Source organism: Phialemonium atrogriseum, assembly GCF_030411735.1.
Source record: "Phialemonium atrogriseum strain 8032-3 unplaced genomic scaffold QBC33scaffold_23, whole genome shotgun sequence".
NCBI lineage: Eukaryota > Fungi > Ascomycota > Sordariomycetes > Cephalothecales > Cephalothecaceae > Phialemonium > Phialemonium atrogriseum.
In genome coordinates this window covers 328123-456103 of record NW_026848160.1, presented here as the reverse complement: position 1 = coordinate 456103, position 127981 = coordinate 328123, and the positions used below count along the sequence as shown (strand labels likewise).

Here is a 127981-nt window from a genome sequence, read left to right as displayed (position 1 = left end):
GTCTACCTTCTCCTCCGACATTCCTGCCCCTCTTCCCCCTCCTCCCTCCCGCGCCTTAGGCCCGTTTTTGGCGCCTTTTCGGACTTCCCGCTGCTGCACACCATCCTTCGCCGAAACGAGCAGTTGGTTTATTTGTTGTACTGCTGCTCGGCCTCGTTCATGTCATCCATTCCCAACTTCCCCCCTGTGCGTCCTTCCTTGTTTGGGTTGCCATTCTTGGAATGTACATCCATCTTTGTCCTTAGCTTTTTGTCTTAAGCCAGACCGCCTAGTTTATCTAAAACTCGGGAAGACACGGTGCTAACCTGCAAATAGATCGAGAACTTCCATATACCATTTCCCAGTCGGTGAGCAACCTTCGGGGAGAATAGACCGCAAGAGGGTTGTGGAACGGTGCGTACGTCAACTTTCGTTGCTTTTTTTTTTTTTTGCCCGTCCAAACGTGCTATTCCGTCTCTCCACCCAGGCCGAGCGGCGCTATCCTGACCCCTCTTTGCTGCCCGGTTGCAGTGGTCTCTCCCCCTCTATCACTCTTTCGCACCACACTACCTACACCTTTCTAAGCTACTCCCCCTTCCCTTACCATTCCCTACCCTGCCATGTCAGCAGTAAGGTTGGGACGGATTACCCGCCGGAGGCAAGTGCCGCATCCTGCGACCGCTTCCTCTGCAAGCTGCACCAGGTGAGGCGCGCGCCTCAGATTGCAGCCTACTGCGCCCTTGACATCGCGACGGAAGATTGCCTAGAAGTTACCTTCCCGTTTGCCTTGTGGGCAGCAGCCCGCCTACGTTGGTTCGAGATGCCTAGCTTTGCTTGACCCGGCTCAATTCCTCTCACTTTGCGCAGCCACCCACCCCACCTAGGCACTTGGCTGGTTCAGGGTGGGCCTGGCTCGTGCATGTTCCGTCATGCATGCCAACACATCACCAGGTGCTCCAAGGCGCGGGAACCAAAGAAAAAGAGCTGATGAGGAAGCTTCCCACCACCCACCGCCCCCCTCGCAAAAACATCCAGGCGCCTTACATGTTTCCCCCATGCAAAGCTAATGTCTATGGATAGATCTGAAAGCACAGAATAAATATCAACTGCAGACTCTCCGGGAAGCCATTCCTCGAGCTGTTTCGCCAGAAAAAAAAGGTACCCGCTCTCGGCAGCCGTAGTCTACCGTACCTCGGACTCGGCCAAATAGTAGCCCTATTTCCAGAGCATCTGGGTATCCCCGCAGCCCCCCCTCACGTGGTTTCTCTCGTCCCGCGTCTCTCTCTCACTGGGACTGAGCCACCCAACTTTTTCGCCCCGCGACTACATCAGCTTGCATATGCTGTGGTGCGACCAATTGCGCAGCTCCCTCGCCATCTACGCGACTTCTGCCAGCGCATCGACGCATATCCAATAGATTGGGTGTACATCCAGCCCAACCCACGGATAACTAAAGTGACGACACTCGTCCCAACGCGCCGAGCCCAACTCCGGTCCAGGTCCAGAGTCTTTATCAGTACCGAAAGCTCAGATTTGGTGGGTTTCGAATTGTTTCCCGCATCGACGCCGATCGATATCAACCATTACACCCCACTCAACTTGTGGTTCGCCAGCAGCGACCCTGCTTTACCCGGCAGCCGCGCGATCAGACTTCCCAACCACGCGCTCGACGCGATTCGTGACGATTTCTCGTCATCGTAGCCTCGACCATGATGGAGTACGCGCAATATCAACAACAACCACAGGCGGCACATTCGCAACCTCACATACAGGCGGGATATCCCAGCTCGGCCGGTGGCAATAACATCACCTCACCCTCAAACCCGCACATCCCGCAACACGGCGTCCAGACCTCGCCAATCATTTCCTCACAGCAACACCAGTCCGCAGGAGGTCAAGGCCACAACATGTATCAACCTCAATATGGCGTACCCCAACAAAGCATGCACTATGGCATGCCCCAGATCCAGGCAGCGGCCATGGCTGCGACGGCAGCGGCGTCTGGCTCAGGCTACCAGTACATGTCCTCAGATCCAAGCTTGACCCAAGGCTCGCCGAGGATGTCTGGCGTGAATGCGAAGAAGGATGCTAGGGGCCCTCGCTCACCACAACAGATGAACAGTCTACCCCAGCGACGCCTCAGCCAAGTCGCCAGCCCCGGCGTGCCGAACCCGCAATCCATGCTGAGCCATGGCCGGCCCGCCGTTGCGCCGCCCCCGATGCCACCCTCTCAGGGGATGCCGCACCCACAATCTCCCGAGATGCAGACTAGCGCGGTTGAGGAATCGCCCCTCTACGTCAATGCCAAACAGTTTCACCGCATCTTGAAAAGAAGGGTGGCGCGACAGCGGCTAGAGGAAGCGCTGCGGCTAACGTCTAAGGGCCGGAAGCCTTATCTCCACGAGTCGCGACACAACCACGCTATGCGCCGGCCACGCGGCCCCGGAGGTCGATTCTTGACTGCCGACGAGGTTGCCCAGATTGAGCGACAGAAGGGCGTCCAGACCGGTGACACAAAAGAGGAAGCTACGGAAGGAGTTAGCTCCAAGACGGCATCAGGCGGCACCAAACGGAAGTCGGAGGGTTCCTCAAACGCACCGAACAAGAAGGTGAAGACTGACACGTCAAGCCCGGAAGAGGATGACGAGGAAGATGCGGAGGACGACGGGTGAGAGGGTCGATATACCGTACGAGAAGGCTGCATCAACCTGATACCCCAATTTCCTTTGTCCAATAAACGACACGAATTTACGACAAAGCAAAGATTCGGCGACCCCAGCATTCTCCTCACACCTTGTGCACTGGTCTGTTTCTGAGTGGCTGGGACAAGCTTAAGTTAGGAGGGGTTCCTTGTGGCTGGCCACTAAAGCCCACCATCATGGACCTCTCTGCTTAGGTCGGACATTTCGTGCATACGTCAACTTCTACTCGGAAGTTAGATTTGCGCAGAATATATCGTTCTTCCACGGTGGCATTGGAGAATGCCACTCTTCACTCACTTTGCTCGATTTGCTTAGCCAGGGCTTATCACATTGTTTCCTATGTCGATACTCTCTACCTCACGACAAATATGCATCAACATTGCGACGGAGGAAGACCCCGACAGGCTGGATGGACGAGCGGGTCGTTGTTGGACTGGGACGTTGGGTTTTAAGGCGAGGGCACACTTCTCCTCTGTCTATATGATCAGGAAAGGAAAGACTGTGCATCATGGATGAATCGACACGAAGGATACCCCCAATATCATACCGGTTATTAGTTCTGTTTATTTTCTTATCATTTTCCGCGTTGCTTTTGCGTCTGCTCGATTCCGATGTAAACAACTATCAGGCCAGCCCCCCTCCCCCTTTTTATTTCAACCGTTCTTTGTTTTTTTTCTCTCTTGCGGTTTGGCGAAGTAGGAATGGGTCTGGCTACCTACCTCTGACAGCAGAAGCACACGTTGCAGATTGGCAGAAGAGAGCAGGAAAAGATGCGAAAGAATCAACAACAGATATGACCTTGTCTTTGTGGGGTTGGAAAAGATGGGTTTGTTTGTTTTCAGCGATAAGACGGACTTCGTTTCTCGGTAATCGGGGGCATTACATCACTGCTCCATACCGTTATGGTTTTTTATTGCTTGGGATTTGGAATGGGACGGAAGGATGATGATAGACTCGCAATGGGTAATCCGTCGCCGGATAGTCAAATGGAGATGATTCTCGTTACTCTACCTCTTACCTACCTACCGTATTTAGTGCAATAAACCACCTCATGACTTACGGCTTATGACTTTGCATGTCGGATGGTTGTCTCCTTCGAAGTGAGATGAGCAGCCAGGAAGAAGCGCACAGATTTGATACTCAATCCTCGAAAACGTGTGGAGGTGTCTGGTGCGGTGCTATTGGATGACATGTATATAAAGTTGATTGACACCAGAGGAATGATCGTTCTGTTGGGCCCTGTCGTGGTGGACGTCTTTCTCTCCGAGTCACACCGCAAAAGCTGTTAGCGCCTAAAATTTAAGGCATCAACATTTTATGTGGTGACCTGCCTCGTGACAGCGACTCCCGACCAGGAAGGCAGAACCGCTTCGTGATTCGACCACTATCCCAGTCGAATTAAATATTGCGGATGATACCACGGACCTCGGTCACTCCTTTATCAATTTCGTGTCGGTAGTCCTTCAAAATGCTGTTCTTCAGGTACGTCTCGGGGTTCTAAAATTCTGCGCGCCGTTTCCTTCGTCATGGGCTCGATTTGTGGGGGGCAGTTGGCATTGCGACGGGAGTTGCCGTGATGAGACGACATTCTCGGAGCAACGAGGGCTACGATGATAGCACGCTGTCTGGTGGTTCTCAATGGCCGGAAGGCTGGGTCACTGGTTTATCGACCGGGGCACAGGCAGGGCGTCGTGTGGGCGGAGACCCAGGCCATTGCCATCGCAAGCGCGACTATCAGGCATCGAGTCAACTCCAGCACCTGGCCCGGGGGGAGCGAAACGGACTTTTGTCGTCTGAATGCGGCCGCGCCTCTTGCCATGAAACTGACCCGTCCCCGACCCATAGCTTCTTCAAGACGCTCATCGACCACGAGGTCACGGTCGAGCTCAAGAACGACATCCAGATCCGCGGCACCCTCAAGAGCGTCGACCAGTACCTCAACATCAAGCTCGACGACATCAGCGTCGTCGACGATCTCAATTATCCCCACCTGGTACGAGACTCCCCCTCCATCTCAATCCCTACCCCAGCCCCAACCAACATCCCTCCCTCTCCTTCCCAGCTCTTTGCGGCAGGAATGCCTTGCTGACATCATCTTTCCCCCCTCGGTTTGCACAGAGCGCCGTCAAGAACGTCTTCATCCGCGGATCCGTCGTGCGGTACGTCCACCTGCCGGCCGGCGCGGTCGACATCCCACTACTGGAAGATGCGACGAGGAGAGGTAGGGTTTTCCATTCCTTTCCCTTTTCCTTCCTTCTCTCTCCTCTCTCTCCATCCCCTAGGCCGAACCAGGCTCCTTTTACCTCCTGTCGGGGAAATACAGCCGTGGGGGCCGTTTGATTCCGGCCTATTCGGTCTTTGCTGGCTGGCTCTTTTCTCTTTTGTCCGCCGATGGATCCTCCCGAGCCCGGTGCCCGTTGCTAACCGCGTTTGTGTGCAGAGGCGGCAAACCAGGCTGGGAAGGCTAAGTGATTCGCATGGCTGGGGTAGCTGCTGCCGGGGTTGATCGGTGAGAGTGGATGCTGGACATGTGTATGCGTGCGCGCGCGTGCGTGTGTGTATGGATGACATGACCGAGCTGGAGGTATCGGTGGCGGGGCATTTTGGTGGCGAACCACTACAACGAGCTCCTCATAACTTGGGGGAAGGCACTCGACCTAGGCGAGGCAAGAAGTAAACTGGCGCCGGGGAGCGGACGATTAATCGGAACCAGTCATTGCCCCTTATTGGGGAGGCGGCTTTGAGCGATGAGGGATACCCTCGAAAACAGACAATAGGACGATTGGAGGATGAAAGGTCATGGTCAGCCGGAGTTCGAGGCATACCTGGCTACCCGACTATCTTTATGTGAACCGCTAGTCAATCTAATTTAGACCCAGGTTACAGACAAGTGTTAGCCCTTCCAAATCACCGTCATATCATCATGGCCTCTATCTATCCGATGCCCGGAATCCCCCCTTTTCCGAGAGGAACATGTCAGCAGGGCATCACCCCCGTCCGAATCACCAATACACACCACCACCCCTCCCGTCCTTTCCCTCCCAAAGCGCAACCCCGGCACCGTCCCCCTTCTCATCCCCCTCCCCCAGCACACTCACCAACCCCCCCTTCCTCCTCTCGGCCAGCCACCGGTCGATCCACCCCTTCATCCTCCTCCGGCTCTGCTCGCTGCCCACGTTGACCGTCGGCACCACCCTCTCGACCCGCAGCGCCATCAGGAACAGCGCCAGCTCCCGGAAGCTGCTGTGCTCGCTATACGGCACCCCGAAGCACGCCGCCTCCCGCGTGCTCCCGCGCTGCGGCACTAGGTCCCGCGCCACCAGCCTCGCCCGCCACCCGGCCCCGTGGAGCAGCTGCGCCGTGGGGAGGCTTGCGGGCGCCAGGTTCGCGTTCGCGCCGGTCGAGTTCGCGGGCCGGTAGTTCCAGCCCGAGGGCCGGAGGCCGACGACGCGGGCGAAGTGCGGCCGGTGCAAGGCGAGGTACTCGGCCAGCGTCTCGGCGCGGATCTCGGCCAGCATCTGCATGTGCACCTGCGCCTCGGCCGGGTCGGTCGTCAGCAGCGCCGCCAGCTCCGGGTCGTCCAGCTGGGCCACCACGCGGGCCTTGGAAGGCGGCGCGAAGATCTTGGTCCCCAGCGACTGGGCGATGGCCTTGCAGATGCGCTCCTTGCCGATGCTGTAGGTGCCGCAGACGACGAGGAGGCGCGGCCGGCTGGGGAGGCTGGGCTGGCGGATCAGGGCGGTGAAGGCGTTGAGGGGGGTGGCGGTGGTGGCGGCTCGGGAGGGGGGGCTATCGGAGTTGGGGTTGTTGCGATCTCCAGTCACGGTAGCTGAGGCGTTGTCGGCATGTAGTTTCTTGTCCGAGGTGAAAAACTTGCTGACGCTGTCCATCCCGGTTGCTGCGCCTCCGCGACGACGGAGGATGCCGTCCCACGCACTGTCGTCGCCGGATTCGAGGGCTTGGTCGAGAGACACACAGAGGTCGGCACAGGCTTGGATGACATCGTCCTGCGGCGGGAAAGAGTACCTGGAGTTTAGATACGTCGTGTCGAGGTAGCATACGTCAATCTTCTGCTGCAACGTCTTCCCAGTAATGGCATCTATCCTGTGGGGTCGAAGTTGGTCGTGCTTGACGTGGGCCGGACAAGCACGAAAGTCGCCGCAGTGGAGGATGCGCTGCGTTCTGCCGCCCGTGGCCTTCTCGAATAGGAATAACGAACTGCCGGGGCAATGGTTGGCCGGAATCATGGTGACGAAAACTCCCTCCGTGCCAGGTACCGGAGTCTTCTCCTCAAATTCCAGCTCCACGACATACTTGGCCGTCGTCCGTAGCTGTGACTTGACCAGAGACCCCGTGACCTTGCTGCAGTAGATGGGTCCATGGGTCCAGCTGGCTGTTAAGCCCACATAGTGGTCGCTGTGGAAGTGGCTGAGGAAATATGCCCTGCATCCTTCTACAGCTCCGTACCGGAATGCGTCAACGCAGATGAAGAAGCCCGGCATGATCTTGTAGAAAGGACATGTCCGCTGATACGCAGGCCTGCCGCGAGATGCATGTTCCGCCGCCGCCGCCGCAGTCCACGCTGCATCTTCTGCATGCCCGGCCATTAGTTTGGTGAATGCGGAACCCGACGGCCCTTTCCCAGACCCTTTATCGTCCCCAAGACTGATAGGATTCGGCTGCCCCCGGCGAGGAATGGCAGCTCGAGCAAACCGTTTGCCAATCTGCGGGGCGTCGACTTCATTATCTGGCTCGACCTTGTCCTGTCTAGATGGCGTAGGTAGAGGGGTTGGGTTGCCGTCAAGACAGGCGTTGACATGAGCTGTTGCTTGATCTGGTGTTACTCCGGCCAGACTTCCATTGCAAATCGGACAGCTCTCCGCCACGGCATCTTCCATCGCTGGCTGGGGAAATCCGTCATCGCAACTGTAGCTCCGCACCTCTTCGGCCTCTAGTCTCGCCTGCTCTTCCATGTACTGCATTTCTCGAAACTCTTCGCCATCAGGGTCATATTCAGCAAACTCGTCCATATCTAGGTCTGCAAACTCCCCAAAATCTCCATTTTTTGAAGGTGTATCCCCGACTTTCGCCGTGTTTTTAATGAGGTCGCTATTTGCAGAACTCTCTTTCTGTAGGAAAGGCTGTCGAGCAGTCCCGTTCTCATCCGCGGCTATTGAGCGCCCGAGGCCGAGGTCAGGTCTCGAGCCAAGGAGAACGATGCCTTCCCCATCTTTTACACCATTATCACCCGAATACTGCACACATGTTCCTGGTGTCGAAGGTTCTTCCTCGTCAGATGAATCGTCGAGAAACGGGTTATTCGAGACTCTCGTTGGTTGCTTTCGCGCCAATAGCGGTGTAACTTTCGGCTCTGGGCTGATGATGCTGGGCTCTTCCGGAGGTGGACTTGATCTCCAACTTAACCTCCTCTTCTTTACCGATGCCTCAATCTCGTTGTATCTTGGTTCCTCTGACGCTAACGGCTCGTCGAGACCATATATATCCTCCTCTTCCTCCCCTACTTCCGAGCTGTCCTGTCCCTCGCAAATAAACATATGTTCATCGGAGGGTTTCTTGAAATAGTTGAGGATGCTGGCATTGGGTTGTGATTTCTTCTTCGAAGGTGGGAGTCTCGTTACGACGCTCTTCGTCGAGGCACGCGGGGTTCTGCTCAGTTTCGAGGTCCTCATGTTTCACTGCTCCGCTTAGGGTTAGGGTGCCCTGATGAAGCTGTTCCCTATAAATAAGAGTCTGAAGCACGAGAAAGCGCACACCTTAGAGACCACGTGGCCTTGCAACAGTGGATCAAGTACTTGCGGTTTTGGGCATGGAAATCTCGAGATGTCGGGTTTAGGTCACAAGCAAACGCGCTATGGGCACATCTCTTGCAGCGCGTTGTCACGTGCCCTTCATTATAGAGATGGCCGGTCTTGAAAGATGGCCTCAGTGAAATTTCTGGGTAACACACAATCATACATACCCTAGGAATCAATTCCGAAGAAGAATACTCCTTCCCCGACTTAAATTTATGTACTTAGCGGAGCTCTTGGTGAACATTTTGTAGGTTTTGGTGGCTGTAACCCAGAACCCAGCGTTGGTGAATCCTGGAGGGATGATTAGCTAAGCCAAACAGGGTGCCAGAATTTTTCAGCCTCATGCTTAATCGGGTAACTTCAGTCGAGCATCGCCGTGACGGCAAAAGTTCATTCCATCACAAAACTAAATCGCGTCGGCGGCTCAGCAGCACGCAAAACCATCGAAAAAGCATGCGCGTATCTCCATGATAAATGGAATGACATTTGCACTGGCAAAGTAACATCTAGCACAATGTCGGACGCCGATTTCGAGCAGATCAAGAAGCTGCAGCAGGAGCGCAATGCGGCTGTGGCTGCGAAGAAAGGATCACGAACCTTTGATCCGGCCAACCTGCGTACTGACACGTCAACCAAGGCCAAGCTGATAGATGCCTGGGACACCACGGTTTACGACCGCGACAATGGCGATAAGTTTGCTGGGTACCACACCACCCTACCGGATGCAGGTGGTGACGATGATGTGGACATGGCCGACGGCGACAACACCCGCCGCCTGGTCGGTCAGTACACAGCTACTCGATCACAGATTGATGAGTTCTCCCGAGGCAGCGGGGTTGAGGAAGAGGACATCTTGGCTGGCCGAGGCGAGCGGAGCAACAGGATCACCGACAGAGAGACCGACTACCAGAAGCGCCGATTCGACCGGGGATTGGCTCCTACTCGCGCCGACCCTTTTGCCGCTTCCGAATCTAAAGATGGAGAGAATTACCGGGATATAATGGAACGGAGAGAGCTGGAGCGCGAGGAAGAGCGAATCCGACACGCAATCGAGCAAAAAAGCAAGGAGCAGGCTCTCAACGGCGATGAGGTCGAACATCAGCCCACTCTCAAGATTGAGGCCGATAGGGCAACTCCCGAAGCCCCATCTGCTGAAGACGCCGGCGCTGGCCGAAAGCGGAAGAAGAGGTGGGATGTGAGCTCAACGACGGCGGAAGAAGAAGCCACTCCCGCTCCCGAGGCCAAGAAGCGATCAAGATGGGACCAGGCTCCGACTGTCGCGGCTCCGGGAGCCGCAGAAGCACCCAAGAAGCGCTCGCGCTGGGACCAAGCCCCTGCTGCAACTCCCATGGGAAACCAAGGCCTCGCCACACCAGCCCACCCAAGCCAGGGTGCCGCGATGGCCCCCGCCTTCGGTACGGATACGGGAGGCCGATACACGGTCTTAAGTGATGAGGAGCTCGACGCCATGCTCCCCGGCCCCGACGACGGCTACAAGATCCTTGACTTCCCTCCCGGATATGCTCCGGTGCGGGCACCGGCTCACAAGTTGATGCAGACACCCGTACAGGCCACCGGATTTACGATGCAGGATCCCGAGAGTGGAAGGATCACCAGCCAGCAGATGCCCAAGGAGATTCCTGGTGTTGGCGATCTTCAGTTTTTCAAGCCTGAAGACATGGCATACTTTGGCAAACTCACCGACGGCTCGGACGAAGATAGCCTCTCCGTCGACGAGCTCAAGGAGAGGAAAATCATGAGATTGCTGCTGAAAGTCAAGAACGGCACTCCTCCCATGCGGAAGACGGCGCTCAGACAGCTTACCGACAATGCGCGGAACTTTGGTGCTGGCCCGCTCTTCAACCAGATTCTCCCGCTTCTCATGGAAAAGACTCTCGAGGATCAGGAGCGCCACTTGCTCGTCAAGGTCATTGATCGTATCCTCTACAAACTCGATGACATGGTCCGCCCCTACGTTCACAAGATCTTGGTCGTCATAGAGCCATTGCTTATTGATCAAGACTACTATGCACGAGTCGAAGGTCGCGAGATCATCTCGAACCTCAGCAAGGCTGCCGGCCTCGCAACAATGATCAGCACCATGAGACCGGATATTGACCACACAGACGAGTATGTACGAAACACAACAGCCAGGGCCTTTGCGGTCGTCGCGTCTGCCCTTGGCATCCCCGCCCTTCTGCCGTTCCTCCAAGCAGTCTGTCGAAGCAAGAAATCGTGGCAGGCTCGCCACACGGGCGTTAAGATCGTTCAGCAGATTCCCATCCTCATGGGCTGCGCAGTCCTGCCGCATCTGAAGCGCTTGGTGGATTGCATTGGACCCAACTTGAATGACGAGCAGACCAAGGTTCGCACCGTTACTAGCTTGGCCATTGCGGCTCTTGCTGAAGCCTCCAACCCCTACGGTATCGAGAGCTTCGACGACATCCTCAATCCTCTGTGGACCGGCGCTCGCAAGCAGCGCGGAAAGAGTCTCGCAGGCTATCTCAAAGCTGTTGGATATATCATTCCACTGATGGACGAGGACTACGCCAACTACTACACCACCCAGATCATGGAGATTCTTCTCCGGGAGTTCGCTTCTCCGGATGAGGAGATGAAGAAGGTCGTGTTGAAGGTCATCTCCCAATGTTCGGGCACGGACGGTGTTACTGCCGGTTATCTTAAGCAAAACGTCCTCGACGACTTCTTCAAGAACTTCTGGGTCCGGCGGATGGCTTTGGACAAGCGGAACTATCGCCAGGTCGTCGAGACGACGGTTGACATCGGTCAGAAGGTTGGCGTGAGTGAGATCGTCGAGAGGATTGTCGCAAATCTCAAGGACGAGAGCGAGGCGTACCGCAAGATGACGGTGGAAACGATCGAGAAGATTGTGGCCTCGCTGGGGGCGGCAGATATTGGCGAGCGGCTCGAAGAACGGCTCATCGACGGCATCCTACATTCGTTCCAGGAGCAGAGCGTCGAAGACATCATCATGCTCAATGGGTTCGGCTCCGTCGTCAATGCTCTCGGCACTCGTTGCAAGCCTTATCTTCCCCAGATCGTCAGCACCATCCTCTGGCGCTTGAACAACAAGTCGCCCACGGTCCGACAACAAGCTGCGGATCTCATCTCGCGAATTGCCATGGTAATGAAGCAATGCGGTGAGGACGGGCTCATGGGCAAGCTTGGTGTCGTCCTTTACGAATATCTCGGCGAGGAGTACCCCGAAGTCCTCGGCTCCATTCTCGGTGCACTACGCTCCATCGTGACGGTCGTCGGCATCAGTCAGATGCAGCCTCCGATCCGAGATCTCCTCCCCCGCCTCACACCCATTCTCCGCAATCGTCACGAGAAGGTTCAGGAGAACACCATCGACCTCGTCGGCAGAATCGCGGATCGTGGCCCCGAGAGTGTCAACGCCCGGGAATGGATGCGTATCTGTTTCGAGCTGCTCGACATGCTCAAGGCTCACAAGAAGGGCATTCGCCGCGCCGCCAACAATACCTTTGGCTTCATCGCCAAGGCCATCGGCCCCCAGGATGTGCTTGCGACACTCCTCAACAATCTGCGGGTGCAGGAGCGTCAGTCTCGAGTCAACACTGCCGTCGCCATCGGCATTGTCGCCGAGACTTGCGCACCGTTCACAGTGCTGCCGGCGCTGATGAACGAGTACCGTGTACCCGAGCTCAACGTCCAGAACGGCGTCCTCAAGTCCCTCAGTTTCCTGTTTGAGTACATCGGCGAGATGGCCAAGGACTACGTCTACGCGGTGACGCCTCTCCTGGAAGACGCCCTTATCGACCGCGACCAGGTTCATCGCCAAACGGCCGCGTCGGTAGTCAAGCACATCGCCCTGGGCGTAGTCGGTCTCGGCTGCGAGGACGCCATGATCCATCTCCTCAATCTCATCTACCCGAACCTCTTCGAGACCAGCCCCCACGTCATCGACCGCATCGTCGAGGCCGTCGAGGCCATCCGCGTGGCCGTCGGCCCAGGCCTGGTGCTCAACTACGTCTGGGCGGGGCTATTCCACCCCGCCAGGAAGGTCCGCACGCCCTACTGGCGGCTCTTCAACGATGCGTACGTGCAGGCTGCCGATGCCATGGTGCCGTACTATCCCAACCTGGAGGAGGACATCATTGACAGGGGCGAGTTGGCAATCGTGCTTTAAGGGGCGCATCGTGCGAGGGTAGGGTAAGGTTGTTGAAGTTGTCTTATAATCGTTCTTTCTCAGGCGGGCTAGATGAAGATCCCGCAAGACACCCTCATATCATGTTGCGATTGTTTTTAATGGCCGGTCCGTGGGCGTTGCCCTCACAGCAGACCACGGCTCCTTCATCATGGGAAGGGAAAAATCTGCGGTAGCTCAGATCACAGGTGTCATGCCATGTATGTACTGTACAAGTATTCAGGGTCTGGCTGTAGACGGCAATCAAGGAGTTTAGCAAGCAAGGCATCAATCATTTTTGCCGCCGGGCAGCAACGAGAGGTGAATATGTTTGTTCCCTTGCATAACGTTTGAGGCGATTCACTTGCCCAACCTCTTTGACTTTCACGAGCCGAAGCAAATGCACCCCTTTTTTGGACTGGATGTTTTTTTTCTAAAGTCAGATTTAATATTTACTTACCCCTGACGATTGTGTCGAGCTGATTCGTCCGCAACGACATGACAAGAGAAGCAAGTAGGTCGCGTGGCCCCTGACCAGGCAACACCATGAACTCGGCCGGGTAGGGACAAGCAACGATTATCACATGCGTACCACGACAGCCTTTGCCTCTCCCGTTATCCAAATGCCGACCGAGCGATGATGGCATCACTTCACCAGGATCAGGGTCACGGACGAGCTCCTCTTACCCCTCCAGGTTTCCAATACCAAGTTTCTTACTTACCCCCTCCTCATACGGTCGGGGCCACCGGTTGGCTCCCCCGGGGGCGCGCTATCGAGGACAGGAAGGACATTGGGGGTTGTTCGTTCGCCCCGCCTCTTAACCATCGCGGGGATATTGGGCACCTTCCGAAGTGAGGCATCTCGCCCGCGCGGCCGCTGGCGGAGGTTGCCGTTCTGCTCTACTTCGGGGTCGCTAACGACCAAGGGGAAGGGAATCCAGTCCCCGCCCCTTCCTTTCATCGATATGCCGCGGCCTCGTGGATGGATGGATGGGATGGATGGGAGGACCAGGTGGCGAACTACCTACTCTATCTGCGTCCTGTGGTGGTTGTCCCTCGTTTGACTTGCTTTGGGCGAGTCATGTTTGACGGGTGACGAACAGGGACGTAACTAAAGATGTGGGTATAGTTACAAGCCCTTGATGTTTCTGCAAGGAAGCACCTTACCTAGGTATAAGCCGCCTCGTGTAGATTAATCTGGATACGAACAGGGGGCGTTGCCAAGCCGAGGCCTAATAAACAGGGTCCAGTCCAAAACCACCAGAAGCAAAGGGTCATCATGCTGTCTTCCCCCACGTATGCAAGATGAGGGCGGGCCTCTCCTTGGCAAGCTCGAGGAAGAAACAGGGAACTTCCCTGCCGCATTCTTTCCCAGCATCAGGCATCTGCCGCTGTGGGGTGGGGCGGGCGGCCGCAGAGGGGGAGGGTTGAAGAGGCGGTGAAAAGCGTGTGGTGCTCTGTGTTCGAACCTGTACGCAGTACAACGTAGTGTTGCGAGTTCGCAGGGCAGAGCAGATTTAGTGGGGTGGTGTGGTGCGGGAGCGGGGTTCGTCAAATGGCGGTTGCAGTTCGCAAGGAGGCTCGGTGTCTAATTTGAGTTTAGTGGAGGATTCTTCTTTCTGTCCACAGACGGAGGGAAGGCGATGGACCCGGGAAACAACGAGTTGGGCGGTGATTCTGGGGGTCTTTCCATGTGACACAATGACGTGATAGGGCAAAGGACTCAAAGCGATGCGTTCTTTTATTTGGGCTTCTGATTAGTTGTCTACAATTTTCATCACGTCGGAAGTGGAAGAAACGGGATGACGACCATTTGCGGAATGCCATGCATACGGAAGGGACATGGAAGTTTCCAAGCCAAGTACCAAGTATCTCACCTCACCACAGGGCGAAAGTAGGTACCCCACCTCAGTCATGGGTTAGATCTGAAACATGTATATGACATCATCTTGCATGAACCTGGCCTAGCAAATTGACGGTGCAATCCTCCATACGAAGAAAGGCAAGAAGCCCGCAGCGGAAGGGGAAGAAACGGAAGGGAGGGATTCAAAGCGGAGCGACCAATTGATTGAACACAAGAAGATTGAAACCACAGATGGTGGGGTTGACACCACTTTGGTAGAAGCTTTACTGTGGGGCAGGTCCCGGATTGGGAGGAGGGGTGGCTCGATCAAACGAGAGTAGATTTGCAAGGGTCCTCTCGGAAACGGGCGAAACCACCGACGCCACGTACGTCAGCACACATGGGCACTATTTTGACGACACCGACAACAGCGTTGGAGAGGGGATAAGCAGATGTCATATCTCTTGCTGGTCGCCACTACCGCAAGCCCTCTTCTGATTTCCTCTAGGTATCCCTCGCTGGCGGGAGTAGGAACGAGAGCAAGGGGGAGAGGAGGAGCCTCGCCTCGAAGTCAAGGCTGGCTCATTGCAGTACTGCAGTGCTGCAGTGCTTACAGGTTATGCCGACTCAATTTGAGCAAAACGTGGTAATGGCAGCTCGGCTGTAATTAAAGGTTGAATTGCCTCACTTTAACTTCAGCTCCGCATTCCTCTCTTCCCTTTTGACTTTGGCATCGTCACATCGACTTCAAATCTCAACTTTGGGTGCAACAGCCCCGCACGGACCTGATTAGGGACCCTGAAGATCAAGGGCCCAGCCACCTGCGTAGCGCAACGAGACTCGTTCGTGGCCATCTCCAAAGATCGTCGGCCAGCACCTGCATCACATCTCGCCGCCCAATCAGCCGACATTCTACCACCTCGAGGAAGGCGGCAAGTTACTCTACACGTGTGCCCATGGAACCCCCCATCAACGCAACCAAGCTTTTCACCACGGCCAAGGCAGATGCAGAATTCCCACCCTACCCATGTTTCCACATCGACGGCTCAAATAGGTTTCATAGGACAATCTCGGTAATATCGACGTCATTGAACGCCCGCTAAACGTCATTGCCAACGGGAGGATGTGTGACCGTCTCTACAACCTACCACATCGTTGGTTTGATGACCACACGATCACAGATCACATCGCCATGCCCTCGCTTGCCCGTAGTGCGCTCCGTTTCTGGAAAGGAAGGAAGGAGGAAGGAAAGAGGCAACTGTCATCGAACCTGCTCCCACAAGCGAACCAACCGCCCGCCCTGTTTGTGAGTCAGTTCGGGCCTCTCGACCTTGGAAATTCGACGACTTAGCCTCATCCATCCAAGTCAGCCAGGATAGAGAACCGAACCAGGAAACATGGAACGAACGAGGTCATCTTGTTGCCAAAAGCCCGGCCAATAAGCTCCCGAGACTCCTTTACGAAGACACCAGCCTTCCCCGGTGCGCCCAAATGATCATATAGTACGTTGCAGTGGCATATACTAGGTAGCCCCTAATATCCAAACCCCCATATTAAGTTGCAGGTGGGTGGCCCTAGGTTGTTTCCTCCCCCCCCCCCCCACCCCAAAGGTATATCCACCGACGTCCCCACGGCGCCGTCGCCGATCAGCAACAGAAAAAACTGCGCCCCGGGAGACACGCATTCTCATTCTCTACCGAGCCCGTTCCATGCCTCACAAGGCAATGATCGGTGCCTTGCAGGACTTGAAACACAAAGCCATCTCGACTAAGCTATGTTGCCAAGCGCACACACTTTTTTAAGCTTCAAGATAAGTGGGCGGTTAGTTATCAGAAATCCGGTCCCCCTTTTTGTCACCTCTCTCGCAAGCCCTTGCTAAGCCACCCACGTTTGCCATGCCGTGCATGACTTCCGGTCTGGAAATCTGCAATGCCTGCTTTGTCCATAACGCTGTAGTTCAGTACCCACCAACCCTCCCCCTGACGTCCCCTTTTTTCCCCCCTTTCCCGCCATTCCGTCTTGACTAGGTGCGAAGCATGTGTACTGTATGTACGAGGATGTGGACCTCCCTCCTGTCAATCCCACCCCAGACGCCACCAGAGAGAACAGACACTGCCCACCCATCTGATCCAAAACCCTTGATCGCCAAGAGGAAGGGCCGATCGAGTTGGTAGGTCCAAAAGATTGGTTCCTATCCGAACACCCTCATGATGCATGCCTGTCCCGCATCCCGCATCCGCATGCTGGAAGGGGAGGATGGATGGAGGGCGTGGTTTTTTTCCTCGTCTGCCGCCGGCTCTTGATGGGAGGAGGCCCCCTCCCCCTTTCTCCACCCCCGTCGTCCTAGCCCATTCACATGCCCACTGCCCAAGTATGTGCAGCGAAAACTAGGCAACCATCCCCCAGTCCAACCCGTCCGCACCCCCGGGCCCCTCGCCGATCTCATGCCAGAGCTGTCCACGGAGGCCAGTTCCTACCGCTGTAGTCCAGGGTAGGCGAAGGGGCGGGGAGGGGGGACCGGCTCTTTCGTCACAATGCAATTGGGCCGGGGGCGGGAGAACCGCTCACTGATGGGGTGGCGCTGCTTGTTTCGATTAGAAGGGCGGCCTGGGCGGGCCGCCGGGCGGGTGACAAGGAGAGGCAAGAGAGAGAGAGAGAGAGAGAGAGAGAGAGTCACGTATGTCGTTGGGTGGTTGCGTTCCCGTTCAGTTGCCCGATGCTACTGTTGTTACTTTACACGGCGGCTTTTTCTTTGTCTAAGGGAAAAAACGCGGTGGAGTTATTGCGAGACATTCTGGGGTTGTTTATTCGCTTCTGAAACTTGACAGCTGATCAGTGATGAGGGCTTTTTTTGCATGGTTAGTTCCTTGAAGAGCGAGGCGGGTCTAGAGATTCCGATGATGGGCTACGTTTGGGGTAGGGTTTGGGGGAGGAGGCCCTTGAGGGCGTTCTCATCATAGATAACTCGCAGGCACGATGCTTTGGGTTTGATAGACCGTAGGAAGCCCGCAGGTGGCTGTAGTAACGATGGCTATGCAGCAATTGCTGGTTGTGACTATACTCAGGGGTATATGCTAGATGGTGAGAGAGCTAATAATAATACAGTTCGACTTTACTCCATTTTGCCTTGTCTTCTCTTCATCTCCAATTAATCCATTCAAAATAGGATAGGTTCGGGAAGTGACTGGTGTTAACCTTAGTGGCCTGGCCCCCTTCGATTCATCATCAACTTGATCAATACCTACTATGCCGCCGTGGGGCCCGTCCTCATTTGCACCAGATCATATCCCACTCATCAGGAAGAGCCCATGAGAAAGATGTTTCTTTTGCAAGAGGTGATAAGGATTTGAGATCAACAACCGACAGTAAGAGACAGAAACCCAAATCTCGTGAGCCCGTGATCAGACCCATCCGTGGGAACTGCAGGGCCCTTGAGATGGAAAAGCCAACCATGAAAACGCCAGTTCGTGAGGGTATCGTCCCAGCGAGGTCCTCCCCTTTCCCACGACCCATGTGGAGGATAATCACCCCCCCTTCGCTTCCTCTCAGAGTAATCGTCCAAAAACAATGTAAAAAAACAAAGGTTCCCCGGGAGTATTATGTATATGGCGGATGGGTAGTTGTGGGGAAGCCCAATGGAGAGAGTGATCGACGAGAAAAGGAACCAAACCGGTCGAACCGTCAAATCCAACCCAATTCTATTAGAAACACGCTCCGACGCTCAGAGCGTAACAGAGGCATAGGAATAAGCCAATAGACCGACACACGGGGCCAGCAATATCAAACCCCTTCACCCCAAAAATAGTGAGGGTGCCTTAAATGTGGGGGTTGAGATGACGCCGTCTCGCCCCTTCCCACCCCGACCCAGTGAGGGCAGTCTATGCTGTCCGGACACCTATCCTTCAGAATAAGGAAGGCATCGGGGTGGTATGGTTGGTGGGGACGCCACATGACGGTATATCAGACGGGGGGGCGGAGGTAGACAGGGTACCGATGACGAGGCACATGTAGCGAAAGATGAGAATTATAAAGGTCGTAAGTCTATCCGGGTTTCGTGAAACGTCAAGGAGATGCGTCTCTGCTTCGGTGTCGTCTGAGGCCGGGCATGTTCATTCGGATTGGTGGTCTTCAGAGCCTGTTTCTGAGGGTGTCTCGCCCTGGCCCTGGTTCTTGTGCACCTTGCGGTGTCGACGAAGGTTGGAGACTACCGAGAAATTGCGGCCACAGCCTTCAACTTCGCAGGCAAAGGCTAGATACGTGTCAGTTAGTTCGTCTGCTCATGTCCTCCAATATGCGACCAGGGAATTCCGTGTGAAAACTACTCACGTTTCTCTCCGGTGTGGCTGTACATGTGAGTCTGCAACGAGCTGGGCCGAGTGAACCGCTTATCACACACTTTGCACTTGTGCTTCTTCTGCGTGCTGGACGAGATCTTGGAGCTGAATTGGCTCATCATCGACTGAGGTGCCGGTGGTGCCTGGCTCGACATTAATCCCTGCGGCCGAGGCAACGTCCGTCCAGACAGGGACTCGATATCAGACCCTGCTGTCGAGTAGTCACTGACCGATGAGTCGACGGAGCCGCCATAGTAGCCGTTCATGCCGGCCGATGATATGCTCGAGTTCGTCGAATGGGCCGAAGGGAACCCGTACGAGTCGGCTGATCCCCGGCTGCGGTTCCGGACGTCGTAAATGTTGCGCGGCGTGTCCTGGCTCATTGAGAGCATGCCATGGCTCGCCTCCAGCGCGTCTTGGAAGCTTCTACGCTCCTCCTGTTGGCTGTAAACGGGGTCAGTCAGGTTACAGCCTTTCGCGGACCGACTCTCGGAGGGGGTTCACTGACTGGTGCGAGAACCTTCTCGCGTGCTCTGCGTCTGGTGCCAGGGCGAAGGCCCCTCGCAGGGGCGCAGGCGCATACCCTAGGTGATCGTAGGGCGTTGGCGAAGCTACATATGGCGCATTGACGGGGGAGGCAGAGGTTGTGTAGGCCGGGTCTCCATAGGCTGCCGACGATGTCGGGTGCTGGTGTTGGTGCTGCAGCCTGTTCAAGCTGGAGGGATCTTGGGGGATACTAGGTAAGTTTTGTTGTCCATAGATGTCCGCCATGAGAGGGCTACCTGCTGACGCAGAGGTCACGGGCATTGAACCATAGGATGCCAGAGAGGCACTGCTGCTGGTACTTGCCCGGGAGCCAGGCTGCGGGTGCTTTGCCAAGCCATTGAGGTTGAGATGGGGGAGGACACCAGGCGTCGGGTTGCCGTCGTGGCCGCCCACGTACATGCCCTGACTCCCGCCCTGAGATGCTGCGCCGCCCTGAGATGACGGTGCCCACGGGTTCGTGAACTGGGGATGGTTCGAGTAGGAAGACATGTGGTCTAGGTTTAATGGTGCGAAGCGTTGTTGGTTTGCGTCTATCGTCATCGTCATGATGAGATTAAGGTAGGGAGTGGTTTGGTAAGAAGGACCGTTCCTTCCCGTCGTAAAAAGTAAAAATCCCCTCTCTTGGGCACCAGTTGGTATGGAAAGATGTTCAGGAGCAAGCTCGCTGATCAGATGCGGGACCCCGATAGAGTAAAGTTTTAAGGTCTCGCGCCACCTCTGCGGGGACGGTGACTCTCAGTTTAGGTTCAAACTGAAAGGGACCAGAGTACGAGTCGAGATGGAGGGATCAGCGACCTTAAGTGTCTTCGAGGGGACACAAAATGTCTGACAAGATGGCTTGCGGGACTGTGCCCTGTGCTTGGGGGGGGGGGGTAGGATTGCTCTAGGGCCAATCGGTACTGGGGCCAGTGTGAACGGTATTGCCGTTTGGTCAGCGGGACAGGTGGAGCCGTCCTGAGCAACTTGTGACGCCTCCGGGCAGGGGTGATCGACGGTGGAATATGCTTCTTGAGGAGACAGACCCTAATGTAAAAGGGCGGCCGGGGTTTGCAGGGTTGGCACAGGACGACTGCAGACGGAGGGAGTCTTATCCAGCAGCACGAAGATGGGGCTGGACCAAGATGCTGCTCTTCTGCCTCTTTAGCTCGACGGAAGATGGGAAGAGATGGTTGAGCGGTGAGTTCTGAGAGGCCCAATCGACCGGGGAAATGCCTGGGGGTCTGATTTTGGTAGAAGAGCCGGAGAAGTGGAGGGCGACAGAGATGTCTGACTGGCACCGAGACAATGGCACCCAGTGCGAGGGATTGGGCGTGGCCGGAGAACGTAGAGAGGGACGTTGGTCTCAAGATCCTTGTGGTGGAGGGAAGATGCTGGTGGTGAACTGTTGGGATCTGATGTTCTGGCTTGTTGATATCCAGGTAAACGGAGGGAGGTTGTGTGTGTCTTGAACTTGACAGGGCAATGGAAGAGCAGGTCAAGGGGTTAGGTTTACTTAACATGCGAAATAAGATATGCCCGTGGCAACTACGCATACATACGATAGATATAAGCCGCCGATGGGAACAGGGACCGGGGAGGTGAAGTGGCCAAGAGACGACATCTGGGGTGGAGGGAATGGGGGCGTATGTTGAAATGAGGCAAGGCGTCTTTTTGAGCCGGTGGTGCGGGTTGTGGCACCGCGCTGCCTCGATAGGGCTGCTACATGACTTACGCAGTGGAGGTAAGTACTTTTCCTACGTATGGGTACCCTTCAGCATTGGAGTGGGTGGGCCAAGACGGGGTGGATTTTGCCAGTCCAGATTCCCTGCCTGCCCGTCAGGGATGTTGTCGAGGGTTCACATCCCAAGGAGAAATACATTTACATGTGTATTGCTCAGGTACCTTGCTAGGTACATACCGATTGCAGCGGCGCCACTTTACGCATTCAAGCTACCGCAATTGAGCAAGGCATGGACGGTTGGAGATACTCGGCTCGCAGGTACACTAGGTAGGTACCTACTTGGCTGCGGTCGCCAGGCCCACCTAATCGCGGCAATGGCTTTTCCAAGTTCTTGACCGGGACTTACTGGTAGCGTCCCCCACTAGGTGTCCGGGGTCCTCGCCCAGCTACGTCTTCACACACGTCCACCCTCGACCATGAATGAACACCACAGAAATGATTCTCGGCCCAACTCGGCCATGGCTTGAGGTGTAATTTCTCAATGGATCATGAGGCTGGGACCCTTGGAAGCCAGAAGCAAGGGCGCCCACTTGGGCCAATTTCACCTTCTTTGTTCGCCTACATAGTACTAGTCTGTTACGTCTTTCTCCCTATTCAGGCACCGAGTAAGAGGCCCAGAGGCGTGCGTAGGATTTGACGGATGGATCTGCTACAGAAGGCTTCCATCCTGGCATGCAATGAGATCCACCCATACCTATCGCCAGCCAACCCGTCATGACCTGGCTCACCTCCTCCACCATTCATGCTCCATGAAGCACACCTTGTGAGTGTGTACATATGTACGTGTACCTTTACGGAAATACGCAACTCTACCAGGGGGGCCAACCTAGCCTGCCCAATCCCGATGCGTCCCGATGAGGGGGAGGGGTGTGCATATTGCCCGTAGGGAGTCTACCTAAAAGGCAGCTTTGAGACTTGGCGTTCCTGGTCTGTCACCGAAAACCGGCGTCCAGTGAGGAGCACGTAAGGACCCACCAAGACCTCCTCCGTTCTAGGTATGTAACAGTCATCGGTCGTCATTGCACTTGCCCTGTGGCGAAAGCCAGGCGGGATGGATGTTAAAGCGTGCCCCTCTGACATCAAATGTCAAAACTGCTTACCGAGGAGTTGAGGGATAAGGCAAGTACATCGTCCTTGCATCTCCATTTTGTATTTTCAGAACATGGCCCGTATAACGTTCCCCCCGATTCAAGCGAACTCGGAGCGCGTTTTCCTAGTGCCGCGGGGAGTGAAGCGGAGGTGGAGCCGTGTTCAGTACCGAAACTGGACGTATACTGACTTTGAAACGCGGCGTTTTCCGGCTTGGTAAACAATTCGAGCTTGCGAACGTATCGATGATGCTATCTGTCTTACTCTCACCCCTGACACGACTACATAGAGAAAATTGATTTAACAAAAGCATCCAAGTTCTCTTTCCAAGCTGTCTCTTGTCTCAGCATCAAACAGTGACCAGCGCGTAGGGTCTCCCCGCACAAATCATGGTTGCCAACCAACCATTTCCAGCGGTATGCGCTGGATGTTGTATACTATAATCCTTGACAATTGTACATATCTTAGCGTACCCTCTTCTCCGGGAGAATGCTCATCTCCCGAGGTATTCCCCAAAGCACACTTTACCACCTGCCTAGCTGGACCTAGTGTAAGCCCAACCTCACAGGGAACTCTGCATTTTCCCGTGGTGTTTTATTGATCGACTCACACCTCCTTCCCCCCCCGCGCCTCGCCCCAAGAACCCAAGACTTGCTGGCTGCTTGGTGGGTTGTTGCCGCGATACTTGTAGTTCTCATTTTTCAAATTTCTCTCACCAACCCTAATGCCCGACAAACCAGAGTGGGCCCTGCTGAGTACCTAGCGTAAACCTTAGCAGAGTTGAGAGGAGACTTGCAAGGCTTGACCAAGTCTTACTCCACCTTTACACCCAAGCCAGCCAATCATGGGGTTTGTAAGGGCAGGGGCCACGGTGCTTACTTCGGGCTAGTGCTGTTCCATCAATCATATCGTCACAGATTCAGCCTTCCTCAGGGTCACGCTGAATTAAAATCTTGAAGGCATACCCGTGATGCTACCTACATACGTCAGTCATGATATAGATTGATATTTACGTGAAACGCCGAACAGCCCCTTCAAAGGCAGAGCCGCAAGCAATGTACGTACAATACATCCATACACTACAGCCCGCAGCGGGGAGCGGCGGGTTAGGCCATTGGGTAAGGTAGCTACCAAGGAATGTAGGTACAAATGACACCGGGACAAAGATGGAAACTACTAATGAACTACTTTGGATTGCCGGGTTGTGCCAACATTTGCCAAAATTGCCTGCAGAATCTGCTCAACGTTCCTCCTCAACTGCAGTCGTCTGCAGGTGCAAAAAGGAGAGCTTCACTACTATGGTAAGGTGCTGTATGTACCAGACCAAAAGGCGGCACCCCCATTCAACTGCCCTCCCGTCAGTCCAAACGAGGGGGCCAGGCATCTTCTATTGGTCAAGGTCAATTAGCGTCACCTGTGGTCCCCTAGCGCAGCATCGGCCTTCTGAGATGTGGTCAAAACAGAAAAACCAATCAGGCACCCAATTATTGGACGAAGTCCAACCTACACTGCACCAGATCTCAAAGTCAGCAGCTCCCGCAGCCACAAGATTGCCCTTGACCAGGTTACATTGCCAACCCCAGCTCTTCACATCTTTTCAGCCGAACTATCCCTTTCCGATGACTCGGACTGTGGGTTTGAGGTGCGCCTCGCCGGAAGGGGTCGGTTAGCCAAGAATTCTCAACCCCGGGGTCCAAAGGCGGAAAAGAAAGGAAAAATCTCATCTCGGCATTACTTGTAGAGAACGGTCAAATAATTGCAGCCACAGAACGCAACAAACTTCTACCGAGATAAGTTCAATGTGCTCGCTCCCCTGTCTCCTTATGTAAATAGTCGGGACGAGAGAAAGACAGTGGAAAACGTGGATTTGCATCATGGGCGGACGGTGAATTTGCTGATCATAAAAATGCCCGCCTGTTGATCACCACGCAAAACACGCGACTTGACCCAGAGGGCTGTCACCTGGCGTGGGCCGTGGGGAACGCCAGCATGTAAAAACACCAGGATCAAATTCTAGATTCCCGAGATGACAGACTGCGCCGATCACCCCGAGCCGTCAGCAGAGCAACAGCCGGCAGAAGCTACAGTGGGATGCGGGAGCTCGAGAAGGGGGCCCCCGGTCCGTCGGGGTCAGAGGGCTTGACAGAGTCGCATCGGGGACGCAAGATTGAACATCATAATATGTGGGTAATCCGCCTTCGACGAGGCCTTGGCTCCCTTGCGGAACACATTGCGCAGCGCAGTGAGCACACCACCACCACCGTGGTAGTTCACGATGCAGGCACTAACGCCAGCTTTTACAATGCCGCCGAGGTCTGCGCGAGGCGTATGTATGTAGGACAGATACTTGGGGGTCACATACGAGGAATTCATCAAAAAACGAAATTGGAAGGGACCGGGGCCCTGAAAGGAGCCCAGGAACCAGGTGGAGCTGGCCAGGACGGAAAAGTTCACACAGACCAGGATCGACGCGCAGGGGACTGTCTCAGATTCGACCAGCCCCCCATAAGGGGTCAAGCGCAGTGGGGCTGCAACCTCCAGGATGCGGGCCCAAGATGCGATCTCCTAAAAGGCTTTTCGATGAATCCCGGGCCCCCGCTGTCAGTTTGCAAGCCCTCGCCGATCATTATCCGTTTCCGTTTCTACTGGGACTAGCAGCCTCACGAAGCGCTTCCAACTTTGTTAAATTAGAGCGAGGAAGCGCCGTGAGGCGCGTTCCGCGGAAGGTGGATTGTGTCTGGTCAGAGCGTCCTGTCGCGCTGACCCGTGACTCTCAAAATCCACAGTCCCAACGACACAACAGGCATGTGGGACGCACCATCACCATCCCTGACGTCAGCCAGCTGCTGCTAACTTGACCTGCTCTAACCTCAACAACTTCGTTGTCATGTAATTTCTCAACAGCGCCATCTCCCCTACCTCGCCTACACGGTCTGAGTGCTCAATTGCTGAAAAGGGCCGACAAGATCCAATATTTGGTCGTTTCGTATTACACTTGGGAGACTCGGACACCGCTGTCGCAACGACTCAATCTCTTGCCAGCTACGAAAGCACAGCCAACCAGAAGCTACGCGATACAACGTAGGGAAAACTTACCACAGTCCATAATAGAGACCGTCACCAAGCCCGCACACACTAGCTAGTTGCCTAAGAATCAGTCATTAGCCCCCACTGGGCAACACTTCGCTCCGAACATGACGAGACTGGCCCGCACCAAAACGGTGTTGCTCTCCAACGCAAACTTAAACCGGCGTGCCAATCCTGCTAGCCTGGAGGCTGAACGCCACAGCCAGTTGGTCACGGGGAGCTCCATGTTTCTCTCTCTTGAGTTGTGTTGGCTCTTCTGGAGTCTCTTTGTGCCTCTCCAGCAGAAATTTGCTCGTAACCTTGCAGTCGAGGATACATCAGCGAGGCTAGCTGTTAACGGCTTCCCTTGCTGCGTTAGTGCCAACTCATCACCCAATCCCCCGGAGAGGGGGGCGTGAAATGGAATTTCCCGTCATCCAGCATCTGGGTGATATCCCGAGTGGGACACTGGGAGAGGCGTCGTTGGTCTTGGACTGCCCGGTGAGCGGAACGGCTCTAGGGACCAAAGCCACGGGCTCCCATCATGCCCACACGACCCAGCTTGGCGCTCTTTTGTGATGACGGGAACGAAGCGCCATCTCCCACTCCCACCCTGGGGTGCTCTGACCATTTTGAAGCCACCTCGAGCGCCATCAGAACGCCATCCTGCACCACCCCGATTTGCAATCGGGCCTTCGATCAATACCATCGCCCGTCCTCCCCTGGCCAATAGACACGGCGCACATGACGTGGGAGCATCACTTCCGGGCCACCGTCTTTGGTGATGGCACCTACATGCGCACCCTGCAGGTTGGTGATCGCCCCTAGACCGGGGCAATAGGAGCCACCGTCAACAATTTCGTCGTCCAGCTTCGGCATTTGCGAGACTTGCCGGGGCGGGCTGGGGGTTTAGCGTCTGCATCTTCTGCCTCTCCTGCCCTCCATCTGCTCGATTGGGACAGATCCTGCAACCTGTCAGTTCCGCTTCGAGCACCCAAGCGGTGATAGGTCATCGTCGGTGACCCTACGAGCCAAGCCCTGCCTTAGCTTCCCCTTTCGACCAACCGATGCATCTCGCTCTTGACTTTTCCCGGTCCTGAGTGAATATGTGCTCACAGGCTCATGCTGAGTTGGCCGTTCCTTGGGCTGCCAGCAGGCTGTGGACATTGCTTCTTTTCTTGTGCTAGCTTATCACGAAAGACCCGTCACAGGAATGCCAATGTAGCGCACTGTTCACTCCACAGGTAGACCTGAGACCTGCATGCCTACGCTACAACCACTGTCTTAGTCTTCTGTTGCTATGGGTATCGACCTAGAGAACAGCCGGTCCGAATCGAGCCCCGAAAAAGGCAATATGTGGAGATTTGGGCTTCACCTCCTCTGAAGACCTAGACACCATGCTTCACCTCCACGTCAGGGTACCTGATTACCATTGCATCCGTACGCCATTCGACACTCGGGTCGATTTAGCGCTCGTCCTATGAAGTTTGTCAGGATCGGTCGCCGCCACCAACCTCTCCATCTCCAACGCCATGCAGTGCCAATGACCACCCACGGGCGAGACCCTGGTTGAGCGAGTGCCACTCCGAGATTCGCCCACATGTATCGTGGGGGTTTGCTGCTTGGCACCCCCCTCGGTACGCTTTGTCTTGGACTCTCCCTCTTGTTGGACCTGACATCCCGTCGTTGGGCGATCGATAACAAACATCGCCAGCCATTCAGATTCGAAATCAGCCCTATCTATCTGTCGTAACCATGACGCAGACACGCAGGTGGAGGTTGTGATACGTTATAGCTTGGTATAGGGGCCAGCTATCGGTGAGACAATACGTGTTAGTGGTTATTCTGCTTTTCCAACCGCTGGCCATTCAAAGAGGTAGGAAGGGGGGCACGCTTGCTCTTCATCCATCGCCGTCGCGGGCCGAGGGAGGCGGCGCTGAGACAAAACCTTGTCGAAATCGGGGTGGATATAAATGTTCTGTTCCGGACTAGCTAGGTACTCCGGCTGAGTCCGGTACAAAACAACAACGACGAGTGTTTCCATAGCATTCCAAGGGTTCCCGAGGGAAAGTGAAAGACCGGGAGAGGCGCCGAGACATTGTGGAAAACGAAACGGCGAATGGCCGAGACAGCATCATTCCATTCCGCACACGCATGCCTCGAATATCCTACTCGTCTCCACAGCCCCGTCGGGGGCGGGACACGGCCATATCTCACGCTTTATCTTGGCCATGCCACTCTGGCCTCCTGTATATCTACATGGTGATTTTTTCAACCGTGGCCTCTCTCATACTTACTGCGCCTCGAACGCCAAGCTCGAGGTCCCCGTCTCTATCACTGATGGAGGTGGAAGAACCCGTAGCAGGCATCCTTGCTTTCCAAGGCAGGCCAGGTCTGAACATGCCGTGCCGCTCCATGAGGGGGGCCGTAGCGAATAGTGTGGATGCACGTACAGTTCCACGGCCAACCAGACCCCCTCCCTAGATACGAGCCGAGGGAGGTCGGCTCGCTGCAACCAGCCAGTAAGGGGGGAGATGACTTGTCGACCGCCTTTTTGATGCGGTTTTTTTTTGGAAAGGGGGGAGGGGAGGGGAGGGGAGGCAGCGGTACGGGATCGTGGAGTCCCTGTTTGGGTTTGGGATTCTGGGAAATCTTGGAAACAGGGGTGGATGATGGACAGATGGATGGATGGAGCAGTCGGGGACTGAAAGCAGCAAAGACCAGGTCCGGTAGAGGGCTGAGTCTTCGTTCCGTATTGTGGTCTCCTGAAGGCCGACTGCGGCTGTGTGAGAACGCACGTTCACCCCTTCCCCTCTCTCCCCCGCTGAGGCGGTAGAGAACGACCGCCTTCGAGGCCGGGTCGTAAGTGCTGTAGGCAACCTTGGCTCGCGCTTCCTCGATGGTGGCCTCCTCTAACTCCCCATCGTCAAGCAGAGGAGCGTGCGTATGTAGTCAAATAATAAAAGAAAACGTAGATATAGTTTCGACTGAGCCGCGAATGTCGCGAGGGAAGCTCGTCAGTCAGTCACTACCTCTTCGCCAGCACCGTCACATCGCTCCTTAGAAGGAGGAAGATGGGGGTGCAGGCCTACCTCCCTACCTAACCGCGCGCAAGGTCCCCATTTCAAGATCCTGTTATGGCATCCTCAACCACACGCATCCTAGCCGTACTGTTCCCGTCCCAGCATCAATCCGCCGCCGAGAAACCGACGATGAAAGAAGCCCAGTCCCCGTTCCCGATATTGCACGCCCACCCACTTAGGCGCCCATGACTCGAGAACGAGACCTCCGGCGGCCAGACGTCCGTCCATCTGTCCGGGAGAAGGGAACAGACAGGGGAATGTCCCAAGAGAGCCTCGCACCATCCCCAAAACCCCGACAGGACAAGTCCAACCAAGGGACCACCCGCGCCGGACATCACCCACGTCCAGCGACCCGAGGTTTCGGCCTCAAGAGGGTGGGAGGGATGAGGTCTTGCAGCACCTATGCTCACTCACGTAAATAACAACCCACAACGGCCCCCCAACAAACAAACGCCCACGCGTAAGGACGACGGGCTCCGGTACCGCAGGGGATGGGGGGCCGGATACCGGGAATGGAATCCCGCTGCCTTCTCTTGGGGGGGTAGTAGTAAACAAGGCGCGAGAGCTTACTTCGGTAAGCAAACTTGGATACGGAGGGATATCGCGTGGTTCCAACTACCTGTAGATGGTAGAGCTGCGGAAGCGGAAGCATCGCTACGAGGCGCGGAGTAGATAGGCAGGGCAGGGAGAACAGAGAAGCGGAGGACAAGAGACATCCTCTCGAGTCATGAGAATTGCTTCACGGCGAGGGATCAATTCCTGCTGGCGTGGGAGGCTATCTACACTCCCAGGACGCGCCCTCAGAACCAGTCTACTAGTCGGCACGAATCACCTCGATCAAGAACAGTCCACTCATGCTCAGTTTGGGTATACTCGTCTGGTATTACTCTAGGCGTCTCGGCTCCGCCGGCAACCGCCAACCGACTTATTCTTCAAACGCAACCCCTCCCCTTTCGTCGGCTCCGCCAACATGCCCACCGCCCCCTTCCTCCCCCAGATTCAAGGCACTTGGCTCTCATCCCTCCAACCCATAGAGCGAATCACGTCAATATCTAAGATCTGACTGGTCCAACCCCGGCTGAAAATCCAGCTCGTCTAAATCCTTTTGTGTTCTGGTATCCGCATGAAGAGAAAGAAGATAGTGTACAGGTGCCGTGCCGTGCCGACATAACCCCCCCTCTGCTGCCCCGTCGCGACCTAGGGAGTCGGTCGCCGGCGGCGCGCAAGCTGCAAAGGGCGGTAGTGGCAGGCGGCACGAATGGTATAATAGACAGGCTAAACATTAACGTGACGGTGTCGTAAAATCGTAATGAGACTTCGCCAATAAAAAGAAGTAAAAGTTGAGCGAAAAAAAGGGAATAGAAAAGTAGCAATAGTACAGAACGAACTCTCGGGGATATATTTCAAATACAACCCCCCGGGGTCATTCATCTGACCGCGTCTCGTCTTGGGTTGTTATCGTTCGTCGAGCTTGATTCCTCCGGTGAGGGCGGGGATATCGTGGGACGTCGGTAGTGAGAGTGACGGACAGGCATCTTATCCAGACTCAAATGGTCTGAAAGACGAGTTCTTCCGATCACGGCTAGGAACAGTGGCGGCAGATACTAACAGCACCAAGCTCAGGCGGCGATTCGGTGGTGTTAGAAGCAGTTTCCAAACGCCGGACCGCGAAGCCAGTTGTGCGTGTCCATCTCTGTGATGTCGAAAATCGAATCAACCAAACCCTCAGGTTAACGCCAAGTTGCTCGCCATGCAGGTCATGTAATGATAATCATCGATCAACCCTTAAGCTCGTTCCTCATACTTGTGGTGCGCCTGGTCTCGTCCTGCCAACATTTCCCAGTAGCTCTTCGGGAGGTATCCTTTGAATGCCACTGCCCCGGTCGTACATGGAAGTCGGAGCTGGAACATAGCCCTCGCGCTTCTTGCGCAGCCTGTCGAGGAATAGGCCGGCGACGACAAGAAGCAGCATAAGGCCGAGCGAGATACCGAGACCGATCAGCACAATGAAGACCAGTGGGAGGTTGCCGTTCTTGGAGGTGAAGAAGTTCTGTTTCTCCGAGAATATGTGCGCAATGCTGCCCAGGCCGTTGCCGGCGCCGGTCGTGAGAGCAAATGGTTCGAAAGTGACCCCATTGAACAGGACGGCCGATGCACTTCCGAAATTGGGGAGGACGATGGAACCAGTCAGCATGAGCGCCTGCTTGGAATCGAGAAGCGGAGAAGAGTCGTGGGAGGATTTGAGCGAGAACATCTGGAGGCTGCGGATATTGGTACCGGGCAAAAGGGCCTGGCCTGTCGAGTTCCATTGGGATCCGTCGTATTTCATGAGGTATACCGAACCATTCGACGACGTCCCAGCGACCCAAACCCGACTGCCGTCCTTCGACGCGGGAGTAAGGATGTCGACCGGTCCCGGCAGTTGGTTTGAACCGGGAAAGCTGTCCCAAGACTGCTTGCTTACATCAAACACCGCGAGGGACGAGGAGGCAGTATCGTTGATGGTGAGGTTACCGCCAGCGAGCAACTTCGAGTCGCTTGCCCACATTAGAGTATTAACGGTCCCTTCGAGGTTCTGGCCGGGCTGTTTCCACTGGCCTGAGTTCGTGCTGAAGTAGCAGACACCAGGACAAGGAAGAGATCCTGCGGTCAGGAAGGAGCCGCCGACATAGACGTCACCCGTGCCAGGTCGAACAGCGATGGAGGAGACGGTCGCATTCCCACCCGAGAGCGCCGGAGGCTGAGGGCTGTAGGTCTTGGTGGCGAGATTGTAGGCTATCAGTCCATGGACCTGCGAGCCGTCGACGGTCCCAGTGACGTTCCCCCCCGCGAAGAGGACATCTCCTTGGACAGCAATAGCAACGAAAGCTGAATCCTCCGAGATCTCAGACCCCAATCCAGTAACAGCGTCCTTGTCTGAGCCATCAATAAATACGAGGTTGCGGACCTCGGAGCCATTGGTTGCCTTCGCCGTGAAATGTCCAGCAAGGATCGTCACGTTTCGGTTGTTGTCCTGGTCGAACGCTCCAGTGACCACGCCGGACAGCGTGCTGTTGGAGAGAGTATCGCGTTTTCCCAGGCCGCTGGTCCTGGCAGATGGAGCCTCGATTTGCACGGGGAGAAGGCCGAGCGTGTTGCCCAAGGTGACGACACCATTGGCGCCGATGGTGGACGAGGACGAAATGGAACCGGCGTATAGGCTGTCTCCACCGGGGATATCTAGTATCGAGGATGTGAGAATACCTTCTATCCTCTCAACCGGTAGATCCAGGTTCCTGAGCCAGTTATTCTGAGATGGCACCCAGATGCCAAAGCCGTTAGCCGGAATATCCGGGTTTTTATCGAATGCCCGCAGTTCCTTAAAATCGCCCGTAACGCTGATGACAACCTCGGGAGTGGTGCTGGTGACGTTCATGGTGAGAGGAACCACTCGTAGGACTCTGCCATCCACGCCGGAACCGAGTGGGCTCCACGAATTCTTGGACGTATCATAGACCGCGACATTGTTCAGTCCCGGGGTCGAGCCGTCCTCGCTGCTGCTAAATATGCCGCCCACGAATAGGTTCGTGCCATTGAGGTACATGGAGAGTATCGCGCCGTTTAGCCCTCCATCCAGAGACTTGGTCGAGGCATCCTTGGGGTTGATAGCGACGATATTTCTCGTGGTTGTGGATGTGAAGTTGCCTCCAACAAACGTGACATCGCCAGAGGTGGCGAGGGCGTTGACAGCCGAGCCCGCCGAGAAAGATGACCCGAGCTTGTTGAAGATAGAGCTGGAGAAGTCGCTCGTGTTAACAACGGTCGAAGTGGGATCGTACTCGAATAACCCGTTCAGACCGCCTGTCGAGTTGATCCGGGTGAAACCGACCCTCTGGGCAACGAAAGTCATGCGGTCGAGGGACTGGCCGGCAACAGGTGTCATTGTGACGGTCGGCCGGAAGCTGCCAGAGCTCGCATCTATTTGGCCAAAGTAGATCTGGTCGTATTTATCGAAGTTGTTCGTCTGGAACAGTGTCTGGTTTATACCGTCACTCCTGGTCGGGTCAGCAGTCATCTGTCCCGAAATGACAAACTGCCCTCGAGATGAGCATGTATTATCCTGGATACAGCCAGGGGTATACAGATTCACGGAATAATGGCCAGACTCCCTGATATCGGGGGAGAAGACGATGGACGCCGACGATTCAGTGATGGGACTCGAGAGATCGGCAGACAGGTACTCGGAGGTGCTCGACTGCGACGGACTCACGACCCAAGGGCCCGTCGCCGTTGCTGTGGAGGGAAACTCGAGACCGGCACAAGCGGGCTCGTTGAAGTCGTTGATGGCATATGCGAAGATGTCGTCACCGAATAGCTCGATGCCGTCCAATCCTCCCCCGTTGCCGTAGAAGGCCGAGATATCGAGCCGGAACGCGTTCATGCCGATAGAGTTGACAAAGTGGAAGTCCTGGAACGGTTTTGATGGGTCGTCGCTCAAGGGGCATTCGTTGGTGCACGACGCATTCCCTCCCGTTGCCAGATCGATATACGTGAAGTTCAAGATGCCGTTGATGGGAAGGGCGGTGAACCGCCACGTCTTCGTCCCCCGGCCATCCTGATGCGTGTTCCACAGCCTCAGTTTGGTGGGTTGGAACCCGAAGTTGAATGAAGCTTGCCAGAACCCGGGCGTCTGGTCCTGGAGCAGCCATGTGTTCCCCGCACCGTCTGCACCGCTGGTTTTGCAGACGATGTTCTTCGGATCACTGAATCCTCCCGCAGTCGTGGAGGATCCGGCGGTGATTTTCGCCGTGGAAAGATTGATGACTTGGCCGTCCGGTTGGCTAGGTGTGCTCGCGTTCCCGAGTCCAGTAAAGCTCCCCCCGAAGATGATGTGACCGTTGGCCGCTTTGGTGATGGACGTGACAGGTCCATTAAACCCCGCGAAAGGCAGGTTCCTGAAGCCTTCGGACTCGACCCACGCGATGGCGTTCGTCGAGTTCGCACCGGCAAAGTTCCCTCCCACGTAGACCGTCCCGCTATTCTGATCGCAGAGGACGGCGTTGACCTGGCCTGAGAGTCCGGATAGTGGCGTTATTTCCGACGTGTTGGGGTTAAATAACGCGATGGCGGTGGACTGCAAATCGCCGAGACTTGTGAAGTTTCCTCCCAGTACCACTCCGGCCACAGATCCATTTTTCAGGGTGTAGGCGCACATCGTTTGGATGGACGCATCTGTCTTGACGACTGGTGCGAGGACCCTATTGGGTAACCGCGCCAGCAATGACTGGCTGCCATTATTGCCCGACGGTCTCTCATTCTGCTCCTCGAATTCGAAGAGAGAGACTCCGGAAAAGTCCCCAATCAGTGTTACCCGGCCGAGCTGGCTGAGGTCGAGGTTCGCCGGCGGGGCGGGTTTGAATGTAATCGCACTTGCCGAGAGCGACAAGAGCGAGGATATGGCGAAAAAGGAAGAGGTAAAAGAGAGCGGACGTCCGCGCGCATCATGGCGCCGACAAAAGGGTAACTTCATGGCGCACTGCCGAAGTAATGGCGCCTATTTATTCGAGCAAATCAGAGGCTCGAATATGGAGTTGTTGTAGTTGGGAGAACAGAATCAGGTGGCGGGCATGCTCATCTCTTCATTTGAGTCATGATCAGGGTCTAGGAGAGTCGTGCCATGGCAAGGAGCCCGCTTGCTGTTCTGAGAGTTGTGCGAGGTGAGTGAGTAAGTGAGTGAGAGACGAAATCGCGTGGTGAGGCAAAGTTGTCGGGTTTGTGAGACGTATACGTTCCACGAATGATCTCCGCCGCGGGCGGGGTCGGTGGAATTGAAAGTCGCGATTTAGCGTTGAACGAATGTGCGAAGTGGAATTAGAGGATTATCGGCGGATCGTTGAGACGGCGAGACGGCGGTGGAGAGGCGGGTTTGTTGGGTTGATGTAAATAGTTGGAACCAAGGATTCGCAGGTTGGCTGGAGCGTGGCAGGTTTCTGGGTGCACTCGATTGAGTTTGATTACTGTGCACTCGCGGTTAGTCGTGGACGCGGGACGCAACCTCGTTTGTCTGAGAGCCGCTAAGCCGACTTCGGTTAAGCGCAAATAGACAGGTGTGAGCGTGGAGAGGCGGAGAGGCGGACGAGCTCACACGCTTAACGAGCCAGATAAAACGGTCTTCAGCATACCTTGGTTCCAAGCGCTCGCAAATGCGACTTCAGCTATAGGGCGGCACAAATTGTGTTATGCTCTTGTCAGTTCCGCTGGGTGGGCGCAGTTGGCCGAATTTGGTTGACCTTCCGGCGGCTCCTGGAATGCTTGGGATTGCACGTGGTCTGCTTGTTAAACTGGCACGATTCGAGAAGCCCTCCCAGATAGATTAGGTTTGCCTCCCCCGGGAAGTCTTGGTTTCGAACGAATGAATGTGATCTAAAATCTCGAACCACTGGCTCTCGGAGAACCTTTTGGTAACGGCAAGGTGTCGGTTGTCGTCTCGGGACAGTTGCTATCCTCCTGCAACTCCGGCAAACTGAATTGCGTCACCTCGAAAACTGACTGCCCGGTCGGCTTGGTCGGCTTAGTGGGGGGCAATATCAAACGAGTGTGGTGGTATCGGTATCGGTATCCTCTGCGAAACGGGTTTTCGACTGCGATTCTACGCAATTGAAGACCAGCAATTCCAGGATTTTCTGGTTTGGGTGCACATTGTCAGAGAAACGTCCTGATCGCACTCAGGGAGGGTCAGATCAGGGGCTGTGTACCTACCAGTGATTGGAGCAAAACGAATGACAGCAATCGGGACCACGAAAAGAAAGGAGCCGGGGCGGCGGACAAGTGCGTCAGAAAGATGTCGAAGGACCTGGGTTTGAGCTTGACGATTGCGGGTTTCTAAAAGAGCGACAATAGTTTTGGTAATACCGAGAAGTAAACTTTCCTCTCCTTCTCTCTCTCGCTATATTCTCTCCTTCGGCTTCGAGAAGGAAAGAAAGAAAAGAACGGAAACAAACAACGAACGAGACGGAATGCCTTGGAATTCTCTGTTGCTGCACGCAGCAGCGGCAACATGTGGGAGTCAGGGGCGCTGCAACGGAAAAAAAACGGGGTTGACCCTCCTGGTTGACACGATTGGGTGTCGCAGACAAGGGGCCCAGCCACACGCTCCTCCTTACATGGACGGAATATGGAATCCACCGGTCGGGGCACATCACGATTCACCGCCATCCCTGGTTTTCCTTACTATCGCTGTCTATTCGTACGGCTAAGGTCCAACGGCATGGACGAACCAGGAAACCGTGAGATCATTGGATCCAGTAGGTAGTTCGTCGTACTATGCTAGATGGTAGATATAATGAGATATACCTATTGCACGGCACATGGCAACTGTACCGTGGATTGGCTTGTCGGGTCCTGTCCTGGGAGCAGCAAGTAAATCGCATGATTGCTAGCTTGTCATTTGCCCAGCAATAAACCAAACGACGCCGCTGTTTCTCTATGTCCAAAATGCGGGGATTCCATGTCGAGCAAATAAACCATGACGCTCCTCCATCCAACAATTCCAAACCATCCAATCTCCTTCCCATGCCAATTGACGTCAACTGTGCTCTAGACCCAGAGCAACCTCACTCCATGTGTTCAGCCCTGTAGCCCCAGTGAGCATCGCATCGTCAAAAATAGAACCCTAGTATCCGAGAGTGGGCAGGTCCCGTCCGCCGATCCAGTATTGAGGCAAAGCTCGCCCACCTTCATGCCATCACGCAGACCAGCCGAGTACCAGGAACCGGGGGGCCCCAAATCCTCGAAAGATTTTCGCCGTTCCGTTTCTGATCCTCAACCAGGCCATGCGACAATCTGTATTCCCTTTCCCACGTTCGCCTCCCACGATGTCCTCCCCAACCGCTGATCAAGACCGTTGGTTCTGTGGTTCGAGTTGGATCACGTCGCCCAGGCATTAGGATTGGTTCATGCGAAACATATTTCGAACTCTTCAGCGAGTGAGAAGCGTCTCAAGCCGCTGAGAGGAACCATAAAGCGCCTGCTGCTGGGATTGAGGTTTCTATAAACAGCGACAGGGGGAGTAGGAGGGGAAATCGCGTGGCTGGCCTGCTTTAAGCTTGAAATACGCTATCAACAACCACGGATCGGCAGCAGACCTTGAGTTGTGCCTGGTTGGATCTGCTAAGCATCGAGACCCGTACTAGGCTCTTAAGTACGCGTCCATGGGATTTGTCTCGTAGACCCCCTAATGATGAGCCCGTCTCAGTCCCATGGATTAGTTCCGTTGGCGATTTGCCAGATACGGCCGCTTAAACAGCGCTGGCTTGGCGCCATTGATACGATATGTTATGATCGTATGGGTATCAATTGACAAACAATTTTGACATGTTTCATGCACGTCGTAGATCTTACATTACAGCCCATGTCTATGTCCGTAGGTCTGTAAGTAGCAGGGCAGCCGAGCTCCGGCCCGACCAACGGTCGAGGTCGCTCTCTCTCAGCCGTTCTTCTCCGTAGCCTTCATCCGGTCCTTGAACATCCTCGGGCTCTCGACCTCCTTCTTCTTCCCCAGGCCAAACAAGCCGCCGCCCTTCTCGGCCGCCCACAAGCCCCTCCCTTTCCTCCTGGCCTCCTCCTCGGCGGCCCTGTATCGCCTCTCGCTGGCCGGGCCGCCGAACTCGGCGCCCGTCTTGGCCTCGTACGTCGTCGCCAGCCCGCGCCGCAGCATCTCCAGCCCGACGTCGCGCCGCGGCACGAACAGCGGCGGCCGCCGCACCAGCACCGTCGCCACTACCCGGTCGTACTGGTCGCGCCGGTGGAGGTACGCCCGCACTCGCCGCCCCTGTATGTACTCCCGTAGGAACGCCAGCGCCTCCGCCGCGTGCGGCTGCCCCGGCCGCCCGAAGTGCGCGCCCTCAGGGGCGTCGATGCCGGCTATGCGGACGGGGATCTGTAGTGGGGATCGTGAGTTAGTCCATGTACTTGGTGACAGAAACTAGATTGCCCCAATGGTAGATTGGCAAGAGTCAAAGAGAAACGTAGGATGTATCTCCATCAAATGCCCAAACGAAAAGAAAGAGCGTACCGTCCGTCCCCGTACCTCCTTCCTGTCCTTGGGGACCTTCCTCAACCACCCCCACCCGGCCAGCCTCCCCCCGGGGGTGTGAAACAGGTGGAAGTTGTCCCCGTCGCCGACGCTCGTGACCCGGCCCAGCAGGCTGCGCTTGCGGAAGAAGCCCGGCATGATATAGTTCGTCCCCGGTATGCGGCGCAGGTAGGATCGGTAGAACTGCAGGGCGCCCAGTGCCGTGGCCGTCACGAGCAGCGTCGGCACCCAGTTGCGCGGCTCCGCAAAGTGCGCCCAGTCCGTGGCGTTGAGGGACTCGTTCCACGAGACGGCCCTCTTCTTGACACTCTCGGACGTCGCTGGTGGGAGGAGGGGCTCTTCCCGAGCCGGAGACGGCGCGGTGGAGGTGCCATTGGATTTTGAAGAGCTGTGGTTATCGTTGCTGCCTGGGCCAGACGGCGGGGGTGACGACCACAGACTCCATGGCATCGTGGGCTGACGACTTGAAGATTGGAATGTGGTTTGGGTCGCCGTTGATGGGGCGAGGGACTGTTGTTAGATGTTCAAGCTTGGTGCACATTCACATGGGCGAGATCCGTACCGTACGCAAAGGCAGGATGCACGGACTATCACTACTCATCCCCTGGTACCTGGCACTGTGCATACACTGTATAGGTGGACTTCCAACTTCAATTTCTCAACTTCCATATGTTTGTCCTTATTCCAGACGGTCACCACAAGTAAGATGTACTGTACCAAGACGAGTTTACCCAGGTAATAATAGGCAGCTCACGCACTTTCCACAGCCCACGGAGCACTCAGAAAGGTGCTGCTAAGTCTGGCCTCCGAGTGTCCATCGAGGAAGTCAAACAAATCCCAGCAACGCAGAGCTCATTTCTCTTACATGTCACATTAGCATGGCCGCCAACTAGTCTTGGGAACGCATATTCCATAGCATGCCTCAAAGAATATTATGTTTTTCTTTCCTCCTCTTGCAATGGCTGTCGTGGCGCAAGACCATCAAGAACCGTGGGATTACACAGAGTGGAATTGGCTTACCACAATCCTTCCTGGAGTCTCTTCGTCGCGAGCCGATGGGGCCAAGGGCGGTAACTCAGTTGTATCCGGCGTCGCTATCCAGGAGGCCAGTTCAGCTGCCATCCCAGAAAGATCCCGGGAATCGAGCTTAGACGCCTCCCCATCCGTCTCGTCCCCCCGGCCGTCGCTGGCGCCCAGCCTCCGGGCCACATCCTCCTGCAACGTCCTCAGTAGAGTCCTGATCTTCCCGATCATGGCGTCCGACCAGGCCCTCATTCTGACGCACTTGGGACATAGCCTGTCGACCCGCGTAGTGGTCAGGGGATGCGCAAACATCCAACTGCACCCCACGGCGTTGCTTCCGGCTTCGAAAGCCTTCTCGGTCTCGCAGGACTGTGCCTTTGCGAGCCAGGCGGAGTGGTTGCATGCTCCGTAGAGGAGCCTGCGGTGGTAGCACATGCGGAGGGCTGACTCGGTAGACTTGGTGGCGTGAAGAGTCGGTGCCAGCTAGCTTCTCGTATCCAGTAGATAAATGACTTGCTGTAGTGGTTGATACGGGCCACGGAACTGCAAAGTCGCTCCTATCTACGGCGGATGGACCAGCTGTATTGGATATCTATAAACTAGCTACAACTCTTAAGCCGCGCGCGGTCGTATAACCTCGCAAGGCAGCTCTTGTATAGAGCTTCTTTGATGTTAATTGCACAGGCGTCCGCAATGGACCGACTAATTCATTGGCCCAGGAACTGTGTGTGCCCTTTGTCTTCAGTGGGCCAAAGGGCAGCTTGACCACCATAAGAACAAAGACCACCGAGGAGCAACTGATGTAGCTTCAACCCAAGACGGAAAGGAAAACACCCGTCTTTGACACCGAATCAGTCCATCCCTTCGGGAGCCACTGTTGCAACCGGGCCACCTAAGATCCCACTGTCCAGAATCTCTTTAAAGTCCTTCGCCCAGGCAAGCCTGAAGTCCGTCCCACACTCAGCAACATGCCTTACCTCGAACCCCAGCCTCCTGAGCGTCTCCAACAGGGTCCCCTCCCCGTCATCAGCAATGACAATACCCCTACACGCAAGCAGGCACTCCAGATCGGTACCAGAGTCCCCCACATAGACCACCTCCCCAGGCCTCCTACCCCACCGCCTCACCACCGCCTCCAGAGCCCGGTACTTATCCCGCGCCGTGAGCACCAGCTCCCCGTCTCCGCCAGGCACGACGCCGCGGACCCTCCCCGTCGGGAACTCGACCAAGTTGGCGGCGACGACGTCCAGCCCGCCGCCGCCACCGCAGCAGCCGCGGATGAAGTCGGCAGACCAGTTAGCCGACACGACGGCGATGCGCCCCCGCCGCGAGAGCCCGTCGCGCAGCTCGGCGAACCCTCGGCGAATCTCGACCCGGCCGCCGCCATCGCGGACGGCGGCGCACTCGCCGAGCCGCGCGAGGTCGTCGGGCGCCAGGTCGCGGAAGAGGCCCGAGTCCGAGACTCTGTCGAGGGAGGCCTGCTCGAGGGCGCGGAGGCCGTTGAGGAAGGCGAGTTCCTGGGCCGGGGTCGTCCTTTCGGCGGCGGCGGGTGAGTATCCGGCCACGTATCTCGCGTGGTCGAGGGTGTATGCCTTGATGATATGGTCCCAGTCTGCTGCGGCCGCCGCGCCGCCGTTCTTGGAGATGGCGTGCGCGGCGAGGGTGGCGATGGTGTCGTGCCTTGTGATTGTGCCGTCGAAATCGAGTACGATGTCCATTGTTGTGGGTCCCGCGAGTTTTGTCAAGTCAGGTGTGGTAGGCAGTTGATAGAATCCTTAAATGGCCGACTTTTGACTCCAACAGTTAAGGGGCTAACAAGTTGATTGACTCGAGAAAAATATTAAAGTCATCACACATTGTAAGTGAGCTGATGAGGTACAGTACGTCACTCTTGAGCAGATCACATCTAGATAGTTGATGTTTATACAACAAAACCTTGAAGCGCTGATTTGATGAATTCGTGCGTTTCCCTGGGATGCAAAGGGTATCGTAGTCTGTATCCTCTGAGGAGATATTACATGCAGCCTGAAGCAGAACTAACGCCTTCCTTGCCACAACGCCCAAGAAGCAAAAACGCCGCCTCCCACGCAAACCCGGAATTAAAATGTAATTCGATGACGACAAATCAGAGAACATCCTCCATCTTGAGATCCTCATCTTCCCCAGCGTCCACGTCGGACGGGCCCGCCTCTGCTTCACCGCCTGGTGCTGCCGTGTCTGCCGCTGGCAATCCCTTGCCGCGTTTCTCTATAAGGTGGAGGAACTCGGGCTTGACAGACCACTGGTTTGCGAAGCGACCGCTCCGGTGCAAAACAGCAAACCTATCCAGGGTCTCACGAAGAAACGCCTCGGGCTGGGGGATCTTTGCACGAAGCGCTTTCATAGACCAGTATGTGTACTCGGAGAAGGCAACCTCGAGAGCATCCAGAAGCCTCTGCTCCTCCCATCTGGCCGTCTTGTTCTCCATCTTCTTGGCCTTATCAGGTTTGGGCGCGGTTTTCTGCGGCTCTGTTAGTCCATGTAAGGGCAACCGCAACCCCGAAAATGGCACGTACGATGAAGCCCTCAAATGCGTCGTGGGCACGCTGTGTACCGGCATAAATGATGCCGTCGGGGCCATACGGCAAAGCGCCCAGGATCGTGGTTTGGGCCTTCGGTTTCATCGCCTCTATGGCCCGCAGTTGAAGGATGTGATCGGTTTCCGCGTTCGGCACAGGTGTACAGCTTATCTCGTGCTTAATCCTGCCGCCGATGGTAGTTTTCTCTGAGAACAAGTCAGAAAGCCTCTCGCAATGAGGACAGACAGACAATAAACTAACTCGGAATCCCGCGTCGGTACTGTGGAGGGCCCCTCTTTCCGCGCTCAAACGGCTGAGGACCACCAGGCGGTGGTGGCTTTGGGTTCTTGTCGCGCAGGAGATGCGCAGGGATGCCCCGAGCTAGAGCATCTGCCTTCGCCTTGTTCTTCGCAGCGTATCCGGGTAGATCCTGTTCCGTGAAGACGAAAGTGTTGTAGACGTTTGGATCAGAGATGTCCATGTTGTACTCTTTCGGGATGTGCTGATGCTGGGCAATATCTGACTTGAGAAGGAGCTGTAGCTTTGGCTGAAGAAGAAGGGTTCGTTAGCCGTGGCCGACACAATCCATATCCAAACTGGGAATGCTCACATGCGACGCCCCGTTCCCATCGACCTCGTCCCACTGGCGGATGGTTCCGAGTTGGATCTCGGCATCATCGTCGAGATCTGCCCATGCTTGCCATACATAGTTGGGCAAGCGAGCCAAGTACATGGTGCCCATGGGATCGCCCGGGACGGATTGGTCGTAGAATTCCAGGTCTCCAGCATCGTCAAAGTCGTCTTCCACGAGGGGCGATCCGCCCTCAGGATCGGGCTTAATGTGTGGCTGTTCCGCCATGGCGATATCTGAAAGAGGAGTGAGTATGTGAGAGAAACAGCAGCAAAATTGGAGGTTCTCCGGTCTGTAGGTGCTGGAAGAAAGAGGTTTTCAATTGGTGCCTCCAGATATTGTGACTGGGTGACAATGAGGGAGATGCATCAATATTACAGAACGTGATGCGGCTATCCAAGTTGCAGGGGCCCCACCTAGTTCTTTATTCCAAGGTGGCAAACTTTGCTTCTGATTGGCTGCCTTCGGATCCTAGTTTGGCGGCGTATCGCCTTACCATCTCACCTCACAAACCAAGCCTTCTTTTCTTGGAAGCTACCTGCCTGCGCAATCAACCGCTGACCTTCAGCAACCCAAATTTGAAGCGCATTTGAATTCCCATCCTTATTGCACCTCCCATCTCTTCCCATCCCATCCCTTCCCTCCCTCCCTTTCCCTTACATAACTCATTCTCCCGCACCCTGTTTTTTTTATCTGACAAGTGTCTTGAGTACAAGCACATTAGCATTAGCAAGGATGTCTGCGGAGGATCAGGAAATGATGGCGAGGATCAGCCAACTGGCTGGTGAGTATCACTGCGTCTCAACTCGTGTGGCAGAGCTGACAAATGGGTGCCTCGTAGGTCAAATCAATCGCCATAAGAACCAGCAGACGGGCCTGGCACCTTCGACCAGCCATCATCACTCGGCACAGCACCGTATGTCTACATCTCACGATAACTCACTCGGCATCGAAATTGACCGCCCTCAAGACTCCGGACGTGGAACCAATATCTGGCGTCGTGGTGGTCCCCATACTGCGCGAGGAGGATATCGTGGTGCGGGTCTGCCCTCTCACCGACACAGGTCTTTAGTTCTCAAAGGTGCCAATCAACCGAACAACAAAAGCAACGACAAGGACTCTGGTACTGCGTCGGATGCTTCCAACTCGTCATGGGTCACCAAGAATGACCGCCATCGCCAACTCATCAACTCATCGATATATGAGAAGGATGCTCAGACTCGCACACGGGCCATCGAGCAAACGCGCCGACACAAGCTCGCCGTAAAAGACCACATGGAGCGATCAAAGCTGTTCAAGCACATGAGCCAGAACCACATGAACGGAATGGGAAATGGCGGTGGGAGCACTAATCCTCAAGGGTCTGCGAACAACTACGAGATTTCGGTCCAGGGAATTCAGTTCCTTGTGGCCAAAAACGGCAGCAAGCTTGTCAAAGCTCCAGGTATGTAACCACCAGGCAAATTTGCAAACAGCGCTACTTGATGTCATGACGCGCCTAATGCTCTCGAATAGGCGACAACAACTCGGCCAAGGCTACCCCGAAGATGGCCGTAATCGGCGGCGTCAAGTTCTATCGAAGCAAAAACGGGAACTTGTATCGCCACGGAATTATCAAGGCTCAGCGGTATGTCTCCCGACATGGCGATATTCGGCCGCTGACTTATAGGAACCCAAGACGATCTGGCATCGTCAAGAAAGTCAACGTACCTTGCAAGGCGTTCTCCACGACCGGTATCTCCCTCCAATCACGAATCCCGAGCGGCTACGACTGTGCCCGGAACACGGTATGTATGCGGGCAGCTACTAACCACACGTCGATTCTAGGTTCCTGCCCCAAGGGCCCGCGATGCCGCTATATCCACGACCCGTCCAAGGTTGCCATCTGCAAGGACTTCCTGCAGAAAGGCGAGTGCATGAATGGAGATGGCTGCGACCTGTCGCACGAGCTGACGCCTCAGCGCACCCCGACGTGCTTGCATTTTGCCAAGGATCACTGCACCAACCCGAACTGCAGATATGCGCACGTCAAATTAGCTCCAGGAGCTCTGGTATGTCGACCCTTTGGTGTCTACGGTTATTGCGAGAAAGGCGCAGAGTGCCCTGAGCGCCATTCCCTCGAGTGTCCTGACTTCAGCAACACCGGTGTCTGTAAGACCAAGGGCTGTAAGCTCCTGCACCGAGAGAGGGCAAGCGTCCTGCGCAAGAACACTGCTCGCGACAACCAGAGTGATGACGCCGAGATGGAGGACCTCTCGAGCGACGAGGATGGAGACTCGGTTGACAGCCACGACGTGGACTCTGACGAGGTTGAGGAGTTCATCGGTCAAGATGATGACTTCGACTTCTCGGAACAGAAGGACTTCATCCAGCTGTGATGTCATTCCGCCTCTCCTATCACCAGTTTCCTATCCCTTCCTTAACTGATGGATACCCCCCGCAATTTGCTTCTCATGCTTTCGCTGCATTATTCGCATTGAAAAGAATAGACGCATTGGGACATGGCAAGGAGTCCGGCGCATTGTCCGAAATGGATTGAATTGGCTATGGATCGATGCAAGGGTATGCATCCTGTGTTGGAGAGTCATTTGTTCCCTCATTCTTGTAGACACGATGATGCCAGTATCCCGGATAGACAGGAACTGGACGTTGAAAGAAAAAAATGGAAAAGAAATTCACAAATATGGATCTTCCCGTCCGAACTGATATCCCGACGCTCCGGATCCCGAAGGTCGGCCCCATCATAGAGCTTGTGACACCAGCTTTTCCCCTGGAAATTCAATAGTCCGGCAGTCCTGTCGCCACTATTGATATGCCGTCCCCAAACAAACTTGGCGATGCCGCGCCGCTGACCCACCTGTCCCGGCTATCTTCCCCTCCCCCCTCTTTCCCCCGCTCTTCCTCCACACTCCGCACACAGCCAGTCATGCGGAACTGGAGTCGAGACCCACGCATTCCGCAATACCCTCTGTGGACCCTCCTTGGAGACGCTCTTGGGAGCGACCACTGACCAGTCCTGGTGATGGGCGGGGTCCTTACCCCCTGGGGATTAGGCGAGTGCTTGTTGGAGGAAGGCTAGATGGGGGGTGGTAAGGTATTAGAAAGCGGCACTAGGACCTGACATCGGCCGAGGGGCTCTGACACCGGGTGATTCCATCGGACATAATGGGGAGGAGTCGCTTGGGGTTGAGTGCCGGATGGGTTGGGGGGGGGGGGGGAGAAAGGACTGGTTCTGTTTGTATTATAATTAACTACATCGTACGTTTGGTCAACTTGTTACATATTCATATGCTCCTGTTCTGTTCTGTCCTGATCTGTCCCGCCTGCCTTTACGTCCAGCCGATACCAAGTCTTATTTCTGAAGGAAACGGAAGAAGAAGTTATTGAAGACAAGGAGGAGAAGTAAAAACCAGAAAGAAAGAAAAAATGACGGTGGTAAACGGTCAGACCAGCGAATTCAAGGTGAAGGATGTGCCCATTGAGAACCAAAGGCCTCTGAAGGTGGTGGTCATCGGGGCGGGCTTCTCTGGCATCCTCGCAGCTATCAGGTATGCGAGAGGAAGAGGACGAAGAAGAGAGGCGTGTCTAACTTGGGGTTAAAAGGATACCCGAAAAACTGCGGAACATTGACCTCGTCGTATATGAGAAGAATGAGAAAGTCGGTGGTGTCTGGTATGTTATTCATCCTCCGAGTGGCAACACCCGCCCTCCGCCCCCAGAGGACGAAGATCTTAGGACTGACTCTCATACAGGTGGTTAAATCGCTATCCAGGTGAGGGCTAGATTATCCGAGAGACATAACAGAACACTGGCTAATTGCAGCGCCTCCAAGGTCTTGCTTGCGATATTCCATGTAAGTCTCAGTTTCTCCAACTCGCAAAAATGAAAAACGGGTGCTGACGAGAAGAAAGCACACTCGTACCAATACACCTTTGCGCCCAACCCGCGCTGGAGCAACCTCTACGCCCCAGGACGCGAGATCCAGCAGTATCTGCAAGGTGTAGCTGATCGATTTGGTGCGACAAGGTTCATCAAGACCTCGCACAAGGTCGAGAGATGCGAATGGATTGCCAGCGAGAAGAAATGGTTCGCCCACTCTGCTGCTCTTCCACAACGCAGGAATAGCGATATTGACAGGATCACAGGAAGATCTCAGTCGTCAACACCGTGACGGGTGAGAAATTTGAGGACACGGCCGACATCCTGGTCCCCGCCCGCGGCCAGCTGAACGAGGTCAACTGGCCCGATGTCCCGGGTCTGGACAAGTTCAAGGGGAAACTGCTCCATTCCGCCGAGTGGGACGACGAGTAGGCTCAACCCGCCCCCCCCAAAAAAAAACCAGTATTCCCCCTGGCCTTAGGAGGATCTGGTCGCTAACGACAAAATCAAAAGTTATGACTACCGAAACAAGAGGGTCGGCGTCATCGGGAACGGCTCGAGCGCGATCCAGATCATCCCGAATCTGCAGAAGATCGAGGGCATCTCGGTGACGTGCTTCATGCGCTCGCCGACCTGGATCTCCCCCGCGTTCGGTGACAACTCGATGAAGAAGATGGGCCTGGACCCGAAGGTGACAAGCTGTAAGGAAACCCTTCTCTACATATTTTGTGTCTCCAAGGGAGGACCATGCTCACACGGCGGGCGGGGAAACAGTCTCGGAGCAGCAGCAGGAGTTGTTTGCGCGCGACCCGGAGGCGTACCTCAAGACGCGCAAGGTGATTGAGAACGACGGCAACTCGATCCACGACTCGACGATGCGCGGCACGGCGATGCAGCGCGAGTTCGTCGAGAGCTTCCGGGCCTCGATGACGGCCAAGCTGGCGGGCAAGAAGCCCGAACTGCTCAAGACCATCATCCCCAGCTTCTCCCCGGGCTGCCGGCGCCTGACGCCCGGGATGGGCTTTCTCGAGGCCCTGACGGAGCCCAACGTCGAGGTGGTCGTCGACCGCGTCGTCGAGGTGACCGAGACGGGCGTCCGGCTGGCCTCGGGCCGCGAGATCGAGCTCGACGTGCTCGCCTGCGCCACAGGGTTCCGGGTGTCTGCGCCGCCCAACTTCGAGGTCGTGGGCCGCGACGGCCTGACGCTGGCCGACCGCTGGGCCCGGTACCCGGAGAGTTACCTGTCGGTGGCCGTGGACGGGTTCCCCAACTACCTGATGATGTTCGGCCCCAACTCTGCCATCGGCTTCGGCAGCCTGACCAAGATGTTCGAGGGCGAGATCGACTACATCGTCAAGGTGATCCGCAAGATGCAGAAGGAGGACTACGCCACCATCGAGCCGCGGCCCGAGCGCGTCGCCGACTTCAGCGACTACATCCTCGAGTACTTCAAGAGCACGGTCTACACCGAGGAGTGCAAGTCGTGGTACCGCTCCGACGGCGGCAACGGCGACCGCATCATCGGCCTGTGGCCCGGCTCCACCCTGCACGCCCTCGAGGCCCTGCGGTCGCCGCGCTGGGAGGACTACGTCTACGAGAGCGCCGACCCCAGCCCGAACAGGTTGCGCTGGCTGGGCAATGGCTGGAGCACTACCCAGACCACTGGCGATGCGTCCTGGTACCTGAATCCGAACGAGGTCGAGATTCCGGTGGAGGGGAGGCCAGAGGATAATGCGCAGTACGAGGCTCGGCCATGGTCGCACTGATCCCGAGGGGATCCCACACATAGATTTAGTGTACTGTTAAGCAATTTTTATGTTTTCCCTTTTCGGTCAATATAATCTTCTGTTTTCGTCTCGTCAATCCACACTCCTCTCTACCCTTCGCTGTGATAAAACTTAAGCGTCACAAGATATAGGCAAACTCGAGCGTAGGTAGTAGCCAGACACAGACGAGATCATGAGGGAAAGCGAGTTTTAGAGTGACTTTAAATCTTGAATTGGCTATTGCACAGGGCGTGTATGAACACTAGTACAAAGGAAATCGCTCTCTAATGTGTCTAGACAGCATGTTTATTGCGCCTTGGAAGAGACGATTCCTAGAGAGACACATATATGTTAGCACCGAGTCAGTTTCTGGCAAGCCAGGACGTAGCAGAGGTGGGAGGGCGCGCTTACTCTCGACATCGGCGATGCTCTGCTGGAGAATCTGCTGCAGGATCTTGGGGCTCTCCAACTCCTTCCGCACCTTGGCCATAACGTTGTCGGCCAGCTCCTTCTGCTGTCGCTGCTTCACCTGGCCCTCGTACCGGACCCACGAATCCAGGACAGCCTTGGCCTCCGCGGCCAGCGCAGTCTTCTGCTCGAGCTCGTAAGCCTGGGCCTCGAGCCTTGCGGTTTCCTGCAAAACGTCCCGTCAGTATCTTCGATTCTTCCCAGGTGGCATAGGCGTAGGCGTAGGAGCGAGAGACTCCCCAGAAATCAATTTTCCATGGGCTGGCCGCTTACCTTGGAGACCTCGAAAAGGGTCTTGGTGACGTCGATGACGCCCGACATCTGCTCGACGTTGCCGATCCGGTTCTTGACGGCCTGGGTATGGTCGACGCGAGCGGCGTTCAGGATGCCCTTGATCTTCTCGTTCTGGCCCTCGGCCCACTGCTTGTAGGTCGGGCCGCCGTACTTGATGAGGGCGCCCCAGACGCTGAGCAGGCAGAAAGCGACGACGGTCTCCTCGTTGACGACATAGTACTCGTTGCTGAGGGCGTAGACCGACAGACCGGCCGCGGACGAGAGGATGGCCGTCTTCGAGATCAGGTTGCTGCCGGGCAGGGAATCGATGATGGATTGGGCCTTGGACTTGGGGTCCTGGGTCGGCACATTCGACGACTGGCGGGCCGTCGTCAGAGAGGTGATTGCGGGGAGGGCTCGGGGAGCAACGGATGGCCGGAGACGGGCAGCCCCTGCGGATCGAGGTTAGTCAATTGAGTGTCCAATTGAGCGCGGCGCGCCTTCTATGAGCGGCTGAGACTCACCGACAGCGCTTCTTGCCAAACGGGACGCCATTGTGGGATGACAGGAGATGGACTATTGACTTCTTGATTGTTCCCGTAATGCTTCGGAAGGAGGTTGAGAGGTTTTAACGCGGCAGTTCGGTTAGACGGTCACGTGGCGTTGCTGTGAATGGGTCGGAACCAGACTTTTGCGACTCCCGATGAAATTTCCATGTAAGCCCCACCATCGAATTTGGAAATCGACCTGCTGCACGACGAAGGACAAGGCAATTCGCCAACGATTTGCACATCTTTTGAAATGCCGGGAACTACAGAGACCGCGTTGAAGAGGAAGCGGAAGGGAAAATCGGAGCCCGCCCAGAAACGCCCACGGTCGGACAGCAACAGCAGCAGCGGCAGCGGCGGCCACGATGACGAGCAATCGCGGATCCTGCTCCTAGAACAGGGCATCTTGGAGTCGAGGAAGAACTACAACAACATCACCACCTTGATTGGGATTTCACGGAAACAAGATGATGGCGCCGAGGCTGCTATGGTTGCTGCGGTGTCGCTCTGCAGGATCTTCATCCGTCTCCTCGCATCGGGAAACCTGTCTAGGACGAAGGATGCCTCCGAGAAGGACGAGACGATTGTGCGGTGGCTTCGAGAGCGGCTGGGGGAGTACCAGGAGAGCCTCATATCAATGATTAAGCGTGACGAATTAGCGCTTACGGCTTTAACTCTTTCCATGAGGATCCTGAAAGCGGAAGCCGAACACTTGCACAGCAACGCCGAGTACAGCTTCCCAAGAGCATTCTTCACCGAGATTGTGGCCGCCCTCGTACAACCCGGGGTGGATGGCAGTGTGAGGGAAGAGTTCCTAGGGAAATTCGTCAATGAGTACGACGATATCCGGTTCTACACATTCAAGTCCATCAGGTAGGCCCTCGTTTTGTTGCTCTCGCTGTTCTGGCAAGGTGCTGACCATCATCAAGGGACATTCTCACACGCCCAGCTTCCGAAACCTCAGAGCAGACCTTGGATAACGTGTTCGGCCTTCTTACTTCAATTGACGGGGTACCTGGCTCGAACAAGGACCTTGAGGATTTCTACGTCGACCGGCCCAACGCGAAGAGCCATCCGCTCTTCTTGTTATCGCAACACAAGAAACAGGCGCAAGAGGCGTGGCTTGCGCTGATGAGGCTGGGACTGACCAAGGATCAACGGAAGAAGGCACTAGAAGTGATGACTGTCTCGATATCACCGTGGTTTAGCAAACCCGAGCTCCTGATGGACTTCCTCACAGATTCTTACAACGCTGGCGGTTCAACATCCCTCCTTGCATTGTCAGGAGTCTTCTATCTAATCCAGGAGCGAAATCTCGACTATCCCCTGTTCTACCCCAAGCTGTACTCCCTGCTGGATGCGGACATCCTACACTCGAGGCATCGCTCTCGCTTCTTCCGCCTTCTGGACACATTTTTAGCATCCTCGCATCTGCCTGCGGTCTTGGTCGCGAGCTTTATCAAGAAGCTGGCAAGGCTGACACTCAACGCCCCTCCAAGCGCCATCGTCGCAATCGTGCCTTGGATGTACAACCTCCTGAAGAAGCATCCGCTCTGCACGTTCATGCTCCACAGAGTGCCGAGAACGAAGGAGGAGAAGGATCTGATCGAGAGCGAAGGAGTCGGAGACCCGTTTTTGCCCGACGAGCAGGACCCGATGGAGACACACGCCATCGACAGCTGCCTCTGGGAGATTGTGCAGCTGCAGTCGCACTACCACCCCAACATTGCGACCATCGCGAAGATCATCTCGGAGCAGTTCACGAAGCAAGTCTACAACCTGGAGGACTTCTTGGACCACTCGTATGGAAGTGTAAGTGCTTTGTCAAGCCCCCTCCACCCCACCCCCGGCCGGGCCCTTGATTTCTACGTTTGCTAATCCTATTTGTGGCCACAGCTCTTGGATGCCGAGATGTCCAAGCAAGTCAAGAAAACTCCGGTGGTGGAGTTCATGATCCCGAAGCGGATCTTTTCGCGTGCAGACAGCGCCTCAGAGGAGCAAGATAGTCTGCTTGTCGAGCTGTGGGACTTTGGCTTGCCCTGAGCAGGCGTGATTCCGGCATTCTAGGTATCGCTCAGGCGCGTCATCTCCATGGAACAGGGTTCCCCTGGCGAGTTGTACTGTACATCTACATCTACCAGCTTATGGGTGGCATGTCCTGGCACCAGATATTTACCATCATTGGTCTCAGAAAGACCTTTTGGATACCGCCCAACTAGAACAATCCAGGAATGGTGGGGGCTACCGAAGAGATAGGAGCGCCGTTGCCTGTGGCAGGATGGTGGCATAGGATGGCGAACGCTAGAGTCTCAACCTCGGCAAACCAAAGCAGAGAGCTGCTTTGTCGATATACCGGCCGGTGGCGGGTTATGGTGTTACCGTGGATCATCCCACCGGCAGAGAATTAGATCGTACGACAGTCCTCGCCCAAGGCCAATAAACAAGTTCTGCCACGCTTCCCGCTGCACCTGAAGAGAAGAACATCAACACCATTTGGTCCGCCCTCGCCAGATGTAAAGAGACTCGTCGGCATATTTTCTGCGCGTGACTCCCTCTTGGGAAAGCCCAACCCTGGGATCACACATCAGGCAAGCCTCGCAGGAGATGTCAACTGGCACGTCTTACCCAGGCTGCATCCCCAACTGTGCCAGGCGTCGTGAAACCGTGACACAGACACTGATAGATATGCGCCATGAGCCCTACCTGTCCTTACTAGTCTCGTTCGGAAGTATACATCGTCTCCTATAGATTAACAAACGTCGACTTAGGTATCTAGACCTACCAACCTATCTATCTACCTACCTCCCTGCTCACCCTCCTCGAACGCCCGCTTAGCCGGTTTTCCTCCCTTTGTAACCCACACCACTCACTCCCCATACCGCCAAGGGCTGGCCAGCCGAACCCCCGGTTCCATGTTCCGGCGCGGGTGCGAAGACCAGGAGCGTATGTCCGGATATTCGGCGAGTCCCACGGTCCGTACGTGGCGGGGAGGGTGGGCACGGCAGAGAAGGGGGGTGGGTGGGTAGTGTAGTGTGGCTGACGCGCCATCCTCGGCCATGGGACCCTGATGATGACGGGGGCAGTGGAGAGAAAAGGTTGGGCTACTACGTAACATTCCCCAGGGTTTTGGCAAGGCGTTTCACTACCTCAGTACAGTCACGAAGGGCCGTCGGCAGTTTTCCGAACTTGGGCATTTGGGAGGTAGAGTGTCTCGAAGGAGAATGGTGGGAGAGGCAGCGGACTGGATTGGGCACCAAAGACGCCTTCACCGCTACATCTGAGTCACTTGGGGGATGGCTGTGATAGGCGGAGAGCAAGTAGTAAGAAACGATTTCCGTCCATCCTGCCAAAAAGGCAGACGAGTTCCAGCTTCGGTCTCTTGTTTCGTGGTTAATCTCACCCTCTTGCGAATGGGAATGTGGATGCCTAGAGACGCGGAGAACGAATCCCCCAGGGTCGTCATCCCAATGATTCTTCATCCAGACTAAAATGCCCGTCCCGCGCCGCTCCAATGCAGGCTGCGGCCAAGCGAAAAGCCGCGGATTTATTTCCAGGGATGCAAGTCAAACGCAGGTCCGCCCTCCATTGGGACCAGTCGCAAACAAGACATCAGGCGGCAGCGTAGAGTTTGGAAAGCCTCTGGTGAAAAACGACACGAACGATCGAGTAAAATGTCCTAGCATATCCCTATCGATGTCAGATTATGCGCCCCCATCTCCCAACAGTTACAAACGAATCTTGATCTCGAGAGTGCCCGCTTCGCTTGGCGACTTTAGACAAGGCTCCTCAATATTTCCAGTGGGGGTTTCTGGCAGTTGAAGGTCCATTTCCTGAGCATCTTGCAAACGGACTCGGATGGTGAATGCTGGCGACCGATGACGGCTTCACCGCTCTTCCTTTGCCCTTCCTTCGCAATCATTCCGGGCGGGTCTTGGGTCATGAAGCGACATTAGTGCTAGTATGATGTTGCCTGGTGAGCATCGTTTTTGCGGGCCATTCCATCCAAAGACGGGGTCTGAGGATAGCAGCGTCTCTAGTCCTCGCGAAATCAAGAGCGAAGTTCGTAATATCGCCATAGTATCTGCAGGGCTGTCCACATCGTCGGAATGTGTCTAATAAGACTAATGATCCCGTATCGTGTCGTCGCAAGGACCGGAAATAAAGGCTGACAGTATCATATCGACGTGGCCATACCCAGCTGCCTCCGTGATGAGTCTTGGCAACCCTGGCATACCGTCTATTCGATATCGACCGAAGCTAGGGAAGGCGTATCAAAGGTATCCATCGATTCAGATTTGGGCAAGCCCGAATAAAGGGAGCACAAGTGGTGAGATTTGGGGCCCGTCCCCATCATGTCGCGTATCACTGGTTGTGAGAAGCGATGCGGGTGGAACTTTGTGCGCCGCCTCCTAGATTTTGATGAACGTGAGGTCAAGTAAGAAGCCGCGATTGCCCTTCTAGAGGCATAAAAACGCCCACCGCTAACTACGATAGAAGAAAGAGCCAACTTAACTTGAACGCAGGATACCGTCTTGGAGCGGTTTACCTCGGTTGTCGTTATGGCACTTTGCAATATGGAAAGGAGAGAAGAGGAGTGCTAGACGATTTCGTTGACCCCGTCTCCTATTCCTTCAGGCCACCACCACCCTGATCCTAAAGAGGTGGTGTCCATCCGATCACGCACTGCTGTAAGGGTAGGTCCTTGCGTAGACCAGGTTGTGGGGTTTGCAGACGATGATGCACACTGGCTCAGGCGCATGCGTTTCCCGCAGGAACGCCATTATGGGGCTGTGTGACTGAGCCTGAAACCAACCACAGCGGGAACTCCAGATCCAGATGCAAATGGGACTGCCGGCAAGTGACAGGATTCTGCGATTTCTGGGTGAGAGGGCAGGTACAACCCAGAACACCGGGAACGGCGGTAACAGCCCGAACGGCCGAGAAAGCGAGTCCAATGACATCTGATCCGGTAGGATCGCCTCAGAAAACTCATTGGCTAGTGTTCCATCACACGGCTTTGGCCCTTTGGCCCCCTGGTTCGCTTGCGGGACTGGTTCTTCATCGCATTCTCCCGGCCGGATTGGTTCCGGCGGCGGAGCTGGCCCGGGGGTGAGTGTTGGTGCTGAAACATAAACATCAACACACTAACATTGGGTTGTTTATGGAGTATCCAGGTGGGCAGATGACAGGGCGGACATAAGATCGGGTGCGAAAAGGACGGTGAGTGCTCTGTGGGAACATCCAGATCCGAGGAGATCCGAAGAGACGAGTCAGAAGGAAGCGGTGTCTAGGGCTTGGCCCCGGAGCAGTACTGGACGCGTTCGCGTGCCAAAACAGAAACACACCGACCCTTCGTGTTGGGGTTGGGTAGAGACGGTCTTCGATCTGTGGTTTGGGCAATTGGGCAATTGGGTTACGGTAGCGGGCCTCTGAATATGCGGCCGGACGCACACTGGGGTTTTGGCCAGTCCGAGATCAGGAAATGCCTGCAAACCAGCCACCCCAATTTCCATCCTTTCGGTCAACTCGGCCAGAGAGCGAGAGAGAATGGCATGTTCGGGAACAGGGCCCTGCCCAAAACATTTTGCGAGAGACGCGATCCAACGGGTTTGATGATGGATGTCGTCGAATGTTGATGTTGATTTTGAGGAGGACGAAGGGGCGCTTAATTATTCCATGGGACCTTGCCTAAATGGGGTGGGGGATACTGACGACTCGATGGTAACGTAACGGTGAGTTCGGTTAGCGCTGTCTCTTCTCAACACCATAGGCGCAAATGCGGAGGACGTCTCTAATAACGGTCATGTTTCGAGCATGGCAAGCATTGACGGAATTAACGGAGAACAACTTGCCATGGCGGCTGATTGGAACGGGGAAGCTATCAAGTCGTTTCCGCCCCAAACAAACTCTGCCCAAGCCCCGCCTGTCGGGGAGATGACCTCTTGCGTGCGGATCATGATCGCGTCTGCGATCTCGCCAATCTGCGGTCCGTTTCCGCTGGGGGTCTTATTTAGGGGTTCCTCAGCGTTTCGAAACTGACTGGCTCAACGCTAACTAGATTTACGACAGAGTCGCCCTTTCAGCTCGACTCTTCTGGGGTGATGGCAATGCTAAGCGGCTGGGCAAGCTAGGCTAGGAGATGGGGGACGTTTCCGAGTTGATCACCCCACCCAGCGCTGAGCAATGAGAGTCGGAGTCTTGGCTGGCGCGGCTGGTCACTGGATTCACTGGATTTCAGAGGTCCCCTTGGGTAGCGATGCCCTAAGGCCATTTCTGCCCAACCTGCGCCAGGGCTGTCTGCTGCTCGTCTGTGGCCCACTCGATCGAGCCAACCCAGGGGACTCTCCGGCCGTTTGTTGATGCCGCTGCTCTTCATCCTCGAGGGACTCACGCCTGGGCAACCTTGCAGCTGACGACGCCTGGCCGTGGCCGTATTGCATCGCCAGACAGGATCAAGCTCCCCAGGAAGTACATACTTAGCTCTGCCAAGCAGTATGTGGTAGGAAGTACTGTAGGAGGTATTTTGGGTAACAGCTGATGCTGTTCGGGTGTGTCTTCCTCCGGATGTTTGCTCCCACACCCCTCCCCCCTACTTGGAATACCCACTGGAGAGAGACAGAGAGTTGAGAGCATCTGCAACACCATTGGAAAGTCACACCAGCACACATGCCTTGCACTTTCCATGGGATCCCTTCCCTTCCATTCGTGACCTCGTAGGGCCCCCCACCACCACCACCCTTAGCCAAGCAAGTACTTTCGTACCTGCCTCCTGTCTGAAATAGGTAGTTCGTACGGCAAAGGTTCATCACAAGTTGAGGTGCCCTTCGGCCTGACGGCCAAAAAGACTGAAGACTACAAAACCCAAGCAGCAGCCTGCAACCAGCAGCCCATCCTGCACCATCATCATCTTGACTGACCATTGTCATCACCGACATTTGAACTTGGAACTGTGTAAACACCATTGTCTTGTTCCAACTGTATTACCTCCTCCTTCACAATCATCCCGCCCTCGAGTACGAACGACGAGCTTTGCGCTGTATCTCGTACCCCTCATCCCAGCACCAACAACCACCTACCCACCACCACCAAGACCAGGACCAGAGACGGCAACACAAACCCACTACCACCTCCTGTACACCCAACCCACGACACGGGAATTAGAGTGCGTGAGTGACCAAGCATTCCCTTCTTTCCTTGCTTCCCTGGACGGACTTCCCGGTCTGGTCTTCTTTTAAAAATCCACCGTCTCCGTCTTCCCGCTCTCCCGCCCTCCCGCTCTCCGCTCTCTCCACACCAGCCACTTATCAGACTCTTGTTGAGCTGCCTTCCCCCTCTTTGCTCCGGGTTGCGCGATTGTTACCTACCTGGGTAGACTTGATCTCTCTGCATCGTTTCTTTCCCAAACCTCGATTTACTTGATCGGAAGGGGAAGTCTGGCGAGAGACGGCGACCGAGTCTTCTTCTTATCTACACGCCCCTTTCAACACCCCTCCATTCCAAAAATAACAGGGGCACCCTCGACCTTTTTGCCCTCACCGCTACGCTCTGAGATCCACCCACGACTAACATCCCATATAACACCAGCGGACGCACTGCTTCCCTCAAACACACACAAAAAAGTCCATTTTGTGGATTTCTCTCGAAACCATTCTCCCAACCTCAGCCGGCCTGTCATGGTCTCAACCTTCCCGATGCAAGCATTCTACAGAGCGCCGTTAGCGGTCGACACCAACCACGCCCAAAAATACTTCGAAGAGGATTCTGCCAGCATATTAGACGAGAACATTCTCGACCACGGCGCACTTGACTCAGCCTTGGAGATGTCGCCAGTCATGGCCGACAGCAGGAGAGACTCGTTTGCTGTCTCCTCATCCCTCTTCTCGCCCAAAACCGAAGAATGGCATACCTCAGACATGCAGTCGGTACCGTCAAACAACCCTTTCTTTGAGCCGCCGCACAGCAACAACCCCTTCATGCGCCTCGAGCAACACCAGCCGCCAGCCGCCGCATACGGTACCCAAGGTACATCATGGCCCATGAGCACCTCGGGAACTGCCACTCCTCTCCAAGCCTTCGACGGCCTACCCACCGAGTTCGACTCACATGCGTCAATCTTCCAAAGGCCGCCAACTATGCAAGGCCCAGCAACATTCGGCAACACTGGCAACCAGATCGCCATGTTCCAGCAGCTCGCCCACGCGGACAGCCAATCCATTCCCACGTCGCCCCAGAAGAACGACTGGATCAGCCAGGGCCTCAAGGACCAGGCCATGGTCAAGAGGCATCGCCCGGCGGGCGACATCATCCGCTCCCACAACGAGCTGCGCAGAGGGGATGGCATCCGGAAGAAGAATGCCCGCTTCGACATACCCGCCGAGCGGAACCTCAGCAACATCGACCATCTGATTGCGCAGTCAACGGATGAGCAGGAGATCAAGGAGCTCAAGCAACAAAAGAGATTGTTGCGCAACCGGCAGGCAGCGTGAGTACACCCCATCCATACCTCCCTCTTGTAACCCTGACGACTTGAATCTAACAGCCAAACACAGTCTCGACTCCAGGCAGCGGAAAAAGCAGCACACGGAGCGGCTTGAAGACGAGAAGAAGCAATACACCGAAGTCATCGGCCAGATGGAGCAGGAGATGGACACTCTCAAGACCCAGATGGAGCAGCTCCTCCGGGAGAAGCAGCAGTACACCGAGTACATCGAGAACCTCAACCTCGAAAAGGAGGACATGATCAGCGCTCACACCATCGAGACGGGCGAGTTGCGGAAGAAGATCAGCGTCCTGACGAACCACGTCCAGAGGCTCGAGGGCGCGGCCATGTCTGCAGCACCTCCCGTGCCAACAAATCCCACGGGCTTCCCTGGCGCCTTCGGCAGCGAGATGGAAGGTCTCGCAATGGATGCGTCCTGGGATAACCTGCCGCTGTTCGGCGACTTCGCACTGGAGCACCCTGCCGAGGTCAAGCAGGAGATGCAGGTCATCTCGGTCAAGAAGCCCGAGGTCCCACTGCCCACCGATGTGGAGAAGCCCGCCCAACAAGGCGGCCTGCTCTTCATGCTCTTCCTTGTCGGCGCCTTCGTCCTCTCGAGCCGGTCGACGCCCCCCATTCCCCGCGTGTCGGAAGACGTTCGCGCCGCCTCGGCCACTCTTCTGGAGAACGTGCTCAAGGACGCTGGTGTCCCTCAATCGTCATCGGGTTTGGGGCAGATGGCCCCTCAGCCGTCCGGTACCGCATGGGCCAGGGCACCTGCTCCGTCGATGGCTATGGGGAGCTCTGACATGGAGGGTGTTACCTCATCCATGCTTGGCGAGCTGACCGACGCCCTCATCCAACCGACACAAGAACAGACCAACGAACAAGTCTTCTCAATCTCTGCCGCTCAGTATAACGGTGTCAACTCCCAGGATTTCATGCAGGACGCCCCTGCAGAGCGATCCACCAGCCAAGGCAGGCGCAACCTGGCCGAGGCCCTCGCTAATATGCGCAACAATAACAAGAACTCGGCTGCCGAGGTCTATACCCGCTCACTGCTGTGGGACCAGATCCCGGGCGATGTTGTCCGGAGATTTGCGAAGATGGTGGCGGAGTGCAACACTCAGAGCGGAGGACAGCAGCTATGCAGTAACGACGGAGAGATGTGATGATGAATTACGACGGAATGACCAAACCAACCTACCTATGATAACGACCTTCCTCACGACGGGTCCGAACCCAACGAAACGCTCCATAAAACGAACACGACCGCCACGTCTGGTACCTTTTTATCTTTCCCTTTGTTCCAACGAACTATTTCTTTTTGAACACATACACTTTTACCGCCGCTCCCGCGACACCAAGAGACCTATATTGCTCACGCACCCGAAACATGCTTCTTGTGGTCCCGAATGGTCCGGGAAACTCTATTGCGGACTTTTTGACCTTTTTGACTTTTTGACTTTATTTGTTTTGAATCTGAGCAGGCGAGCGAGCATCTGAATTTGGCGATGATTTTTTAATGTGTTTTTTCTTGACTTTTTTTGGCTTATTGCTTTTTGGCGTCATATCAGCTCGAATGAGAGGCTACGAACGGATGGCAGGCAGAGGCGGGCAGGCAGGCATGGCGAATGGTGGTTGATCTAGAGGTATCACCACACAGTTGAAAATAGGGTGGTGCCTGGAGAGCAGTCATTTTGCTCTTCCAACTATGTCCATTTCTGTTTTCTGTACAATGGGTTGCGATGGATGGGACGGATACTGTGAAAGAGAACCAGTCTCGCAGACGGACGAGGCCAGATCAGCAGGCAAGCATATCACAGATTGGCACATGGGGAAATGGGAATTTTAGGGGACATGTTTTTTCCTCCTTTTTTTGGATTTAATAGGATAGCATCTACGTCTTGAGAGGACATGCATGGGGTGTAGCAACCCAGGCGTCTCACGACATACCCGCCAGACGGCACATATTTACTTTGTTTCTCTTAACGCTGCAAGCCCCTCTGGCTTTGCATCTACTTCCTCTTCCCCTTTGAATCCACTTCCGTTTTCCTCGAGAACTCTAACGGACAGGTGTGTTGGAGACCATCACCAGCAGAGGATCCTGTACAAAACTAACGCACAATGACGACTTTCCAACTTACAAACTTCACTGTGAGACACATTACGTAGGCAATGATTCCTGCCGCAGCGACCAACTCCTTCAAGCAAGGGGTGCGCCATCCAGGCAGGAGGGCCGCACCGCAGCGGTGCGTTTCGCTGTGTCCGCGTGTAAGTGGTGTCTCGGGCACTTGTCCTGATCCGGAGAGACAGTCCTGCCCGTCCTAGACTAGCTTCTGGCAGATCGATCTGCTTCTGGTCTTACTACTGATTGGGAAGGGCTGCGTGTCTCTTGGGACCGGAGGGCAGCAATTGGTCGGGGAAGTGTGTGGGCGATGGTCTCGGTCTTCTGTGCCAGGGAGTGAGACAATCCCCTCTTCCCAAGCACCGGATCTCAGCTACGGCGGGGAGGGAGGGGGACATGATCGTGGCATACGGGGTTGAGAGACATCACCGGATCGGCGGCCGGGGGGATGACGGAGGGGTCCCATTGGTGTTTTTTATATATAGATGTGCAGATAAAACAGCACAAGCAAAGCCGTAACAAAAAAGCCTGTAGGAATCAAACAGCCGTGAAGCCGTGGAAGTGAGTAACGAGACCATTCCATCCCATGGTGGTTGTCCATCTCAGACCTGCCGTTGGGCAAATCCGTCCCGCTGGATATGGGCTCGCGGACATGCTGATGCTGATGTGTGACCCCCATCCGGCCTATCGGGCACCAAGAGGAGGGGGGGATCTGACACACACCACCCACTCGCGGTGGGCTAGTGAGCCAGTGAACCTGGGGGAAGACATACATGACTTTGGACGCGGCAGTGCATTGCATGCATGCAATGATATCAGACACTAGAGTTGGGATGTTGGGGTTGGGTCGCCTGCCAAGGGCGTTCGGTCTCTTGTGACAGCAGGTTGAGGTGGTGAGAATTATCGCTGGGGGAATTCAATTCATCTAGATATACTCGGTACGCATATATGTTTACGCTGCGACCCGATGGAATATTACGTACTTAAATCGTTTCCGTCGGCACCGTTCAATCAGTCAATCAGGGCAGATGCATGGCGGTCCTGCCTGGAGCTGGGGTAGTTCTACAGAAGCGGTTCTCATGGCAGAGGAGCTGGTCAATCCTTTTTGGGATACGGCATGTCTATCACAGAGCGCAGCTGATACGGTCGACCCTGTGAGGGACAGGAAGTACGAACAAAAAGGGAGAAGAAAATTGGAGGGGTGGGGGGTCTGTGGCTACGAGGCCTCCATCGTCGAGTGATTTACAGAAGGTCATCATCAGCAGTTAGATCCCAGTGATGTCCAGTTGGCGATTATGCAGGGTAGAATTTAGCCCCAGTTGCGCTAACCCATCACCCGTATGCTTCCCCCGAGGAATAGCATTCCAGAGATTCGCTCTCCGCCGCCGCCGGCATGCCACATGCCCGATAATTGGGCATCCGCCGCCCACTGCCCAAGAGACCTAGGTCGGTACGACTTGAATACGGCATACATAGTAGCGCGTTCAATGGAGTATCGCAGGGCAGTGCCCGCCTCCTCCCCTCCGCCCCCGCGCCATGCAATGCACGCACGCAGCCGATGCACGTTGGGCTGCATGCTCTGCGCACTTGCGCACAGCAATAGGAGGAGCGAGTTCCTGCCCCCGTATTTCGATGCTGTGTCTCACTGGTGCAGTCTGCGTTCTCCTTCTTTCCCCGGACCCCGCACATTCAGACAGGTCTTGTGCTGTACATACGTATGACAGATCGGACGACTGCCTCTAAACAATCAGTGGCACAAACCACGGCGTCCCAGCGGGAACTGAATAAAAAAGAACAGCCTCAGTATTTGGATATAGTCGTCGCTGGCGGTACTAAACGAAACATGCTCATTTCCAGTCGCCGCGACGAGCCCCGGCGATGTCCAAGTCAATATGGATCATGACATTGGTCTGATAAATCACGTTAGAAGGTAGTATTATGTTGAAGCGACCGGGCGCAGACCCCGCGTCGAAAGGTGGAGGATGGTTTATCTCGCGGCATCTAGGATGGACCTCTCGCGGACGGGGGATTCTACTTCTTGGCGTTCTCGGGACTGTACTTGTCCTTCCAGATCCTGCGAGGGAAATAGACCGTCAGCAAGCTTTCCTCCAGTGGGCCGAGACAATAGGCCTCAGATCAGCAGCAGCAGCAGCAGCAACAACAACAACAAAACGGAAAGTGCAAGATTGATGCGCAATCTCGTCACATACAGGCAAAGACCTGCATGCATTCCAGATTTACGAGGGAGAAACAGGGCGAAGAGAGTGCTGCCGGGAGAATCGACAGCCTATCAATCGGCAGGCGCGCAGGGTCATCTGGGACGAGGTGGGTTGCCAGCTTCACGATTGGGCAGGGGCACCAACAGACAAAAAAAGGAACAGACGCCAGAAAAAGGGGGACCTTACCAGGAATTCCCTAGTGTCTTGTTCCCGTTCTGTTCAGCCAGTCGATAGTATCTCGCTGCCGCGTACTGCAAGTCCAAACACCGGGTCAGCCTCATTGTTTCTCGCGGTCTCACGCCGTGGGGGGCTTTGGGATCACAACATCCGATTTGCGGAACGGATAAAGCCTGGTTGATGCCCAAACTCCCCATGCCGAGCAGCTGGCGCAGGCTAATGGCCAGATCTAGTCTCGGAGGGGACCCAGTAGTCCCGTATCGTAGGTTGCAGGGCCAATCCAGCTGAGCAGGCAGGTCTCGAGTCATCGGCGATGCAGAGACCATGGGGGGACGATAGTGATCCGGGGATAGTGCTGCGAGGGAGAAACACGACTGACCTTGTCCTTTTTGGTACCGTACCCTTCGAGATAACACCAAGCTACCTCGTTCATGGCATCTGCGCGGTTAAGGAGAATTGGTCAGCCGTCATGGAACGTTGGGCAGCCATCACTAGTGAGACGCCATCCATCGACCAGTCCTCGTACCTGTGTCTCCAAGATTTGCAGCCGTTTCGTAGTACTACCAGCAGGGGGAAGAAAATGAAGGTCAGTTACTGGTCACCGTCGCCAAAGCGGATCAGCCCGCGGAGATTCCTGGTCGGCGAACTTTGCCAACTCCTGGAATCCCGATAGGGGCATCCCCCCGTCTGGCACAAGAAAGCATAGGAATAGGCGAAAAGGGGAAACACACCTGCTTCGCGGCGACGGCGTCCTTGGGGATCCCCCAGCCGTGACGGAAGCAATTGGCCAATTCGAAGATAGCGAGGACGAGCTCGCCCTTAGCGGCCCCTCCCTTCTTGAGGCCGGCCTGCAGGGCGAGGTTCTCGACCGTCGCCGCGTTCGATGCCGCCGCCGACAGGTAGTTGACCGCTGCCCCTGGGTCTGGTGCGCAGCCCCAGCCATGCCTGGAATCGCCCGTTAGTCCGTGGGATCGGCGTGCTTGCTCAATGGGCCCGCCTCTCTCGCTTTCATGAACGTCCACCACCACCCCTCAATACAACCGTAGGACCATCGACAGACAGGACAAATCAATGCTCACCTCAACGCGAGGCCGTACAAGACCTGGCTCAGGGGGTTATTAGCTCCCTTCGGATCCGCCAGGCGCGCAAACAGCGCCGTCGACCTCTGCAGATCGCCCTCCTCATGCAGCCTGATCGCCTCCTGTATATCCTCATCGATCGCCTTGGACGACACAACACCATCATCCGGGCCCGCCACCACCACCGGCACCGCCACCTCACCGCCGCCCCGCCGACCCTGCTCCCCGGGCGACCCGAGGCGCATCCGCCCAAGCTGGTCCTCGACCCCTCCTCCGCCCACGGGCGTCGGCGGCCTGCTCCTGTGCTTCTCGTTCTCCCTCGCCAGCATCGTCGCCCTCTTCTCCCACTGCGACTCGGTCCCGTCCCTGTCCTCGCGGCCGTCGGGCGCCCGGTGCGTCACGATCGCCGGCAGGTCCTGCGGCACCATCTCCGAGCTGGTCGGGCTGCGCGCCAGGTGGAGGCGGTGCGACAGCCGGCGCGCCGCCCCGCCGGCGGATGACGACGACTCCTTATTTCCGCCGGCGGTGCCGTGGCTCGAGGCGGACGCGCTGCGGCTGCGCGAGCCGCGGAACACGTCTAGGCTGAGCCGGTGGCTGCTGGTCTTGTCCTTTTCCTTGTCCCGCGCCGTCAGGTAGGTGCCGCCTCCTGCGTCGTCATCGCCGTCGTCGCCGTCGGGGTACTGCGGCGGGTGGATGACCTCGTGGGTGTACGTGTCGGAGCGCACAAAGGTGAACTCGGGCCCGGCGAGGCGCGAGACCGTCGCTGGGTCGGGGTCGCTCGCCTCGAGGGTGGATTTCTTCTTGAGGATGTCGCGGAGGCCCATGGTGGTCGGCGACGGTTTTGGGCAGAGTTGCGGATTAGGTAGCTAGAGCGACCCTTGGGTTTTGGCGGGGTACGACGAGCTGATCCGTGTGGGCGGCCGATGGGCGACTGGTGTTTGGGTATAAGTAGGTAGCCAAAGCCTGGGTAGATACTAAAAGAACAAACAAAGAGTTTTCGCTAAAATGCTGCGCATGTGCCTGAATCAGGGCATCGATGGCTCTCGAGGCGACGGATCCAGACAGCTGAGCTCGTGATTTTAAGGGGCGTCTACGGCTATCCAGCCCGCCATGATGCCCGCTAGGGAAGTATGGGGCTGAGCGCCGCGGCGGAGCAAAGCTGTGGCGCCCCCTGTAGGGCGGCCGCTCTCGGCGCGTAGGACTGGAGCTCAAGGGAATACGGTGGCAGTGAAAATGAATCGGACAAAGAGACGTTGCTGTCGTGGAAACATGTTTCCGCCCTCTACTTTCGTGGCCTGTCAGGTTGTTGAAGTTGCACCGTTGGCTGATGTCTTTCCAATAATAGCAGCACAACCCTAACCCATAACGCAGATCGCCAACTGGCATCAGAACTTTGGGAATATCTCTGCTGATAGTGAGGTGCTCTCCCATGTACAGTCAATGTTCACAAGAGACGAAAATCATGAGACGAAGGATTATACAACGGGATTGACAAGCTGCAGATCTGTCGCACATAGACTCGAATAGAGTCTCCGTGGGCAGCATTGATTGAGCACCTCGTACCACTGGTACATGGACTGCAGGGAGACCTGCGACTGAAGCCATCTCCAGTGGGATACGATACACTCGATACAAGAGGGGCCAGACTCTCTGCTCCATCTCATCTGGCTACTGGGGTTCCCTTCTGCAGCCGGCTTCCTACTTTCAGGAGCAAATGAGTCTGCACAACTACCAAGACTGCTTCGCGTTCATTTGACCCCAATGAAGCCGATGCCGTCCCTCGCCCTCTGAACAGCCCGGCGCAGGGCCTGGTCTTCGACATCCGTCCACTTGACGCTGAGTTCATTCCACCTCACGCCCGGGGTATTGTATTCCTTCTTCCATTGCGCCTGCAACGCCTGCAACCGGCTCATCTCGCGCGGATCGCCACTGCCACTGAACACGACAAACGCCGTGCACGGCGGGAGGGCGGCGTGGATGCGGACGAGCCGCTGCGTCAGCTCTGTGAGACACGCTTCCAACGGCGATGCTGTGGCCGCTTTCTCTCTGATGTCGGACGCCTCTCCGTCAAGTTGTTGCGTGTCGCCCAACGTTCCTATCGTATCGGCCTGTACCTGTAGTGAGACCGGAGGTCCGCCGCGCTCGTTATTGGCGAGCTTGTTGCGGTTCCACCAGCCCTGCAAGGCCTCGAGCTCGCGCATACGCGCCCATACAAAGTTCACTCCGCCGCCTGGCACTTCCAGGCCGTCGGGATCACCACTAACAGCACGCAGGATGCCTGCCTCGACCTCGGCGTCCGAGCTGCACGAAATCTTGAACGTCGCAGAACCACATTCGTTCTTGCTGGGGTCTCCCCAGTCCACTGCCGCACTGCTCTTCCCCGTCACGAGGCCTCCCTTGGCCTCTGGTCCGGCTTGGCTGGAGTACGAGGTCCCAGCGCGGCTCAGCCGCTTAAACAGATTCTCGCGCTGAGAGTCACTAGCAGCCCATGCCTTGCCCTTCTCACATTTCTTCTTGACGAGGTCCAGACAGGCCCTAGCATCTTCGATGCTGTTATGGCCGAGTACCGTCCCGTGTCCTTTCTGGATTTCGCGGTTGAGGTACTTCTTCGTGATGAATTTGAGAGAGTTTTTGAGGGGCGGCCCGCGTGCATGGGGGAAGAGGACCGAGGTATCGACGATGAAAGGGTGTGTGAGCTGTAACGCCTTGAGGTCAGAGTCGAGCGAATGGCCGACCAGGATGGTACGTGGGTGCAGTAGTTTTAGAAGGCGTGTTTGGATATCTTTCAGGGTAGTTGTGACCGGATCTAACATCTCCTTGCTGATGCCCGAGAACCGGGTTACGTAGTCAATGATGGGTTTGTCCGGCTTGACAAGCTCGTCAAGGACAACATTGCCATCCCATGAGACGATACTGATCCTGGTGAGCGAATACTCTCTCTCGCCGGTCACGCACATCTCGCAATCAAGCGCTAGAACCTCTCGCCCCGCCGTCATGCTGCCTTGTTGGATTTCTGCTTCCGGGACGTCTCCGTCCTCAAGCTTTTCCACATTGGTGTGGACCCAGCCTTCTGGGTCCACGAAAGCCTTCCGGCGTTCCTCGTCTGGTAGCATAGCGGGGTGCAGCACGAAGCCATTCTCCAGGAAGGTCTCGGGCGTGACCAGGAACTCGGTAATCCTTGTTCGGACATCCTTCCAGCCATGGGGGTCCGAGACTGGCTTCACGCCTTTGATCTCTTTCTCTTCCTTGGATTTCGGTAGAGGGGTAGTAAGCATGGTGTTGACGGGCGAATGAAGTCTGGCTGACTTGTCGTCACCTGGGGCCTTGATGGGCCAGAGGTGGGAGAACATATCTGCAAATGGCTGCAGCGACTCTGGCAGCAAGTCCTTGTTCAGCACACGGGGGTAGTAATCATCTGGGGATGTTGCCACGCGCTCGGTCGCTTGACCCATGTCAGTGCTGGCAGCAGTCTGAGAATAGGTTGAGAGATCGACATGCTTCTTGAACATGGCTTCTTCTAGGCCTGGCACCCATATCGCAACGACCTTCCGGAACTCAGACCGATGCCTGACGGCAACCCATTGAGGCGCAGAACCGTCGGCCAAAATATACAGGATCAGGTCGCGTATTTGGGATAGGTTAACTTTGGACTGCAGTCTCGCCGTAGGGGCAAAGAGTATCCCCGGGTATCGACTCGACTCGTGTTTGGGAATCTTCTTCAGCTTTTTGACCGGTCGCCCATTCTCAATTGTCTGCCAGCCATCGTCGTCTTCGTCGGCGTCATGGGGGCTGGGGCGCTTCACTCCAGTCGATGAGTCGCTCAGGGCCCGAGGCGCCGAGTCAGCGCTTTCCGGGCCGCTTTCAGGCACGCTCTCCGGCTCCTTCTTTGTCGATTCATGTTGGGCAGTGGCTAGAATCGCTCTCCTTCTGTTCTTCTTGCTGTTCTTGCCCATTTCGAAGGTGGATACACGGATGGGAGAAGGCAAGATGTCGCAGGCAAGAAAAAACCCAGAGGAAAATTGAAGGTGAGGCTGAGAATTTGGGAGATGTGGGGCTCGCTGCCGCTGCCGGCCGGGACCTACCACAAATGTGTCTGGCCCCACCTGTGCGAATTATTGCACGTGCCAGATGTCAGCCGGGGGTGGGCGGCAGCCGCCGTACATGGTCCCGGAGCAATTCGCAAAAACAACGGCCGTAGATGGATTGCTAATAGGCAGGACGTTGGTTGTGAAACTTGTGGCTGGACGAGGGCGTTTTATGGCCTCAACTCCACAGGCTGCCTACCAATGCAGTACCTATGCATACGAACATGCTCCTGTTGTGGGGTGCCATTGATAGATTCCGCCGCCTTGACTGGTGTACCCCACAGATCTAGGGATCAGGGAAACTACCTAGGCGCTAGGATAGCAACGGCCCCCTGATCATCCAATCATCCACAAGCAAACCTGACATCCAAGTCTTTTTTGGGGTGCGATTTTGCATAATAAATCGGTATCAAGATGAAGAAAAAGACAATAGCGACCAAGCCTAGTAGGAGGTAGGCTCCTTCCTCGGCCTCCTGTTTCCAAAGGAAGCGATTAGCATATGAACAGATATCAACCGTGCAGGACTTGTTTGGTAGTGCGAACCGTTGCCTGTCCTTGTTCCAACCGGCGTTCCCGACGGGCCTTTGACAAGAAGTTAGAATTGGCTTCTCTCAGCTGACGGGAGAAGAAGGAGAGGGAGAAAAGAAGACGCTGGAAACAAGTGTGGCCCGCAACTGGGTAGCAGCAGCTTCCATATCCCGCGCCAACAACAACTTCATTCCCTCGGTCAACTGCTTCTGGTCGCTTAGCAACACCATGGCGTCAGAAGCAGAGCTAACACCCCACAGATCGCGTCCTAGGCAGTGGATAGCCGACTGATGTACTTTGTCGTCAAGCTCGCGCCTAGTAGCAAGGTTGGTGATCCATCTGCGGCAGACAGACTGGGTCGCTCCGTGGGGGGGAAAGCTGGTTATGAGCGAAGCGAAGGAGGTATTGTCCTCGGGTCTATCAAGGAGAGATATCCTATGGTCGGGATTGTGGGTGGAGTTACCCAAGTCCTCTACGTCGTTGCCCATGTCGATGGGTTGATGATTGATGGCAGGAAATGGTTCTTGTCTCAGGTTTGGTTGGTTGGCAAAAAAGAGTTCAGTGTCACCTAACTCGGTCCCAGTGCTTCTCAGGCACTACTGCCCAAGAGCAGTAAAACGCAATAGAAAGCATGTTGGCTAAAGCCTATTGCAAAGACTCGTTTGTGTACCTATTTTTGGTTGTATGTCGCGGCGATCTCAGCCCACATGTCCTCACGTGAGTATTCTACCATAATTTCCACGTTGTGGCTGGTGCAAGAAAGGCTGAAAACGATGACGGGCCCCATCCGTGTCCAGTCATTGGCCGAATTCCCCAGCACTTTACGCGTGTCGACGCGATTGAAGCTTAATTGCCCTGACAGCATCCCACTGAAGCTTTGACGCCAGATAGCAGGCGATCAACAGAATCGCGGCCTCCCACTTACCTATCCTCGCCCCAGAATGTCAGACCTATCTTTCTAAACCCAACTCACCCACAACCCACGTTTGCCCCCAAGCAGAACAATGGAAAACATCAGTTGTACCTGTAAAGCGTGCGGTGCTGCTATCGGTGACTTCCCCAATCTCTGGACTCAGATAGGGAGGAGTTACTTCAGCCCCATTGTCGAGCCACAAGACGCGCTTGCGATCGTATCGCATGGGCCCCTGAGGCTCGGCGAAAAAGGCACACTGGTCGACGCATGGTAAGCTCCGGTTAGCCCCTCGAGCGGTGCTTGATGTTGACAATCAGTTAGCCAGCTGCAGGACATTGCTTGCGCCCAATGCAATACTATATTGGGCATAAAATGCCTGAACACACCGACAAACCATGTACTTGACGAGTGAGATCTCTGATTATCCTTCAAGGCGTTTAGGAAGCCAGCATCACTGATGGTTGGTTCCCAGAAATCAAATCCTTCTACGCGCCACTTCTGTGTCGTCAATAAGCTTCAGGGATGGCAGAGAGGTCGACTTTGTGGTCAAAAGATACCTCAAACTCAGAGAGCCCTCGAGGGCAGGGACAGAGCAATTTGGCAGCTCTACCAATGGGGATCGGGCACGCACCCGAGATGCTCCTGGAGCAGCGGCGCAGAATGGATACCACTTTCCAGAGGGGCCAGAGCGCAGAGATATCTTACAGCTCCAAGCCGACTTGGAGGCACAAAGGGGTGATATCGAGAGGATCGACAGCGCTGGCTTCAAGGTCGTTTCCGCACTAGACGAGGCTGTCTCTCGGGTTGAAGGAGATCTCACCAAGATGAGGCAAACGCTTTCCGAACTGCAACGCGAAATCAGAGGCAACCATGACGACGTGTCTTCGCTCAAGACAGAAATTACCGACGTCAAGCGACTGGCCCAGGACCATACCGCAATCAAGCGGCTTGAGGGTCAGCTAAATTCTGCAAACAACGCGATCGAAGAGGTTCGACGAAACATGGAGGACGTGACTACTAAATTCCGCCAGGACTTGGCTGGTGTGAAGTCTGAAGTGCGAGAAAACAGCGATGGTCTTGAAGGACTGAGGGCCCTCGTGAGAGACCGCATATCGACCCGAGACCATGCAAAGGAGATGGCTGCCGTGCGAGGGGAGTTAGCCCAGCTCCGAAAACAAATGGATGAAAGCCGCTCCAAGCCTCCCGAGTCATTCCCATCGAGGGAGCTGGATATCTTGACTACCAATATTTCGAAGATCGGGAACCGGGCCAGCCAAGTTGAAAGCCTGCAGATGGAGTTCGAGATTTTCAAGGGGCGTATTGAGAGGATGGAAGGCGCCAGACAAGACCGCCCATCTTTGCATAATAGCCCCAAGGACGTATCGCCATATGACCAGTATGATAACGATGATTATCGCGCTGGAGATGAACTCCCTACTCGAAGAAAACGGCGGTCCTCGGGGCCGGATGGCTCGTTGGTTCCTGGCTCTAATTCTACAAAACGAACCGCCTTCGCATCCCAACTCGCCGACACGCCCGATAAAGCAACCGAGTGGGAACCTAATTCGTCCAGCCCGGTACTTCCGCATCCAGGAAATGCTCGCCTGACCAAGACTGGAAAGGTGGATAAGAGAACGCAGCGTGCATCAGCCAGGCCTTTTATCAGCATATCAAGCGATGGTAAAACAACTGCGAACAGGAAAAGGGGTTGAAATTCCCTGCTCTCTGTTCTCGAGGACTCAACCGCGACTTCTCGTGATTGCTCTGCTACCACCGTCCAATTCCGCGGTTGAGATCTCGATGGCAAAGCTCGCCAGCTCGGTAATCGGCTTCAGGACTGCCTCTTCAAAGAAAGCCCGGCCGTCCGGATGCCGCGGATTGGTGGCCCAAGCCCGAAGCAGCATGGACTCCCGTTCCCGCCCCTGGAGGCTCTCGATATCTCCCAGGAGCTCTTGGGCACTCCTGAGCACGTCCCAGTCCTCCGAGTGCGCCATTGGGCCGTAGTGGACAACCAATCGCAACAAGGCTTCGCACATGGAGACCTGGTCGCACCTGGACAGGGCGGCGACCAGCTGTGAGTGGGAGCACGTGCTTGCCAGCTCGCCCATCATCGAGAGCGGGGCCGTCTGGCTGAGTAAACCGGCGACCAGCATGACACCCTTTACTCGCCAGGGCTTGAATGGCGCGACGTGGGCGAAGGGGTGGCACTCGGTCGCAAGGAAGCATGCCAAGGAGAGCGCGGAGGCGAAGTTCTGGTCACCAGACTGGCAGAAGTTGGCGAGGTCGTGGAGGATCGTCGGAACAGGCTCGACAGCGAACATGCCGGCTTCGATCAGCGGCTTGCATGCCGCCCATTGACGTTTCGCCTTTTCCAATGAGCCTTCGGACCCTTGCTTCTCCGAGGTGGCCGAAGCGATCTCCTGCGACGCGGTTGAGCTTGTTGCTGGTGACTGGTACATCCCCCTATTGATCGGGGGGTTACGGAGCTTTTGCAGATTGGGTTGGAGACTGAAAGCGTTGAGTGGGACAAGCGGAGAGGCCTGGCAGACCTGATAGACGTCTAGGTCATCCACACAGCGAGGGCACTGGCACTGGAAGTGGTACAGCCTCAGGGCGTTCTGCCGCTCTGACTTGGAAAGCGTGTTGTCTGTTTGGTTATATCATCAGACGGCGAACAAACTGGGGGAGAGGGGTTTCTGATTGGAAAGGAGGCTTGAAGATTGTTTGGATGTTTAAAGTAATCATGTACTCACCAATGTACGAAATTTCAATCTCGTCCCCCTCCTCGATATCCCTCTCGGCTCGTAGAATCGCCGTCCTGCCGGAAAAGCAGATAAACGCATTCGGCATGCAGGAGTGGTTGGCCATGGCAAGCACCGGGTCGAGGAAGATGCCAGCCGTCCCAGTATCGGGATCGGAGCGGTCAAACGCATTCGTCTGGATCTATTTCTTCATCCCATTAGCATTTCTCCCTCCCCTCCCTCCCACTCCCCCGCAGTTCAAACTCGCCTTGCACAGCAACTCCCTCACCCCCTCCGGCCTCCGCGCCAGCTCCTCGAACCCAGCATACATCGCCGCCGCGACAGCCTGCGTGCCCAGATCCGCCCACACGGCCCCATCCCTCCTGAACCCCTCGACATTCCCCTCCAGGAAGCCTCCCCCACCACCACCCCCCCGGCCAAGCACATCCCCCACCGCCCCCCTCACCCCGCCATCCCCCGCCCCAACCCTCAACAGAACCCCCATGGCGGCCCTCACCGGCGTCGGCACCCACCCATCCCGACTCCGCGCCCGAGCCCGCCCCAGCGCAGCGCACTCGGCCTTGTGCCCGGCCCGCCACGCCCGCGTCTGGCATCCGCGGCCGCAGTACGCGACGGCGCGGCAGCCCGTGCAGGCGGACGCGGGCGGGGACGGGCGCTGCTGCAGGCACCAGTCGCAGGTGGAGAGGGCGTGGGGACCGTCTGGGATGGCGATGAGCGGGGTGGTGAAGGTTGCGATTTGGGAGCCTGCGGGGAAGGGGCGGGTTGCGCGGAGGGAGCGGCCGCGGGTTGGGGTGGTGGTGGTTGTGGTGGGGGCGGGAGTGCCGTGGATGCGGAGGCCCGGGGGCGGGGCCGGGGGTGAGGGGTTAGTCATGGTGGGGAATGAGGTTGTGGAAGAAGGGTGTGCATGTGCGTGTGTGTTGGGTATTGAAATGGTAGGTTGATGGAACAGTATTTGTGACGAGATTTGAGCTGAAGAGATTTCAGATCAATTCGCCCCAAGCTATGTGTTCAGTCTTCGGTGTTTTTTTCCGAGATGTAAGAATATCAATGTGCCAGAAAAGCAGCCACAAACCAGCAAAATGCATGCTGATCAACACGAAACTAGAGATTCGAATTCTCCATGTGTATTTATTGTCTAGAATCAAACGGGGTATATCGGATGCTACAGAAATCATAGTTCTACCCTGGCTCGGGGCTGTGTCCCAAGAGCCTTTCTCGCCTTGCTCAGCTGATCCCCTAACTCCACACTCCAATGCCCCTTATCGGAACGATGCTGTTGTACAAGTCTCTTCAGTTCCCAGTCCCAGCACCCCTCAGACACGCCGGCGTTGTTCTTGCACCAGTGATCGGTTGCTTGGTCATTTCTGGGCCACTCTCCCAGCGCCGCACCCATGCTTTCATCCAAGAAGTTGTCTTGGACCAGAAGCGCCACCCTCCTCTGCACGGGCTCCCACTCGGCTCCGGTCTGCGATACCAAGACGTCGAGAAGGAACTCCATGCCGCCGCTTTCCAGGAAATCCTTGCGAATGACGGGACTCTTGATCAGTCCTCTGATGGCAGATGCTCTAGCTTTGGCTACGGCAGCATGATTGGAGGAGTGCTTATCGGACGCTCTGGGAGCAATGAGTCGGAAAGTGGCCGTCCCCAAGTCTTCGGCTGATCCTGGGCATTTCAGTGTCCTGAGAGTCTGCCAGTGCTTCTCAACCTCACTAAGCGCCTTAGGATGATTCTGGACAGCCCCGGCAATAGTCAAAGCGGCCACCCGTGCCCGACTCAACACGGTTCCTTCAACACCTTCCTCGAAGACCTGGGGGTTGTTTGCGAGACAAAACAGCGACTCCACGGTGTCGTATTCCTCGGCGATCATTAGGCCGTAGTAGATGTCGTGCGATATGTCCTCCAAGGATTCAAGAGCCTCGTCGAGGTTAAGACCCTTCTTCAAGAATTTCAACGAGTCGTAGAATGATTCGGTGTCCTGGACTGGTTTCTTGATTTGACCAGCCGCGTCGTAGGCCGGAGCCCCCGCCGGGATACCCACATCCTCTGCCTGCTCCGATTCGACGACAACAACCGACGAGTCGACCGGCAACCCTTCTAATGCCTCGTCTTGCTCGCCTGGAACGTTGATCTTTGCCTCTTTCTTGCCGGACGACAAGTTCAAACGAACGTGGAGCCCAGCCGGGAGTTCCTGATCCTCACGGACTATCTGGAATTCGTCTGATGGCTGAAATATCCGCGGGTAGCAGTCTGCCGGGTTGTCCGTGTGACATATCAGATCGACTTCAGCCGAGGGCGATGGTGCTGATTGGTTCGGGGGTGAGGAAGTTGCAACACCAAGTGTGGCAATGCCCAATAAAACAAGCCCAATGAGAGCAAATAACCTGAACGCTGAAAACCGGTCCCCGCCAGACGCCATCCTCGTGGTTGAATTAAATGTCTTGTGAACTACGTCCAGCCGATGACAGAGAACGTGTACCGGAGGTAGTAGCACTTCAAGAGCAGGGCTTTAAATAGGGGAAAGTGGAGTCGTAACCTGTTGGTGTCAAGTATAGAAGGGAAGCGGGAGATCTGGGGAACAACTCCTTCGAAGACATAAAAAGAAGGCTTATGAAGCAAAAGTAAACACTAGTTGAACTGAACACGACTACCACTTCTAATGAGTCAGAGTCACTGTGAAGCCACTAGAACAGAGGACAGTTTGTCATAGGGCTGATGGAGTTCGCCTCCGATCTCGAACCTTCAACACATTCAGGCGTCCCGAGGTCCAGCGATGTGGGTCAAATAGCAGGAGAACGAACGCCATCTCAGAGAATGTATTTGGCAGGCAGCGATTGGCCAGCTTGGCGGTACTTGGGTACATAGGCGCGTTAAGCGAGGTCAATGCGCGGCTGCGGGATAACATCACCTGCTAAAGCTCTTGCCCGCATCTGCCCTTGAGCAAATATCTCGATCCCTGCGACGACCAATTGACCCGAACAACGGCCGTTATCACAATGTCGGCAATCAGGCAAGGGGCTGCTTGCATCGCCCGGCGATCACGGTCAACCACCATTCGAAATGCGCGATCCTACGCCTCTGACGCCCATGGCCACCAAGCCGCTCCTCCCGTCGAGGAATCGCTAGGGGTATGTCTGCAGAATGGAAATCCACACCAGCGGAATTTTCAAGCAGAGCAAGATACTGATTAGTTGTTTTTGCCCCCTTTCTAGACCGCCTTCTACGTCGCAATCGGCGCCGTCGCCACATCCGCCATCGTCTACTCAATCTCCAGGCCAGGGAAGGATGGCGAGCCCTCCACCATCACCAAGCTGTTCGACCGGTTTGCATTCCTGAAGGAGCAGGACGAGCTCCGGAACACCCTCCGCACAGCGGCGATCGAGCAGGCAGCGCACGACAAGCACCTGCTGTACTACGCCCCGCGGAACCAACACGTCGAGCTGAAGTACCCCGAGTATGTCCACCACGGTGCCCTAGCATGGGCTGGCGATCCCCAGAAGGAGGACTACGGGGAGGAGTTGCTTGGGTTGCGCTAATTATTTATTCCAGGGTATTCACTGGGGGCTCGCCGTTCAACGTCCCCGCGGGCCACAACGTGAACCTCGACAACGTGGTTGCCCACTACAGGGAGCGGCACCACGCAGAGGAGGAGAGGAAGGCAAAGAAGCTGGCCGCTGCGAAGCAGCTGGAATAGATGCTGGTTTTTTGTCTTTTTGTACCACACCGTCCGCCGCTTAGGTCTCAACGCCTGCACATAGAGATTCGAGCTTTTGCTCGCGAGCTGCAATGGATATAGGTGGTAAAACTTAGCACCCTTGGCATGTCTACCGCATTCTTCAATCTTCGTGAGACGTTTGACAGCATGGCTTTTCGAATCAGACATTGAACAATAGTTCCCGAAAAGCACTCAAAGGATGGCTGGTAGGGACGGTTAGGAGGCATGGCTGGTGTTTGGGGAGTCGAGTAGCAATGGCCCCCAATATTGGCCAACATACGTAAAATAAGTCCCTGGATGGGATTGAATACAATGACGATCGTACACACAAGGAATCGTAATAGTAAGATGCTTGCGTCTACGGATGCTGGCGTTTTTGGATGCTGACCACGGAAAGCTGACTAGTTTCAAAACCTCCCAGCCAGACAGCACATAGCAGACGCCATTCGCAAGAGGTCCAGTTCATTTTATAGACGCAATATTTGGAAGCTGGCTTGGTTCAATCACGTTGCTCATGTTCCTATCATCTATGGATAGTAAATAACACCAAGCAAAACCTTGTCCGTTTTCGCCAGACCATGATTGACTGAATGCAAGAACCACCCATACCCCACAGCCCTTATTTCAGAGGAATGAAACGAGAAGAGTGCGTGGCACCGATACCTGGTCTACCGTGCTTGACAGGCTTGCTGTAATCAAAGGTTAGCACCGAACTCGAGACCGGAAGACCCATCTCGCATCACAGCCCGGATGGACTGGCGCGACCAACGGCATAAATGAGGCGGGAGATTGGAAACGTACTATGTGATCGAGAACTCGCCGAGGTAGTGGCCGACCATTTCGGGCTTGATTTCCACCTGGTTGAACTCCTTGCCGGAGTAGATGCCGATGACACTGCCGATCATCTCGGGGACGACGATCATGTCGCGGAGGTGCGTCTTGACGAGGTCGGGCTTCTCGTTGGGCTTGGCCTCCTGCTTGGCCTTCCGGAGCTTCTTGATCAGGCCCATGGGCTTCCGCTTGAGGCCCCGGTTGATCCTGCGGCGGGCACGGGCGTGGACGACATCGCGGAGCTCATCGGAGCCGAGGTCGAGGAGGCTGTAGATGGGCGTGTCAGTTACGTCTCGAATTCCAAAGCATCGGGCCCAAGCATTTCGTTCGTCGAAAGGAGAGCTGGCCGTCGCGGTGGTGGCCCCGCGCACGGCAGCTTCTTCTGGCAGCGGGTTTCGAGGATAGGAAATGTGAAAACATACGCTTCGAGATCGATTCCTCGGTAGGAGAACTTGCGGAAGGTTCTTCTCTTCTTGATCTCAGCGGCCTCCTCGGCGTTCTGCGCAATCGCCAAACGTTAGCCAATGTACTGATTCGGACGCCAAAAATTGCGTCCATCCTGTTTCCACATCGATTCGGGAGATGGATATCAACATACGTATTCGTCAGCCATGATTGCGGTGTTGTTGGGTGGTCAAGATCCCGCTCTGTTCGATATGTGCGTATCGAAGAGCGAAAATCTGATTTCGGTCGGTTTGTTGAAGTGGTTTGGAAGGCGGGTCCACACTTGTAAGCGCGGTCGGCTCACAGCACAAAATTTAGTATGTGAGTAGGGTTGGCTTGCCCTCAAGCCCCGCCACACGTGATTCGACCAGACCGCAATTGAGCACAGGCCGCTTTGTAATATCACGTGCCAGATCATCCTCGACAACCAACCGCCACAGAGCCTAGAAAACCCATTCAGCCTGAGCAGTTGGACATCGACAGACCGCGAATACTGCTAACAAAGTTGGCTTGTGTAGTTAAAATGCGCTGGCGAGCAACATTGCTGCAGCGATACTTGGCCCAAAAAAATCAATAGAGTACTTCTACTCCAGTAGTGCGAGCTCGAGCACTCCTACTATGTAGATGGGGACGATGTGGCGAGTGATCCTCAGCCTGCTGGATACCTATGGATAGGAACCTTCTTCCGACATGCATTTCTTCACTCCCCTACCCTTATCCGGGGTGCCCGTCAGTAGTCCAGAGTTCACCTCGAGGCCCCCTTACCACAATCAGCCTTCCAGCGCGAGAATTCCCACGACAAATGCCCCCAACGGCCCATCCAATGACAGAGCATCATCCGGACATGCGCGAACCTTTCACTAAGACGATGTTTGCGATCCGGAGAAGGATAATTTCGCTTTTGGTAGGTAGCTTCTAAGTTTCCCTGTACGGATGTACTGCGTATGCTGTATAAGAGGTAGTTAAAGATTAGCGTTCGTTCCTGAAGCCGTTTTTTACGAAGGGTTAGCAAACTCAGCTGCGGTGGACATGCCACTTGGGCTGGTTAGGCAATAGCTGTTGGGCTACGATCCAGGGGCATGGCAGTACCAATGGCCCTTGACTCTGCCTCCTAGCACCACCGATATTACTACGTTGTAGCTTTGAGGTCTCCCCATAGACACTTCATCCTCCCGCTAAGCTCGCTCAGCCATGCGGGGTGTCGAAGCTAGGGGGGATCGCCTTGTCCAGGTTTGATAAAACCCCTTCCTTTAAGTCATAATTAGGCAACTGATGGTGGATTCCGGGCGGTGGTGGCTGGAGCATACCGGGAACCGTGGACTCAGGAAACTGACCTCCGCGACTGGTGAACCAGCGGAGCGGAGCACATTGGATCTGCAGAGTACCTAGGTACCGCCCGTTCCGAGAGATGCCCGGAATTCAATTGATCCGAGCGGGCCGCGGGCGGGCCCGTCCCGCCCTCCAAAGGACGGGACCCCTGCGGTATGCCCAGTTAGTTTGCCATTCCAGCCCGGCGTCGCCTTGTATTGCGCAACATAGCGATTGTGGATGTTTTGCGTGCACCTTTCTTGCTGTTGGGTTTTCTAGGCACTCCATACATCCGGTTCCTCTGCTGTGGCTGACGCTGCCAATCCATGCTCTTCTTCTAGCGAACCAATATGGTCGTCAACTTTCTGTTGGCATGTCCATTGGTCGGCCGCCTAGCCGCCCGGTCGGGCACTGCAAAATCCTAACCATTGACATTTGTTGCTAGACAGCCATTGATATCTCTCTTGCAATTCGGCTTTCAGAACAATATGGGGCATCTTTCAAAGATCAAAGACCGCTTGTCGCGAAAGATTAAGAAAAGACCTGATGCAGGAGCGGAGCAAGGCGGCGGAGTTTCCTCCTCGCCTTCGCCTGCGACACCGGACCTGATCTCGACCTTTACGACGGCCGCGCCGGCTTCAGGACCTGTCAAAACCTCGCCGATTACGACAACCACTGCCCAGCCATCACCTGAACAGGCCGCGCCGTTAGCTCCGAACCCCGCTTCCGCGTCGCCAATATCCGTACCGCAGCCAACCGTTTCCGACACACCCTCGACGAGCGATGACGCCGATCTATGGACTATGGCTTACGAGCTAGCTCAGGAGCGAGAACCCGAACTGATGGCAGACTACAACAAGCACCTGCAGGGCAACACTACAGCCAGCGCAAATCTCTCAAATCGGGAGTGGGTCAAATCCATCGTGAATGAGCTGTTAGAAGATCGAAAAGAGAAGCAGTGGCGAGTCTCAATTCGAGGCAAAGAAGTCACGGTGCAAGAACAAGTCCAAAAGCTGGCAGAGTTCATCCGCTGGTCCGACCCGATCATCAGGGAAGCTGTGAGCACTCAACCATACGCAGCGCTAGCATGGTCTGGTGTTTCGTTGTTTCTACCCGTAGGTAAATCACCTTCCTAGCTGCTGAGCTCCTACTTACCCCGACAGCTCCTTACGAGCGGCGTCGCGCAGAATAAGGCCATGCTGGAGGGCTTTAATTCAATTAGCGATCTCCAAATGTATTGGCGAATCTGCGAGGAGACGTATCTCCAATCCGAACATCGACGGCATTACCAAGCCCTCATCGAACCCTTGGCTAAACTATATTCCTACATCATGGAGTATCAGGCCCGAGTCATATGCCACCTCTCTACAGCTCAGCTTCGCCGCGCATGGCGCGATATGGCTGGTTCCAACGATTGGGCTGGGACCAGGGAAAAGATCAATACTTCGCACGAAGACTGTAGTCGTTTCGTCCCTATTGGAGAACAGGAAGAGATTCGGCAAAAATGGGATGAACAGCTGCAAGGGATGCAGAAGTTGCTTCAGACTCTGAAGGAGGATAAACGAGACGAGAAGGAAACACAACTGCTTCATGACTTGGCGGCGGCAGCAGAAGGTTACGAGAGATACAAGAACATCAACCCAGAGAGGGTCCCCGGCACCTGCGAGTGGTTCCTGACGGACGAGAAGTTCTGCAAGTGGCGCGACAGCGAGTCCCCAAGTCTACTCTGGGTCTCAGCAGGTCCTGGACGTGGCAAGTCGGTCTTGTCAAAATCTCTGATTGACGAGGGAAAGTTGACCACAGACGTCACTACCATTACCATCACACCGCATGCCATCATGAACACAACGTCAGCTGTCTGTTACTTCTTTTTTAAGGATGGGGGGGAAGGCCGCATGGACGGTGCTCATGCTTTATGTGCGATACTGCACCAGCTTTTCACGTGTCCCTCTACCTCTCGACTGATCGAGTATGCGCTCCCGAGCCATAGGGAAAATGGTCCAACTCTCACCAAGAAATTCTCCGAGCTATGGGGAATCTTGGAAAAGTGCGCCACGTCTTTAGATGCTGGAGATATCATTTGCGTGCTCGATGCTCTAGACGAATGCAACAAGGACAGCCGGCAGGAAATCATCGAAATACTTGAGAAGTTCTATTCTCCGAACGAGAAACCATCGAATCATGCCTCGAAACTCAAATTTCTCGTCACCAGTCGTCCGTATGACGATCTGGAACATTCCTTCCAGAAAATTCCGGCAACTGCAGCATATCTGCATTTTGACGGTGAGGAAAAGTCCGAGCAAATCGGCCGAGAGATTAATCTCGTCATCGACGCCAGAGTGCAGGACGTTACAGTCAATTTCACGGCGGACGATCAACGGAAGATTTCTGAACGCCTCAAGAGCATGGAGCATCGCACATACCTCTGGCTACATCTGACATTCGACATCATTAAAAGGAAGCGCGCTGATTACGGTAAACGTTCCGATATAGAACGTTTATTATCTCATCTACCATCCCAAGTCTCTGATGCATACGAAAAGATTTTGAGCCGAAGCACAGATCGGCGACGGACAGAGATTCTCCTTCAAATTGTGCTTGCTGCCGCGCGGCCTCTTACTCTCGACGAGGCGAACATTGCATTAACGTTGGCTGTGCAAGAAGAAAGGTTGGCATCACACGCGGCACTCAAGGAGGATCTCTGGCCAGAAAGCAACTTTCGAAGCGTCGTCACGAATCTCTGCGGCCTCTTCATCAGCGTCTTCGATTCGAAATTGTCGTTTATCCACCAGACGGCGAGGGAGTTCCTTACGGATTCTAAACAAGAAGGGAGCTGGAAAGGCCGCTTCAATATGCCACAGTCGCACAGTACGATATCACGATCGTGTCTTTATTACTTGCTGCTACCCGATATCGACAGACCAGTTGAAGACAGCCCTGCTAAGGATAAACAACACCTATACCTCGCCTACGCCGCTGCCCACTGGCCTTTGCACTTTGTCTCGCAGGAAGTAACCGATGCTGATCTGTTTCGAAAGGATGCGCGTACGCTTTGTAATATAGCCGGGCACCAAGCAAGCATTTGGGTGCCTAGCTACCTCAAACAGAGAAAACTGCAGTGGGAAGGTTGGACGGATCTAGCTTTGGCAAGCTATCTTGGTCTAAAGCAGGTCGTCCAAGATATCTTGTTTAAGGAGAAGACAGATGTCGACATACGAGGCGGAGACTACAGCACGGCATTAGTGGCAGCATTAGCAGCAGACGACCAGGAGTTTGTCAAGAACAGGCACGAGGCTATCGTCAAGCTGCTGCTCGAGAAGGGCGCCGATATCGAGACAAAGGATGAGTATGGCCGGACGCCGTTGTCGTTGGCTGCTAGGAACGGGCACGAGGCTATGGTCAAGCTGCTGCTTGAGAAGGGTGCCGATACCGAGACGAAGGATAAGTATGGCCAGACGCCGTTGTCGTGGGCTGCCATGAATGGGCACGAGGCAGTCGTCAAGCTGCTGCTCGAGAAGGGTGCCGATATCGAGACGAAGGATGAGTATGGCCAGACGCCGTTGTCGTGGGCTGCCGGGAGCGGGCACGAGGCAATCGCCAAGCTGCTGCTTGAGAAGGGTGCCGATACCGAGACAAAGGATGAGTCTGGCCTGACGCCGTTGTTGTGCGCTGCCGGGAGCGGGCACGAGGCAATCGCCAAGCTGCTGCTCGAGAAGGGTGCCGATATCGAGACAAAGGATGAGTCTGGCTGGACGCCGTTGTCGTGGGCTGCCGGGAGCGGGCACGAGGCTCTCGTCAAGCTGCTGCTTGAGAAGGGTGCCGATATCGAGACAAAGGATGAGTCTGGCCTGACGCCGTTGTTGTGCGCTGCCGGGAATGGGCACGAGGCCATGGTCAAGCTGCTGCTTGAGAAGGGTGCCGATACCGAGACAAAGGATGAGTCTGGCCGGACGCTGTTGTCGTGGGCTGCCAGAAACGGGCACGAGGCTGTCGTCAGGTTTCTGGAATCACATGCGATTATAACTTCATCAACCCACGTTGACTTAACCTCCTCCCCACCCACCACCAACATCTAAGCTATCTTTATATATCATTTATCTTGACAAAGGGATCACGTTAGAATCTCAAAGAAAATTGGTTAGACTACATGATTACAAAACGGTATTTCAGGACATTCATTAGTAATCTTATGATGGAAGGACAGCGAACACGCACGTTGCGAGCGCCAAAACGGCCAAAGTAGGGTGGGCGATAGCTGACACTGGGTCATAACCTCTTTCCGAAGGCCTGTGCGCTGAGAATACAGGGAGCTGGTTGGGGAGGAAGTCAAGGACCCGAACAGTGTCCCATCGCAATATCAAAACCTTGGCCTCCTTCCTCTGACCACCACCCTCTTTCACCTTCACGCAGCCTCTTCTAGTGTCTCTTCCACCAAGCGAGGGCCCCTTCCAGGTCTATGAGTCGTTTGTTCGGATTGGAGGTACCATGCGGCACCCCCTTTGGACCACCCCCCACCTTTGGAAAACCACCAATGTACTACAACCTCACTTATACGTATTTAGACCGTTTGTGAAGCCATCGATATGCCAAAAGAGGCAATGGGCAAACAAATGCATAGAGTTTAGTTTTCAGAGTTCATATAATCTTAATATATCTGTGGTACCGGGTCGAACAAATTTTGCACCGATAACGGCTTTTCAACCCCTTGAAGTCTCCCTACACTCGTCCCTTGTCTATACCTCTAGCAATGCCTCCCAAGCCTTTTACCGAGGACAATATAGCCAATTTTATTACTGGACGTTACAGACAACAAGCTGTCACTTCACAAATCGTCCCAGAAGCACGGAGTGCCTAAGACCACCCTTCTCAACCGTATGAATGGTTAAGGGGCTTTAGACGATCAAATTTAGCCCGGACAACACCTCTTTAAGAACCATGAGTCCTAGTTGGCATCATGGATGCATCCGTCAAGGGAGATTAGGATATGCTCCGAGCTATAGCCAGGTCCGCGCGTGTGTCACTTCCCTAGCTCAGACACAAGTACCGTTGGGCCAGAACTGGATCGCCAAGCTCATTAAGAGGCATCCAGAGCTTAAGACCGAGTTTGGAAGGCGTCAGGAAGCAGCTAGATTCAATTTATTTACACCCAAAGCGGTCAATTGGTACTTCAACATACGGGAGAATGAATATGGGAGGATTAAGCCGGAGAACATTGTGAATGTTGATAAGGGCAGCATCATGGCGGGTTACGGTACGTATCTTATTAATTCTAATATTTCTAACATATCTATATATCTATACTTATTTTGTAGGCCTTAACAGCCTTGTGATAGGAATTTCTGATCCCAAGCGAAGAGTATTTCTCAAAGGCCCTCAATCAAGCAGTTGGGCGACATTTAGTGAAGCAGTCACTGCCACAGATTAATTTTCTGAGCCTGGGATCGTTTTCAAAGGCCAGGAGCTCCAGAAACAATGGTTTACTAACCAATTTCGTAAGATTGCGGACTGGCATTATATCACATCAGAAAGCAGCTGGACCGATACTCATATCAGCCTCGTGGCTCACAGATGTCTATTTACCCCAGCCCAAACCTGGCGATGAGTCAGACGCTAGATTGATCATTTCAGATGGTCATGGTAGCCATGCAACGGTTAGCTATCTCTATATATCTAGAGGTCTGACTCACCCCCGAATCGATAGGATGACTAGATGGCCACCTGCTTCATGAACAACGTTTTCTGTTGTTATCTTCCAGCACATTGCTCCCACGGCCTCCAGCCGTTGGATAATAGCATATTCAATGTGGTTAAGGCAACATATCGCAAGGAACTCCAAAAGCTGGCAACCCTGATTGATTCTGCACTGGTGGATAAGGTCAATTTTACACGCGCATATGCAAACGCAAGGCAAGTCGCCATGGTCACCAAGCCTTTACTCTCCGGTTGGAGAGTAACAGGAAATCGGCCAATCTCAAGGTCCAAGGCACTCAGACACCCAGAAACCCAAGAGAACCGCATAGAGGTTACTCCTGAGCCGGCCCCTGAATCGGACCCAGATTCCACACCCAAGACTAGCCGTCATATCCGGAGCCCTACGACAAGGAGGCTATTTACACAAAGGTTTCCAAGGTCTTTGAAGCCCTGGAATTCACGCTGGCTGCTCAAGACGCGAAGATCAAGGCTCTGGAAGAGGAACTGGCCCGTCTCAAGCGCAGGAAGAAAAGAAAGGCCGTTCCAAATCCCAATCGTCGGTTCATTCAAGTAGCGGAGGCTTTAGCTGTTGGTGAAGAAATCCCAGCAATTAATCAAGCTCCCGATGCTGTGGTTGAGGCCCAAGAAGTCCATGATGAAGAAGAGGTTATTGTTGTGGAGAACGAATCAATAGCCGGGGGGGGGGGGCTTGAATTGGAACCGGAAATGCGCACCAGATATGGGTGACTGGTCAAGGCAAAGCACATGAATCTGATCTTTATTCAAAGGGCTATATAACGGTATATAGATCATATGGGTCGTTATATAATATATTGATTTTTGGTGGTGGTGAAAAGTTGCAATTCGCGCGTTTTTGGTGTTCCAATGGGGGGTGCCGCATGGTATCCGGTATTTTCTTGTTTCTAGTCGGTATGGCAAACTTCTCCCTCATGTTGCCGTTTCACTACAGCATGTCAGTATATGCCCTGTGCCATGACGGTGATGACCCCCCTAATATGGATGGACTACTAACACTTTAGCGATCGAATGTCAAGATAACTCATGAAAACAAGTAATTTGTCCGAAAAACACGAAATTGCTGATGATATAGCCACATGGCGAAGCCGATAGCGCCTCGCAATCCATTGTACTGATGTTGAGAGTTGGAGAGAATTGTAAGAAGCTATGTCTCGCGCAGGAGAATTCAATGTGCGTCGGCAAACAAGGAGGTAATTATGTAGCTAAATATGTCCTTGGGCGGTTATGACAATGAGGTAAGTAGGAATGACGGCCGAGGGCGAGGGGAAAGTGACGGGTTATTACACACGTCCTAAATAAAGCACTCCTCGCAAGGCCTCCAGAGAAGGGAGGAGAGTGACGGCCGGGGATGCGAGTAGGGACTGATGCAGCCTGCCGCGGGATGCCTCCCTGCACAGTAGGCGAGGCAGATTTCAGGAGAGTTCAGGGGTCTCTAGGGGGCCAGTGAGAGATTGACGGGAACGTCACCTAATAGAGAGGTCGAGGAGGCGGAGATGGAAAATCTGCCAAACCACTGACTACGCTGGCAGGAGCCAAGACTATGACGTTCAGAAGTCTGCTCCCGAAGCGCTGCAGCATTGAATGGCAAAAAAAGCCCACGACAGTCTCCACTGAATTACTGCGGTGTGCTCGGCCTCGAAGGCGTAATGCGCCTCGTTGGGGAGCTGTGACAAAGAAGCTTTAGCCCTCACCTGCGACTGGATCTGTGCCCAGTTTTGGTCGTATCTAGATGAGGCGGGCCCGATTCTTGGGAAAGTTTTGGGCTGGACCGGGCCACTTATACTTTCTCGTTCTGTGTAAGAGTAGCAAATTCCAACATTGGAAGCTGGTGGTTCGAGTTCAGCTTCATCCCAGTTCCCAGACAGCACCGCTTACGCCCGTGTTCGACGTACCAGTAGGGGTATTTATTAGACCTCGCAGGCATTGTGGCCATTTCTTCAGGTAGACGGAGGAACTACAAGGGGGAGCAGCCTGACGACTGGAATATATAAAGCGTGATTCCCTCTCACCCCCCTCCTCGTCGGCATCCGGCATTTCACTTTCGTCCTTCACACTTCACACGTTGCACGTCGCTATCTTCGCCACGTCCGGACAGCGTCGTGCTGCCTTGGCGTGGTTCATTTCCGTGCGGTCTTTCGCCATTCCAGCTCGTTCTCCTATATCTCTGCGTTGACTAGACGGCAAGCCATGCGGCCGCGACACATTCTACCGGAATCGACTTGACAGACAGATGACAGTGTTGGACTGCTCGTTCTGCTCTAGGGTCATCCAAAAGTCCATCGCTTCCTGTACATCGCTCGGCGCTTGGCGCCGATCTCCCGTTTCAGGTAGACCCACAAGAGCTTGTAGACAGTCACGTGACCCCGGTCCCGAGAGGAAACCTGGCCGTCTTGGCGTATTTTCGCAATCGGAGAGCTGCAGCCCAATGAGTCAAATCGTGAGTCAAGGCTTCCAATGCGCCCTCGGATAAAGCACTTTGCCAGCCCTCTCTCTTCTCTCAACCGGTAAGAACGACGCTTTGCCCAGATACCCTCAAGACTGACGAGAGACGACCTAGAATTTGGAGCTGCAAAATGGCATCGAAGGCGCGGGAACTCCAACCTCACTGGGAGCTACCACAAGCTTCCTCCCAAGCCCGCTTCCCTTCCCTTCAAGTCTACAACAGCCTCACCAGAACCAAAAACCAGTTTGTTCCGGTCGCAAGTGATGCCGTTACCTGGTAGTAAGTCTATGTTCCAGACCCAGTTAGCTGAAGGCCACCGACGCTTGATCGCATGCAAGAAAGACAGTATAACTAAAGAATGTGCATCACAGTACTTGCGGACCGACCGTCTATGACGACGCCCACCTCGGGCACGCGCGCAATTATGTGTCGACCGACATCCTTCGTCGCATACTGCGGGACTACTTTGGGTTCCGGGTAAAGTTCGTGATGAACATCACCGACGTACGTCGCAGTATAGACAGCTATCTGCCCTTATTCTAACGTGGCGACAGGTTGACGATAAGATCATCCTTCGGGGCCGGCAACAACACCTGTTTGAGCAGTTCAAACGGGATCACGATGCCCAAGCGGACGGGCCTACCAGCGCCTCTGTTCTGGAGATAACTCGGACGGCATTCCAACAATATGTTCAAAAAAACCTGCCTTTACTACCTCCTGATGTTACACCAGAAGGATACAACACCGTGGTTGGTAAGTATTACAGACGAGTCCTCGACGGCCAGGCCCTAGAGGAAGGTGCGGTCGCTGGGGACAAAGAGGGCAAGCTCAAGGTACATCTCAAGACGGCAGCATCAGCGGCCGAAGCCTTGCAAAATGCGCCCGGCTTGTCTCAATTCTTGACACAAGCCGAGGATATTCTCCTCCCATACCTTGATTCTTTGCATGGTTCGGACATCGACTCCAAAGACCACAGCATATTTACCAAGCTCACTCGAAAATTCGAAAATCGATTTTCCGAGGATATGCAATCTTTGAACGTGCTCGAGCCAGACGTTATCACACGCGTCACCGAGTATATGCCGGAAATCGTCAATTTTGTGGCCAAGATTATCGAGAACGGGTTCGCCTACCAAACCTCTGACGGCTCGGTATATTTCGATATTGAGGCTTTCGAGAGGGCGGGACATTTCTATGCCCGCCTGGAGCCCTCGAACAAGAGCAACAAGGAGCTGCAAGACGACGGTGAAGGCTCGCTGTCAAAGTCCTCGCTGAAGCGGAATGACAATCATTTTGCCCTGTAGGTGTTCTCGTCTCTCGGTATCTATGGGCAGCACTAACCAGGTGGGCGCCCTCGACAGATGGAAAGCCAGTAAACCAGGTGAGCCATCGTGGCCGAGCCCATGGGGCGAAGGACGTCCAGGTTGGCACATTGAATGCTCGGCGATGGCCTCGGAGGTGCTTGGTAAGGTCATCGATTTGCATTCAGGGGGCTCCGATCTACGTTTCCCACACCACGATAACGAGTTGGCCCAGTCAGAGGCATACTGGTCGGCCAGTGGTAATACTCGGGTGCAGTGGGTGAACTACTTCCTCCATACGGGACACCTTGGGTAAGTTACTTCGGCACTCTGTTTCCCCCCCCCCCTTCTGTGTCACGCATGCTAACGGACTCCTAGTATCCAAGGAATGAAGGCTAGTGGTCCCCTTAGTCGATGCTATTCGATGATTCTGTATACTGACGCGCCGAGGACAGATGAGCAAAAGTCTGAAGAATTTCACTACTATTCGCGAAGCCCTGCTCCGACCAGAATGGACCCCACGCTCCCTTCGCGTTTGCTTCCTGCTCAGCTCATGGGCGGATACCATTGAAGTGACAGAAGAATTGCTGAAGGCAACAACATCATGGGAGAGCAAGTTGAACAACTTCTTCCTGAAGAGCCTGGAAGCTGCCAGAACCAGAGATGGCGTATCTGCGGTGGACGGCACGCGGAAGACCAGTCCGGCAGACCAGCAGCTCTTGGACGCATTTGACAAAGCCAAAAAGGAGCTTGATGCAGCCTTGTCCGACTCGTTCAACACGCCAGCGGCCATGCGCGTATTGTCCGATCTCATTACAGAGTACAACCTGGCTCAGGATCCCTCCGACGACGTTCTCTTGACTCTTTCTCGGTGGATCACGCGCATAGTCACCATCTTTGGACTTGATTCTGAAGGCGACCTCCTCCAGGCTGACCGGCTCGCATGGTCCGGTCTCGAGATCCCGACCCAGGCTCGACCCTATGTTTACCCAGCCTCTAAGCTCCGCAATAAGGTCCGAGAGCTTGCTCGTTCCGGCTCCCTCGACTATGCAGTCATTGCGCAACACGTTGATGAGGCCAGACTACCCACAGCACAGGCGACCGCACCTGCCAATGCACAACCGTACGTTCAGGTGCTTGAGGACTTCCGCAAAGATACTGGCAGACTTGTGGAGGTGAAAGCATCTGCAAAAGACTTCCTCCTACTCTGCGACCAATTACGCGACACGCACCTCTGGAATCTTGATATCTATCTCGAAGATCGCGACCCGCCGCTGCCAGCGCTTGTACGCCCCGTAGACCGGTCTCTACGCAATGCCCGGGCGGCGGGCGAGAATGCTGCTGCTGCGAAGAAAGCGGCCAAGCTGCAGAGGGAGGCGGAGGATGCGGAAAAGAAGAGATTGCTTGGCGAGAAGGCCAAGGTCAGCCACTTGCAGATGTTCCAGACGAGCGAGTTTTCAGAATGGGATGCGGATGGCGTTCCGGTTAAGGATGCAAGCGGAAAGGAGGTTTCGAAAAGCAGAAGGAAGAAGTTGGTCAAGGAGTGGGAGAAGCAGAAGGCGATGCATGAGGAGTGGTTGGCAGGGCAGCCAAAGATCTGATCAACTCTGCCCAATGCGGCAGCGTGTTGACTACTTAGGTATGTACAGCTCGCAGACTCGGCTTTTCAGATCTTGGAGAATACAGACATGCTCGACAGGGCCTGTCCTGACTGCGAAAACATGCAATTGTCGGCACATGAAGATCCCAGGTTCGCGTTGTGGATCCAAGCAGGCTCCCAGTAGAACAGGCCTTTACCGTTCTTCACCCCCGCAACAACACTGGCAACTTGCTCTATGAAAGTCGCCTGACCCGCCGCAGTAAACGGGATGCTCTTGATGTCGCTCGGGAAATCATAGCGAGAGTTTGGGCACGAGGTCGGCCAGTCGAGCTCGGCGACCACGATCTCCTTGCCCCACATGTTGGCCATGTTTGTCAAGCTCGTCTTCAGGCTCGCAAGTGTGGCGCCCGAGTTATAGAAGGGGTAATACGAGACGCCCATCATGTCAAAGTCGGACTCGACCAGGGTCCCCTGAGAGAGCACCTTCTGGTAGAAGTACTGCTGCGTGCCCCAGTCCCAGCCGTTGTCGAGGTGGATCATGATCTTGGGCTTTGGATCGAGTGTCGAGTCGTGAACTGCGGAGGCGGCCGAGTGCAACAGCCTCGCTATGTTGGAGTAAGAAGAAGTCCCCCCCGTCGGCCATAGGAGACCAGCCGTGATCTCGTTCCCGATCGAGATGATCGTGGGCTGGATGCCGTTGCTCTGGAACTGGTTTGCAACATCCAGGGTGTAGTTGTACAGCTTCCAGGAGAGGTCTTCGATGGCAGTGGGCCATCCCGAAGGGATTGCCTGGTGGCCGGGATCTGCCCACGTATCGCTGTAGTGCAGGTCCAGATACACACCCAGTCCCGCAGCCTTTGCTCTCTTTGCGAGTGCGATGTTGTAGGCAAGGTTATAGTCTCCGTTTTGGGGGTTCACCCATATTCGCTGCCGGACCGTGTTGACGCCGCTTGCGGCGAGGATGTTCTCGAGAGCTTTCGCCTCGCCGCTGGCTGTCTTGTACGAGACCTTTGCTCTTTCTTCAACGGTCACCGATGACCAGTCGACGCCACGATACGTGAGCGCCGCATTGGCCGTCGAGAGACCAAAGAGGATGGTGGGGATGGACGTCAAGAGCATCTCGGCAGATTCTGGCAAGGGTTGCGAGACAGCAATCGTGATGGCAACTTTATGACAGGCTACCAAGTGGAGAGCTTTATCTCACAAAGACATGACCCCAACCTACACTATGTCGAGAGATTCTGGAGCATCATCCCTTGATTGTGGAAACGGAAACCAGGATTTGTACTGGTGCGGCAACCACAGGGTCAAGATGCGGGCAAAATTGGCCCTTCGTACGGCCGGCTTTCCTTCCATTCTTGGATTCCGGAAGCGAATCCCGCCTTTTAGCACACATGTTACCTAGATGGCAGACAAGATGTTACGATGGGACAGTTTCCAGTGCTCCCCTGGGTGTCGGTTAAACCTACTCCGCATCCCGGTTAGAGGCTAAAGTAAGGTATTCCCAATTTGCAACGGGTAAGCTTGATGGAACTCCGTGTACGCTGGTACCTATGTTCACACAATCTCGATCTCGGTTTCGACATTACCGACTAGCGATGGAGTTATGCCACCATTCAGATTGCTCAGTGGCAACGGATTCTCCCTACCTACCCAGGTGCAATTCACAATCCCTGGATAGAACGTGGACCGTCTTCGGCCAGGTCTGGGCTCGTTCTCTCCTGCATCGTCACCTTCCCCTGCCCTGTGTTGCCGGTTACTCATCCGCAACTCTCCAGACAAGTTTCTCTCCACTTGGCGCTTGATTCCTGAGCAGCTTCCGTGCGCCTTCTGCTCGCTCCAGAAGGGTCTTGCCCTCGACAACCTTTAACTTGTTGGGCTTGATCACTCCTTGCTCTAACAAGGCCGGAATGATGTCCGCCTGCAAATGTTCCTTAAACAACTCATTCTGCCACCGTTGTCAGCCATGTGTTTAAGCTTCTAGCTCACGGGCAGCCCAGCTGAGGCTACTCACCTGTAGGTAGAGGAATGCCCTCGTCCCCTTCAATTCGACTCCTTCCTTCCACTCGCCGGGCAAGACCTTCGAGACGTCCATCTCAAACTCGGGCGCAACATCCTCGGTGGTATGCCTCTTAATGACAGGCAGCATCACCGCCACCGTGGCGCCCGGCTCGGCAACCCTGCTGATGGGCCTGACGGTGCCCTCCAGCGAGCCGATGCAGTCGATGATGTACGGGATCCTCGGCCGGCCATCGGCGCCGCCGCCCGCCCGGCCGGCGTACCCCAGCACCTCGGCCGCGACATCCCCGCGCGTGTAGTCGAAGCACTCCCTGGCGCCCAGGCCGCGCAGGTGCGCGTGGTGCTTCCCCGCCGCCACGGCGAGGAGGTTCCTGTACCCCCAGTGCCGGAGCACCTGCAGCGTGTAGTTGCCCACGCTGCCCGCGGCGCCCCAGACGAGGATGGTCGGCCCGCCGTCGCCGCCGGCATTGAAGTCCGCCGGCCGCGGCCACGGCAGCGCAAGACCGAGGTCGGCAGTGGTGACGTGGAAGGCGGTGACGAGGTTGGCGGGCACGGCGACGGCCTCGGGCAGCGTCAGGCCCGCCGGCAGCCTCGAGACCATGTACGCGTCCGTGGTCAGGTAGGTCTGGTGGGCGCGCGCGCGCGGGAGGCGGAAGTCGAAGCCGAAGACGACGTCGCCGACGGTGAGTCGGGCCCCGGCGGCGGCCCCCTCGCCCAGCTGCGCCACGGTGCCGCCGAAGCTGCCGCCCGCGAGGTGGGGCGGGATGATACCGAGGCCGCCGTCGGACTGGTGTAAGTCGAAGGGTGTGGAGGATGTCCAGAGGACGTGGATCAGTACCTCGCCTGGCCCGGGGGCCTCGGTGGGGACGGAGATGGTGGATAAGGGGGCCCTGGCGGCGGTGATTACTACGGCTGGGTGGGTTGGGGGGATGGATGGTGATAAGGTGGGAGTTGCCATGGTGATGAGGTGGCGGGGGAGTGTAGGGGGATTATTGCTCTGGACAAGGCTGATATTGGTTTTAAGGAGGACGACGACGTGTTGTTCGACTTAGAAAGGGGCTTATGCAATAGGCTGTTCCTTGTTCAACACACCAAGACACATTCTAGAGAAGATTGGACTTTGCAAACACTGGCAATACTTTATATCTAAGTCTCTGCGGCACAGAGCGGTGCTACTCTTCGTCTACCTGATATTGTGCCATTTGTAATCATTTGACTATTTCTAAGCTGAAGGCTCGATCCTTTCCGTCAGAGTCGTGGCTTGTGAATGTGGAGAAGGGTGCCAGGCACAATGCAATCTTGAATGAAGCATCTAATTGGCTGGCGGCACAGACCATCATGTCACTTAAATCCTAACTCCCCTAACTCCATCACAAGGACCTTCCAAATCATTGCTTCCTGTTCTATGGATACCTTTGAAGACATGATACCTCAATATGATCTACTACCCCACCTACTGTGCGTAGACAGGGATAGAGGCAAAGGTAGAGACATCATCATGTCCAACACGCCGGAGCCCAAATGTAGGTAGTGAGCGGGTGGACAGACTCGCTCCATCCCATGGGTTTGAATCAGACGATGCATCAGGAAACCATGCACCATTGTGCTGCTACTCATGAGATCTATTTAACAAGAACCCAATTACCAGAGAAGCAAAAACCAAGCAAGACGCCTCTGATGATGTAGAACTCCTCCCCCGTTCCAAGCGCCCCTTCCCTAATGACAGACAGACCGCCAGCGCGCCCCCAAAGCCCAGAAAACAGAAACCGAACTCTTCCACGTGCGTGTGCCTCAAACCGGAGCCATCGAAAGGTGGGGAAGTTAGGCAGCCCGAGCCTCAGCCGGGGCCTCAACCTGGGCCTCATCCTGAGCCGCCGCGTCGTCGTCGCCGCCAGCATCGGCATCGACATTAACAGTGGCGGGCAGACCGCGGACGATGCGCCGCGCGAGGTCGTGGGCCCTGCGGCCGGCGTTGTCGCTGCTCCAACCCGACCTCTTCCTGATGGTGCGCCAGACGGTCATCTGGAGGCCGGCGGGGGCCTCGTCCTCGTCGTCCTCGTCCTCGTTGTTGTTGGCGCCCATGTTGTTGTTGGCGCCGGCGCCGTGCTCCCACCACCGCAGCTCGCGGAGCGCGTCGTTGGTCTTCTGGTCCACGTAGGCGCGCATCGCCGTCATCTGCGGGGTCTGCCCCCCGGGCGCGTCGTCGGTCGTCGGCGGCAGCAGCGCCGCCTGGTTGGGGCCGGCAGTTGTAGTCGCCGGGCTCATGCTCGCGATGGCGGCCAGGCTCAGGGCCTCCAGCTCGGCCTGGGTGGGGACCCGGACGCCGGCGAACTTGCCCCAGAACGTGACAGTTGCTCCTTGGCGCAGGACCGTCTCCTGAAAGGCCGTGGCGCGCTCGAAGAACTCCGGGTCCGTGTAGGCGGTTGCGTGGTGGAGTCGGCGGTATCCCAGCCCCGCGATGCTGGTCAGGATGGCGAGGAAGACCAGATCCTCGAGGGGAAGGGCGCGGAGTAGGTCCCCCTGCGCGAAGCGGACGGCGCGGGCGATGCCGAACCTGTTGTGGCGCCGGTTGGGGTGGATGAGGGTGCTCGGCAAGGGTCTCTCGTAGGTTCTGGTCGAGAGAGGAACAGGGGCGGGAAGGGCACCGCTGTCCTGGTCGTCGGGGCTGTCGTCAAGGCCGTCGTCAGAGCCCGTGCCGCCAGTGTTCTCGTCGTCGTCTCCATCCTCGGCCCCGGGAAACATGGGACCAGGGAAGCCATACTCGACCATGACAGCCGCCGTGCAGTCGGCCAGACGATCAGTAATGCGGCACGCGCGTCGGAGCCGGGCCATCAGGACGTTCATCTCGTCATCGGTGGGTCTACGATCCGGGAAGAAGAGCCCCGACTCCTGGAGGGCCGTCTCCATGTGTCCATCGGCCACGAGGAGGACGTCGAGGCGGGCCTCCCGCATGTTGAGCTCCTTCAGGACGGAGAAGGAAAGCGGCAGGAGAGCGCCGCGGTCAGGCGTGCCGGACTTGATGACGCAGCCATGGGGCGCCACAAGTTGCAGGTGGGCTGGCTGGAGATGGGCGGGCAGGAAATGAACGCCGTCATCAGCCTTCAGCATCGATGGGTGGAAGGTGAGCTGCTGGAGGTGGCACAGCTTGGCCTTGACAATGGGAGTCTCATTTTCGGAGATGAGCAGGTGGAAGTACTGGAAAACACACCCAGGTTAGTTGCTGCAAGCACCTCGCCGTGTGTCAGACCTACCCGGCAAACAAGCATCAGGGACAAGATCGTCTCAGGATCCGACCACTCGGCGATGGAGAGGATAACGTCTCCTGGGATGGATGTCATGGTGAATTCCTGATTCCCAACGTCAAACAGGTGCAAATGGTATTGTTATCCTGTTGTCACACCAAGAGAAGTCTGGTTGGAATTGAAGTGGACAGAGGATGGAAGTTTTTATGCTTGTGAAGAGATCGCACACGGCGCGAATATATATTATCGGCCCCCCTAGAAGTGAATATGTTGAAAGGGTGGTGAATAGGACGAGGGAACTGCATGGGCCGACTTGGTACATATTTAAATAGCTAGCTACCTAGTGAATTCTAAGAGAGTGAAGATTCTTTGGAGTGAATTCACTCAGGACCCTCTGATCTCGGGATGAATGAACACCTTGATGGACACGAATTCACTTATGGACACCGAACATTCTGCAAGTGGGACGAAGAGGTAGAGGTAGATGGAAATCAAGTAATACTGAAATTTTTGCAAGGCCTTCTCACCGTGGCATTTCCTTCAAGAATGAGAGCATCACCAAGGGTGGTGGTCAGTGCTGTGGTGTTGAAACCCACCTATATAGGATTTCTAGAATTCGATACCAGGAAGCGCAGCCTTGCGTGTAAATACTAAAGACACACAACCCAAAACGCTATCCAACAAGGTACATGTCCTCCGAAGCAATAACAGGATGACGCCGTTGACTAGTGATGATCCAAATTCTTCCCAGTCAGGGCAGCTGTTCAGTTCCATCCGCACCGAAACCTTCCAATCTTCGGAAGCAGGTTACTGTTGGGGGCAAATAATATTGATGAAGATAATCTCAATAAATGTCTTGCCGTGCGGAGGTCGGAAATAAGATGGAGAATTACAAGCAAATAAGCTCAAGTCCAGCTTGTTGGGTTGGAAAGATCTGGTAGTGGGAACGTTGTGGAAAGGAGGGAGGGGGAGAGGGCGGATATATATAGGGCGGATAGGGATGGTCAGTGAACGAGGCCCGAGTGTGAAAGTTCATGAATCGCAAACTATCGAGGTACGGAGGCAGTAGTGTATGCGCCCCTATCGAACCGCGCCTTTCCTGGCCTCCGCTCGCTGGGATGATGAGGGTGGGCATTCAAAGTGGCCAGGCCCACCGGATCTCGCCCCTGAGAAGTGAACGTACTGACACAAGATATCTTGATATTCGGGTCCGGAGAAAGGGCAAGATAGTCGAAATTCGGTCGCAGTTTGCCCTAAACAGTGAGCATCTGAATACCTATCTATCCTACATGATCCGCCGCGAGACAGAACCCCGGAACGCCAAGAATGCAATATTGCCCGTCGTCCCAAGTCTCGCTCCAGCTCCTTAGGGCCGGGCTCCGATCGCGTTCAACAAGCGCGCATTGAAAAAGAAACGGGTACTCGAAGAGAGATAATTAATGTGTACCTAGTGGAACTGGTTCTCGGGTGATTTCGCGCAGATTATTTTGCCAATGGGAAAAGAAAAAATTGGCGGATTATATCACCCTTCCGTTCCCAGCAAAGCGTTCCGTCACACCGACGGCCTTGCCGCCATATGTCCTGATGGTCTCAGCCAGCGCCTTCTGGCTGTCAAGGGCGGCGATCTCGTCGCCGCCGCCGATGCTCTTGCCGCTGACCATGACGTTGGGCACCGTCGACCGACCCGTCGTCTCCCCGAGTCTGTCTTGTATCTGCCGCCCCAGCGGGTGCGTGTCGAGCTCAACCACGAACGGCGGCGGGTCGATGACGTATTTCTCGAGGAGGATGCCCTTTGCCCTCTTTGAGTGAGGGCAATACGACTTTGAGAAGATGATGACTGCAAGGATATCAGTACTGCGAAGCAGAAACACACAAGATTCGTGACCGAGTGAGGAACCGTACCAGGAGCTTTCTTCAGAATCCCATTCAGCACCACCTCGACCTCGTGCTCCTCCTCCGACTCCACGACCTCCTCCCCGGCACCATCAGCACCGGCCCCAACCTTCTTGACCTGCCCCTCGGCCGAGCTCCCGACGCCAATGACATCGCGCGGCGGGTCCGGCCTGTTCGGCCCCTTCGCGTTCGCCAGCTCCTTGGCCTTCTGCTCCGCAGCCCTCAGCCGCTCCGACGTCTCCCTAGCGAGGCGCTCGTCGTCCTCGTCGATGTCGCCGTCGCCGTCCACGTCGCCCGTCGCCTTGTCCATCACCGCCTGCCCGCCGCCGCCGCCGCCGCCGCCGCCGCTGGCGCCTCGCGCCTTGTCCATCGCGCCCATCGTCTTGCCGTAAAAGTCCCGCAGCGTCCGCGTGTCCGCCGGCCGGGACTGCCGCTGCTGCGCCGTGAAGAAGAGCATTGTCACCACGCCGGCTAGCACCACGTAGAAGAGGAGGCGTATGCGCCGTGGGGATGGCATGGTGGGCTAGTTGATTAGGGAGGGGGAGGGGAGGTTGAGATTGGAAGCTTGAGCTGCTGGAGCTTTCGGGTGGATTAAGGTGTATTAAGCTCGTCGAGGGCTGGCAACTCCTTGTTAGGACCGGTGTTTGATGAACGAATGTCTTTTTTTATATCTCGCATGTCAAGTTCGCCTCTGAGAAAGAAGAAGAAGGGCGCATTGCTTCTCGAGAATTGATGGATCGCTTGTCTGGGGCGTAAGGCGCGGTCGTTCAATTAGACCCCAGCGGAAGGTTTAAAAGGAGTGCGAACGCTTTCGCTCTCGGCTGCGCCTAATTCCCGATTTGAAGATGCTGCTCAATCGACCCACGGTGACGGTAGAGAAACGGAGCACGGATTCACACTGTTGTGGAGTTGTGGGTAGACCATGGGATCCTCTCAAGAGCAGGAATCGCCGGCTGGGATGGAGTTGCCCTCATCCCGGGAAATGTATTCTAGTCCGTAGATGATCGCCCCGAGGACTGTGTTATTAATCGCTGTACCGCTGGCCTGTGCATGCAATTCCAAGATCCATGCATATCATGGGGCTTGCACGTGATTTCTCGCCGCTCTCTGGATTCACAGCAGGTCTCATCGTCTACAATATTTGATACGTCGGGCACAAGGAGTAATTCAGATTGCCATTAGCCCTGAGATCAGCAATAATATGCATTATTTTGATGCAGTTAGACGAGGTTGAGTCAGGGGCGTAGTTCCCATGCCCAGGATCTAGGAGTGCCCTGCCATGACCCTGTTTGGTAGACGACCTCCGGTATCCACGAGCACTTTCCTTCTCTGCCAGCTCAGGAAGTTTCACGCCTCTGGTTGGCAAGATCTGCCGAAGCTCCCGGGCCACCCTCATCTGGTTCGTTTAGGAAGTTCTGCATTAGCTCGTCATAAGATGGCCCGTTGATAAATGAGGCCTGACGGGCGAGGAAGGCCTCCTTCGTTTCGCCGAATAATCGCATTATATCATCCTCGGTGGTTGACCTGGTAGTAAGTGAGCCGGGATGATCTGCTGTTTCGCTGGGCTGGGCGGCAGGACCTGCTGGAGCGTCTGGACCGCTCCCCTCTGTTTCTTTCGCGTGCTTCTCTATATTAGTGGACAATGGGTCAAACCTGCCCGGCACATCATATGATGGGCCGGCGGCGAGTTTGTCGAAAACGTCTTGCAGCTCTGGGTAATCGCCGGTGTTGTATCGAATGCTCGATTCGTCCTTTATGTCAGGGATAGAGCGCTCCCACCGGTCACGAAAGATATGGTGGAATGCCATTGCGTCCCAGGCATCGAAGCGCTTACGGCTCTTCTCGTCGACAAAAATGGGCAATGGGGACTCGACCCGGCCGGATTCGTCGAGAAGGAAGGAAATGAGGGACTCTAGTTGCGGTTCGAGTAGCAACCATACCCTGTGTGTCTGTCTTCTTCTTCCAGAATGGAAGTATACCTCTTTCGCCTGAGGAAAAGCAGGCGATCATCAGTACTTGGCCAGAAACGGCTCTCTGACTGTAGCTTACCTCCATGTCGGATTTCCCGCGGTCAAAAAGCACAACTCCTCCAAAGATCCGGTCTTCAGCCCAGTACCCGGCGACGTCAGCGGTGCCAGAGGGATACTGGTGGTGGTCCAGGTAGTCAGGGTGAAAAAAGAGCGACGGTCTGGGTGGGAAGTGTGGCTTGGTTTCCCACCGGCCGTGAAGCTCGTATTGTTCAATGGGAGCGACCCAGTTCATGACACTGTCGATATCACCTCGGTGAGCCTTCTCATCGAGCTGGTAAAGTGCAACCGCAATCTGATGGATAGCAACAGCAGTCATTTCGATGAGCCGGATACCAAACTGACGACTGCCTGGGGAGGTATCCTGATATGCCTGAAGTAGCTACGCGGAGATGGTTAATACAGGACATATGGGCAAAACCACCAAGCAGAGACATACTGTAGCATCAAATCGCAGTATCATCGGATCGAAAGCCACAAGAAATTCTTTCGCCTTGGCAGAGGCACCCTCACAAAGCTCGGTGTGCTTTAGGATGGGATGGTCTCGGTGTGGAAACGAGCCACGAGCCTCGCTGTACATGGCTCTCGTGGGAAGCCCATCTGCGAGCTGAGTTATTGTGGCCTCGGCTATCTCTGTCGATAGAATATTTGATATCGCGCGAACGAAACTGCTGTAGTGGTCCAGGTCAAGATGCTCAATCGACGCCTCGCTAGACGACACCGGGATATTTTGCGAGGCCGTCATGTTCTCGAGTTAGTGAAGATGGCCTAGGAAATGATGTAGCCTGCGGTGTGGATTTGTAGTGGTCAATCGCATAGGACTCCTCTTTCTTTTTGGTAATTCCAGATCTCGGTATTTTGTCAGGGTATGAAGTTTTGCGTTGGTGGTTGCTGCGGGCAGCTCTGTTGCAGCCTGTGCTGTTGTACATGATTAGACCAAGAAACCTAAGATGCAACACCATCTATTGAGCCTCTTCTAATCCAGCGTCAACGTGGTATAGGTCCGACTACTAGTTACATTGTAGCAAATACCTAATATGTAATGCGTGATCTAGCCATTCATCCAGGCCCTTACCAGGATGACGATGGCCCTGTTCTCTCGTGTCGTTATAGCATCGATTTCGACGCAAGTCAGAAGGTCGGGTTTTGTGAGCCGCCCCCATTTCCCAATGGCCCCCTTCCAATGCCAGAGCAGCCCTGTACCGTTAACGTAACCCGCCCAATCTTCCCAGCTCGTCCCAGGAGTGCCCCCTTATCTGCCCCGTCAAAAGTCAAACTCTCCCCTGAAGATCTCCGGGTCGACCCCGACGACGACCTTCTCCGCCAGATCCCTCCTCCCCATCTGTGTGAACACCCTCCTCAGCGTGTCGTACAGCGTAGTGCTCCTATTCTGCGTCGTCATGGCCTCGATCCTCTCGTCGCTGACCCCGGCACCCCCTCCACCGAGGATCTCCCTCGCCTTCTCGCGGCCGCTCTTCTCGACGCTCTTATGCATGTCCAGCGCGGCCAGCAGGTGACCCGCCGCCTCGGCGTGGCAGCCGATGTTGATGCAGCTGACGCCGAGGTTGTACCGCGCGCGCACAAAGTTGGGGTGGATTTCCAGCGCCCTCTCGTACGCCGCGATCGCCTCCTCGGAGCGCCCGCTGTTGGCCAGCGTCGCCCCGAGCCGGTTGCCCAGCAGGTGCGCCTGGCTGCTCTGGTTGGACGTGCCCAGCTCCGACGAGTGCAGCGCCGCCGAGAAGCAGTCCACCGCCTTGTCGTACTCCTCCGCCCCGTAGAAGAGCACCCCGAGCCCGACCTGCACGTCCGGGTCCATGTGCTCACCCCCGGGGGACAGCTGTGCCGCCTGGATGAACAGGTTGGTGACGCGCTCGTGCAGCTGCGCCCGGTCCGTGAAGCCGACCTCGGCCGGCGACGAGAGGTCTGCCGGCGAGATGATCTGCGGGTACTTGACCGAGAGCCAGCGCTCGAGGGTGCGGTAGGCTGTGCTGTCGTAGCCCTCGTTGGTGTACGACACGGCCAAGCCCATGAGCGCCGCGAGGTTGTTGGGGTCGAGCTTGACCGCCTGCTCGAGCGCCCGGATGGCCGCCTCCTCCTTCTCGTTCTGCGCCTGCGCCGACCCGAGGTGCACCCACGCCTCGACGTGGTCCGGGTCCTTCTGCACCGCGGCCTCGAACGCCAGCGCCGCGAGCGACAGGTTGCCGCCCTCCTCCATAATCCGCAGCCCTTGCTCAAACGGGTTCGTCTGCTCCTTGAAGAGGTTCTCCTCCTCGAACAGGTACTCGGCCACCACCGGGTCCATGCCGATGCGGCTGTTGCCAATGTCCCAGTCGCCGAGGCCGTCAAAGTTGCCGTGGTCGAACTTGGCAAACTCCTCCTCCTCGTCCAGGCCCCGCATCGCCGCCTGCTCCGCCTGGATGCCCCTCCATATTGACTCGAGGTCCCCAAACCCCGTCTCGGAGTGCATCAGCTTCTCGTCCATCTCGTCCAGCTCGGGCTCCATGGCCCGGCTCTCGTCGGCGACCTCCAGGTTCTTATCCTGCAGCTCGATCTGCGCAAACTGCTCCTCCCAGGTGTGATCGTCCAGCTCTATGACCTTCTCCTTTCCCTTCCCTTCCATCTGCTGCTGCTGCGGTTGTTGTTGCTGGTGGTGGGTCATGTGCGACTGCCCCGAAAACATGGGCTGATACATCGGCCGGGACATCATGCCGTAGTTCATCCCGCCGTTCATCATACCCACGCCCATCATCGGCCGTTGATGCTGTTGCTGCTGCTGCTGCTGCTGTTGTTGTTGTTGCTGTTGGGCCAACGCAGGGCTCGCACGCGCCGACGACGACGCACCCGGGCCATTCATCTGTTGGAAGCGGGCGAAGTCGTCGGCGCCGAACTGGGTCCCCGGCGGGGCGTTGAAGGCCGCCTCCATGGCGGACTGGCTACCGCCCCACGTCGGTGACGCCGACTGGGCGCGCAGGTGGACGCCCTGGCCCGCGGGGTCAGGGCGCACGAAGCCGAACGGGCCGGCGGCCTGGTTTTGCTCGAGGGACATCTCGGGGAGGTTTGGCGACTGGTGGAGGAAGCCGTTCACCATCTGGTCCGGCGCGTCAGTTCCCATGGTCTCGGGAGTGGGAGAAAGGGGCGTGTGCGGCATACCTCGTCTTGCGGGGTGTTCCCCGTGCTCCGGAAGCTTCCTAGGGATCCATTAGGTCCCCTGTTAACCAGTCGGTCTCGCTGTAGGCTCTTGTCGTCTTGGACGTGCTTGGAGAACTGGCTGAGCGGGTTGCCCGCCGTCGAGCACTCTGCTCCCCCGAGGAAAGACATGTCGTCGGGCCTTGGCGGGGCGAGAACGAGTGTTGGGATGATTCCGGCTCGATCTCGCGGTGGGGCGCTCGATAGTTAGTTGCGTCGGTCGGTTTATCGCATTTGACGGTTTCAGATGAGGAAAGTGGAAATGCAGCTGAAAAGGAGCTTGTATGGGTAACTAGGCAGGCAGAGGAAAAAGAGAATCGAGTTATAGTTCTTGTGGTGGTTAGGTCATTCGGGGCAAACGCAGCTGGGCACACCTGAAATTGGCAATCTGGGCCGCCACCTGAAATACCGAGGCAGCTGGGAATTATTGCCCCGGATTTCCACCCCACTTCCGGATGCATGTGGCCGGCGCGCGGGCCGATCGCGGTTACTTTTTCAGGGGTTTATCAGAGACACTTAGCAAGAAAATACCAAAATGAGAGAAAGGAGGTTCAATTTTATACAGACTACAATCGTCTAGTATCCCAAGCACAGACAGAGCTAATCCCAAACATGCAGGGTATCATCACCCTATCTTTTATCTGGTTATCTTACACGTAGGAGCAGCACCCAAGCCATCCAGACCCTGGATGCTCGCGCCATCCCGCTGTATCTCCATTATCAATCAGATCAGAATACAGCTTCCAGAATAGAACTTCAGCCAGGGTGTAAGGAAACCCCCTATCCACACCTCCCCAATTAGGATGGCTTCTGGCCCTTCGAGCCTGACCCATCTTGCGGGCCAGTCGTGAAATCAACGCGGAGCTGCCGGCCAGCAAGCTGGAAGTCCTGCAGCATTTGGTGCGCCTTCTGTGCAGCCTCGACATCGGTGAAGTCGGCATGGGCGAAGCCTCGCGGCCAGCCAGTCACGCGGTCGACGGCGACACGAACGTCTACGACGTTATCCAGGCTCTTGAAGAGGCGGTTCAGCTCAGCGTCGGTCGTCTCGTACGGGATGTTTCCGATATAGATGTACTTGGTCGGCTCCTGTGCTGCCGTGCGAGCGGACGCGTTCGGTGACGTCTTCGGGGCGCACTGGATGCGTCTACCGTGCCAGAAGGAGCCATGCACTTCGGCGATTGCCCGGGCAGACTCTTCGGCGCTGTTCATCCAAACGAAGCCGAATCTAAGCGAAAGAACGGTGTTGGTTAGCTCTTGTTCAAGGCGCTTGAATTAGGTAGGAAAGGGAATAGGCAAGGCGTACCCTTTGCTCAGGCCACGAGCATCACGCGAAACAGCAGCCCTGGTCACCGTTCCGTATTTCTCAAAGATTTCCTTGAGGTGTTCCTCAGTCGCGTCGAAGACCATGTTGCGAATGAAGATGCCGTGAGGAGTCTCTCCTTCTCTGCCAGCGGGTGCCCCTGATTTCGTCGTAGTGGCTCCAGTCTCCGAAGCAGACCTCAGAGCATTGTCGACAGCCTGCGCGTCGCCAGACTCTTCGGTGTTCAGGACACGGGCGCTCTGGGAAAAGAACCTTCCGATTGATACTGCGCATGTCCTCGCAGTGCTGGCATTGCCTCCAAATTGTGTTGCAAAGGGAGTGGCTTGCGCCTTCGGGGTAGCTGACCTGGCAGCCGAGACGGCGGACCGGAAAGCAGCGCGACGAAGAGATTGCCTTCAAAAGCATCGACTGCATTAGTATACTATTTGATATGAGCAGTGTGGTAGTGGGAATCTTACATTGTGATGTGTGGTGGAACGACTGCAAGCTGATAATATCTGAGTACTTCGAAATGCTGTCCAGAGTTTCTTGAATGACTTTCTTTGAAAAGAAATTTTGTCGGCTCAGGCCAGCTTCTGAAGGAGAGCGAATTCAACGCTAATCCGGAACCGGTTAGATCAGCGATGGAGCTCCCCACATTAAATGCGGCTACAGTTTGCAGCCCCTGACTGACGGTTTGTTTGTCAGCAGTAACTTGTCAGAGGAAAGCCTGGCCTTCCTTTATATCTTCATGAGTTCCAATCTGAACGCGATTTAGCGAGTCCCTACTTGAGATCCGGTAACAACGAAGTATACTATATAGATGAATGATGGGTTATTTCAGTCTAGAACGCTAGTAGACATAGTGCCAACCTAGTCAGAATCGGACGTATCGCTGCTTGAGAACCCCTTGAACTCTTCCTCCTCAGAGTCGTCCAGCACACCCACCGGGGCACCGCTCCTCTCTCCCCTCTCGTCCTCATCCTCCTGCTCCTCAATTTCAAATGACCCACTGACATCCCACCGGTCCCCCTTCGCGTTCCGGCTCACGTACTTGACAAACCGCAGCGTGCCGCTGTCGCGCAGCACAAGCGTCATCTTGTTCCACGCCGCGGCCTGGAAGAACAGGACGTTGTCGTCGTCGGCGCTGCTCTTGTAGACGGCCGCATCCTCGTTGTCATCATCGTCGCCCGCCATATACACCTCGTGACCTCCAACCTCTCCCTCCTCCTCCTCCTCCTCGGTCCACTCCTTGTCCTTGCCATTGGGCTCGTTCTTCGCAGGGGCCTTTTCCTTGCCCTTGCCCTTCTCTTTGGAACTGACGCCGCCAGATTTCGCCTTCCCATTGGCGGCGGGAGCGCCATTGCGAACCGTAGACGCCTCGGAAGATGCGTCCGACTGGTCGCCGTCCTCGTCCTCGTCCTCGTCATCGTCATCCGCCTCTACCTCGTCTCCCCAGCCGCTCGTCGGCGTGAAGCCGAGGTTGAGCTCCAGCCGGGGCTTGCCATCGTGGCCCGTCGCGAGCGTGTAATCCTTGCCGCGGCGGAACCGCCGGGCGACCAGGTCGTGGCTCTCGACTGTGCTCTTGGTGGCCATCTGCAGCCACGCGCGGAACTGGCGGCTCGGCAGGAGGACCTCGAGGAGTTCCTTGATGGGCGAGTTGTCGTCCTTGCTGGAGTCGCCAGGCCGCTGGTAAAGGTAGCGCTGCTTGTGGGGAGGCCGGGCGACCTTCCAGGCACTCTTCTTCTCGATGGCGGAGCTCTCTTGTGGCAAGGGTGTGGCTTCCTGAGCCTCGACGTATGTTCGTAGCCTGTCCGCAAACTTGGCGCATAGTATCCCTGGCACAGTGATACTAAAGTTCTCCTCGAAATGCTCCGCCACCCGCTCCAGGGTATCGGGGGTCAGGTAGGTCGGCGCGATGTACCTGAGCAGGAACTCGAGATCTGCCTCGTCTAGCATGAACTCGTCGCTCTCCTGGCTGCTCTCGCTCGGCTCGACCGTAACCGGCCTTGCCTCGGGGCGGTCGTACTGGTCCGGGTTGCCCTGTAGCTGCATGAGACCGCTGTTCTTAGCCGCCTTCTCCTCGGCGCCCTCGACCCAGCCGTCCTCGCCGATCTGCGGGATGTGGAACCAGCCGCTGATGGCCATGCGGACGCGGCCGCCGTCGCGTTCCAGCTCCTCCTTTCCGCCGGCCGCGTGGTACACCTCCTCGACGTCGTGGAACGACTCGCCCGGCTGCACGGCGAAGAAGCTCAGCTGGTTCCACGCCGGCGGTATGACCTTGACCACGTCCGGGCCGGGGGTCTTGGCCTTCTCGCCGTCCTTGCCGGTGCGCTCCGCCACGGGGAACAGCCGGAGGGCACCGCCCCATTCGGCCTTCCACGGCAGGTCCGGGTCCGTCAGGTACAGGATGTAGCTGACCTTCCTCGAGCCGATCACGTCGTCGTGGCAGAGCAGGTAGCAGCCCGGGGTGTAGACGTTGATGGCCATGTCGGTCTTGCGGCCGCTCAGGGGCCCGCAGCCCGTGATGCCGGATACGTAGTCTCGGAAGGTCTGCGAGTAGAGGGCGTCGCGGAGGGAGAGGAGGGAGGGGAGCTTGGCTAGCGCGTCGTCTTCGAGGCCGTCCAGGTTCGCCAGGTCGCCGGACTGGTGGATCTTGTAGATGTCCGTCTCCTTGGGAGTGAAGGAGACATTGGCCCGGATCTCGTCCCGCACCGAGCGCAGGAGGGTGTCATTGACGAGGCCCGAGATGACGCAGTGCTTGTATGGAGAGGATGAGGCGTATTCAGAGGTATGGTTTTTGAGGACGGTCTTGTCGAAAAGGCCCTTTCGAAACCTTGATTTTGCGTCTTCTTCGGTCAGAGCTGTTGCTTGGGTTAGCCATTTTTATTTTTATTTTATTTTTTTTATTTTTTTACGAGTTCGCAAGGCTGGAGGGGCGCTCAAGAACAAACCATTTTTCGATCTCTTCTTGAGAGAGCTCTTGCGGTCAAGAGCTGCTTCAGCCTTCCGCTTCATCCTGAAGAAGCCAATTGGGCAGTTTGATACCAATTAATCGCAATCGTGGAGGTTCGCAGTGAGTTACGCGGGATCGGTGAGGGCATCGAGAAGGTGGGCTTGGTCGAGATAAAATACCCTTGCCCCAATTTTTATTTTTTGTTTCCACCTTCCCCCCTTCTCCTCCAGTCCCATTGCCACCACTCAGCCCACAACCCACACTGCAAACGGTATTGGTCCCTAAACGATCGTTCGATTGTTCGGCCACCAATGCTGTGCCTCGAAGCAAACAGCAGACAGCAGACAGCAGACAGCAAACAGCGGCCGTCCCTGCCATTATCCAACGAGACTTGCATGAAGCCTCAAGCGCCCGTCAATTTGCAAAAGAAAAGGGACCTGCAGGAAGACAGCCTATTCCAGAGGAGAAACCGGCGACCAGATCAGTCGCACTCTGGGCGGGCAACACAACACTTGTATATCATTCATGCCATATGCCCTCCTCTAGCTCTCTGTAGACGCCGGCGCTACTGGCTGTCCCACCAGAGTCGACTAATAGAATATCATGCTGCACCTTCCCTCGCAGCTGCAGCCTTCTCCTGCCGCAGGATTCGAGACAAACTGAGCCAACTGGAGATGCATCGAGCCGCCGTGCAAATGGATGGATCCATAGCAAAAGGATCGTCCAAATTGATGCCCTTGATTTCCCAGTTATGTTGCGCCGGAGCCGACTTGGGATTGGACCGACCATGAAACGACGTGACCTTCCCAATGCAGCACGCCTTCAACATCTACTCGGGATAGCGCAGAGGTAGCGCATCCAGTGACTCACAACTCAATGTAGATGTCTCCGCAGCTTCACCACTTGCCTCACGCTCCCTTTCGTTTCGACTACTTGGCTTAGCAGCGTGACCGCAAATCCACACCATGTCCTCTCAAGCTTCATTAGATATCAACGAGGTGAGGGAGAGCTTCCCCTCATTGAGCAGCGATCAAGTCTTCTTCGACAACGCCGGAGGAAGCCAGGCTCTGGGAACAGTAGTCGACCGGTAAGTCTAATTCCCTCGCCCATGGGTCCATTTTTCACGGTATTGAGTGTTCTTGCAAAAAGGATCCGAGACTACCTACTACACTCCAACGTCCAGCTCGGCGCCAGCTATGCAACCGGCAAGAATTCCACGGCCCGGTACGCTGAAGGCTATGCCGCGGCTGCGAAGTACATCAACGCCTCCAGAGACGAGATAGGCAAGTTTGACACACACACACCCCTCCCCACCCCCCTTTTTTATGGGCGACTTCCGCCCTTAGTACGGTCCTCCCGTCTTACATCCGTCCCAGTGCTCGGGTCGTCGACGACGCAGCTCTTCCGGAACTTGTCCTTCGCCCTCTCGTTCGACGAGGGCGACGAGCTGGTGGTGTCAGCGGTAGATCACGAGTCCAACATCGAAGCCTGGGTCGATGTTGCCGAGCGTCAGAAGTTGGTGGTCAAGTGGTGGAAGCCGGAGGCATCAGCGACAGACCCCGGATCCAAGGCGAACCCCAAGCTGACGCCAGAGAGTCTCAAGGGTCTTCTCAGTGAGAAGACGAGGCTTGTGACCCTCACGCATGCGAGCAACATCCTGGGCACCATCCACGATATCAAGGCCATTGCGGAGACGGCCCATGCGCACAGCCCCAGAGCCCTCGTCTGCGTCGATGCTGTGGCTTATGCGCCGCATCGCAAGATTGATGTCAAAGAATTGGGAGTTGACTTTTATTCCTTCTCTTGGTATAAGGTATGTACCCCGGCAGTGGTCTCATGTGTGTGACGAGCTGACGCAGCCAGGTGTATGGGCCTCATATCTCATTGCTCTACGCGAGTCCCAACGGGCTATCGCAGGTGCGATCGTTTGGACATTTTTTCAATGCACACAAGACGCTCGAGGACAAGCTCGGCCTTGCGGGTGCCAGCTATGAACTAGTATATGCTATACCCGCGGTCACAGAGTATCTAAGCCCCAGTGACGGTCCTTCCAAGTGGGACGGGATCATCCGGCAGGAGACGATACTCCAGGAGACACTGTTGGGTTATCTCAACGCGCGGGATGATGTGACAATCTGGGGGGAGACCAGTCCTGACGCACGGCTTAGGGTGCCAACGATCAGTTTCACGGTCAGGGGTTGGAATTCCAAGGATCTGGTTGAGACGGTGGAGAGGCAGACAAACTTTGGATTTAGGGCCGGAACCTTCTATTCGGTCAGGCTGGCGAAGGAGATACTTGGACTTGTGGGCGAAGGCGATGTTGTGGTGAGAGTGAGCATGGTTCATTACAACACAGGTAATTTCCCCTGCTTCCTCCGAGGCAACTTGACAGGGGTTGCTAATCAGTTGCGCAGTTGACGAGGTAAAGGCTCTGATCTCAGCACTAGACAGGGTGCTCGCCAAGAAGGCATAAATCTCTGGGCGCACTCCAAGCATATGGCAGTTTGATAAGTCGGAGTGTGAGGATCAGTTATGGATTTGTACGCTGCATACACCAAGTCTGGCTTCATCCATCATCTATATCGCAGCATCTCATCGTCTACATATTTTAACACCGTGCAATTTTCCCACGCCTTCACGCCTACTCTTTGCTCTTATAACTTCCCGCCCCTCGCGTTTACCGCCTCTCGCAACAGTGAGATGACCTCGGCCGGATCCTGGGCACCAAACACAGCACTGCCGGCAACAATGACATTCGCACCAGCGTCGGCCGCCTGGTCTATCGTCCCGGGCCCCAGCCCACCGTCCACCTCGATATTAAGCTGGGGATATCGTTTCCGCAGCTCCTGGACCTTGGGGAGCTCAGACGCCATGAACTTCTGCCCTCCGAAGCCAGGCTCAACTGTCATGACAAGGACCATCTGGCAAGCGAGTAGACCCATTAGCATACAGAAGCAGCCTCAGGTGGGGGCTTGACACTCACATCTGGCCGCTCCTTTTCAAGCGGACTGTCCAGCACATCCCACAGCACATCCACCTTTGTGCCTGGCTTGATCGCAATGCCGGCCAGCATGCCGCACTCGTGGATATATCGGATCAACTCGCGGGGGTTCGTCTTCAGTTCAGAGTGCCCCTCGGGGCTCTCAGCGGCTGAGGATGTCGCTGCCTCGTAGTGAAAGCAATACAAGTCACAGCCGGCTTTTTTGAACTCTTTCACCCATTTCTTCGGCTGCAGGGATGGTTTGCCCAGGTCAGTAAGTCGGCTCTATAGATATGGCCCATCTTTCCATTGTCTGTGGGACTTGATAATCTAGGTACCTCGGCGATCATCATGTGGCAGTCAAATGTCCCCTTTCCGTACTTCTGCCCAGGCTGATCGACATGTTTCCGGATCTTGGCCACCACGGGGGGGCCGAAGGTTAGGTTGGGGACAAAATGGCCGTCCCTGGTTGAGCCTGTGAGTCTCTGGAAATGTAAAGAAGGCCAGGGGGGCGGAGCTAGCTGTCTTCGCCGGGAAGGGTCGAGGGGACCTACATGATATCCACATGGAGCCAGTCTGCGCCCTGCTCGATAGTTCGCGAACAATCATGGCCGAGGTTGCCGAAGTCGGCAGAGAGGATAGACGGGGCAATTATCGCTGGTGGAGCCATATTCCCAGACAGAGGGCGAAATTCAGAGTTGGGGTGCTAGGAGCTAAGTAGGCAGGGAGGTTGACAATGTTCACTTTTGTGTGGATTGGTTCAAGGCGGGGGAGGGGCACAAGCTGTGACGCAGTGTGGAGGCATTGGCGTATCATAACGCAACTACGGATCCGTATCAAAAATGTTTTAAAACGGTAGTCCGTTTTCCCTGACGTCACGCCATCATTCTCAACAAATAAACGACTCCGATAGTTGAAGCTGACAATTTCTCCGCCTCAGAGCGAAGGCTGGTCCGAATAGTTTTGAATATGTAATTTGCAGATCTTTCAAGGATTCTATCACAATGGCCTCCATCTTATCCTACGTTCCTCTGGTGAACCGGCTCCTCGCAGGTTCGGGCAAGCCCAAGGAGGGCATCCACATCCCACCGGTCGAGGTGCACAATGTTGAGGCCTCGCCGGAGAAGCGGCCGCGGACGCTGAAGCACCTACTCAGGGCAAACCATGTCAACCACTCGATCCTTTACCACAATCTCGAGTTCGACAACCATATGCCTCATCTTCTATCTTCGGCCTACCTTTTGGGCGCCAGCGCGTCGCAACTTCACCACTTATACGACACGGAAGCCAAGGAGCTGGAGCCGTGGGAGGACTCGCCCCAGGAGGTCGTCGAGGAGGACTGGAGGGACTTCCTCGGCGACAGGCAATACCAGCGGGCATATGTGGACTTTTTCGAGGACAGCCTCTCGTCGCACGCCTACTCGTATGACTGGAAGAAGGTCGTGGACAAGTACATGTTTCAAGGCGAAGAGCCCTTAGTCAACTGTCTCATCGCAGGCCGTACGTCTTATTCTGTTTTGCCCCCTCCCGTCCCCGGGGGTGCATTGCTTTTTACTAATGAGCTCCCAACACAGTTGGACATCCTCTCATCCACCTCAGCTACGCATACGAGATGGACAGCAAAGACATAGCCATGGAGGCCCTGGGCCTGGCAGCGACCCAGTACAACTTCCTGCACAAATACACCGACGACCCATCGTACACCCGGCCGTCGCCGATCGCCCCCGCGTCGCCCGCCGAGCTGCTCGACAAGCTGTCCGCGGACAAGCGCTTCGACGGGCTCTTCTCGAAGCCGGGCTTCGAGAACATCCAGCCGGCGTTCGACAAGCACGAAGACCTCATCCTGGAGTATTGGAACGCGTGGGGACCGGAGGGCGACCCGGTGCGGGAGTTTGAGCGGTCGCAGGAGGCGGCGGTGGCGCTGCTCGTGGCGACGGTGCCGCCGGGGGCGCACTCGTACAACTTCTTCTTCGTGCACGCGCTCACGACCAGCCACGCCGTCAGGGTCCTGCTGCCCTTCATCCCCGCCCGATTCCACGTCGGCGTGGTCCGCCAGTGGTGGCTTCTCGTGCTGGCCGTGTACATCGCCGAGCTGCGGCCGCGGATCGACCCCGACTTCGTCCCCGGAGACCTCGGCGGGAAGGGCTGGGCGTACGTCGAAGACAAGGCGCTCAATTCGCCGTGGGCGGTGGGGGCGCATTACGTGAAGGGTGAGTTAAGTTGGTGTTGGGTGCCATGCCGATTCCGATCATTCCGATTCCTGAGTGCTGACTCGTTTTTCCGTCGTAGCAATTCGGGCGATGAAGGAGGCGGCGAGGACATGGGGAGACGTCCATGAGCGGTATCTCGCCTCGGCGGTGAGATTTGTCGATGATTTCCACGGCTGGACTTTTTGAGAGGGAGGGCTAAAATTGAGTGAGTAGTTTCAGATTGACTCGCCCTGCTTATGTACAAGACTGTCTCATGAGATTGTGATATCTACGAGAAAGCTATGGAACTATTTGGTATATTAAATGTCGGATAATTGGATCATGCCCCGTTCCACTCTAGCACTCAGAATGAATGTGCTCATGGGTGGATGTCTGTCCTCCAGTCTATGTCAGTATAATAAAGTCATCAAACTGCAATAATTCAAACCACATGGGTCTGATGTCCGATGAATCCGCGAGTTTCTTCCATTCTGTAAATAAATCCCCTATACCGTTACGTGGGGGTCCAGCATGTGTCAGAGCCTAGACCGGTCGCGAACAGCCGGGGATCTGGGGCCGCGTGGGGTATTTTTAGACGCTAAGGCCCGGGGAGCTGCACCTATGACGGGTGTATCCCCTTAATATGCCATGCCCTCAAAAAATATCTCTCATGAGACCTGTATGATGGACGCGATGTTGTTCCCACTGGTTCATTTCTGCTCAAGTTTATAATGCGTCCTTGCAAGTGATGAATGAGTCTGGCCATTTCTCGAGCAAAAGAACCACATTCTCTCCCGGAAAGCGAGATGGGAGATCGATCGGGTCCCAATGGCAGATCCCGGGGCCAGGTCTCGGAGCCGGAGCGGAGACCGTTGCTGTCAAGTACTGCCACCGACCCCGAGCTCAACCGGGAACCTACCTTTAGCTGCGCCTCCGACTCGCACTCCCATCTACCTGTCTATACCAATATCCACCGAGTTCGGCGCGACATTGTCTCCGTCGTAGAAGACTATCTGAGTCTAGACCAGCTCCGGGATGTCCACATCAATCATTCCGTTGTCCGACCCCTGGTCGACAAGTTTTATGAGCTCGACGACATCTCCATCAGTAAGTGGAGCCCGTAATTCCCTCCTAGCCGTCGCGTTTCCCCCTCCCTAACGCCCAGACAGTCTACTGCCTACTCGTCAACCGAGCGCGATTCCTGAGCGAGCAATCGCACCGGAGCACGCGGCAGAACGCCCAGTTCGCCCGCGCGACGCTGTGCGAGCTGGTAGCCACGCGCGTCCTGCGGCGCTTCGGCGAGGACAACAGCGAGGGGCCCGACGGCCTGCTGGTCCTCGCCCACGTCCTCCTGGCCGGGTTCGACCCCTTCCAGAACGCGCCCCCGGAGACCCGCCGCGAGGCCTGGGCCGCGACCTCGTGGCACGCCACCCTGCCGGCCCTCGAGGTCGCCATCCTGTCCGAGAGCAAAGTCTTCCTCAGCTCGACGCCGTGCCAGAAAGTGTAAGGCGATACTGACTAACTCCTCTTGTCCCTTTTTTTGGGCCGCCCTGGTTGGTCTGGTTGCTAACAACGGGCGGGGGAAAACAGGGTCGATGCTGTGTATGAGGGGAGGATCATCTACACCCCCTCCAGCTTCCTTAACCTCATCCCGGACCGGTACAAGCAGAACCCCATCTCGCTCTATAACCCGAAGGAGGCGCCGCTGCTGAATCAGTACCGCCTCATCGTCCCGCGGACGAGAAACATCCTGGAGATCGTGCAGTTCGGCATCCTCCTCGCCCTATACATCGCGTTCATGGCGGAGAGGGATCCGAACTACCTGAGCTGGCTTGAGATATGCTTCACGGTCTACGCGTTCGGGTGGGTCTTGGATCTGCTGGCGACGGTGTTGGAGCACGGCTGGTAAGTCTCGTTTCCCGCCCACCGGCCTTCCTCTAGTGGTACGATTCCTCCTGGTGACCTGACTTCTTACTGTAATCCCAGGCATGTATATACGCAAAACCTCTGGTCGTTTCTGGATGTCACGTTCGCGGCCATATACTGGGGATATCTGGTGCTCCGGATCTACGGCTGGTGGATCGGTTCGATTGTCCCCGGCCAGCAGGCCCTAGATGTCCTCGCCATGGGAGCTCTCGTACTGATCCCCCGCCTCGCCTTCAATCTCCTGTCGGACAACCTGCTGTTTATGTCGCTGAGGTCGATGATGGCCGACTTTGCCCTCCTGTCCGTCTTGGCCGTATGGTAAGCTAGATTCCTTGTCCCTTATCCACACTTGGGTTTTAAAATAGGTGGAACGCATCCAGCTAACATTCATATTCCCAGGTGCTTCTTCGGGTTCCTGCTCTCCCTGGTCTGGCTTGGCGAAGGACGTCATGAAGCAGTGTAAGCAAGCCTGAGACCCTCTAGGTGTCGACATCTGTCGGCAACATCTGGCTGACGCGATGCTGTAGAACGATAAGCAAGTGGATGATATTTATATGGTTCGGCCTGGACGGCACTGGAATCCACCGATCTGTTCGTTGAGCTTTTTTTCCAATATCGAATGCATTGGATGCTAACTCAGCCTCGCAGACCGACTTTCACTGGCTGCTCGGACCTGCGTTGATGGTTACCTTCGCCTTCCTCGGCAACACCCTCTTCCTGACCATCCTCGTGTCCATGCTCTCCCACACTTTCAGCACCATCATCTCGAACGCGACCGCCGAGATCAAGTTCCGACACGCTGTCATGACCCTGGAGGGCGTCAAGAGCGACGCCATCTTCGCCTACCAGCCACCCTTCAACATCCTCGCCATGCTGGTCCTTGTCCCGCTCAAGTTCCTGGCCAGCCCGCGCTGGTTCCACAAGATCCACGTCGCCAGCGTGCGCTCCCTGAACCTGCCCCTCCTCCTGATCATCGCCGCCGCCGAGCGCCGCAACCTCGGGCCCTCCTCCTCATCCTCATCTTCATCCTCCTCCGCGGCCCGGACAACTTCGACATCGGCGTCGGCAGCAGCCACGGCCCCGCGCGCCGCCAAGGCCCGCCCCTGGTTCTGGGAGAAGTGGCGCATCACGGCGCACGGGCGCATCGAGGCCGTCTTCGACCTCCCGCCGCCGGACCGAGTTCTGGACGAGATCGCGGCCGACGACGAGTTCAGGGCCGGCATGCTCAGGCGGCAGTTCTTCTCGCAGCGGAGTGCGGGGGCAGGCGGCGGCGGCGGCGGCGGGCGCGACGGGGCCAAGACGACGCCGCTGGCGGCGTTGGGAAGACGGGACAGCGTCGCGCCCTTTCCGGGGCTCGTGGAGCAGCTGCGGGCGAGTCTGGGCGGGGGCGGAGATGTCGATATGGCTGGCAGGTTGGAGGCCCTTGAGGAGTCGACGGCTCGGATCGAGAGACTGCTGCGGAAGCTGGTTGGGGTGGGTGATGACGATGAAGATGCGGTGTCGGTGGGTGAGGTAGAGGGTAGTGGAGGGGTAGGGGAGCTAGGCACGATAGACAGGTCAGCACAGGAGCAATAACAAGGCCTTGTTTTTGATATCCCATGGGGAATTTCATGGCAGTTGTGGAGATCGAGACATTTCACTCTGAAACGGTATTTGACCATCAGAGGGGATAATTGACGCGTGATGAAGTGGAGGTGCTTTGCAGTTGCCTCCATGCGTACCTAATGGAAGCAGTAGGAGTGAGCAGGTAGGTACCTACCTACCTCCAAGGCACTCCAGCCCGTGGCCTCGAGCTGTTCCCCGGATTGGATTTTTACCCACCAGCCTGACGATGCAGTTCTCATCTAACAGATTCATTACCTTACTATCTCTTTGCCGTGCTTCACTTGTTCTCGTCAATCCTTAGCCAGTGATTTCATGTGTCGCCGTTACTGGTTTCCACATCCCCTGCTTCTGCCTCTCATCGTCGATAAACAGACAGCGCGCGTACCTTCTCCAGAGCTATCATTCCACAGGAGCACTCGAGTCAGTTTTCAACCTCCCAACTCCCGACACACTAAGATAATCCAGGGCCTAACAAACCAAGGCACAGTAGAAATACCTACGAAGCCACTATCCCCCAAGCTAGACGAACATAACTTTTTAAAAGAAAACCTCCAATGTGCAAGACCGCCTTCTTCAAGTCCCCCCGCTGCGGCTGCCGCTGGTGGCGGATCGCCGAGCCGTGCGGGCCGGGCATGGGCTTCAGCACCTGTGGCCGCTTCTTCGACGGCCGCTGCAAGCCGGCACCGCCGTCGTACCGGGCCTGGTCCGAGCCGTGCCCGACGCACGACCTACTCGGCGTCTACGACCGGAACCAGGTGAGGATGGTCCTCGGCCTGCACAACGGCTTCCGCTTCGGAACGGGCCCGAGCCTGCGTGATCCAGGGGTCGAGGTTAGGTGTGTGGTGATGTGAGAGGGGCACCCGATCCAACGGGGGATGGTCTCCTCCGATTGCCTTTGACAGAGTTCGGTTGTTATAAATTGTTCGAAGGGGTGGGAAGTCGGGAAGTCAAGTCAGGAAGCGGCCAGCGGCATTCAATGGCATATGTAGGTAGCCCTGCCACTTGACCGCAGCGGGCGCCGCCGTTTCAAACAAACACACACACTGAATGCCAACTCAGCCTCAAACTCAATCGCCAACCAAGGCGTCGGACAGCAAACCATGGCAAAAAACTAGATGGTCTGAAGAAGGACTCGGGGACCTTAGACAATGGACTGAACCCATAATTCCAGGCTCTGACCTATCACGTGCTCCTGCGTATTCCGATCAAATTTTGATGCTGAATTGACTGATGCTGTCGCTGGACATGCAACTTCAATTGGCTGGAAAGTGAAGCATCACCAACTTACACAGGCCAATCTGGGCTCCCAATCAAGGCCAATCTGGGCTCCCAATCAAGGCCAATCTTCATAGCCACCAGCCACCACAATGCTCCCCACACCAGACACCTCCCACGTGTCTTATTCACGCGTCTACGAACCAGCAGAGGACTCCTTCCTCCTGCTCGACACTCTCTCCTCCGCCTCAGAAACAGCCTTCCTGAGGTCCCGCTTCTCACATGCGCAACCCCCCACATCATCCACATCAGCATCACCCACACCAGCCACCACCACCACAACAACACCAACCCCACCACCACCACCACCCCCCCTCATCCTCGAAGTAGGCTCCGGCTCCGGCGTCGTCCTCGCCTTCCTAACCGCCCAAGCGCGCCCCCTCTTCGGCCACACGCGCGTCCTCTCCGCCGGCGTGGACGTCAACCCCTTCGCCTGCGCCGCCACCGCCGAGACGGTCCGCAAGGCCGTCTCCTCCGTCTCCGTCTCCTCATCTCACGGCTCGGCAGCAACAGCGGGCCAGTTCCTGGACGTCGTCCGCGCCGACCTCGCCGCGCCCCTGCGGCCCGGCCTGGTCGACGTGCTGGTGTTCAACCCGCCGTACGTGCCGACGGCGGAGATGCCGTCCCTGCCCGCCTGGGACGACGACAACGACGGGAAGCAGCAGTCCGGTGCTGCGTCAGAGGAGCAGCAGGAGCGCCTCCTAGAGCTGTCGTACGCGGGCGGGCGCGACGGCATGGAGACGACGGACCGGCTGGTCGATGGGTTGCCGGGATTGCTGTCGGCGCGCGGGTGCGCGTACGTGCTGCTGTGCGCGCGGAACGGGCCCGAGGCCGTCAAGGATCGGATACGCGGGTTCGGGCCCGCGTGGAGGGCCGAGACGGTCGGGACTAGTGGGAGGACGGCTGGGTGGGAGAGGCTGCAGGTTGTTAGGATTTGGAGGGAGGGGGGTGAGGGTTAAAATAGGGGGGAGGAGGTTCGAGAGTTAGAATATATAACGAGGGGGGAACGGGGACGGAGGTGAGGGATGTTGTCAAAAGGGTATTCTTTTATTGTCCCTGCCCTCTCTGTAAGCATGATGATACATGACATGCCTTGAGGGTAGCACCCAAAAGCCGTACCAAAGCCTTCCTGCAAGTTTTGTTTGTCTGTCCTAGAACGCCATCATGATTTGTTTAGCCTCTATTGGCAGATAGTGCCCTCAACACAAAGAAAACGGGACAATGGGTTCCATCTTGTCCTCGCCGCTACACAGGCGACGAGTACGCAGCCGGCCGAACCGACCATATCGGCTGCACGTCGCTTCCATTTAGTGCGGCGATAACCTTCCCCCATCCCTTACAAGTTGCCCCTCCTCAATCTCAACGTCATCCGTTCCCATTCCGGATGTGGGGTCGGTCGCCATTGGTCGCCATCCTCTAGAATCCGCGGCCACGCCCGCGCCCGCGGGGACCTCCACGGCCCCCTCCGCGTCCGCGTCCGCCACCCCGGCCGCCGCCGCCCCGGCCGCCGCGGTCGGCCTCCTTGCGGGCCTTGTTCTTGGGCTTGGGCGCGTCGTCGATCAGGAGCGTGTCGAGCGGGAGCGAGTCCGGCAGGATAAAGTAACGGATCGTCGAGCCGCGGATGTTCATGGTGTCGAGGGGGATCGGCTCCTGGCCCTTGGGCGTCATCTTGACGTTCCGTAGTGCCGTGTTCATCTGTGGGGAGACGGATGCGATGGTGCCGTGGACGACGGTGCCTGTGCGACGGGAGGGGTTAGTACTCAGTCTCGTATCTTCCAACAATCGCCAAATGGGGAGGTCGGGGCATACCATTTTTCAGCTCGATGGTCACCGTCTCATTGGCGCATTTCATGAGAAATCTAGGTGGGTTACCATGGTCAGTTTCGATCGTCGCCTCGGGGCTCTTGGGAAGAAGCTCAGCACGCGTCGTGCAAATGGCATTGGGGAGAGCTTACCTGACCAGCTTCATCTTGATGGGAGCTGCGCAAGTCCTGGATTCGAATTTACAGGACGCGGTGCGTTCAGGTTGTCAAGTTGTTTTGGCTCAGAACAAAGTACTCCAAAAATCTCCGGCGCCAGTTGAAGCTTTGGCGGCAGTAGTAAAAATGATGATCCGCCCCGGGTTATTGCCTACCTACCTAGCCCGGTGCGTGGCGCCTAGGTGGGCAGGGCGGTGTGCGATATCCACATCGCTAATGCGGGGTATGCTTTGGACCTGGAGGCTCTGCCTCACAGCACAATTCCATGGTAGCATTGCTATATAAGACATACAATAATAGGTACATCTGCAACCCACATTAACACCTCTTTCAACCTAAGGATTCAGCAAGGCTATAGGCATTGATGAAACCAAGCAGTGAGCAGTGTCCTAGGTAGCACAATTGCCACCTACCACAGTTGTCATGGACACACCCTTGTGTTCCTGAGACCCTCTTGCTGAGAGCAGCACTTGCTGTTGAACGTGAGGACACTGTCAGCTAAGAGGCAAGCCAGGTAGCAGTTGTACTTTTGCCTAGCACACTACACTGCAGGTAGAGCATGACATACATGTAGGTTGAGGTTGTCAACTACACTGATACAACCTAGGAAGTGGTTGCTATGCGCAACTATAGCCCTGCAGTGGGTTAGTTCTGTACTTTGCCTTCCCTTCGCTGTCAGGGATACGAGTTCTTGATAAGTACGGATGTACAGTGGTGTTGCATGCCTAGAGGCAGTTGCGCCGGCCAAGGGACTTGGCTCCTATGCACAACTGCTCCATGCTGCTGCAGCACCACCTATCGAGATAACAAGCAAAAAGAAGAAAATTAGGAAAAGGAGCGGAGGATGAAGTAGTTCCTACAGCCAAAACATGCCGGCCCAACTAGCCTAGTGACTCGGATCTTATTGGGATTGCTCAGTTTCTTGAAACAAGTACGAGCTGATGGAGCAGGCTCCGTGTGCGTGGCTACTCCTGACGATTGATATGTACGCCCCTGCGTGGGCCCCGCTGTCGGCAATGCAGCTGAACTGCGCGACAGCAATGGGTTGCTTGATCCAAATAGTCAAGCCCGTGCGGCAGCGTCTAGGGCAGGAAGTGCATTTGATAGGACTGTTCACGGGAAGGGAAATTCAAGACGTCCAACGTTGAGAGGATGGCGCAGCACAGAAGAGACACCAGGTGTACTGAAGCTATGCTGCACATGGGGCTAATAACCCAAAAGACGAACCCATCATCTTGTGCTCCCTGCGCGGCCGCGTTCCTGACTCGTCTAAAATGTCGATGGGACTACTGCTAGGGACAAGATGCGGGCCCTCGCCGAAGTAGGTTGAGGCGGGCACTTGACGAACCTGGACCCCAAATCAGCCCGCTGAGGGGACTCGTTTCGCCTGCCAAGAAGAATTTCCTTCGCCCACAGGCTGCAGTAGAGCGATGGTGATACCTCGCCCCGCCATAGGTGGACATATACGCGCCCTGCTGGCACGCCAACGACACCTCACAGACCCTGCCGCAACCAATCCGTCAACTTGGCCTTTCCTAGTTGTGCCAGATTGTTCACTCCTTGTTCGCTGAGGTCGATGCGGTTGACGTCCTGTGCAGGGGCCTTGCTGACTCTCTGTACGATGATCGTGGGGTCCGTCTCCAGAATGATTCCGTCGTCCACGATCTCGTCGATTGCCAGGCACACCAGGTCGTAGTTCTCGATGACCGTCCTCTTGTCCACCGATTGCCTATGGCTAGCCGTTAGTCCCATGTATGCCTTGCCTGTTGCAAGGAGGTCTGCCTACCGGAAGAGGAGGTGTAGCGAGTCCCTTAGTGCGAGTAGGGCATTGTATAGCAGGATCTCGTTCTCCTGTGTACCCCCAAGAAGATAGAGCATCAAGTCCCCCTCCTGCTTGTAGAGCACGATCTGGTTATCGTAGAGGATGATGTCGCCTGTCTGTTTCGCCGTCTTCTCCAGAAGCCCCTTCTCGAATAGCTTCTGCGACTTTGTGTCTGCGAGACCGCTGGATTGGCCCTTGGCTGTGGGCAGAGTGGTTAGCCAGGCATTTTGATCTGGAGGTCGGGGGCCGAATTGCCAACTTACTAGCATTTGGCATGTATTTCGCAAATATCCTGGACCCGTCTTCGACACCGAGGATGATGATCGCATTGACCGAGAACAGCGACACTCCGGGGGCCATCTTGTGAAGCTAGAGAGGTGCACAAGAGAGAGGTGTAATGCAATAATTTGGGAGGTGATTAGGCCAGCGGGGGGGCAGAACAGCGGTGGTGGTGAGTGCCTGGTCGGTTGGTGTGTTGTCGCATGTGGGCAAGTAACAAGTGGACAAGTGGGCTGAGGCTCTTGGGAGTTCTGCAGCTAAGTGACACCAAGACGGTGCCAGGACATGGTCCGTGCACGCAAGTCATGGTGTCCGCCCGAGATCCGGAACTCACCTAGGTGAGGACAGGGATGGAGTGTATGGATGTAGTGTACGAATAAATAGTGTAGCACGAAGTAAGGTGGTTTTCGCAAAGGAAGCCTAGGTAATTGTAATGAAACACTACGTATGCTTCTAACGGGACATAGGGAAGATGTATTGATATTACCCATGCTGCCTCCCCAAGCATTCATATGCCTTCTGTTCGACTGTGAATAGTCGAAAATGGCGTTATGAGCCTATACATAGTAGGTATCATCAAATAGACAGACCGAGCAGCATAGTCCTTCGTTGCCATGGTATCTCCCGCATCAAATTCTAAACCTATTGCACTCAGGTGCGACAATTCCCACTTCCGCGCCCAGGTCACTTGTCCTTGTCGTTCTCGTTCTCCGACACCTTCTCCCACTCGTCTTCCGTGCTCACACTGCTCTTCGAGCCCCAGGGCGTTGATTTTGCCGCCGGCCCCGCGGCGCGATGCTTGAGCTCCCCGGCCTTCTCCCCAACCTCCTGACTTGAAGATGACGGCGACGGCGTCTTAGCCGCGCCGCCTCCCAGCTTCCTCCCTCTGGCGCCGTCGCTCGCCGTCTCGACCTCGGTCTCGCTCTCCCCGCTCGGCGCCGCCGGTTCCGACTCTCGCGCCCGCCGCTCCTTCTCCTCCTCCTGTAGCTGGTGGACCCTCAGCTCGCGCGCGAACCAGTTGATGGCCCACCACAGGCCGCCGGAGAGACCAGACAGAACCACAAAGTGGACGCTCCAGGTCGCGAACAGGAGGCTCGCGAAGACGAGCTGTAGCGCGGCGAAGGTCACATTTGTGGCGACCAGGAGCGTCGGCGTCGGGCCCGGAATGAAGATGGATTCCCAGAGGTCTTTCACAAAGGTCGCCATGGTGGTTGGCTGGTCGGTCGCACGGGGGGGGAGGTGTATGTGAGGCGTCGAAGCGGGTGGAGTGGGTAGTTCTGACGTAGGTAGTAGGTATCGAGAGTGCCCCTGTCGCGGGTTTATATTTCAGAGTCTACGTTGGAGAGCAGAAAGGTGAGCTGCAGTCTTGGTGCTCGGTTCTGGAGATACACAGCGTTTGTACGGATTCCGGGGGTGTGTTGGGCGCGACCGAGACGCCGGCTTCGAAAGTAGAGAGGGGACGAGCTGGCTAAAAGTGTTTGCACAAAGAAAAAAAGGCTGAGGGACGGCGGGTGACCCTGGATTTTTGGACACCGTGGTTTCGTTGATTTGTAGCAGTCGCTGACGCAAGGGCGATGGGCATAGGCAGCAGAAATGAGGACGCGAAAAAGGTGTCAAGTATTCTTACGGAGCCTGAGGTTCCAAGTTCCAACAGCCAGCCACGCTACAAACCACAGTGAGGCCAGATGTATTATATCGGGTGCGACATGATTGCCGCCGAAGGCGCTACCGGATCGAAAAGATAGGCAAATATTCACAGTTACATGCGGTTGATTTATTTATTGTCCCGCAATCGGTACTGATCCAATGAATATGCGGTATGTAGTGGGTAAGGGAATAAATAATAGAAGGCGGAGAGGAGCCCGAGCAATGGAGGGGTTCAGTAGCCACAAATGAAGCTTGGGCATATGATGATGTTATTCTGGGAGCACTAAGCGGGTTAGTTCGGTATTGGTTATGCGTACAACTGGGCTGTTACGACATCGGTAGTAGGTTGTACGGATGTACCTACCTCGCCTATTAATGGAAGACTTACATATTGATGAAAGATCTATGGCGGCAGTACGATCAAGAGCCTGCACGATATTTCGTTTTTCGGAGCCGGATGCATACAAGTAAAGCGGGAGCAAGGTAGTATTTCGTAGCTCTACATCTGGTTGTAGTACCCATGGCAGCTGCCACTGATGCCAGCCTCACTTTCAGGCTCCAACCTTGGAGGCTCCCAAGTGTGTCTGCCCACGGAAAGCGAGAGGCTTAAACCATCTTACTCTCCACGGCTCCTATATCTGGCTAAAGCAACCGGGAAACTCTCTTTAAGACGGGCTCACGATATTCCAATTGTGATATTGACTGAGCAGGGAGCTATGGAAACTGTTGAATTTTGACACCTGACAAGGCCGATCCTCGATGATTTTAAGCTTGTTTTGCCCAGGTACCCGGTACACCTAAGACTGGGACCTCCCTACTCAATCCCGACCTTTGCACGTTAAGCCTCCTAGAACCACAACACAGAGCCTTGATTATCCTTGCGTCGCCCATCGTCACCAAATAGCAGCCGACAGGCTTCACCTCGTATACCTGCTTCCAGCTCCATCGCCTATTTTCAGTCCTCGCTGCGCCGCCTCCTCTCTTCCCGCCTCCCCCCTCTCATCATTTAGAAATCATGATATTCACCCAAACTCGGTAATGGCTGAAGCTGCAGAGGTCCAACCATCCCCAGTGACACAACCAGAGCATGGCATGGCTCTTCACGACAAGTTTCCATCCCCCGTCGCCATCTTCCCTGTTCAGGATGTCGACAGCAGCGTTCCGGTCGACGCGAACACGCCATCCCCCAGCATGACCGCGCGAGACCAGACACGGTCAACGGTCTCCAAGTACCTGGGGGGCAAGGAGCAAGAATGGAAGGCCGTGTCCGAGAGGAAGGGCCCTCTCACCCTGTTGGAGCTGCCCGTAGACATTTTGCGACTGGTGGTTAAGGAGGTATGCTCCCGACTCCGTCTCAGGCGACAGCCCCCTGTTTCCTAACATCGCCCCTCTAGATGACGCACACAAACGACCTCACCGCCTTGGCCCTGACGAACTCGACTCTCCATAACCTCGCCGTGCCTCACATCTACGCCCGGTTCGACATCGTGTGGCCGGACGGCCATGTAGCCTCGACAGATTCCAAAAGCGTCGACGCCCTTACCTACGGCCTATCTACGCTATGTCTAGGAAGCTCGTTTACCAGAACGATGAGAAAGCTGGCTTCTCCCGGGACGGCCCCGCAGCTGTCGAGGTTCAAGGGGAACGAGTACGCCAAGTACACCCGCAACTTCTCGCTTGGAAACGGACCGGACGACTGGGTCGCCGAGTACATGATCTCGAAAGAGAGCGGGAAGATGCTGGGCACCCTGGTGGCCCTGGCAGTGGCCAAGATGACCAACCTGGAGACTTTCGTATGGGATATGCCTACAGGCGTGCTTTCCGACGTTTTCATGGCCCTCGCGTCTCTGCCGGAGCGCCACGATAACAACGAGTGCAAGCTATCACGTGTATGGGTTAGGTGGCATGATAACAGCGAGAACTCAGGATCGTCAAGTTCGAGCGCGAGTCCTCTGGGGCCCCCTCCGGCAGTCGTCCCAGTGGGCAGCACCCTGACGCCGATCGGGATCCTTTTACCGGCCGACGCTGTCCACCCGCCTCCAAGAGCCCCCGTCTCGTACTCTGAACACCTCGTTGAGTACCCCACCTTCAGTGTCCTCCCCCCGGTGAAGAGCCTCACAGTTCTGGAGATCGACGAGCTGGCATACTTAGACGAGATGGCCGACCTGATAGAGCGCTCGAAAGGCCGCCTCCAGGAACTAAGAGTGGGAATATCCTCGACGGCCGTACACAAGGACTTTGTCCAGACATGGGATGGCCCTGGTTTGCATCAGGTTGACCACAATGCCCGCTGGCCTGGCGAGAGCACCATCGGCGACAGGCGCTTGGGCGGTGTACTTGGAGTTCTAGTTGGGAAGATCTACGACATTAGGAGAAAGGCCTCCGTTAAGGGGAAGGAGAAAGTCTATTCCCAGACACCCGTTCTGCCCGGGATGGCAGCACCCTCCAGTGCCTCTATCCCGACCCAAGGACAGGCTGACGGAAACCCTGTTTCATCCACGAATGGCCCGGTTCCTGCCGTAGTCTCACATGGTCCGAATGGTAATTCGGCACCCGGGCCTTCCTCACAGCCCCAAGGCCAGAGCACATCAAAGTCAACGAGACGGGATGGCATCCCAGAAGCACCAGAAACAGGCAAGCCGGTCAAGCCCAGCATGGACGGAAGGAAGAGGTTGGAAGGGAAATTGAAGCTACACACTTTGGAACTTGAAAGGATACCGCTCTCGATGCAGGTCTGCCGGAACGCAATAGACTGGTCGGTCTTGTCGAGCTTGACTATACTGGAATGTGCCCAGCATGAAAACCTATGGAAGCTACTGAGGAGGCAATTCCAGCCGACACCTACGAGCGCCGGATTTGGAATCTCGGCAACCAAGCCGTGCCCAAATGCGCCGCTACAGTATCATCTTTCCTTGAAGCGTATACACACAGATGTCACTTCGTCCGCTCTCATCAGCTTCATCAAGGAGACGTTGGCACCGAACACTCTAGAAATTCTATTTCTGCAGGATCGAAGGCGAGGGTCTGGACCGCCGCCTGTGACCATTGACCAGATCTTCAAGGGGGCGTTGAAACGGCACCGGTCAAGCCTCCGGAAACTGCTCCTGGACAGCGCGATCAAAGGTACCGTGACCACGACTTCAGCGGTGGAGAATACCAGGTGGCAGAATTGGGTGCTCACGACCGACATCTTGATGTACATCACGAGCGGACGCATGAGCAACTTGCGCGAGTTGGCTGTGTCGCTCGACTTCAAAGACTGGGTAAGTCAATCTTCACCTTGGCCCTTCACAGCGGGCCGACTTTGGCCATGGCCTCCCGTTTGCAAGCCTAGAAACTGACAGTTGCCATAGCACACCTTCCTCCAACGTCTCCCCAACCTACCCCAGCTCCGTTCTCTCAACATCCCCTACATAGCCGATTATGTTATCCCCTTCGAGCCGAAGCATCTAGCCATGCAGGTCATCGACATCATCACGCTGCGGCCGGAGATCCAGCTCTGCTATATGGGCATCTCGACCAAGTGCTTCGAGATCCTCGAATCGCGGCCCAGCGAATCAGGGGCCGGCGGGAACATCAACGGCGGCAGCAGCAGCGCCGGCGCCGGCGGACATAATGGCGCCAGCTCGCAATCGAACGGCGCCGGCGCCGCGGCCGCCGAGGGTTCCGACGGCGACAATGCCGACGACGACGACGACGAGACGTCCGAAGAGGAGGACGACGACGACAACGAGGTGACGGACGAGGAGGGCGACGACGAGGAGGCTACGCCTACCAGCCCGACGGACCCGGACGAGACGCAGAGCGAGAATTCGGACGCCGATGACTCGGACGACGACAGCTTCGTCGAGCCGGACTCGTCTTCCAGGGTTCAGCTGCGCCTGCGCGAGATATTGTTTTATGACGACAAGGTTGCTATTTTCAAGGCTCGGCACGCTAAGCTCTAGATTGGACCAGGAAAAGAATGGCGTACCCACGGACAGACAGACGGACGAGCAAGCAGAAGAAAATTCGCAAAGGGCTCAGTTCTGACGATGGACTCGGTGCTAGATGGTTGGATCCCCGGGTTTTTTTTTGGTTTGGCAAATCGCTGCGCGCTCCGTTAAACTACAGCATGGCGTAAATCGCGTTTTACTATCTGTAGGTTCTAGTATTCATGACACTCTTACCGTCCCCTCGCTGGGTGGGGGACCTGTACCTCTTATTTCGGGCTTCTCACCTGCGCTTCTATCTACTTTTCCGGCCTTTGTGGCTAAGCTAGGCGTTTGGGGGGAGTAACGAAAGGGAAAGGGGGGAATGTAACAAGCGGAAAATTTGTAACTACACTACACTACACACTCAGCTGGTGTTTGTGAAGTCGGTTTCTTGATATCATTATGCTTGTGCCTGACACCTGCTGCTGCCAGGTAGTCCCCGTCTTGTCGTGCCATTGTCTCCTTCCAAGTCAACTTACATACGCCCACCTACCTTTGTCGGCAACGTCGGGTCCGTGGAATGGATGCCACTCCCAGGATGGATGCCATGCCTAGTATAGATGGCGCTCCTAGGATGGACCGCCCGGTCTCTCCTGTTTCCTGCATGAGGCAGGTCTGTCCGGGTAGCAACCCAGGAGTAAAGTGTGCGAGGCATAGGTCAGTTGCGCCCACGTCGCTGACGTAGTCGTGAGGTCTGAAAAGGGGTTCTTGCGCACCTAGAGCCGTTGAACTACCCATCTACCCAGGTGGCCAGCTTGTGCTGCTCACCCTAGGATTCTTCGTCCCGTGCTTCCATGCCGGCTGAACCGCGCGTTGTTCTCTGATGCCGCACCACCACCCCATTTTGCTTGATTTTACCACAGACCAGCCTTCCCATGCCGTTACGTTAGGACGGGGACCTCGTCTTAAGTCCGAATCCGAGTACTTGGTCCGGCGAAGGAATAACGGCTGGTGGCAAGCGAAATACCGGGTAAGGGGACGGGGGCTAGGGAAGCCCACCTGGGTGGCCAGCCGACCCCGGCGGTATGAAGACCCCCTATCTCCATAGACTCTCCGATCCATGTGTTCCATCTGGGCTCGGTCTGGAAGTCGGACTGGAGAATAGCACCATAGACTGTGCCGCAGCTCTTTCGAAATCTTGCTCGCAAAAAGTGGCGAGGGGGAAAGAGAAATGGGCCCCCTTTCCCACCACCCGAGAATGCAATCCTCGCGGACTCGTTCGTCCGCTCACAACTCTTCGCGACCCTTCATCTCTACCTACGCCTTCATCAAACACCCCCCCCCCCCCAAAAAAAAAAACCCCCCCCAAAATCCTGCGATGATCTTGTCCCCCCACGGCTTATTCAGAACGGGAGAGACGACCGCAGTCCAGGGGGATATCACAGGCTATCCCAGGACTGGAACGCCTCACGGCCCGCTTTAGCCGGCCCGTCCTAGTTCCTGAGGGGGAAGGGGGGGGGAAGAGGGTTTGTACCTGGAGCGTGGATCTTCCCCAGTCGCGTGACTTGACGACGGGAAAGGGGGCAGGGGTGGAAGGGAGGGAGTTTGTGTGCAGCATGTCAGTTGGCTTTTTGCCACCTGGCGGTGCCGTTGGAGATCTAGAAGGATGCTCTCCCAAGCGAAGAAGCGGGAGGGCGGGTGAGGGGGGTCTGCACCGCGACGAATGAGTGGGCTAAACTCCGTGAACGGGGACGTGTTAGAGCAGGAGGAGGTGGGAGGCGGCGCTGATTAGAAATCTGCCTTGTGTGTTTTGGTCGGTACCTGCGCTGTGCATGCCCCCCGACGGGCAGGCGAGTCTGCAGTCCCGGTATACTCTATTTTGACAGGATGCTCTGCCGGTAATTGCGTGTATGCAGCGGCCAACTGCTTCCTACCCGTCATCGTCTAAGTACATACATACCTGATCACCTTTTGAATTTCCACACATCCACCCACTTGGTAAGGCAGAGTGTGGCGCCGGAGGGTGTATCCACACTTCGACCGGCTTCTCAACATTCGGACCTTCTTTCGCCTATACCTCTCTCGTGTCTCTTGTGTCTCTCCGCCTCTCTGCATGTCATCCTCTCTCTTCTTCCTCTACGCGGAGAAATCCCAGATACCGCCAAGAAACACACAGAATGGATAAGTCTCCGAAGGCGGGGTCTAATATGTCTCCTAGGGCGCGCGAAATCTGATATGTCTCCGAGGGCAACGACTCAACACGCCGGAGCCCCCGGTTCGCTAAAAAAATGAAAAGAAGAAGGGTGCGACACCTACGGAGGAACCCGAGAGACGCCTACGTGGGCTAGCAATGGTCTCGTGTGCGGCATGCGTCGCCCATCTACGATATTTACGTAAGACCACAAGGATCGCTAGATATGGTCGCCAAAGGGAAAAGAGAGTGGCGATATGGAGATCGGCCACTTCGTACTGACGGCGAGGCGTTTCCATGGCATGGTAATCCCTCCCACACGGCAGCGAGCTCAGAGCAGGTCTTACAGCAGGAGGCCGAGCGAGCCTACCAGAAGAAGCCTTACAGGAGCACGCTGACAAATAGGTACCCGAAATGGGTAATAAGATGGAAGAGAACAGAACTTCGAGTTCTGGATAGGACGGGAAGGAGCGACGAGATCTAGATGATTGGATATCAGGTCCACAACCCGTTCACCTGCGGCCTGGGGAAGAAGTTTCCGTAGGGCTGAACAAACCCTTCGCGCCGCGTGGATCTATAGCCAAGTCGAAGTGACAACGTCTCAGTTGAAGGGGGGGGGGGGTTGATTTGGCTGAGATCTACGCAGGCAATGAATGGCATCTGATGCGCAATGTAATGTAGAAGCCGTAAATAGAAATCTCAAGGCGATCAATGATATTGTCGATGCGAAAACGAGCCAGCCTGGGCGAACAACATGTGACAGGCAATCGGTGTCGCACAGATCCATTGATGACTGTGTCTCGTTTCCGCGGGGTAGTTGATTAGGTAACTTCTATGCCTTGGTTGGTTGAAGGGGGACTCGGATGAGATTCGCTTCGGTCTCGGAGGTCTGGACTGATTTTGGTTCTGATGCCGTGCCCCATTTCTACGTCAAGATTCTCACCAATTATTCTTACAACTTGAGACAAGCATCTAGATTTATTGCCTCGGCAGTTTCTCGGCTCTCAGCTCAGGGCCAAGATTTTAGAGGTGCGAATTGCAAGGGGAGGTGATTGGGACTCCTAGGCTCCGCATCTGAGGGGTCATTGAATGTCTGGCTCGTCCCCCCGTGCCGGTGCTTGACGGTTGTCAAAACTACCTTACGGGGCTGGAGGATTTAAGGTTCTGAGATGATATCGTACAGCGGCACACAACCACGACGCGATGGCGATGGCGATGACGATGACGATGACGATGACGATGACGATTGG

General features: G+C 55.7%; 42 protein-coding genes across 42 annotated transcripts; 16 read left to right on the top strand and 26 right to left on the bottom strand.

Moving 5' to 3' along the window:
- Nucleotides 1–1688: 1688 nt before the first annotated feature.
- On the top strand, nt 1689–2651 carry QBC33DRAFT_517623 (transcriptional activator HAP2; the record flags this gene model as incomplete). The annotated part of the gene is made up of 1 exon (XM_060426197.1): nt 1689–2651. The coding sequence occupies one exon, from the start codon at nt 1689–1691 to the stop codon at nt 2649–2651; it is 963 nt and encodes a 320-aa protein (XP_060280907.1).
- Nucleotides 2652–4257: 1606 nt separating this feature from the next.
- QBC33DRAFT_457139 (uncharacterized protein) lies at nt 4258–5021 on the top strand (the record flags this gene model as incomplete). Its single annotated transcript, XM_060424845.1, has 2 exons — nt 4258–4674; nt 4800–5021. 2 exons carry the CDS (start codon nt 4258–4260, stop codon nt 5019–5021), a joined length of 639 nt encoding a protein of 212 aa, XP_060280906.1.
- Nucleotides 5022–5593: 572 nt separating this feature from the next.
- QBC33DRAFT_194314 (DRMBL-domain-containing protein) lies at nt 5594–8754 on the bottom strand. Its single transcript, XM_060422537.1, has 3 exons — nt 8662–8754; nt 8456–8610; nt 5594–8377 (listed from the first exon to the last, which is right to left on the bottom strand). Exon 3 carries the CDS (start codon nt 8369–8371, stop codon nt 5684–5686), a length of 2688 nt encoding a protein of 895 aa, XP_060280905.1. The 5' UTR covers nt 8372–8377; nt 8456–8610; nt 8662–8754; the 3' UTR covers nt 5594–5683.
- Nucleotides 8729–13022, top strand: QBC33DRAFT_193710 (armadillo-type protein). Its single transcript, XM_060422535.1, has one exon. The coding sequence runs from the start codon at nt 9009–9011 to the stop codon at nt 12663–12665; it is 3657 nt and encodes a 1218-aa protein (XP_060280904.1). The 5' UTR covers nt 8729–9008; the 3' UTR covers nt 12666–13022.
- A 286-nt stretch (nt 13023–13308) lies between these two features.
- On the bottom strand, nt 13309–13943 carry QBC33DRAFT_517620 (uncharacterized protein; the record flags this gene model as incomplete). Its single annotated transcript, XM_060426196.1, has 4 exons — nt 13309–13351; nt 13385–13576; nt 13691–13773; nt 13872–13943. 4 exons carry the CDS (start codon nt 13941–13943, stop codon nt 13309–13311), a joined length of 390 nt encoding a protein of 129 aa, XP_060280903.1.
- Nucleotides 13944–18614: 4671 nt separating this feature from the next.
- QBC33DRAFT_456869 (uncharacterized protein) lies at nt 18615–19931 on the bottom strand (the record flags this gene model as incomplete). The annotated part of the gene is made up of 3 exons (XM_060424830.1): nt 18615–18754; nt 18832–19270; nt 19323–19931. 3 exons carry the CDS (start codon nt 19929–19931, stop codon nt 18615–18617), a joined length of 1188 nt encoding a protein of 395 aa, XP_060280902.1.
- A 100-nt stretch (nt 19932–20031) lies between these two features.
- QBC33DRAFT_193902 (uncharacterized protein) lies at nt 20032–21045 on the bottom strand. The gene is made up of 2 exons (XM_060422536.1): nt 20924–21045; nt 20032–20834 (listed from the first exon to the last, which is right to left on the bottom strand). Exons 1-2 carry the CDS (start codon nt 20983–20985, stop codon nt 20132–20134), a joined length of 765 nt encoding a protein of 254 aa, XP_060280901.1. The 5' UTR covers nt 20986–21045; the 3' UTR covers nt 20032–20131.
- A 9096-nt stretch (nt 21046–30141) lies between these two features.
- QBC33DRAFT_561718 (cortical protein marker for cell polarity-domain-containing protein) lies at nt 30142–33852 on the bottom strand (the record flags this gene model as incomplete). The annotated part of the gene is made up of 1 exon (XM_060430154.1): nt 30142–33852. The coding sequence occupies one exon, from the start codon at nt 33850–33852 to the stop codon at nt 30142–30144; it is 3711 nt and encodes a 1236-aa protein (XP_060280900.1).
- A 2955-nt stretch (nt 33853–36807) lies between these two features.
- On the bottom strand, nt 36808–37866 carry QBC33DRAFT_457045 (nuclease domain-containing protein; the record flags this gene model as incomplete). The annotated part of the gene is made up of 2 exons (XM_060424839.1): nt 36808–37260; nt 37396–37866. 2 exons carry the CDS (start codon nt 37864–37866, stop codon nt 36808–36810), a joined length of 924 nt encoding a protein of 307 aa, XP_060280899.1.
- Nucleotides 37867–38109: 243 nt separating this feature from the next.
- QBC33DRAFT_497320 (uncharacterized protein) lies at nt 38110–38894 on the bottom strand. Its single transcript, XM_060425588.1, has one exon. It carries the CDS (start codon nt 38872–38874, stop codon nt 38413–38415), a length of 462 nt encoding a protein of 153 aa, XP_060280898.1. The 5' UTR covers nt 38875–38894; the 3' UTR covers nt 38110–38412.
- A 177-nt stretch (nt 38895–39071) lies between these two features.
- On the bottom strand, nt 39072–40360 carry QBC33DRAFT_594783 (uncharacterized protein). The gene has a single exon (XM_060431796.1). It carries the CDS (start codon nt 40155–40157, stop codon nt 39291–39293), a length of 867 nt encoding a protein of 288 aa, XP_060280897.1. The 5' UTR covers nt 40158–40360; the 3' UTR covers nt 39072–39290.
- A 204-nt stretch (nt 40361–40564) lies between these two features.
- QBC33DRAFT_456942 (putative transcription initiation factor) lies at nt 40565–41856 on the bottom strand (the record flags this gene model as incomplete). The annotated part of the gene is made up of 4 exons (XM_060424832.1): nt 40565–40939; nt 40995–41203; nt 41259–41532; nt 41608–41856. 4 exons carry the CDS (start codon nt 41854–41856, stop codon nt 40565–40567), a joined length of 1107 nt encoding a protein of 368 aa, XP_060280896.1.
- Nucleotides 41857–42165: 309 nt separating this feature from the next.
- On the top strand, nt 42166–44310 carry QBC33DRAFT_546831 (uncharacterized protein). The gene is made up of 4 exons (XM_060428691.1): nt 42166–42412; nt 42470–43072; nt 43144–43255; nt 43307–44310. Exons 1-4 carry the CDS (start codon nt 42364–42366, stop codon nt 44004–44006), a joined length of 1464 nt encoding a protein of 487 aa, XP_060280895.1. The 5' UTR covers nt 42166–42363; the 3' UTR covers nt 44007–44310.
- A 543-nt stretch (nt 44311–44853) lies between these two features.
- Nucleotides 44854–47273, top strand: QBC33DRAFT_572398 (FAD/NAD(P)-binding domain-containing protein; the record flags this gene model as incomplete). The annotated part of the gene is made up of 8 exons (XM_060430652.1): nt 44854–45176; nt 45232–45300; nt 45381–45400; nt 45461–45481; nt 45540–45714; nt 45774–45935; nt 46021–46208; nt 46282–47273. The coding sequence occupies exons 1-8, from the start codon at nt 45055–45057 to the stop codon at nt 47271–47273; spliced, it is 1749 nt and encodes a 582-aa protein (XP_060280894.1). The 5' UTR covers nt 44854–45054.
- A 30-nt stretch (nt 47274–47303) lies between these two features.
- On the bottom strand, nt 47304–48623 carry QBC33DRAFT_546820 (uncharacterized protein). Its single transcript, XM_060428690.1, has 4 exons — nt 48539–48623; nt 48015–48466; nt 47685–47907; nt 47304–47605 (listed from the first exon to the last, which is right to left on the bottom strand). The coding sequence occupies exons 1-4, from the start codon at nt 48567–48569 to the stop codon at nt 47580–47582; spliced, it is 732 nt and encodes a 243-aa protein (XP_060280893.1). The 5' UTR covers nt 48570–48623; the 3' UTR covers nt 47304–47579.
- Nucleotides 48624–48815: 192 nt separating this feature from the next.
- Nucleotides 48816–50605, top strand: QBC33DRAFT_456949 (CBF/Mak21 family-domain-containing protein; the record flags this gene model as incomplete). The annotated part of the gene is made up of 3 exons (XM_060424833.1): nt 48816–49435; nt 49492–50374; nt 50459–50605. The coding sequence occupies 3 exons, from the start codon at nt 48816–48818 to the stop codon at nt 50603–50605; spliced, it is 1650 nt and encodes a 549-aa protein (XP_060280892.1).
- Nucleotides 50606–56235: 5630 nt separating this feature from the next.
- QBC33DRAFT_561711 (uncharacterized protein) lies at nt 56236–58213 on the top strand (the record flags this gene model as incomplete). The annotated part of the gene is made up of 2 exons (XM_060430153.1): nt 56236–57044; nt 57112–58213. The coding sequence occupies 2 exons, from the start codon at nt 56236–56238 to the stop codon at nt 58211–58213; spliced, it is 1911 nt and encodes a 636-aa protein (XP_060280891.1).
- Nucleotides 58214–61045: 2832 nt separating this feature from the next.
- QBC33DRAFT_192788 (putative cell cycle inhibitor Nif1) lies at nt 61046–63958 on the bottom strand. The gene is made up of 7 exons (XM_060422532.1): nt 63633–63958; nt 62645–63575; nt 62297–62510; nt 62092–62125; nt 61945–62003; nt 61575–61639; nt 61046–61243 (listed from the first exon to the last, which is right to left on the bottom strand). The coding sequence occupies exons 2-7, from the start codon at nt 63466–63468 to the stop codon at nt 61201–61203; spliced, it is 1239 nt and encodes a 412-aa protein (XP_060280890.1). The 5' UTR covers nt 63469–63575; nt 63633–63958; the 3' UTR covers nt 61046–61200.
- A 434-nt stretch (nt 63959–64392) lies between these two features.
- On the bottom strand, nt 64393–66597 carry QBC33DRAFT_517609 (RNA exonuclease 1; the record flags this gene model as incomplete). Its single annotated transcript, XM_060426195.1, has 1 exon — nt 64393–66597. The coding sequence occupies one exon, from the start codon at nt 66595–66597 to the stop codon at nt 64393–64395; it is 2205 nt and encodes a 734-aa protein (XP_060280889.1).
- A 1406-nt stretch (nt 66598–68003) lies between these two features.
- On the top strand, nt 68004–69896 carry QBC33DRAFT_192835 (uncharacterized protein). Its single transcript, XM_060422533.1, has 3 exons — nt 68004–68440; nt 68492–68578; nt 68643–69896. Exons 1-3 carry the CDS (start codon nt 68262–68264, stop codon nt 69880–69882), a joined length of 1506 nt encoding a protein of 501 aa, XP_060280888.1. The 5' UTR covers nt 68004–68261; the 3' UTR covers nt 69883–69896.
- Nucleotides 69897–69909: 13 nt separating this feature from the next.
- Nucleotides 69910–71988, bottom strand: QBC33DRAFT_594761 (uncharacterized protein; the record flags this gene model as incomplete). The annotated part of the gene is made up of 3 exons (XM_060431795.1): nt 71201–71988; nt 70924–71113; nt 69910–70817 (listed from the first exon to the last, which is right to left on the bottom strand). Exons 1-3 carry the CDS (start codon nt 71801–71803, stop codon nt 69910–69912), a joined length of 1701 nt encoding a protein of 566 aa, XP_060280887.1. The 5' UTR covers nt 71804–71988.
- A 59-nt stretch (nt 71989–72047) lies between these two features.
- On the bottom strand, nt 72048–73725 carry QBC33DRAFT_546801 (uncharacterized protein). Its single transcript, XM_060428689.1, has one exon. It carries the CDS (start codon nt 73346–73348, stop codon nt 72104–72106), a length of 1245 nt encoding a protein of 414 aa, XP_060280886.1. The 5' UTR covers nt 73349–73725; the 3' UTR covers nt 72048–72103.
- A 200-nt stretch (nt 73726–73925) lies between these two features.
- On the top strand, nt 73926–74623 carry QBC33DRAFT_456867 (uncharacterized protein; the record flags this gene model as incomplete). The annotated part of the gene is made up of 3 exons (XM_060424829.1): nt 73926–74057; nt 74142–74383; nt 74479–74623. 3 exons carry the CDS (start codon nt 73926–73928, stop codon nt 74621–74623), a joined length of 519 nt encoding a protein of 172 aa, XP_060280885.1.
- Nucleotides 74624–74866: 243 nt separating this feature from the next.
- On the bottom strand, nt 74867–76184 carry QBC33DRAFT_546794 (ribosomal protein S15). Its single transcript, XM_060428688.1, has 4 exons — nt 76074–76184; nt 75898–75974; nt 75446–75742; nt 74867–75333 (listed from the first exon to the last, which is right to left on the bottom strand). The coding sequence occupies exons 1-4, from the start codon at nt 76086–76088 to the stop codon at nt 75264–75266; spliced, it is 459 nt and encodes a 152-aa protein (XP_060280884.1). The 5' UTR covers nt 76089–76184; the 3' UTR covers nt 74867–75263.
- Nucleotides 76185–77263: 1079 nt separating this feature from the next.
- Nucleotides 77264–81667, top strand: QBC33DRAFT_546789 (uncharacterized protein). Its single transcript, XM_060428687.1, has 3 exons — nt 77264–78342; nt 78391–80823; nt 81043–81667. Exons 1-3 carry the CDS (start codon nt 77716–77718, stop codon nt 81301–81303), a joined length of 3321 nt encoding a protein of 1106 aa, XP_060280883.1. The 5' UTR covers nt 77264–77715; the 3' UTR covers nt 81304–81667.
- A 3863-nt stretch (nt 81668–85530) lies between these two features.
- On the top strand, nt 85531–88302 carry QBC33DRAFT_456804 (putative cysteine--tRNA ligase; the record flags this gene model as incomplete). The annotated part of the gene is made up of 6 exons (XM_060424824.1): nt 85531–85679; nt 85772–85904; nt 85955–86700; nt 86762–87013; nt 87080–87099; nt 87152–88302. 6 exons carry the CDS (start codon nt 85531–85533, stop codon nt 88300–88302), a joined length of 2451 nt encoding a protein of 816 aa, XP_060280882.1.
- QBC33DRAFT_572385 (glycoside hydrolase family 53 protein) lies at nt 88282–89420 on the bottom strand (the record flags this gene model as incomplete). The annotated part of the gene is made up of 1 exon (XM_060430651.1): nt 88282–89420. The coding sequence occupies one exon, from the start codon at nt 89418–89420 to the stop codon at nt 88368–88370; it is 1053 nt and encodes a 350-aa protein (XP_060280881.1). The 3' UTR covers nt 88282–88367.
- A 314-nt stretch (nt 89421–89734) lies between these two features.
- QBC33DRAFT_477574 (chaperonin 10-like protein) lies at nt 89735–91512 on the bottom strand. Its single transcript, XM_060425273.1, has 2 exons — nt 90316–91512; nt 89735–90249 (listed from the first exon to the last, which is right to left on the bottom strand). Exons 1-2 carry the CDS (start codon nt 91276–91278, stop codon nt 90058–90060), a joined length of 1155 nt encoding a protein of 384 aa, XP_060280880.1. The 5' UTR covers nt 91279–91512; the 3' UTR covers nt 89735–90057.
- Nucleotides 91513–92039: 527 nt separating this feature from the next.
- On the bottom strand, nt 92040–93812 carry QBC33DRAFT_192556 (uncharacterized protein). Its single transcript, XM_060422531.1, has 2 exons — nt 93572–93812; nt 92040–93515 (listed from the first exon to the last, which is right to left on the bottom strand). The coding sequence occupies exons 1-2, from the start codon at nt 93656–93658 to the stop codon at nt 92142–92144; spliced, it is 1461 nt and encodes a 486-aa protein (XP_060280879.1). The 5' UTR covers nt 93659–93812; the 3' UTR covers nt 92040–92141.
- Nucleotides 93813–95005: 1193 nt separating this feature from the next.
- Nucleotides 95006–96136, bottom strand: QBC33DRAFT_192539 (glutaredoxin-C4). The gene is made up of 2 exons (XM_060422530.1): nt 95465–96136; nt 95006–95399 (listed from the first exon to the last, which is right to left on the bottom strand). The coding sequence occupies exons 1-2, from the start codon at nt 95970–95972 to the stop codon at nt 95080–95082; spliced, it is 828 nt and encodes a 275-aa protein (XP_060280878.1). The 5' UTR covers nt 95973–96136; the 3' UTR covers nt 95006–95079.
- Nucleotides 96137–96543: 407 nt separating this feature from the next.
- Nucleotides 96544–98343, bottom strand: QBC33DRAFT_546773 (uncharacterized protein). The gene is made up of 3 exons (XM_060428686.1): nt 97922–98343; nt 97505–97864; nt 96544–97443 (listed from the first exon to the last, which is right to left on the bottom strand). Exons 1-3 carry the CDS (start codon nt 98225–98227, stop codon nt 96793–96795), a joined length of 1317 nt encoding a protein of 438 aa, XP_060280877.1. The 5' UTR covers nt 98228–98343; the 3' UTR covers nt 96544–96792.
- Nucleotides 98344–101113, bottom strand: QBC33DRAFT_546770 (peroxisomal targeting signal 1 receptor encoded by the pex5 protein). Its single transcript, XM_060428685.1, has 2 exons — nt 100633–101113; nt 98344–100570 (listed from the first exon to the last, which is right to left on the bottom strand). Exons 1-2 carry the CDS (start codon nt 100798–100800, stop codon nt 98747–98749), a joined length of 1992 nt encoding a protein of 663 aa, XP_060280876.1. The 5' UTR covers nt 100801–101113; the 3' UTR covers nt 98344–98746.
- Nucleotides 101114–101466: 353 nt separating this feature from the next.
- Nucleotides 101467–104986, bottom strand: QBC33DRAFT_580249 (Oxoglutarate and iron-dependent oxygenase degradation C-term-domain-containing protein; the record flags this gene model as incomplete). Its single annotated transcript, XM_060431193.1, has 5 exons — nt 101467–101893; nt 101972–102334; nt 102399–102503; nt 102858–104832; nt 104923–104986. 5 exons carry the CDS (start codon nt 104984–104986, stop codon nt 101467–101469), a joined length of 2934 nt encoding a protein of 977 aa, XP_060280875.1.
- Nucleotides 104987–105802: 816 nt separating this feature from the next.
- On the top strand, nt 105803–107488 carry QBC33DRAFT_192332 (aminotransferase class-V). Its single transcript, XM_060422529.1, has 4 exons — nt 105803–106011; nt 106074–106737; nt 106788–107280; nt 107339–107488. Exons 1-4 carry the CDS (start codon nt 105890–105892, stop codon nt 107395–107397), a joined length of 1338 nt encoding a protein of 445 aa, XP_060280874.1. The 5' UTR covers nt 105803–105889; the 3' UTR covers nt 107398–107488.
- Nucleotides 107443–108649, bottom strand: QBC33DRAFT_546763 (ribulose-phosphate 3-epimerase). The gene is made up of 4 exons (XM_060428684.1): nt 108459–108649; nt 108243–108369; nt 107908–108153; nt 107443–107845 (listed from the first exon to the last, which is right to left on the bottom strand). The coding sequence occupies exons 1-4, from the start codon at nt 108572–108574 to the stop codon at nt 107579–107581; spliced, it is 756 nt and encodes a 251-aa protein (XP_060280873.1). The 5' UTR covers nt 108575–108649; the 3' UTR covers nt 107443–107578.
- Nucleotides 108650–108802: 153 nt separating this feature from the next.
- QBC33DRAFT_546758 (uncharacterized protein) lies at nt 108803–110742 on the top strand. The gene is made up of 3 exons (XM_060428683.1): nt 108803–109404; nt 109479–110114; nt 110194–110742. The coding sequence occupies exons 1-3, from the start codon at nt 108909–108911 to the stop codon at nt 110298–110300; spliced, it is 1239 nt and encodes a 412-aa protein (XP_060280872.1). The 5' UTR covers nt 108803–108908; the 3' UTR covers nt 110301–110742.
- Nucleotides 110743–110899: 157 nt separating this feature from the next.
- QBC33DRAFT_456934 (uncharacterized protein) lies at nt 110900–113594 on the top strand (the record flags this gene model as incomplete). The annotated part of the gene is made up of 7 exons (XM_060424831.1): nt 110900–111200; nt 111263–111596; nt 111684–111998; nt 112080–112337; nt 112419–112478; nt 112547–112610; nt 112668–113594. The coding sequence occupies 7 exons, from the start codon at nt 110900–110902 to the stop codon at nt 113592–113594; spliced, it is 2259 nt and encodes a 752-aa protein (XP_060280871.1).
- Nucleotides 113595–114178: 584 nt separating this feature from the next.
- QBC33DRAFT_456974 (methyltransferase domain-containing protein) lies at nt 114179–115858 on the top strand (the record flags this gene model as incomplete). The annotated part of the gene is made up of 3 exons (XM_060424835.1): nt 114179–114459; nt 114585–114613; nt 114984–115858. The coding sequence occupies 3 exons, from the start codon at nt 114179–114181 to the stop codon at nt 115856–115858; spliced, it is 1185 nt and encodes a 394-aa protein (XP_060280870.1).
- Nucleotides 115859–116315: 457 nt separating this feature from the next.
- On the bottom strand, nt 116316–116868 carry QBC33DRAFT_561686 (uncharacterized protein; the record flags this gene model as incomplete). The annotated part of the gene is made up of 3 exons (XM_060430152.1): nt 116316–116635; nt 116709–116758; nt 116855–116868. The coding sequence occupies 3 exons, from the start codon at nt 116866–116868 to the stop codon at nt 116316–116318; spliced, it is 384 nt and encodes a 127-aa protein (XP_060280869.1).
- Nucleotides 116869–118372: 1504 nt separating this feature from the next.
- Nucleotides 118373–119060, bottom strand: QBC33DRAFT_561685 (putative coatomer zeta subunit protein; the record flags this gene model as incomplete). The annotated part of the gene is made up of 3 exons (XM_060430151.1): nt 118373–118607; nt 118665–118899; nt 118964–119060. 3 exons carry the CDS (start codon nt 119058–119060, stop codon nt 118373–118375), a joined length of 567 nt encoding a protein of 188 aa, XP_060280868.1.
- A 603-nt stretch (nt 119061–119663) lies between these two features.
- Nucleotides 119664–120185, bottom strand: QBC33DRAFT_457188 (ER protein Pkr1-domain-containing protein; the record flags this gene model as incomplete). The annotated part of the gene is made up of 1 exon (XM_060424847.1): nt 119664–120185. One exon carries the CDS (start codon nt 120183–120185, stop codon nt 119664–119666), a length of 522 nt encoding a protein of 173 aa, XP_060280867.1.
- Nucleotides 120186–121164: 979 nt separating this feature from the next.
- QBC33DRAFT_546740 (uncharacterized protein) lies at nt 121165–125028 on the top strand. Its single transcript, XM_060428682.1, has 3 exons — nt 121165–121961; nt 122021–123889; nt 123980–125028. The coding sequence occupies exons 1-3, from the start codon at nt 121665–121667 to the stop codon at nt 124571–124573; spliced, it is 2760 nt and encodes a 919-aa protein (XP_060280866.1). The 5' UTR covers nt 121165–121664; the 3' UTR covers nt 124574–125028.
- The last annotated feature ends 2953 nt before the right edge of the window (nt 125029–127981 follow it).

Coding starts and splice junctions, on each gene's coding strand:
- QBC33DRAFT_194314 (XM_060422537.1), bottom strand. CDS start 8,371: ATGAGGACCTCGAAACTGAGCAGAACCCCGCGTGCCTCGACGAAGAGC.
- QBC33DRAFT_193710 (XM_060422535.1), top strand. CDS start 9,009: ATGTCGGACGCCGATTTCGAGCAGATCAAGAAGCTGCAGCAGGAGCGC.
- QBC33DRAFT_193902 (XM_060422536.1), bottom strand. CDS start 20,985: ATGTCGTCTCTTGGCCACTTCACCTCCCCGGTCCCTGTTCCCATCGGC. Junction 20,835..20,923: donor ATCGGCGGCTTATATCTATC/GTATGTATGCGT, acceptor TGCCCTGTCAAG/TTCAAGACACACACAACCTC.
- QBC33DRAFT_497320 (XM_060425588.1), bottom strand. CDS start 38,874: ATGTGCTACCACCGCAGGCTCCTCTACGGAGCATGCAACCACTCCGCC.
- QBC33DRAFT_594783 (XM_060431796.1), bottom strand. CDS start 40,157: ATGGACATCGTACTCGATTTCGACGGCACAATCACAAGGCACGACACC.
- QBC33DRAFT_546831 (XM_060428691.1), top strand. CDS start 42,364: ATGTCTGCGGAGGATCAGGAAATGATGGCGAGGATCAGCCAACTGGCT. Junction 42,413..42,469: donor GAGGATCAGCCAACTGGCTG/GTGAGTATCACT, acceptor GGTGCCTCGTAG/GTCAAATCAATCGCCATAAG. Junction 43,256..43,306: donor GGAATTATCAAGGCTCAGCG/GTATGTCTCCCG, acceptor TAGGAACCCAAG/ACGATCTGGCATCGTCAAGA.
- QBC33DRAFT_546820 (XM_060428690.1), bottom strand. CDS start 48,569: ATGGCGTCCCGTTTGGCAAGAAGCGCTGTCG. Junction 47,908..48,014: donor CCCTTTTCGAGGTCTCCAAG/GTAAGCGGCCAG, acceptor GACGTTTTGCAG/GAAACCGCAAGGCTCGAGGC. Junction 47,606..47,684: donor GAGCATCGCCGATGTCGAGA/GTAAGCGCGCCC, acceptor GTGTCTCTCTAG/GAATCGTCTCTTCCAAGGCG.
- QBC33DRAFT_192788 (XM_060422532.1), bottom strand. CDS start 63,468: ATGGGCCTCCGCGACATCCTCAAGAAGAAATCCACCCTCGAGGCGAGC. Junction 62,004..62,091: donor TGCAAATCTTGGAGACACAG/GTACGAGGACTG, acceptor TTAACCGCGCAG/ATGCCATGAACGAGGTAGCT. Junction 61,640..61,944: donor ACGGTACCAAAAAGGACAAG/GTCAGTCGTGTT, acceptor TTGGACTTGCAG/TACGCGGCAGCGAGATACTA.
- QBC33DRAFT_192835 (XM_060422533.1), top strand. CDS start 68,262: ATGGAAAACATCAGTTGTACCTGTAAAGCGTGCGGTGCTGCTATCGGT. Junction 68,441..68,491: donor GGCACACTGGTCGACGCATG/GTAAGCTCCGGT, acceptor ACAATCAGTTAG/CCAGCTGCAGGACATTGCTT. Junction 68,579..68,642: donor ACAAACCATGTACTTGACGA/GTGAGATCTCTG, acceptor GTTGGTTCCCAG/AAATCAAATCCTTCTACGCG.
- QBC33DRAFT_546801 (XM_060428689.1), bottom strand. CDS start 73,348: ATGGCGTCTGGCGGGGACCGGTTTTCAGCGTTCAGGTTATTTGCTCTC.
- QBC33DRAFT_546794 (XM_060428688.1), bottom strand. Junction 75,743..75,897: donor CGAGGAATCGATCTCGAAGC/GTATGTTTTCAC, acceptor GCCCATCTACAG/CCTCCTCGACCTCGGCTCCG. Junction 75,334..75,445: donor GGCGAGTTCTCGATCACATA/GTACGTTTCCAA, acceptor CTTTGATTACAG/CAAGCCTGTCAAGCACGGTA.
- QBC33DRAFT_546789 (XM_060428687.1), top strand. CDS start 77,716: ATGGGGCATCTTTCAAAGATCAAAGACCGCTTGTCGCGAAAGATTAAG. Junction 78,343..78,390: donor GTGTTTCGTTGTTTCTACCC/GTAGGTAAATCA, acceptor TTACCCCGACAG/CTCCTTACGAGCGGCGTCGC. Junction 80,824..81,042: donor GGAGCGGGCACGAGGCAATC/GCCAAGCTGCTG, acceptor CTGCTTGAGAAG/GGTGCCGATATCGAGACAAA.
- QBC33DRAFT_477574 (XM_060425273.1), bottom strand. CDS start 91,278: ATGGCAACTCCCACCTTATCACCATCCATCCCCCCAACCCACCCAGCC. Junction 90,250..90,315: donor GGGCATTCCTCTACCTACAG/GTGAGTAGCCTC, acceptor CAACGGTGGCAG/AATGAGTTGTTTAAGGAACA.
- QBC33DRAFT_192556 (XM_060422531.1), bottom strand. CDS start 93,658: ATGACATCCATCCCAGGAGACGTTATCCTCTCCATCGCCGAGTGGTCG. Junction 93,516..93,571: donor CCCTGATGCTTGTTTGCCGG/GTAGGTCTGACA, acceptor TGTGTTTTCCAG/TACTTCCACCTGCTCATCTC.
- QBC33DRAFT_192539 (XM_060422530.1), bottom strand. CDS start 95,972: ATGCCATCCCCACGGCGCATACGCCTCCTCTTCTACGTGGTGCTAGCC. Junction 95,400..95,464: donor GATTCTGAAGAAAGCTCCTG/GTACGGTTCCTC, acceptor ATATCCTTGCAG/TCATCATCTTCTCAAAGTCG.
- QBC33DRAFT_546773 (XM_060428686.1), bottom strand. CDS start 98,227: ATGACGGCCTCGCAAAATATCCCGGTGTCGTCTAGCGAGGCGTCGATT. Junction 97,865..97,921: donor TACTGCGATTTGATGCTACA/GTATGTCTCTGC, acceptor ATCTCCGCGTAG/CTACTTCAGGCATATCAGGA. Junction 97,444..97,504: donor GCGGGAAATCCGACATGGAG/GTAAGCTACAGT, acceptor GCTTTTCCTCAG/GCGAAAGAGGTATACTTCCA.
- QBC33DRAFT_546770 (XM_060428685.1), bottom strand. CDS start 100,800: ATGTCTTTCCTCGGGGGAGCAGAGTGCTCGACGGCGGGCAACCCGCTC. Junction 100,571..100,632: donor GGAACACCCCGCAAGACGAG/GTATGCCGCACA, acceptor GCGCCGGACCAG/ATGGTGAACGGCTTCCTCCA.
- QBC33DRAFT_192332 (XM_060422529.1), top strand. CDS start 105,890: ATGTCCTCTCAAGCTTCATTAGATATCAACGAGGTGAGGGAGAGCTTC. Junction 106,012..106,073: donor CTGGGAACAGTAGTCGACCG/GTAAGTCTAATT, acceptor TCTTGCAAAAAG/GATCCGAGACTACCTACTAC. Junction 107,281..107,338: donor CATGGTTCATTACAACACAG/GTAATTTCCCCT, acceptor TCAGTTGCGCAG/TTGACGAGGTAAAGGCTCTG.
- QBC33DRAFT_546763 (XM_060428684.1), bottom strand. CDS start 108,574: ATGGCTCCACCAGCGATAATTGCCCCGTCTATCCTCTCTGCCGACTTC. Junction 108,370..108,458: donor TGGCTCCATGTGGATATCAT/GTAGGTCCCCTC, acceptor AGGCTCAACCAG/GGACGGCCATTTTGTCCCCA. Junction 108,154..108,242: donor GCCACATGATGATCGCCGAG/GTACCTAGATTA, acceptor CCATCCCTGCAG/CCGAAGAAATGGGTGAAAGA.
- QBC33DRAFT_546758 (XM_060428683.1), top strand. CDS start 108,909: ATGGCCTCCATCTTATCCTACGTTCCTCTGGTGAACCGGCTCCTCGCA. Junction 109,405..109,478: donor CAACTGTCTCATCGCAGGCC/GTACGTCTTATT, acceptor CTCCCAACACAG/TTGGACATCCTCTCATCCAC. Junction 110,115..110,193: donor GGGGGCGCATTACGTGAAGG/GTGAGTTAAGTT, acceptor TTTCCGTCGTAG/CAATTCGGGCGATGAAGGAG.
- QBC33DRAFT_546740 (XM_060428682.1), top strand. CDS start 121,665: ATGGCTGAAGCTGCAGAGGTCCAACCATCCCCAGTGACACAACCAGAG. Junction 121,962..122,020: donor TGCGACTGGTGGTTAAGGAG/GTATGCTCCCGA, acceptor TCGCCCCTCTAG/ATGACGCACACAAACGACCT. Junction 123,890..123,979: donor CGCTCGACTTCAAAGACTGG/GTAAGTCAATCT, acceptor CAGTTGCCATAG/CACACCTTCCTCCAACGTCT.